General features: G+C 40.7%; 1 protein-coding gene and 1 long non-coding RNA gene across 3 annotated transcripts; one reads left to right on the forward strand and one right to left on the reverse strand.

The window, feature by feature from the left end:
- Positions 1 to 23,512: 23,512 nt before the first annotated feature.
- On the reverse strand, positions 23,513 to 118,386 carry LOC120541176. Its single transcript, XR_005635957.1, has 4 exons — positions 118,254 to 118,386; positions 72,860 to 72,983; positions 33,621 to 33,754; positions 23,513 to 23,709 (listed from the first exon to the last, which is right to left on the reverse strand). It is a non-coding gene; the product is annotated as an uncharacterized LOC120541176 (long non-coding RNA).
- tlcd4b (TLC domain containing 4b) lies at positions 64,876 to 95,345 on the forward strand. Of its 2 annotated transcripts, none has more exons than XM_039772567.1 (7): positions 64,876 to 65,048; positions 69,086 to 69,238; positions 73,911 to 74,000; positions 82,068 to 82,126; positions 82,961 to 83,055; positions 90,546 to 90,619; positions 93,830 to 95,345. In XM_039772567.1, the coding sequence occupies exons 2-7, from the start codon at positions 69,099 to 69,101 to the stop codon at positions 94,152 to 94,154; spliced, it is 783 nt and encodes a 260-aa protein (XP_039628501.1). In that variant the 5' UTR covers positions 64,876 to 65,048; positions 69,086 to 69,098; the 3' UTR covers positions 94,155 to 95,345. The 2 variants fall into 2 exon arrangements, with proteins under 2 accessions (XP_039628501.1, XP_039628502.1); XM_039772568.1 differs by having other exon boundaries at positions 64,876 to 64,970.
- Positions 118,387 to 129,331: the final 10,945 nt, after the last annotated feature.

Genomic DNA, 129,331 nt, shown 5'->3' on the forward strand with positions numbered 1-129,331 from the left:
CTCCTGGAGGTCATTTAGCCAGACTAAGCCCCCCAACCACTCACACTGCCAGGTATACTGTTACCTGTTGGATTTCTGGGACTTTATCATTCAATGCCCTCCCTAGTATTTCACACACCCCTATCATCATGTTGTTCTGGAGCTCGGGCTGGAGGGGACCACAGAATAATCACAAAGGGCAGCGCCCGCACGACTGCAGCTTTGGCTACTTCAGTTTAGTCACCTCCAGTCATTTTCCTAGCAATTTGCTCTCCAGCAATAAGGCACCAGAAATCTGCAAGCAGCCGTCTCCGCTTCTGTCGAAATTTCTGGTGAGGGTTATCAGAGCTGACCGGTGTCCTCTACAGAGATTGCACAGCAGGATAATGTCAATGGTATGGAAACCCGAGGTAGCCTGCCAATTTACAGGAATCAGTTGGCAGCCAGGACAGCGCAGGCCGTCCTCAGTTAGCCTTTTAAGTCTGACCTTAAATAAAGATGCTTCCCTGCCCCAGATAACTGCTGTATGCACTTCAGAACTGCATGGAGCATTAATGTCAGCAAACTGCTAATTACCAGGAAAAAAGGAAACACATCTAACATTGAAGAAGCATGGACGCTGACAAGGAACAGAAAAACTCGCAAAGGGGCATTAAATAAAATTAAAAAATAAGTCCAGATGGTGGCAGCTGTGGTGCTGTGAGACCAACAAACATGGAGAGAAATCATACTCTGACAATCTAGTCTGTTCTGTCGCCTAGCAACAACTGTCTGCCACGACATTCCTGGCTTTTCTGTATACTGCCACTGAACCCTGTTTCACCTTCTCATTCTTAGGTGTGGTCAAAAAAGTTTTATCATCTTCCGTTAAGCTAGGACGTTTGTCTAGTCATTAAGACTATTGCACTTACTCTTTAGCACATTTTGCCTTCTCTGTAATACCACTATTTCACTCTCTCTAAAATCAGAGTCCAAATACATTGTAAGAATGTAACAATAAAGGTCCCAACAGATGTGTGCATTATACCTATTGAGGAAGGCAGAAGCACCACTAAGAGACAGACTAAGGTTCTAGCCATCCTCACTTGACAGAATGCTGGTATGGGTAATGTGCCTGAGCAATACGGTGAACAAATAAGATCAGGAGGTGATCAGAATTCTGGGTAGAAATGGTCAAATGCCAGAAGACAGAAAGATAGTAAGTGACCAAAGCCAGTGGGAAACATAAGAGTCAAAATCAGATAGAGACTGAGGTTCAAAACCAGAAAATCTAAACCTAGGGCCTACTTAGATTTGAAGACAACAAACATTTAAAGAGGTTCAGACTGCATCCATCAACAGATTAGCATGAAAGTGTGATTGTCACCCTACTTATATGCAACGCATAATAACGTCAAAGGTGAAACAATTGCTGCCCTGTGATCAAAACTAATGCATTGCAAACACAAGAAAAATCAAGACCGCCATGAAAATCAACTTCTATACTTCAACTCAAAAGGCAAAATTAGCATTAGAAATAGACTCTTTCAGCTATACAGACCTACATTACCACCAAAATAAGTGAATACTACAAATGTGACAAATAATTTTTGGGGAGTCCCTGCAACAAACTGAGAGCCTGACCATCTTCTTGAGCTTCAAATCCTGCCAACTGCACCAGCCTTTCTTTGAAAGTGACATCAGGTTTTTACTTATTGCACAGTTGATTCCATTTCTGCAAATGTTTAGTACACTTATCTTCATTTGGGATGCACAACAAAAACAAACATCTTTATGGTGTTGAGTAGAGATAGTTAAAATAAGTAAGTGCATCGATATTTTTGGATACAGTCTTGGTTTTGTATTTTTGGTTTTCACCACCCCTTGGTTCTCTTGTGTTATTCTGAACCTTGTCTGATTTTTAAACTACAGTTTGTCTACCTTGTTTATCTCCCAGCCATTTCTGTCTTTGCCTCCCAAATCGTCCTCTTACTGAGGGTTCATAAAAGCGGGTCTCAGAGGGACCATCCAAAAACAGGCCATACTCTGACACCATGAGGCTACTGAATCCTTTCACTACAACCAAAAATTTCCTCTCAGTTCTCAGTGGAAAGTCTAATGGAAGTTGTCACCAAACTAAAATTTCGTAAAGTTCCTTTAGCAATAGGCACTTGTGGTCTTGGCTTTGACACAAAGTATGGATGTTAGTGTGTGCATTTTTTTTAAAATCAGTGGCATGGTGATATCATGATTTGTGTCACTGTCAGCCTTTTATAATTGGCAGTGAATTCATTGACGTTGCCCATGAAAATAATAAAAAAATTGATACCAAACAAATAGCAATACCTATTCAGACAAATATAAAAAAATTACATAAAATGAATCTTAAAAAGGGCTGTGGCTTAATGTTATTCATGAAGAGGTGTACTTTTAGCATATCATAAAGGGGTGTGGCTTTTTTTTTGTAAAGGGGTGTGACCTTACAATATTTGCAGACAGGTGGAGTTGTATGTTATTCATTAGCGGGTGTGGTTGTGGGTTGTTGTTAAGAGGTGTGCCTTTAGCATAGTATAGTATAAAGGGGCGTGGTTTAATTCATTTGAAGAGGTGTCACCTTATGGAGTGGAGTTGTGTGCCATTCATGAGGGGGTGTGGCTCCGGATCACTGTGTAGGGGAGTGTCTTCATTATATAGCAAAGGGACATGCTATAATCCTATTCCTGAAGAGGCGTGTCTTTCTGTTATTTTGAACAGTCATGTTTTTACAACGTTTGATAAAGTGTGTAGCTTTATTATGTTTGTGAAGGAGAAAAGCGTAGTGTCATTTATGAGTGAACATTTGCCAAAGACCTGGCTGTGTGTGATCCATGAAGGTGTGCGGATTTGGGATATTTGTGAAGATTTGAAACCTTCTGTAGTGTTTGGTGTGCCTCATTTTGAAGGACTTTGTCTTCCTGATTTTTCTTTTTGCTTCATTTTTATCTGTGGAAATGTGAATTTCTCCTTGGGATTAATAAAGTATCTATCTATCTATCTATCTATCTATCTATCTATCTATCTATCTATCTATCTATCTATCTATCTATCTATCTATCTATCTATCTTTATTCTACTCTGTATCTTAATTTGAAAGGTGCTGTTGGTCATATCATTTTTAAATATTTTGAAGTGACATGATTTCATATTTATAAAGAACTTCATTCTGTGAACATTTTGTGGAGGGGTGTAGCTTTAATGAAAATGATACTCCTAGATGGGTGACAAATCCACGCTTGGAGTCTCAGATTTTGAGACACAGGGGACAGGAGGTTCTGTTTTGTGGGATTCTCCTCCCTCTACTTTCATTGACACCTTTTATGTGTCTCATCAGTCTCAAGTTTAGGTGCTGCTTGATGAATCATGTAGTGCTGTAAGAGAAGTCCCACCTAACTATGTTGGGTCAGCCTCTTGGAAGGTGAGCCTTCCTCTTGCCAACTTGAGTTCTCTAACTTGTCTCAGGAGGTGGGAGTCTGCCATTCTGATGTAGTGTTGTGTTCAGCAGATATACATTATGTCAGCACAATCAAAGCCAGCCACTGGTGACAATGCTGGAATGCTGTACTACGGGGGGAGCTTTGGGCTGTTGTGATGTAACACCCAGGTGATGTGCAGAACCTTTTAGAAGACAGCATGGGTAGGATCTCTCGAGAGTTCTAAGATGATATTGATGTGTACAGTAACCCCTACTACCATACTGGACGTTAGCGGTTCAGACAGCCTTCTCAACCTCTTGCCAGTTTCCTTCTTGAATGTCCTACTCTACAGAGACCCAATGATGAAGTGTTCTGAAGTAGATGTTCGCACATCTGACGTGCTGCTGAATTTCTTGCCTTTAATGGGAGAGTTGGCTTCTGAATTGAAAAAAACACAGAAGGTGGTGAACAGCCTTCAGGAGGAAATTTCCAGCAGCATATTGGTAGAAGACTTTGACTTTCCAAACATAGAAAAGATGGTCCCAGATTCTGGTGGCCTTGGAAGAGAAAAACCAACCCGAGTTGGGATGCCAGCTAGACAAACCTCATTTCATCAGCATGACCCGCCTTGTGCTGCTTGGTGTTTTCTGATTCAAATCGAAAACCTTGAAGTGCAGCAGGGAGCTTCAAGCCAGAATCATATGTAGGTGAAGCCTGGGGTCAAGTCTCACACAAAGAGCTCAGGATGGCAGAAGCAACACTTAAAGAAACTGGGATGCCCATCACTCCAAAGCACTACACTCTTAATAAAGGAAAGGTTTGGTATTTCCCAAGTCATATACTGTATATATATATATGTATTTGCCACACAAAATACCTCATCAGCACTGATGCTTCACAAAGGAGGCTCTGGGGCATACTCTACACTTAAAAAGTCACCTCTGGACAGACTTCACTCTGAAAAGCACTATATGAAAAACATTCTGATCCACAGCCCTGACTCTCTGCATGACTCCCACCAGTTACCCCAATATGGCAATAACTGTTCTGCACTTACAAATCACCTCAGTATAGTGCTGACACTGAAAGGCACTATATAAAATTGCATGAATGAATACCTTAACTGATAACCTATTTGACTCTCAAACTTCAAATCTCTTAATCCAGGACAGGCACGGAGATTTTTATGGCAACAATGGGAACCAACTCTGGACAGGGAGACAGCTGATACACATAGAGGGCAGTTAAGTGTCACCTGACTGCCAAAACAGGAATGTTTGGAGAAGAAAAATGGGAGCACTCTAGTACAAGCCCCCTAGGGAAACCCAGAGAGAATGTCTGAGGGTCTCACAGGCTGGGACCTGAACCCAGGACTGAGAGGCAGCAGCACTAACCACTGCATTATCATGGTGCTTTGGGATGATGCTTCATAATAAAAGAACAGAGCCTGGCTGTTGATTGCATACTGAGGTCTGCTATCTCCACAACTGGAGGGGTGGTATTCAAAAAGAACTTTGTGTGTACTTCTTTCTCTCACTCCTCCATGTTAAAAAGCACTTTGTGTTTGCCCTTCCCTTTCTGCATATTGCTTTTCATATTTTTGAGTGTAAATGGGGATGCACTCACAAGCGTATCTCTGGACCAATCAGATGACAAGACACAAAAAAGAGTGAAAAAAGAGAGAAAAAAACAGGACATCCTGGATACATTCTTACAGCTGATCAACCAATCCACTGGTCATTTTTAGGGCAATTCACTGACCACCGCCAGAAGGCACCACACTACAGGGAGCTGCTATACTACCAGAGCTGCAGTCCTCATGCAGACTGCGATGTCAGCTGGGGGGCTGAAAGGTCCAGGGGGCTCCCTGAGGAGGAAGACAATGAGTATGGTGGTCTGGCACCTCTGGTGTGCAAAGCTGAAAACAGCCAATCCAAGCTGGGAGCCTCCAGTGTCTCGGGCCACAATTAACCTTTGGCTTGTCATTGCTGTTACCGGGACCACCAAGTAACTGAGCACAGGGGATCAAGAAAGAAAGAAAGACAAATCATTAATTCTTTCTCTGAATAATTTAAATTTGTTCCTTGATGCATTTATTTGTTTGTTCATTCATTCTTAATGTATTCATTCATTCATTTGTGAATTTGTTCATTCACTTGTGTTTATTTTTTCACTCATTCATTTGTTCACTTTTGTGAGTATTCAGTCATTCATTTGTTTCTGTATTAATTTACGTGTTGTGTATGTCTTTGTAAGCACCACTCCTTGTGTTCTGAGAGGCGGTGCCAGTGTGACATCACTGCTCAGGCCCGCCCTTTGCCTTTATATTCTGGCTAAGTCCAGCAGAGAGTCTTTGGCTGTTCAGATTTTCTGGTTTTGTGCATTTGTTTTTTACTCTATTCTTTGATTCTGTCTTTGGATTTCAGAATAGACTTGTTTGCCAGTCTAGTCTGCCACATCTATGCTTGTTTTAGTCATGGGCACGGTCATTTTGAATGTGAATTTTTATGAGTGCTGCGAGGTTTTTTTTGGTGACAGTGCCCGATTGCTGATGTCATGTGATGATGCTAATGTGATGCATTGCATCATCCCTCTAAAGCTATAACAAATGGCGATGTCCATCTCTGTGTAAAAAAAATAATTCTATAAAATGGCAAACTAATACAATAAAGTTAACAATATTTGAAGAGCTAGTTAGGAAACAGTATTGTAGTTATTGTCAGGACTTCTTCATTTTCTCCTTTGAGCTCTATTTCTCATGAGGTTTATTCATCTGGTGCTCCATTTCTCTGATCTTCTTGACTTTTTCCCAAAAAAATTCATTTTCAGCTTTTAGGGGCATATTAGGGTGTATTAGTGAATTTGACACTTGGCTACTCCTTCTAGATACTAGAGGTTGCTTAGAACATTATCCTGTGGATTTTTCTCTTTCTTCATCTTTATTGTTCTCTGTTCTGAACTTGTATGTCCCCCCCTCGCCCGAAAGAGATGACTTTTTTAACTTGTAATATGATATGTCACTCCATCTTAATCATGGCCTGTTTGAGTGTATTTACCTCTTCTTTTCCTTGTGGGTATATTCCTCATTTGATTGTAAATCCTGAATTTCACTCCAAAAATGTCCTGCTCCCACCTTTCCCTTCAAACAACTTGACATTCAACATCTGATTTGCTTTATTTTTCTGTTGGCTGACGTCCTCTGTTGCCCACAAATCCTCATTTTCTAATGTTCAGGGCCACAGAGGGGCTGAAGGCCTGGGCACAATTTAGAAAGCAACCCTGGAAAAAACACTAGCCCACTCATATACTATATTATATTATATTATATTATATTATATTATATTATATTATATTATATTATATTATATTATATTATATTATATTATCCATCTACCTTCTTAACTCGCATATTCAGGGCAGGGTCACAGGGCTGAACCTAGCAGTCATTGAGTGCAAGGCAGGAAAAATTCCTGGATGGGGCGCTATGTTATTTTGTGTTTCATGTTATGTTTCCATCTGTATTCTTAACCCAAATGTCCAGGGCAGCTGAGCCAATTCCAGCAAATAAAATTCAGGTGCAAGGCAAGAACAATGTCTGACTTCACTGAAATGTTAAACTTTTGTAACTTCATTCGTTGTGTTTTTTTTCTTTTTGTCGTTTCCATTTGTAAAGCTTGGATGGCAGATTTCGCTCACTGAATTCCAATGCTATTCCATAAAAAACGTGAATCTGTAATTATATGGAGGTTTTATAAAAAGAAAACACGCTAAAGATGACTTTAAAACAACAGTAATTGAAGTCTGTGGTTTAGCTGAGGGTTGAACATGTCGGCCTCCCTTCGTTTCCTCAGTGAGCTGTGATAGTAAAGCGTCTGCACGCCCGTCGCTGTGAATTTCTGCTGTTAATGCTGAGGAGTTGGCGTTTTCATTAGCACAGTTAAAGATGTGTGTGTGCCAGCGCTGAATGGCGTTTTTCATGCAGTCTGCCTACTGCGTACTCAAACTAAAAACAGAATGGCAAGAAACGCTTTTGATTCGATTATCAGGGCCGCCATATGTGGCCGGCGTGCTGCACCAGTGTGGATGTTTCAGTACTTCAGGGCCACTTGACCTATGTAGGTTAAGACATACAAATGGAAGGGGGCCTGATGAATGGATTTGCTGCCCCTTTACACCCAACTGCCTCACCCTGTAATCACACCAGGCCACACACCTCAGTCTCACTGAGGGTCTCTGCTGTGTCACAAAGGCACCTGATGAAATGCATCACAGCTGAAGATGTCACATTTTAAGGTCAGCGTTTATTTCCCATCCCTGCTTCTGTTCACTTCCTTGCGCTTCAAATTCATGTTCACACATTCTGAGTGTAAAAGCAGCTCTCTGCTCGCAAGTCATTTCATGCGGAGACCACAAGCACTGCGTAAACTTGAATGGGATTAACACAGAGGTGCATCCTCCACACTCACAGCCAGAAAGAGCAGCTGGGTGAGGAGGACCATAACTGTGTGTATCAGCAGAGATCCTCAGAGTGTCAATGGCCTAAGCCTGTTTGTCATTTAAAAGATGTTCTTAACCTGCTTACCCTAAGTGGTGGAGCTGGAGCTTACCCAGAAAACACTGGGCACAAGGCAGGAACAACAGCTGGACACACACACACACACACACACACGCACACACATAAGAGGTCAATTTAGCATCACCTCTTCACCTAACCTGCATGTATTTGGACTGTGGGAGGAAAGCAGATCCCCAGGAGGAAACATACGTGGACACGGGGAGAACATGCAAATGCCAACATGGGAGAACCTGGCACGTGAACCGTAGTCTCTTTAATGCGAGACAAAACCACCGTGCCACCCACTTGAAAGATTATGTACGTATGTAAAAGTGCATGTATTCATTATATATTTATTCATTTTTTAGCAAATATGTATTCATGCATTGATTGTTATATAAGTATACATGTAGCAATTTATAAATGCATGTATGTACATAGGCATTTATCTATTTATATATGCATGTCTCACGTTCTCTGTCAATAGCGCTTCTTAAGGAGCCTTACTCTCAGTGTGCTGTATTTTTCCTCTGAGTAGCTCCGTGCTTTTTGGAAATGGGTTCCCAAACAAACAGGGAATTCTGGTGCTGTTGCTTCTTAAATAACTACGGGGGGAGGAAGAGGTGGGACAAGTGGAGTCAAACCAGAAGAGAAATCAGTGCTCGTCTTGGGGCTCGTGCGGGTGAGAGAGAAGACGGCAGTGAAAAACACAACCTCTCAGCTATTTGGGCTACTGGTCTTAGCATATCAAACGCTTGCAGATGCTCAGTATGTGCACACATGCAACATATGCATTTCGAAAAGTATATTAGGGCAAATATGAGGTGAAGGAAAGCAAACTATGATGGAGATGGCAGACGTCAAAGCAGTGGATCACCTGAAGTGTCGTTTCTAAGGATGAGTGCTGCCAGGGCTGCCTGCTCGTGTAGGTAGTGGGCAAAAGAGCATGCATGCCACCTCATAGCTCCAGAGCCCCAGATTCAAACTCTAGTCTGGTGTCTGTCTCCTTGTGTGTTTCCTTCTGGGTTTCCATCTAACTTATCTTCTGTGATAGTTGGAAAAGGCACTATATAATAAACAGATAAGATAGACACTATTTTACTATAAAAACTAACAGACAGACATGAAAGGCACCATCGATAGATAGATAGATAGATAGATAGATAGATAGATAGATAGATAGATAGATAGATGGTATAATAGAAAGGTAGTGCTATTTGGTCAAAAATAAAATGGAGCCTCCTTATTGGTATTTGTCTTGCTATAAACATAAAAGTTTAAAACAGACCAACATATTATTAACTTTATAGCATCTGACATAAGAAATATTCAGTTCATGGGATTTTTAAATGTTATATCCGGACACTCAGATATACTCAAAATAAAACCGTGGCACTCTCTTGGTTGCTCTTCCTTTTGTGACTTTCTAAGCAGCATTTATTTTATCCTCTTTCATTTTGACATTAACACGGCAGTGAGACAATATGTGTTATTTTAAAAGTTCAGTCCTTCAATTCTATAAAGTTTCTTTTCGATATGTGGTGTCTTTCACATGGTGTCAGATGAAGCTCTTTATTCTGTAATGGATGTTAATACTGTGCTACATGAGAGGCTTCATCCCAGCTCCAACATCTTCACACCTGGTTTGCCGATGACCAGGGGTTTGAAATTTGGAGTCGCCTTTGGGTGACCTGTTGTCCTCCTGGATAAGTGTCTTGGCTCCTCCGCCATTTATCTAATCCATGCTGTGCTGTACTCTGAAGTGAAGTGTGCAGCAATGGCGCTCACCATGTGAGAAACCACACAACAAAGTGGGACATTCTCAGCCAGCTTATTAAAGTTTATATACGGTTACTTTCCACATAGTGTTTGATATATCTGTTCCTTTCAGAAGTGCCACAGGGTACTTTCAGAACGGTGGTTTCCTTTTGAGACTTTATTTTTCTGTTTGTAAGAAGGTGAGGAATTTGCCTGCCTGGGTGGAATGCATGGACTCCCAGTCATTCTGGAAATTAATGCCTTCATTTTTTATTCTTTTTCTCTCTTTGTCTTTTCCAGACTTTCATTTCTTGTCCGTCCTCCTGTTTTTGCTGGTTCTGGCATGACAAGCTCAGGTGCCTCTCGTCAACACCGACCTCAGGAAGGACACGCCGAAGCTCTCTGGCGACGACGGGTATTCTTGGGTAGATAATACGGATTTCGCTGTTATTGCTTGAGAATACGCGTAGTCGAGGGGAGGACAGGCCTTCAGAAGTCTGACAAAAGAAGCACATGTGTGGTGGTCGGAAAAACACTCACGAGGAAAAAATAATTAAATAAAAAGAGAGTATTGATGTGACTGTGAGTAGTCGTTTTGATGAGTGGTGGGCATGCACTATGCCATTTAGGTTTTAAGTTGAAATACAGCACTACTTTGGTGGTGGGATTTGAGACTCAAGCAAAATTTTATGTTTTGACATTTTAAGGAAATGAGAGTAATTCATTAAAAGACTTTATGTAGTAAATCACGGGGATCGCAGGTATTTTACAAGGAGCTATATATGTGAAGAGTTTATGTCATCACACATTTGCTATACACGTATTTGCTTTTTTGATATCTGGGATTACTTCACATTCTGGGAATAGCTTGAAAAAAATAAATGAATTCCATCATGAAGTAGTAGTTGGAGTAGTGGGTTGGGGGACGTACCCCTTAGGGTTTTAAGCTTGCTGACATATATATTCTCTATACGAAAATTGACAACCCGGAAGCGTTTGTTTCTTTTACGTAACCAGATGTCCATGGAAAAAGGTGCAGGTGTGTATTTTGTAGGAGTACGTATGTGGCCTGGGTGAAGGTGCATCAAGTTTTTGGGGGCTGTAGCCCTACCCAGAACTCCTGTACATCTGGCCTTGTATCATGCTGTGCTCTGCCTTCTGCCCTGTGATGCCGTTCATAAAATCTCTAGGGCATAATCTACCGGTTAGACTGAGACAGCAGATGAAAATAGAAGTGACTCTGACCTTCCTAGCCAGAGTTCAGTGGGAGGTTATTTTGGCAGGGGTAAGATCAGGGCCGGCTCAAGAATTTTTGCTGCCCTAGGCGAAGCTGTAAATGCCATCCTACCATCCCCTTTGCTTTGAGTGGAATCGAACTACACATTGAAACAGGGAGACATGAGAGGGGAGCCAGGCCTAGAGAAATATGGAGGATCTGGCTACAAAAAGGTTGATTGTACAATTTGAAAATGTTGAGGGGGGCATTTGATTACTTACAGCAAAGTTGTTTTTTTTTACAGGATGGTCTCATAAAAATGCAGGGGGGGCGTTTCAGAAAACACATACTGTAGAAACTAAGCAGTATTAACACATTTTACTAAAATTGCTTTTTTACCCTAAAGTAGAGAACTTACCCAACAGTATGTTAGCTCTGTAGATCTTACTGTTTAAACTGCCCACTAAACAGACACCTTACAATGATGGGGACAATCCAGTTGTAATCTTATCAAGACAGCTTCATATACATACATGTACATTTCATTCATATTAATAAAATAAACTAGCAAACTAATAAAAACACAAAATTCAATGAAGTTGAAGTATCAGTGAATCTCATAGATGGTGGTGAATAACACTGAATGAAGTTTTAATGCAAGTTTTAATGTAAGCACATTTGGGAGGTCATTTTAGTTTGAATTAAATCTGCCTCTAGCACTGCAGTCTTGCTGCCATTTTGATTGTTTGATTTTGTTTTGCTGGGTCTGTGTCTTCTATGCTACACTAGTTTGAGGATTATTATTACTATCCTCATACTCGTTACTACTACTAATATCACATTAGCTGTGCTACCTGTCTAAGATGGGTTAACTTCTAAGTAATCAATGTAGGCCTCAGCATTAATATTTGCTGTACACCATGCAATCAATATGTCTCTGCTATATACCATCTGGAACAGGATTCATAAAAGCAGTGTTAATGTCTGTGATGTGGCATCTGTTGGAATGACAAATGCAATGCATTGTATTACTAAAATGTCTGTGATGTGCCATCTTTTGGAATGACAGAGACAGCAACCTGACGGAGACACACAGACACTTATCCTCTTATTAAGGTGGATTATTGTAGTTGTTCTTGTTATTGTTGGATTATTATCTATCTTGAACCTTGTACATTTTTCCACAAGTCGGCAAAACTAAAATTATGAACCTGCAACTGAAGAAAATAAAGAAACGAGAATGCTCTGTGGCAAGAGAGTCTTTGAGTGCGGTGGGATTTGGATGACCACCCATAATTTTCTCATGTGGTTCATCAGACATTAAGGGCAAACACTGCTATTGTGCAAAAATAATTAAAAAAAAAAAAACTATATAATCTGGTCAATGGGACTCGGATTGTTATACTGAGTCCAAGTGTTCATAAATCAGTTCTTGTATTGTTAAAAAATGTTCCCCCAGATTTTGCCATCCTAGGAGACAACCTAGTTCACCTGAAGGGAATACTGGACCCTGGGTAATATCAACACCCCAAAGTCCTCTTGCAGCTACACTTGAATACTCCTGCCTAACACTGAATGCAGTAACATGCAAAATAAAGATAATTGTGACTTACTAATTTTACTCACTTATGTGTCCCCTAATTTGAAGAAATCCTTCAATAGCACTTGCATATTATCCTTAAGGAAGACAAAAAATGTATTTTGGATTGGGTGACTGGCGTGCTTTGGCACAACACCTGTTTAGACTACGGCCGCACGACTTAGAATTTGATTATTTAGGTTTGAGATTATGTTATGTTGGCCACTCCGGAGAATATTTTCGGTGGGTACGCTCTGATCGTTTTTTTTTTTTTCATCTCTGTGCGACTTCCTAAAAACTTCACAGTGTCTCCAGTTCTAATGACGAATAGGAAAAAAAAAATGAAAATCTACGCAACTTAATGTTCAAACAAGGTAAAAAGATCCTATCGAATGTTTCATCTACTCAATTCCGACAGCCGCCTTGAAGACCAGAAGTCAGACGGCGAGGATTTGCTTTTCGTTTTAATGGGCTAAAAACTGACGTGGTGCTTCATTCCGCTCTTTAAAGGGATCTGGAAAGGAAAGACAGGCTTGGAGATTTAATGGATGGATACGGGCCGCTCCTCAAGCCTTTGTTAGGATAAGGAGAAGAGTGTTGAAGAACGCTGCATTTAAATGTCAAGCGCTGTTATAATAAGATGAAGTGATCTGTTCAAGGCTGTAATCTCTCTCTGTCACGTCCTTGGCACCGGCGGTTATGAGAGAGAGAGGGAAAGAGAGAGAGAGGGAGAGACACACACACACACAAACACACACACACACACAGAGCAAGTTAGTATGGGCGTCACGTGTGGGAAGACTGGCCAGGAGGAGGAGGAGGAGGAGAGAAAAGGCACTTAAAAGTTAGAGCTGTGTACAGTAATGGTCTGCTGAACAGCGGGACACTGGCAACTGATCTACACATAAAAGACATGCACATGGACTGTCGGTGGACACAGGCCCGGCTCCAGGGGATCATTTAGCAGGACTAAGCCCCCTCAAATATCGTCTCAAGCCCCTCCCCACCTCCAGACTGCTGGTTATAATATTACAGGTTGGATTTATAGGACTTTATCACATCATGCCTTCATCTATTATTTCAGAAGTTCCCAACACAAATATCTGGGTCTGAAGCCAGGACTGGGTGGACTTTGTCTGTATCTTATTATCCTCACGATATAAGCCATCCACTTTAATAAAAACCATAAGTGTATGTGTGTCTGTCTGGTTGCAATATGTCTGTCATTCCGACAGCTGGTGCATCGCAATCTACTGTAGTACTCAAACAGATGGCACATCTCAAACATTAACACTACTTTTACAAATCCAATATCAAGTGACACCTAACAGAGCCATGCATTGCATTTTTCATTCCAACAGATGGCACATCATTAACATTTGTAGTAATCCATTTTGTTACTACAAATGTTTGTGATGTGCCATCTGTTGGAATGACAAAGGCAATGCATTTTATTACTACAGGCAGTCAGTCAGTCATTGTCCAACCCATTATATCCTAATACAGGGTCACAGGGGTCTGCTGGAGCCAATCCCAGCCAACACAGGGCGCAAGGCAGGAACAAATCCTTGGGCAGGGTGCCAGCCCACCTCAGGGCACTTTATTACTACATGCATTGCAAAATATGTCCCAACAGATGGTGCACTGCAAACACTGATGCTGAGGTCTCCTTCAATTACTTAGATCACAGCCCAGAGTAAATGAATAGCACAGCTAGTCTTCTGTTAAATCAATCTGCAGTTAATGAAAATTATTGAGATCTCTTCACTTTCTGCACACTTCATTGTGTTATAGATTTCATTTTAAATTGATAAATGTGTCATTTGTGCCCACAAATCTACACTCAATAACCCATAATGGCAAAGTGAAGACATGTTTAGTAAAAATCAAAAACTAAAATCTTTCATTCCTAGAAGTATTCAGACCCTTTTTTGAGGCACTGCAAATGGTGCTCAGGTGCCTCCCATTGGCTTGAATTCTCCTCAAAATGTTTCCAGAACTTGACCGGAGTGCATCTGTGGCAAACTGAACTATCTGGACATCCTTTATAAAGGCAAACATGGACCTGTGCATAAAATGTTCCTCGGTTCATACTGCATGTCTCAACAGAAAAGAAAGACATGAAGTTCAAGGAACTCCCTATAGACCCCCATAATCACACAGTGATGAGGCAGAGATCAGGGCAAGAGGATCAAACTATTTGTAAAGCTTTGAGAGTTCCTAGTAGTACAGTGGTCTCGAGAAGTGTGAAATACAAGTTTGGAACCACCAGGACTCTTCCTAGAGTGGGATGTGGAGCCAAAATGAGTGACTGGGCAAGAAGGGCCTTGATCAGGGAGCTGATCAAGAACCCAATGATCACTCTAACAGATCTTCAGAAGTCCTCTTCTGAGATGGAAGAACCTGTCAGAAGCATGACCATTTCAGCAGCACTATGTCAATCAAGCATTTATGGTAGATTGGCAAGATGGAAGCCACTCCTGAATAAAAGGCATATAACAGTTTCAAGGACTTTGAAAGGATGAGGAAAAAGATGATAATACTACAGTGGAGCGTGCTGGTGGCAGCATCATGCTAGTGGGTGCAGGGGCAGGGGGACTGTTCAGAACGGATACAAGGATGAATGCAACCAAATACAGAGAGTTCCTTGAAGAAAACCTGTTCCAGAGTGCACACCACCTCAAGCTGAGGTGATGGTACCTAGAATCCAACCACACAGCCAAGACATCGCTTCAGGACAAGCCTCGGAGGATCCTTGAATGGTCCAGCCAAAGTCCAGATTTAAACCCCACAGACCTGAAGATGGCAGTTTACAGAGACTTCCCATTCAATCTAACAGAACTTGAGAGGATCTGTCAGGAAGAATGGGGTCAACAGCCTGAATCTAGGGGTGCACTGCTTATAGAGGCTTACCAAGAAGTCTGCAAGCTGGAATTGCTACCAAAGGGGCTTCCACAAATTACAGAATTAAGGGTCTGAATACTCCTATGAATGAGAGATTTCAGTTTTGGGGTTTTTTTTTCTTGAAGACCTTCCTGAAAACCTTTGCTTGTTACTATAGGTTATTGAGTGTAGATTGATGAGCAAAAGTGGTAAATTCATCCGTTTCAAATTCAATCTACAACAAAACAAAGTGTGCAAACAGAGGCATGGTCTGAATATGTCCTGAATCCAATGTATATATATATATGTGTGTGTGTGTGCGCATTTATTTATGTATATACCTGTTAAAGTGTTTATGAGCACTGGTCACTGTTAGATTCTGTATAAATTAAAGATCAATGGATTGTTTGATTCAGTAAATAACAGAGTGAGTGCTTGACTGAGAGTAATAACAGACTGACTGAATGCCTATAAAAATATTTTGACATTTTTTTGCACTGAGAATGAAGCCATATAAAACAAGACCGGTTAGTCTGTATTTCTTTATAAAAGAAGCTGTAGTTGTTTTCCCTGTCAATATACTTTATACAATAAATAATGATTGAATAACTGAGTGACTGTTTGTCATTGAATGGTTTAAGTGACGTGTGAACATAACATAACATAAAAGGCGCTGTATTAAAAAGTCCACTGAGATTGCTTTCAAAGGCCTGTTCTCTTTTACGTTAACTTTTCAGTACTGTAGCCTTTTCAGGACCACCATTTTGTGCTCTTCAGGACTTTACAGAGTAAAAGAGCATTTTGTCAGTACTTGCTCTGGTGCGGTCAACTCTAAGTACTATTATTGTGACGCGAAAGCATTAAGGAGCAACAACAGCTCCATCATTAAGTAGTAGACCACACAAACGCACTCAGCATATGGTGTGTTAAAAATGGGAGGAACTTTAGGATGAACTGGAATACCAGTTGTAAGTCAGGTCCTCTATTCCAACATCAGTATCTGACCTCACAAATGCTCTTTCGGCACAGATGCCCACTAACACTCCAAAATCTTGTGGAAAGAAGAGTGGAGGTTGTTATAGAGCGCCACCTCCATATTAATGTAGGGTGATGGTTAGGTATCTACAAACGTTTGACCATATAGTGTAAATTCTATAAGAAAGAAACATACGATTTGTTTTAGAACACAGCTGTTTCAGCTTAAAGATGAAGCACATAGTCAAGGACACCAGTGGAAATTAATGAGAAGTGCATTTAGTATTGAAGTCAGGTAGCACTTTTGTGTGGAGATCTGGAACAAACCGCAGAAACCTGGACAACCTTTAAGAAAGATCTGGAGGAGATGTTGGGTCGAGTGAGCTGTTAGCTAAAGAAACAAGCGACAAAATCACTGAATGTTTTCCTCTGGTTTGTCAAATTTCTTACACTCTTTTGTCTTGTGCCATACTGAAATATTGTGTTCTTTGCTATGGTGCACACTGTCAAAGGCTCTATAGAGTAACTGACAATGCTTGTGTTGGACCAACCCTGGATGGGATGCCAACCCCTCACACACTGGTCAAATTACTGACTGACTAATTAAATTTCATTTTTATTCAATTAGCTCCACATTAAGAAACTGAATGAATGCATTACAACAGCTCTGGGCTCCTAAACGAGGAGCAGCGTCTTGTTCTTGTTCTACTTCTATGCTTTGTGATTCTTCATCTAAAAGGCATGCAGACTACACTGCATTTGTAAATGGATGAGGATACTTTATTCATCACGTGCAGTGCCCTCAACACAATGGGGTGAACTTCACCTCTCGCAGTTCACCAGTAGGCCTGATCTGAAGTCACCAAGAGACACGAGTGCCGTGCAGGGTCACAAAGACATCGGCGGCAGCAGCGGCACGCAAGAGAAACAGGGTCACAGGGTTTATTTTCTGACAGCCTTTTTATGGTGCTTAACAGGCTTATGTAAATGTGCCTTTCACAGTGGGAGGATAGAGCATGTGTTTGTGTAGTCTTTGATAGAATTTCCCTGCTAACCTTGAAACCAGCGAAAATCAATTCTTCACACCCCCTTGTTAATACATTATGGCACTACAGTTCTGCGCTGAGCTCCTCTGACGGAGCAAACAATACGCACGATCAGTGGAGGTGTGTGGGCTGGCTGAGCTGTCACCGTGTGAGACCCAAAAAACCCTGACTGAAGAGAAAAGGCTGTCGACATGCATGTGACAAAAGCCTTGTTGTACCCGTGACTCCGAGAGCAGTGCAGAAAAAGTTCACAAAAAAGATGTATACAACAATGTTAGCAAAAAAGGACTGACACTAGAATGTGCACCTAGAATAAAACAAAAGGCACAATATAATACATTGATTGGTAGATGGGAAAGGCACTATATAATAGAAGGATTAATAGATAAATGTGAAAAGCACTTTATAATAGATAGAGTGAAGGGCACTGATAGTTAGATAGATAGATAGATACAGTAGATAGATAAATAGATAGAGTGAATGGCACTATATGATAGATAGATAGATAGATAGATAGATAGATAGATAGATAGATAGATAGATAGATAGATAGATAGATAGATAGAGCAAAGAGCACTATATGATAGATAGATAGATAGAGTGAATGGCACTATATGATAGATAGATAGATAGATAGATAGATAGATAGATAGATAGATAGATAGATAGATAGATAGATAGATAGAGCGAAGGGCGCTATCTGACAGATAGATTGATGGAGCGAATGGCACTATATGATAGAGAGATAGACAGACAGATGGAGCGAATGGCACTATATAATAGATAGATAGACAGAGTGAAGGGCACTATACAGTATAATAGACAGATGTGGATTTTGCCCACTCTTCCTGTGTATTTTTCTTGTTTCTTCCCAAACACATACATGTTAGGTTAACTGGAATGCCCTGAATTAGTTTGCTGTGGGTGAGTATGCCCGAGTGCCCCAAGTGAGGTTAGTTTGTTACTTGTACCCAAAGCTGCCAAGCTAGGATGCAGGCCTCCACAACTTTCAACCTTAATTCATACAAAGGCTGGTTTGATTTTTGAAGCAGACCATGCAATTCATGATGAGAAATTCCCCACTGCTGTCTTATTTTGATGCTTGCACCACTAAGCAGCTGCTGAACATTAGAAGTTTGACTAATAGAGCAGTTAAGTCAAGACAGGAGATTATTACAATAAATGTGTTTCCACTGGGGGGGTTTCTCTGAGTATTCCAGTTTCCCTGCATGGTCCATGGGCTCCATCCCGGTTTTGTTCTTGTCTTGCATGCACTGGGACAGTTTCACTGTGGCACCTTGGTGTAATACATAGGTCAATTGGATGAATCAGGTCAGTAGGCAACTCCATATTGGTCCCATGTGGGTGCGAGTGTGTCCCAAGATTAAATGACATCCCATTCTGGATTGGTTTCTACTTTACACCCAGTGATATGCAAGGAGAGGCACTGGATCCTTGGCCCCTAAACTGTACAAATGGGTTGGAAATTGGACTGATAAATCAGGGCATCAGGTTTAGCAGGGCTGCCCAAAAATGTATGCAGGTCACTACTTGAGGTTTACTTTTTAATTTTCATCTCCTGACTGTTTGTGGTAGCCATGCTATGGCTAGCAGTTCAAGACCAGATGAGCCTGATGGTCTTCTCCCTTTCCCCTCTAAGTTGATTACGTCCTGTAGTGTTAAAGGGTGACTGATGATATGGTACCATAGCCCAATGACCTCTTACATAAGGCCATTAGCACTGACCAAATCTCATACTCAGATGAGATAGAGTACAGGGCGGTGGGGATGTCCTTGTTGCAGGGCTCAATCCTATAGAGATAAAAATCTTTCACTTTTAGATGCATAACACCACTTTTACTATACTGTGGCAGGCATTGTGGCACAGTGATTTGGCTTAGCACACTTTCCTCTAACGTCCCCAAAAATGTTTGTGTTAGGGTAACTTGGCCCTATGTGAATGCCTTACCCAAATGTTGCCAGAATTGGCTCCAGCCTCCCAGGCGCCCTCAAAGCAGATTAGGAAGCAATGAGAATTTATGAAAAACCTGCATAAAAGATAACAAGCGTCTCCGCCCCGCCTGAGTTGTGCGCCCGGCCTCCGAGCTTAGGAGAGTTTAATTACCCTCTAATGAAGTATTCTTGACAAGTAAATTGATTCTCATCAGAAGATGCCTTATTCAATTATCAGATTTGGCTCCTTAGGTTGGCAATGAGACAACAGGGGTAAAAAAGCACACAGCCATGCCGCACACATGCACGCACACACGCTCACACACACACGCTCACACACACATGCTGCATAGCTCTGGGTGCCTAGCAACTGAATCCCCTGGTTGCTTGGCAACCTGGTTGCTGTGGAATGTGTGAAATGATTGTCAGCTCTGACAGCAGTGGGCTCCACGGGTTAAGATGTAACACTTGACCCCTCCTGGCAACGAAAAAATTAATTTTCCCTTGCATTTTTTTTTTTCCCGCTACTGTCCGCAGTTTCCCCCCTTGATATTTCTCGGCTTCAAAATCTCATTTTATTCCTGTGTCGTTTTAGTCATGCATAAGGCTGTCGTTTCCAAAAAGATAAAAAGGCAGCCCTTATGGATGAAAATGTATAAACACCTTGTCATGACGGCTGGCCTCACCCTTCTTCTTCTGGAGTGTTTTAGTCTCCTTTTTAATGTCACCATCAGGGCGCACAATAAGGGAGTAAAAGAAAACCGCAATGGGAGAACAAGAGGTCATGTTAAAGCAGTGTAGATGTCATTGTGGTGGTTGCCATCACCAGTGTCTAGAGTTGGGCCTGAAAGGATACAATCGCCATGGGGTGAAAGACATTAAGGCAATGGTGGCCTGAGGGCCCTTAAGGTCCACCCTGCAGTTCTGCTGCCTGCATTGTCAAGCGTCTCAAAATTACTGTTAGAATAAGAATTTATCCTACCTCAAAGGAGGACGTGAGAAGCAGTTATGAAGCATCATACACCAGTCCCAGCTAGGAATACGAGCTCACGTTTGAGAATGACGTCACGATTTTATGGCACCCCACACCACAAAGTGGTACACACAATGACGTTTTGTAGTTTCCTTGGAAATTATAATAACGTAGCTTTCTGATACTAACACTAAATCTTCACTGCAAATATACTAATAACAATACTAAGACAAGGGGAAGGATCAACATAATAAGGTAAGATATTAAGCTAAGTTGCACTTAGCACTTTGCAACAACATCTAAAATAATACTGAGTGCGGGAAGAGGAAAGACTGAGATTCACACACCCCAATAAAAATGAATAAAGCCCGATAACAAGCACATTTATTGGACGACGAATAAACCACAACTTGACTTTCAGAAGAATCAGCTTCCCAGTGCCATAACCACGGTACACATCATGTAAAGCACGTTATGCACCGGTAAGTCGCATGCATTCCCTCTTCCAGTGTTCCTGATTGTATTCCACTGCCGAATGCGGTGCTTCTCTCCGTCACCCCTACACCTTATATTCTGCTAGGCTCTATTTATCCAGCCCCTCGAGAGTCTCTGCATGTCTTCTTGAACTTTGCAGTGCTTGTTAAGTGGAATGCGAATGTTCCAAAGCTCTGCATAGCTATTTGACATTTCACAGTCAATCACCCATCCAGCCCCGCCTATCTTCAGCTTGATGTACTGACTTCTATGGGACAGTTTGTGTCCAGGACCACCTATGTGTTCATCCCGAGGTATCGCGTGTGATTCTTGTATGCATGCTCATCCACATTTGGAACAATGTTCTTACTGAGTGTGCCAATTTGCACAGACGTAGCCTGCTTTAACTTTGCCTCAACATCAATCGAAATTATGAGGCTAATTCCATTCCTCCGTCTCTCCCGAGCAAAAGCCGCCCCCCACCCTCACCCCCCAAAGGGGCCGTAACAGTATTTACTTGAGTAAGATAAGTATTGTGTTAGGTTACCCGTTACTTTATGAGGTAATCTGAATATGTAACGCACGTTACTTTTAATGCGTTACCCTACTTACCCGAGATTGTGCTGCTGCACTTAACACTATACGTTGAGCTCATCAACAAAAATTTACCAAATTCTGAAACACTGCGACAGATTATGTCAATTACGAGAAGGAATAATGCGATCGCCCGAGCATTTGCCTCTGGAAATTTTTCTTTGTGAACACTTCCACCATATTCCACACGCGCCGAAGCAAGGACCAGCACAGGCTAACAAAGTGCAACGCACTTGCGCAGACTACGAAATGCTTAACTGTGATCCGGTTTAGAATGAGCACCCGGGGTTTGTTTCCTGAATTGGCTGGGATTGGCTCCAGCAGAACCCCGTGAGCCTGTGGTTAGGATATAGCAGGTTGGATTATGGATGGATGGATGGGCACATAACCGGGTAACTCGTGCCACGAGTCTCGTGGTGAAACAGACGTGTGTTATCCTAGTTTCTGTAATCGGAATAAGGGCTTCTGTGATTAAGCAGGTTGTTAAAGCAAGTCCCCGTATATATGGGCACAGTGTTTGTGTAAATGTCTTTTTTTAGGAATAGATCCTGTGACGGGACGCCAATATGGGCGTTTTGACCACACGCCTCTCTCCCTTACCAGAGTGAAGCAGACGCTTTATTAAACGCATGCGCCATCAAGTGCACTGGGGTCATGCACCTCACAACAACAGAAGAGCCTTCAGTTTCCATATTCTTTTTAGACTGTCGAAGGCTCATTTTTTAAACCCCTCTGTTCTATGGCTGGTGATCATTCTGTCAGTGTCTGCTACGCTTCGTGAAATCTCCCGCTGCTTCAGTCCTAAACGATAATAATTAAAGCGCACCGCGCTAACGGCTGGGACTCGGCGGAGCGCGACTGTGCGGCACAAGTGCGTGCGTGGGGGGCTGCGCCTGTGTTTTATCAGCAGTATTGCAGGTATTTATCGGTATTTGGCCACAATGATGCTTATTTTATAACACATACGTGGAGACGTGATAGTTCGTGATCATCGTCTTAAAATCGAATCAAGTCTTATCTGGCTAGCTGTCTAAGGGTTTAATGGATTCAAATGCCAAGTCTCAACAGCTTGCACTTTGTTTCCATTTAAACCACATCGACAAATTAATCAGTGCAAAGTAGGTTAGCTCAACATGTCACAGTTTTAAGATGCTTTCTTGATTTCATTTGGGTTTTCAGTCATGACATAAAATACATTAAATTACCTGTGCATTTTAATCGTGCAAAACTGTAACACAATTAAATATTAAAAATGTTTTTATAAATGTGTTTAAACAGGTAAATGCTGGTGTGTTTGTGCAGTGTTCTTGCAGCCAGTATCAATTAATTGTTTCAGTATGCAAGAACATTTTATGATTTACTAGCTGTGCTACAGGTCTAATACGAGTTAAAATATAAGTAATCAATGTAGGCCTTAGCGTTAGCACTTTCAGTGCACCATCTATTGGGAACATCTGTTAAACTGGATACAATGCATTACATTTTCTATTCCAACATGTGGTGTATCCCAAATGGTTATAGTAATAAAATTAATTACTACAAATGTTTGTGATGCGTCACCTGTTGCAATGAGACATGCATAACAATGTCTCTGTTATATGCCATCTTTTCATCAGAATTTAAGCACAACCAACCGTCTGCCTTGAAATAAGAGGATGAGGCAGACATGACAGCGTTCATGGTTATAATCCAGCAAGGCATCACTGCAATTCTGGAATCCAGTTGGAACCAAAAAGAACAAATTCTCGACTCATGGTAGCAGAGATATTAATAAAGATGCAGTGTGGGTGACGGAATGGACAGCTAGCGATGACAACAGGTGAACCATTTAAAAAACACATAAATCTTTGCTTTTTCCTTAACCCATTCTACAAATCTAACTGGGTAAGTCCAACTACCTCGGCTAGAAATATATAAAAATGGAATAGCAACAAAGCGACACAATAGTAACAAAAAATAAATAAATAAAATGCATGCCGTACATAAAAGGATAATATTTATTAGCAGGTTATCCACAAGCAACAGTGATACTGAATGGCTGCCTATAAGAAGCAGCTCCTAAAATACGATTTTTAAACGTACCAGTCTGTCTTGATGGAAGCAGCCGTCTCCAACGTTGTGTTTTTTGGTTTTCTGACCCTCCGCTAGCAGTTACGAGCAGACATGTTTATGGATAACCTCAGTCTCATTTGTAGTCCAAGCTCATTTTTCTCAGTTTGTTTGCACAGGTCATCAGTCCATCTGTCCATTCTCCGTCCTTCTTAGTGCATTTAGTTCCAATGAGGGTCTGAGCCTGACCAACAAAGACAAATCCTTCATTTAACAGAGTGAAACATTTTATGAGTACAGAGATGCAGTACAATTGTTCACCTTTTTATTTTTTAAATGGAGCACAGGTAGGTTAAGGGACCTGCTTAAGAGTCCCACCATGATGCAGACATGATGACTGAACCAGTGGCCTTGAGATTTAAAGTACAGAGCCTTGTCCACTAGAATGTGCAGAATTCTGCCTGTCCCAGAAATGAATTCTAACTTTAATTGTAAAATGTGCATTGTATGGGTTGTGTTTTGGATGTCTGTGTATGTTTTGGCTTGGCTTCATGTTTTATCTTTCACATTCTAAGCTTCTTTCCTGCTCCCTGTGCATTTCCATGGCACTGGAAATCCTGTTCAAATCCAATTACTGTGCTGTGAGATCCGGAAATCTGGTCATGTAACGGTGCAATTAAAAGCCAGGAGTCAGTTTATTCCTGGTAATCTGATTCCTCGCCGCTGGATTTGAATGGCCGGCTGGCTCATTACTAATTGGATTTGGGGGCCTTGTTGGTATTTGAATGCTTAGCAGTAAAAACCTTCTCATTGTGGGGTTTGGTACTAATGCTCACTTATGGGGCTACTTAGAATTCAAAGAAGGAAAAATATTTAGGGATTATTGATACTGGGATTACAGAAGACATGTTAAATTGTTTAAATTGTTTACTGTTAAATTCTGCTCCATACTTCTAAAATTTTTATTTTTATGCTGTATCAAGGATTTGTTCTGTTCTTTGTATTGTTTTGTATTGACCCCCTTCTTTTGACACCCACTACACGCCCAACCTACCTGGAAAGGGGTCTCTCTTTGAACTGCCTTTCCCAAGGTTTCTTCCATTTTCCCTACAGGGTTTTTTGGGAGTTTTTCTTGTCTTCTCAAAGAGTCAAGGCTGGGGGGCTGTCAAGAGGCAGGGCCTGTTAAAGCCCATTGCGGCACTTCCTGTGTGATTTTGGGCTATACAAAAATAAACTGTACTGTATTGTAAATAGCAGAGTATTCCACAAACTGATTCAAAAAATTCTTAAACCATGTCATGAGCTGTGGGTAGTGACCAAAAGAATGCGATCACAACAACAAGCAGAAGAAATGAGTTTTCCTCGCTGGGCTGACACTCTAAGATTTGGTGAGAAGCTCAGTGATTCGGGAGACCCTCAGGGTAGAGTTGCTGCTCCTCCATTTTGAGAAGTGAATTGGGCATGTCTTAAGAATAGCTCCCCCTAGAGTTGCTCAAGGCATGTCCTACTGGGTGGAGACCCCGCGGCAGGGCCAGGAAATGCTGGAGGGATTATGTCTCTCACCTATCTTTGGAATGCCTTGGGATTCCCCAGGAAGAGCTGCAATGTGTAGCTGGGGACAGGGATGTCTGGGCTGCCCGGCTTGGCCCACTGCCACCATGACCCTTATAAGGAAAGGCATTTAAGAATTTGAGGTGAGGTGAGGTGAGGTAGCCCATCTCTGCTTGGGTTTCGCTCCTGTTATGCTAACTCACATTTTTAGATTAATGTAAATGAGTTTTCAAGAATGAATAATACATATCTGGGAGTTTCTGTTTTTCAAAATATATTTAAAGCATTTTTAGATAACTCAAATATATTTTTAGATTTCTTAAAATGACACTGTGGTCACTTTAAGATATCTGAAATGTATTTCAAAATATTTTGAAATAACCTCCCATGCATTTTGAGATATATGAAATACAATTCCAGGTTTGTCAAAATGATCTCTAAAATCTCTTTTGTTTTCATTAGAACATTCTTTCTATGCATGGAACTTGTTTTAGGATAATTTCAAATATGTTTACATGTTCATTAGCACAGGAAAGTAAAAATGTCAATGTGCTCTGCACACGGGCCAGTGATGATTCTTTTGAGACAAATGTGAGGGATCTAAAACACACTGGAATTAGATTTACCAACACCCTGCTGAAAATACTGTGGCTATCGATGGTCTCAGGCTAAGTCCACACTCCTACGCTTCCATATCAAAACACAACATCAGTCTCTGTATTCACCTTTCATCCACACTACCCTAACAATTTTATCCCCAATTTTTTATTTTTAATAAAAATGGCCCTGGCTTTCAACTTTCCAAAAAAATCAATTAGGGAAAAAATTTAAAAAGTCTCAATACACATTCCAAAGATCAAAACCCAAGAACAAGAAGCAAAAAAAAAAAAACCCCAATAAACTAGAAACTTCAATGCTCCAATACAAATATCTGCATTCGATGAATATCAATGAAACACTGAAGAACCAGCTCTGAGCTTTGGAACACAAATGCTGTGGGTGGTCCTTCAGCAGTGACATCATAGTGGCTCCACCTCTTGGGGGGTTTAACCCACAAAGAACACTGGAAAACGGCACAAAACAAAAAAGAAACTAAATAGTAAATAAACCAAGCAATACTAGTAAACATACAACAAACACAGGGATAATAATACTTTATAATAAAGCACGAAAAATGGACAATAATCAGGAGCCAGGAATAAACTCTGCCTGTAACATCCCAGCTTCCATTGATCCCATAGTGGGTTGTTTCTGTTAAAACCACAGGCATGGGCGCATAAAGGCAAGCACTGCAAAGTCTGCTATTTTTAACGTCTTACAGCAGACCAGGCTGGCCCCTTAGAGACTCCAAGATTCTTTAATTTAAATCAAATGCGATTCATAAATTATATACATACTTAAAAGAAGTGTTATGTAGCCCTACAAAGATAGGCTGCACTTGCAGATTTTGTTCACTGGAAAGTCTAAAATCATTTTCAAAAGTCAGACTTTGATTTCTATTTTCCCTCAATAAAAATCAAAGACCACAAACAGCTGCTGCCATATCTTGGTCCCTGTGTGCAATGAACTGGAGTCTTTTCAAGCTCTTTTACCCTTTAATAAACCAACAGTCCAAAGACATGCAGGTTAGGTGCATTGGTGACTCTAAATTGTCCCTAGTCTGTGGTTGGTGTTTGGGTGTGTGTGTGCGTGCCCTGCGGTGGGCTAGCGCCCTGCCTGGGGTTTGTTTCCTGCCTTTCGCCCTGTGCTGGCTGGGATTGGCCATGTGACCCTGTAGTTAGGATATAGCGGGTTGGATAATGGATGGATGGATGGATACTGCAAATGCTTTGGAGATGTTCTATGTGTCTCCTTATTGGTCCTTTGTCGCCATTTGTCTCAATTTAAGCCATGTTACTCATTTTCCTCTCATCATTACATCTTTCTACTGCCGAACCTTTGGTTCTTTGCAGACCACCATTAATCACAAGCCCATTATTGCAACGCTGGTTCTGGCCTCCCACTGGAGAGTGCCTTCCTGCTTTCTTTTCAAGCACAGGAGATTATCAGTAAGTTAGTAGTGAACCATGACTTTGGGTCATGCGACTACTGCAGCAGGAAAACACTTTCTGCAGAAGAGTGACATCTTCTGGAAAAGTCTCGCAAATGCAGCAGGCCCCACCTATCTATCTATCTATCTATCTATCTATCTATCTATCTATCTATCTATCTATCTATCTATCTATCTATCTATCACAAAGTGGGAAACAGAAATAGATGGGGTACCAGTCCATCACAGGGCCTACTCATGCTCATGCTCACAATGGACCAATTTAGAATTGCCAACAACCTGACAAGTGGGATGATGCCACTTTAGAGTTGGTTGCCAATAAACCTAAATGCACAGGTCTGAGCAAAACTTGTACACTTCAGATCGACACCAACATCACAGGACAGTCAATCCTTGAGGCAGTAGCACCACTAACAATGACAATGACGCCAACTTTACTATATTCTATTACTTCATTTATTAAATATAGCAACAAGGATAGGGGTAACGCTTTTGCCAGTTTCTGAGTATAACCTCATGCTTCTCACGATGTCTGCTCCAGTCAGCACACAGTAGGCTGAGACTGGCTATACTTTGGGATTGTCATCCATAGAGGCTGTAACCCCCTGGCATTGCCAATTTGAACTAAAGCATCTCTCTACAAGAAATGTAGAAACGTTTGCATGCCAGGCAAGAAAGGGTTAAATGCAAGTAGCCCAGTGGGGTCAAAGGTGGTTGCTGCTGGTTACGGCACAGGACTAACAAGCTCTGGTGCCATATGGGAGCTGTCGTGGAGCTATTTAATAAGTGACCTTTGCGTTTCGCAAATCAGCCCAAATTAGCTGCAAATCAAACCTCACTGATACCTCTAAGAGTAAATGAAAGGCGCATTTTTTTACCCGCGCACAACGTGATCGGAATGAAATTACGGGAATTAAGCTCTTTTTTTTCCCCCTTCATATTCCTCTTTTGCAGCGGCTGTCTGGTTTTAACTCTTTCGACTTCTGTCGAAAAAGCAATATAAGCCCAATGCAGTAAATTAAAAATGAAATGACACCAATGAATGGCACAGTATATTAAAAGTTAAATTAATAACGCAGGCGTGTGTAAAGCATTTTGTGCAGGTCTGCATTTCTCTCTACTCCACCAGGGACTTATGCACATCTAAAAACTAAATGCTTAGGGTATTTATTATTATTATTATTAATCAACACTGCATTAAAAGAGAGTAGCAGTATCTGATTTGAAATGGCTCCTGGGAGTTTGCATATAAACAGTACTGATGATGCCATTGAAGTAAGCGAGATCCCAGGGCTTCACAACACACAGGAGCCTTTGAACCAGGAGCACTTGGGATAAAAGTCCTCCAGATACTGAAAATGGTTAATGGTCTTTACCAACAGGATCAGATGAAATGTTTGGACCTGTGACAGAGACTGGGCCTTCAGCTGTATGGAGAACTCCTTTTAGCATTAGTGGGCAGCATCCCAATATGAGGCCAGATTCCTTTGAATAATTTCCATGATATTTACGGTCACAGAGCACTCCAGGTAATGCCTACATATATAAATCCACTGTTATTCTCTCTTTCTTCATCTATCCCTGTTCAGGCAAATGGAATCATCCTGCTCCACTCCCAATTCCTCCCTTTAGCTGAGCTGGGAATCTCCACTTGAAGATGTCCCCATGACTACATGGACCACAGCAGTACTAAGTCCTTTAAGTCCAATATTTTAGCCAGTAGAGGTGGGGAGTAGGGGGCACACTGCCTCCCACTTTAAAAATCATAATCAAATTCAGTTGTTTCCATATTTCTACAGGGTGAGTGAACCTTTTCTTTTTGCTCTCTCTGTTCAGTTGAATTTTCTGAACTTCCTCTCCTTCCCTCTTGACTGTGCCATTTCTTCTCTCGACCCTGGCACCAGGGCAGGCATATACCACTTAATTCCCTGTCTGGCTCTTATCTCATCATTACCTCACAGCTCACGCCGTTCACCTCACCTACCAACCTTATCTTTTCTGTTCACCAAAAAATTGGGTCATCACAGAAGGACAAAGTGAAACTTTAAGTACTTGAGCTTCCCCTGGTGTCAACTAATACATCGTTTGAGGAAAGCAGAGAGTTTAGAGCAGGTTCATTTGCTGATGCTTCTCAAATTTTCACTGAGCGTAAAGAAGCTTGGCATTGCTGTTAAGACAAGGGATAGGGGAACTTGTCGGCACTTGTTCTTGAGCCACAGCTTTTAACTATGTCACCAGGGGACTCCACAAGCTTGTTCAGAGCATTCAAAAATGAAGGCACAAGGAGGCCTGCTTGTGACCTGTTTCTGCCGCAGCCTCCACATGGACAGATGAGAGCTGGAGAATGGTAATAGGATGATTCACATTGACATTCAGTGTACTTTTATTGAAAATCACTTCAAATGTTGGATGTAATGTGTGTTGTGCCAAGTGCACTAGACTGGGTGATGGAGATCTGCCTCTTCAGGCTATCTGACAAATAACAGCTCCTCATTTATCACCAAAGGATTAAATCTAACATGAACATGCACCAACATAGAGAAAGACCACATACAAAATAACAGGCGGGGGTAGTCAGTGAAGGAAACTCATCAATCCATCCTCTTCCGCTTATCCGAGATCAGGTTGCGGGGGCAGCAGCTTGAGCAGAGATGCCCAGACTTCTCTCTCTCCCCAGCCATTTCTTCTAGCTCTTCCAGGGGAATCCCGAGGCGTTCCCAGGCCAGCCGGGAGACATAGTCCCTCCAACGTGTCCTGGGTCTTCCCCGGGGCCTCCTCCTGGTTGGACGTGCCCAGAACACCTCACCAGGGAGGCATCCAGGAGGCACCCTGATCAGATGCCCGAGCCACCTCATCTGACTCCTCTCGATGTGGAGGAGTAGCGGCTCTACTCTGAGCCCCTACCGGATGACTGAGCTTCTCACCCTATCTTTAAGGGAAAGCCCAGACACCCTGCGGAGGAATCTCATTTCAGCCGCTTGTATTCGCGATCTCGTTCTTTCGTTCACTACCCGTAGCTCATGACCATAGGTGGGGGTAGGAACGTAGATCGACTGGTAAATTGAGAGCTTTGCCTTACGGCTCACCTCCTTTTTCACCATGACAGACTGATGCAGAGCCCGCATCACTGCAAATGCCGCACCGATCTGCCTGTCAATCTCACGCTCCATTCTTCCCTCACTCGTGAACAAGACCCCGTGATACTTAAACTACTTCACTTGGGGCAGGATCTTGCTCCCAACCCTGAGAGGGCATGTCATGCTTTTCCAGCAGAGGACCATGGTCTCAGATTTGGAGATGCTGATTCTCATCCCAGCCGCTTAACACTCAGCTGCAAACCGATCCAGAGCAAAATAACCTCCTATGAAGAACAAAAAAATTGGACGGCGTTTTCCCTACTTGGACGCAGGTCATCGGGGCCCCCCTCTGGAGCCAGGCCTGGAGGTGGGGCTTGATGGCGAGGGCCTGGTGGCCCATGGGGCTCGGCCGGGCACCGCCCAAAGAGGCACCGTGGGTCCCCCTTCCCATGGGCTCAGCACCTATGGGAGGGGCCAAGGAGGTCGGGTGCAGTGTGAGTCTGGGTGGTGGCTGAAGGCGGGGACCTTGGCGGTCCAATCCTGGGCTACAGAAGCTGGCTCTTGGGACGTGAAGAAAACTCATTCATGAGAAGATTCAGCAGAGATTCCAACTGAACAATGCGTAAGATGTCTCCTGGCTGGCAGGAGACTACCAAGGTAAAGGTGACACAAGGACAAAGGCAGAGTACATGATCCACACGGACAAAAAATGGAGAAGTCAAGAGGAGTGATAGGCCCACAGCCCCCAGAGACTATGGAAACCTACCAGTTAAGTCAAGGGTTTGACCTGGGCGAGAACCTTATGTGACGTGTTCCCTGGCAGGGTATAGCTGAACCGAAAGACAGAAAAGAGGAGTGGAAACACACTGGCAGAGGACAGGAAGGCCTCAGAGAGCGGAATTAGGTCTTCCAATAATCATCTTACCACTATTCTGGTATTCTGTACTCTGATAGCATTTAAAACAGTTAGGAGTGTATGCTACACTTACAACAGACATACCAAATCAATGGGGAGATAGACTGAAAATGTGAAGGGCAACATGTGATAGATAGATAGATAGATAGATATCACTTATTTATTCACATGAGAAATGGGACTTCATTACAGACACACAATACCTTCATACATAAATACATATTAATGATAAATAACACCACCACCACCTAATCAAGCAACAACCAGGCCCCCAAATACACACCAAAATAACTAAAAACAAAGAAAGAATGGAAAAAATAAACGTCTGACTTGTCTAACAGTAAAAAGAGCACTCCCTGAATAGGGACTGGGTGTAGATTCTCTGTGGTGCGGCAAACGTCAATAACCAGTTCCTTGTTAAGTTGTAGACAGTTATTGAAATTCTCCACCTGACTTCCTTCTTCTGTCTCACCTCCCCTGTCAAAACACAAATTTCTGCAAGTGACATGACATGGTGTTAGATTTATTGTCTGAGGTGTACAGAGTGAAGCGAAAAGCTGGCAGGACTGCTCCTTGCAGTGTTGCTCACGTAGCCCTTGAGCCTCACAAAGTGTGGTCTGGCCGACAGATAGTCCATTATCCAGGACATCGTAGGCCTATTCTCCTCCATGACCCTCAGCTTACCCCTTAACATGGGTTGGTGAATGGTACTGCAGGCACTGGAGAAATCACAAACATCATCCACACAGTGCTGCCAGCTTTGTCCAGTGTTGTGGAGGAGACAGATAATTGCACGTTTGTCCAATTGGGTAACCACAGGGGGTCTAATTGGTCTTTCACAAGAGAAATCATATAACCCAGGGCCAGCCTGGAAGGAGGAAAATCTGTTAAAATGTCTCTAATATATCAGGTTTTGATGATTTTAAAGGCTAATCTTGTTTTTTTACTGGCTCTGACACACAACACTTTGTGACGTAATGTACGACAGCTGTGTGCACACAACATGGGACGCAGAGCTGAACTTGAACTGTTGTGTGATTCAGCGATGATGGTCTGTGCCATTTGTTACTGGGCACTCAGACTCCTACATGGCATGAAGGTACTCTGAGGCAGACTAGGAATATATATTTTTTTTTAATTGGCGTTTTTTGTGACATGTTCATCTGGCTGTGCTTAATTAGCTGGTAACTTGCTTTTAGTGGGTTTGCCATGTTGTGTAGTCGTTCAGTGCTGTCTGGATGGCTGGACACCATAAAAATGAATAAAACAAATAATGTTAAGAGTAAAAAGCCGTCCAGCCTCTAGTGTATGGAAACAAACTGAAGTGAGGAAAACAAACTCTCACTGCAGCTCATTGCTGTTGGGCTTCGAGAGGCAGACCTCCAAATAATGCTGCCCTTCCATTTGCCATATTTTATTACTCCCACTTTTTTGGCTTCATCTTTTCTGTTTTGCCCCGTTCACCTTATTTTTTTGTGTTTATAAGAATTACTTATGAATGCTTCGAAGTCACTTTAGAGATTTTTGTCTGACGCCTCCTGACTCACCCTGTACGAGAAACTTTCCACATATTATATGCCACTCAACTCATTTTGATGTCTAATTATGCATGACATTAAGCTTTTTGAGGCCCCAACCCCAACGTAGTCTCAAACAAACAAAAAGAAAACACAAAGTTTTAGGCCATTCTTGGAACACATTTTGTGCAGGAAATTACACCCTTTATGAGTAAACTCTAGGTGCCTTTAGCAAAAATGATCCGAAGGACTTGACGTTGTGCAGGCCACATCGACCAACCCAAGGGGTTTACTTCTAATGGGATACGAGGAGTCAAAGTTACCCCTTTCACAAAATTTTGTAAGATGTAAGACACACATGTGGAGTGATGTCTCATGCTATTTTAAAGGTTGCTGATCATGAATAGAATCATTTTTTTGCTATTTGATTCTTTACCTGTGGTCCTAGAGGTTAAAAATGACAAATTTCAAACAATAAGCATGTGGGGTACTTTAGACTATTTCAAGGTCAATAATTATAAATATGATGTTATTTTTAATTGTACTTTACTAGGTGCCTAGCTTTCTATGGACCGCTTTCAGAGGGTGACAAATGACAAATTTCTATTATAATCGAGAATATTTAGACTTTAAACATTTAAATGGAAGCACACATTTTAATATATTTTAGATACTTGACACAACTATCCTTTGTATTATGCACGTCTACCTCCTGAAGTAAATCATTGCACTTCTTATACACCTTCAATTAGGGAGGCTTACATCAATTCAGGCTTTTCCTTTCTTACTTTCCTACCTACAACCACTTTAAACGTTTAGAGAAAATTGTAGATGCTGCTTCTCTTAACATTAAGGCTACAGTATGTTGAGAGAATAATGACCAGTCAATGAACTGATTTTGGTGAACTGCAGACATGTGTGGTGATAAATGGATTTTGCAGCTGCAATGAGCTGCCTCACAGATTTATTTCTGGAAAGGATTTAATAGCTACTTATAGTGTGTCAATAATACGTAAATAGTTATTAGTGATAAAATGTGCTTACCTTGTGTTTGACGAGTAGCTCTCCAATGAGGGTTATTGTGAAGTCGTGCACCGGTGTTCAGTTTCTTCACAGGTCTCACGGTGTCCTTGAGGCCTACAGTTTGCAAGTGCATCCTCTGAGTTTGGACCACCAGACTGATGCCAAGGAGATCGCCAATCATTATAAAGAAAGACATGGAGAGTTAGTTTAGCTGCCTTAGTACATGCTTAGATAAGAGTGGACTAGCAACGTTTGGGTGTGTGACTACATACAAACAGAATACATTTAACTGATTACGAAGGACAATGGACGCCTCTACGTCTTCTATGACTGGAAAACATTGACTGGGATTGGCCGCCGTGCTTTCCACTAGTGGTCGTTTCTTGACCATCTTCAGATCTTTTGGTATTTTTGGATCTGCTGAACAAAGAAGCAGTAAGGAGACAGGGTCTTGCTTTTGTATGTAGTGTCACAGTTAGATTCACAGTAATTTGGGTTTTGGGTGGTGGGCTTCTGTATTATATTTTTGAATCTGATTATCACTTTTTGATTCTTTTTATGAGCATCCTTCTTGAACTGCGCTAATTGACTGAGGAAGAAATTTCTTTTTGTCATTTTTCATCAGTGTTTGATACGGAGCCGCTGTACATAGTGTATAGTCACTTACACTTAGTACTGTATTTTTTTTCTTATTTCTACTTTTTCTTCTATTTGTAGTGAATTATGTTGATAATTGCAAGACACTATTTTTGTAAATATACTTGGCATTAATGGAATAAAGCCAGAATTTCTGTTTTTACAAACAACATTTGGTCTGTGTCTCATTCTTTCACCAACTGGTCATTCGGTTACAACTCCAGATGCCTGCCATCTGAGTCACTGCAAGGGTGCTATTGCACGGGGCATCATGTCATGTGAGTGGCCACAAACAATGCCATCTTACACCCTCGACCAAATCTGTGTGATACAGAACAAATCACTTTACTGACTAAAATTAGCCCGATGTCTAAACAGTGCCACCCTTCAAGAGGCAGTATGTTTAATAAAATACGTTAGTAAGACAGGCAGCACTGGTGGTGCTGTAGTTATATGTGTTAGAGATTAACAAAGATTCCATTATGGACAGTGACCCTGTCTGTGATGCATATTGCCTTTCAATCTGGGCCTTGCACATGAGGCAGCCGCCCTGTAGTGGACAAAGCAAGTTCATAAAATCAGTGGATGGATGAAGGCGAAATTGAGCATAATGATTAATAACACTCCCCATAGCCCAATGGAGCTTTATTTCTTTGCAGACTAGTCTGCTTGCCTGGTTTTTCCATGCCCATGTAGGTTTTTTATGAATAAATGTCATTAGAATATTAGACATTAGAACAATCTAGACAAGAACAGGCCATTCAGCCCAACAAAGCTCGCCAGTCCTTTCCATTTATTTTTTCCAAAAAAACATCAAGTTGAATTTTGAAAGTCCCTAAAGTCTTGATATGTTATGTTACTTTAGTTCTTCACATCATTCCAAAAGTTTATCAGTCATACAATTGGATCCATTTCCAATTTGGTTCATTGAGGCTAAGATATATGGATGAATATTTGCAGTAAGTGGAAAGTTGTTTGTTTGATTTATTTGCATTTTCTTTTCTTTTTTTTTTTTACCAAAATAAGGATAAAAGCATTCGGTGTTTACCAGGAAACAATGCCCTTTTTCTTGTCAGATAAAATGTACACACACCATAGTCCTATTATTAACACTTAAATTGTTTCTGTATGTTATTCTTCCATCACAGTTTGGTTTTTATCAGCAATTCATATTCTCTAAACACTTAAAAAGAATTGATTCACACAGTCTTGTTAGCGTGAATAAGCTGGTGCTGAGAAGTGGGACCAGAAAGTAAAATTGGGCTTCAGGGAATGTGTTTTATCTATCTATCTATCTATCTATCTATCTATCTATCTATCTATCTATCTATCTATCTATCTATCTATCTATCTATCTATCTATCTATCTATCTATCTATCTATCTATCTTATATAGTGTGTTTCACCCATCTATCTGTCCAGCAAGTAAGATTAAATTATATTGTTAAATATATACAGTAAACTAATCAGGTTAAAAGCTAAATGAATAACAATAGAAAGTAAACAGAAGTAGAAAATATTTCTAACAAAACTTTCGTTCTTTCTTTCCCTGTGCTCAATATTGGACAAAAGAAAGGATTACCAATCCGGTGACTTTAGAAATTCCAGGACTGTTTATTGCTTCATAGCGATGCTGCTCTCCGTAGTGTTCTGCAGTGACAGTATCGCACCATGTCACAGGCTTCTTAGTTATTTTGGTAACTGGTGATTTTCATAAGAATTAGAGGGGCACTGTGACAGCAAAGATAAGAGGTCCATCTTATGGCTTAAATTAATAGCCAAAGATCTGACTTGATTGATGGGCTGCTAACTATCCTGTAATTTTGGTAATGAATTCAACTGTTCATCATAGGATGACAGTCATGAGATGGCGGCACTTTGGCCAGCCTTTCAAATAAATACGAGTATTTGCAAGGCCATCAAGCTAAAGTTTTTAATTAGGCAGATTCTTATTTCTCTGCATTGTTCCCTGTGGTATTTCATTACTTGTTACAGTATATGTTGTCCAGGCTCCAATAGTGAACAATGATGCCCACTTTTCTTATTAACAAGATTATTTTGTTTACCAGAATGTTCCTGGATTAATTAAACAGCACTTATAAGCTGATTGGATGGTCCAAATGTTTATTCATGCAGGTTTACAATTCAGCTCTACTCACTCCAGTTTATGAGTATTCTATGTACCATTTGTATTCATATTCATATAATACATCTATCTATCTATCTATCTATCTATCTATCTATCTATCTATCTATCTATCTATCTATCTATCTATCTATCTATCCATCAGAAGGTACATCATTTAGGTGATCATTTAAGCCAGTGTCATACATGGAACTGTGAAACATATGATCGACACTTATACTCCATCGGTTCATGTTTACTTACGGTGGATTCATAAAGTGTTTTTAGACCCCTTCACTTTCTGCTCACTTAATTATGCTGTAGATTGAATTTTAAATGGATAAATGTGCAATTTTTGCACATCAACCTCCACTCAATAACTCATAATGACAAGGTGAACACATGTTTTCAAAAAGGTCTGTAAATGTATTAAATCTCTTATATAATCCTACAAGTATTCAGACCCTTAATTCAGTACTTTGTTGAACCCCTTTGGTAATAATTCCAGCATTAAGTCTTCTTGGTTTGGCTCTACAAGGTTTGCACACCTGGGTTTGGGAATTTTCATTCTTCATGGTAGTTCATCTGAAGCTTTGTTGGATTGGCTAGGGGCCATCTTTAGGTCTCTCCACATATGTTCTGTGGGGTTTAAGGCTTTGGCTAGGTCACTCAAGGACACTCAAAGACTTGTCTTGAAGCCACTCAAGTGTTATCTTGGTATTTGGTAGGTGTGATAAGTACTGCTTGGTCATCTCCAGACAGTGCTTAGAGTTCTGCTAAAAGAGTTCATTGTTTTGTCCCTTCTGACCACAGAATCATTTCCCTCATGATCTTAGTGTCCAAGCAAGCTTTCACATGCCTTTAACTTAAGAATTACTTCCATCTACCATAAACACCCGATTGATGAAGTGCCGCTGAGATGGTCTTCCTTCCAACAGGTTTTCCCATCTTGGCAGAAGACTTCTGAAGATCTGGTAAAGTGACTGTTCAGTTCATCATCACCTCCTTGGCTAAGGCCCTTCTTGCCCAGTTACTCAGTTTGGCAGGATTGACAACTTTGGGAAGAGTCCTGGTGGTCCCAAACTTCCTCCATTTTATCCATCATCAAAGCACCGTGTTGCTGGAAACACTCAAAACTTTAGAAGCGAGTTTATCCTCTTTGTCATATTCTTGGACTCACTACCATTTCAGAGATTCCAGTTGTTCATTTTTAATATTTTTGCAAACCTTTCTGAACAAATGCTGTCACTTTGTCATTTTGGGTTATTCAGTGTAGATTGATGGTGCCAAAAGGACAAGTTTATCCATTTAAAATTAAATGTACAACACCATGAAGTGTGCAGATAGTGAAGGGGCCCCAATACTTTCTGAATCCACTGTATATAATGTAGACTTTCCAACGTTTTTTCTCTTAAACTTTATCATTTTTTGATGGATTTTATTTTTTTTTTATCTTGTTACTTTGAATTTCTGCTTCTGTTTACTTTGTAAAGCATCAAGTGAATGGCACCACATGAAAAAGAAGATTGACAGAAAACACCACCACGCTGATAGGTGGCAGCTGGGGGTTTCTCCTCGTAGAAAGGAAGACCAAATTGTCTTTTTTATGGAGAAGGACTTGAAAAGGGACATGAAGATGTCAGGAGAGGATTTGCCTACCAGAGTTAGCATATATTCTGGGACCTGACTAGACCCTTTTAAGGTGCAGGAACATCCAGGGCTACTAGAGGAGGTCTTTGTTCTCAGAGGTGCAATTTACAGTTGGCCCGGGCCAAAAAGGATTCAAGAAGAAACATTGGGCAAAGGTTCATTAGGTGGAAGAAGAAAAAGAAGCCGGAAGATGGTCATAAAAATGAAGGGCTAAGGTGATGGGCAAGCGGGTGAGCTACCCCATCATTCAGACTGTGGGTTAAACTCTGCAGAAGGATGACCCGATGATGCTGATAATGTCATTTTGTTTTTGATTCTTTTGCAGTTTGAGTTCTCCCTTGAGCAGCCCTTCTTCCACCTGTATGTTTTATAAAACAGATGCACCTGTTCTTGCTACACTGGGACTCCCTGGCATTATTCCAGATGTGGAGAAGTGTCAACAGCACATAATAAATCAGAGCACATATTCAGCAATCATAGCCTCTGCCATGCCTCACAGGTCTGAGCCTACAGCATATAAACATTTAACTCACGGCCCAAGGCGCTTTCCAGTATCATTGTTGATGAATGGCCATTCATGAACAGTTTATTCACTACTAGTGAAATAAAAATAACTTGAATTTTATGTTCAGCCACTTTGTCAACTTGGGCCTTTTTTACACTTTGTAGCAGGCTTGTGACTTCAGTCCAGCTCAGGCAGATCCACCAGTAGGTAAAAGTAGAAGCACATCACACAGAGCAGAATGTAGGTGTCAGGAGGTGACATGAATTACTCTGGGAGGTCTAGCTAGGAGTTTAAAAAGAGACACAACCCCTTTAGTCTGCCATTCCACATGGTGCCTGCACACTTCACTGTTGGTCTGCAATTTAAATGTGGGGCAGGTGATCAGAATGCAATTACAAGAGCACTGCATATCTACCAATATGGATGACAATTTTAACCTTGAGGTAATCAATATGACACCTCTGTTTTATCCCTTACTGATGATTAGTCCATGCCTGAACATATTCTGTACCCACTCCCCCAGCTCTTGTCAAAGCCTGAATATAAAAGTTAATGTTCTGCGAGGAAATGGAGAGAAGCGGGAGTGTAATGCTTAACAGGTAAATTTGGTATTTTTGAGGCTGAAGTTACTTCTTCGCAAATATGGTATATATGCATTTGCCACATGAAATTGTGTTCCAAAGTCCAGCACGTATTAAGATACTTTATACTTATCCAGAAACCTCAGCACACATTAATAACACACTCTCAGATTACTTCAAATTTAGAATGAGGTACTCGACAATGGTGTCCACTATCACCAATGCTTTTTGCTTTACCCATAGAGCCATTATCTGTTCATCTCCGGAAGAACCCAGAGATAAAAGGGATTATCAGAGAAGGACTCAAAGAGAAAATATCACTACATGTAGATGATATGGTATTTTATATATGAAACCTACAATTAGTCTTAAACATTGTGGAGGACTGCCGGCTTCCCATGCCGGTCCTCACCCCCAGGCCGCCAGGAGGAGCTCTCCCGACAGCAGGATCGTGCCCCGAGGTCCAGCAGGGCCTTATGGACATTGTAGTGTTTATACACAGCCCTGCTGGATACCTTGGGGACCACCAGGAGTCGCTGTGGGGGGGCTTATGGGCTCTGTGATGCCGTATGACCCGGGAGTATGTCACGGTCACGTGACGGGAAGAAATGTCGTGTTTCCGGGTTGAAGTAAAGAACTGATTGCCCTGACCCGGAAGGAATAAGGAACTGTGGACTGTTGGGACAGGGACTATAAAAGGACGATGCCTCAGTCCAGACGCTGAGCTGTGCTGGGAGGTAGAGGAGCAAAGTATCTGGGCGAGGAGGAGTGATTATAGTGTTGAATTTGATTTATAATTAATGAGTAGTGTGGAAGGTGCTTGGTGCACTGTGTTAAAAGAAAATAAATAGTCTTGGACTTTTACCTGGTGTCTGGAGTTGTAACTGAGGGTTCAAGGGAGCACTAGTGCCCCCTACTGCCACACTGGCGTAGTCGGCAGGATTCTCTGGCCTTTTGTTGGCAGAGAACCTGCATCTAAAACAAATTTTGTGTGGGCAGACAACCCTCGGTGGATTCCCCATCTTTGCACGGAGGCACCAAACTCACCCGCTACCGAGAGCTGCAACAGTAAGCACCATCTCATTCCGAAGAACGATGGGCAAGAAGTCCAGGAAAAAGAAGGTCAGTACCCCCGGGGTACAGAATATGACAGAGGCCGAAATGACCTGGACCTACCTGACCGGGAGCGAGGAAAACAGAGCGCTAATTCGGGCCGAGCAAGCCCGAAAAACGAAAAACTCGGGACACGGACAGCTGTCGAGTGCATCGGACTCCCTAGATAGTCCGGGGGTTCCGCCATCCGCTACGGAGGTAGCTGCAGGTAAAACGGCCGACGTTTCTGGCTTATTTTTATCCTGTTTTGCAGACGCCCGCCGAGAGAATCGCAGCGGCGTCTCGGATGACTGCCTCATGCATCGGCAAAATGGCCGCGGCTCTCAGAAGGCAGGCCAGGAGGCGAGACGGCTGGCGATGGCTCCCTACGAGAACAACAGACTGGTCACCCGCGGTGCATGCCGGGAAGGTGAAAGACACTCGGAGTCCTCCGACGAGGTTGTTCGTTCCCTGACGGGTCCAAGCCTCCTGGAAGGGGAGGGGAAGGCGTGCAAAGCAGCGCCTACGCAAACAGCAACCGACAAAGAGGGACGGGTTGTGGATGAAGGGTCTGCCGGTGAAAAGGAAAAGGCAGATCTCAGCCGGCTCGGAGTAGCCAGCCGTTCCTCTGAGGACTCCAAGTCCCAAGAGCCTTTGCGCGACCCAGCTGAACACGTGCCAGGAGGGGACGTGCTCATTGGTTCCCGGCCGGAGGGTAAGCAAAACGCGAAAGCAAAAACAACGCCGGCCGTAAACATTAACATTAATGCCGTTTCTTACAGGAATTTAATGAACTGAAGGAACGAGTGGAGGAACTGGGAGCGACGGCAACCCTTGACGGCACTGAGGGAGTTCGTGCAGCGGCTGGGCCGGGAAGCTCCAGTGGTGATTGATGCGGGAGTGCAGGTGAGTCTCTCCTGTGTCGTAGAACATAAGGGATCACAGTGCGATCTGACACCGCCGAGGAAAAGTAGCGGGTGTCAAAGCACCGTGTGCCCGACAATAGAGCGGCGCAGACCAAGGGGGCGCGTTGGCGTCGGAGGGGGTGCCGAAATAAGATGTCCCAGGGTGCCGTGTTGGACCCTGGGGACATAGTAGGACCCTCTCTGGGAACGTGCTGCCCTTTCGGGAAGTGCCCACGTGTCTTCGCTAGCGGTGGGGCACTGTGGCATCCTCCAGACCACGACGGGGCGTCCGCCCTGGTTATGTTGGGGGCCTCGGGTAAAGGGCTTGGAAGCCCAACCCTGTAGGGACCCGTGGCCACCGCCAGGCGACGCCCCGATGCCTGGATTTCCCTGGGGGAAGACGACAGGGGACACCAGGACGGCTTCCGGGTGCGCAGCTGGCACTTCCGCCTCACTGGGGCGTGTCTGCGGAGGAGTGCCGGGAAGCAGCTGGAGCCCATCCGGGTTCCTATTTAAGGGGCCGCCTCCCTTCAGTCGATGGTGGATGTCGGGTGGAAGTGCACAGAGCTGGAGAGAGGACTGGAGGCAGCCAGGACAAAGGCATTGGAACTGTGAGGCCTGGACTGGGGAATCGGTGCAAGAGGCACTGGGGTTTGTGGTGCACGTAAAGGACTGTGTAAATAGTGTAAATAAACAGTGTGTGGTGAACTGAAGATGTCCGTCTGTGTGTGTCCGGGCCAGCGTCCACAACATGTTAGGAGAATTCCATACATTCTCTGTATTTAAAATTAATCTGAATAAAATGAATTCTCTAGGGCATCATACTACTCATTGATTAGACAGCCACTTGTTCATAAAATCAACAGTTTAAATATCCGGGGAAAGCCATCACAAGTAAATACAAGGAGTTTTCCAATACGACTTTAGAAGCACTATGGTAATATCCCCCTTCTTGTGGGAATTTTTGGAAGTGTTTTTGTGACTCATCCATTCATAACACCAAAATACATAATCAATGATTGAAATCTCCCAAACTCAACCAATGCCACAACATTCAATGAACCACAAACATTTGTCTGCTTTGCTCATTTTGGATTGGGCTGAGGGAGGTCCCTTAATGATGATGATGGTGGCTCAATCTCTTGAGAGATCAACCACAAAACAAATGGCACATAAAAAAAATATACATTGACATATAGGGACTAAACAATCAACAGTGTTAACATATCTATCTATCATATAGTGCCTTTCATATCTATCTGTCTATCTATCTATCATATAGTGCCTTTCATATCTATCTATCTATTATATAGTGCCTTTCTACTATCTACTGTATCTATCTATCTATCTATCTATCTATCATATAGTGCCTTTCATATCTATCTATCTATCTATCTATCCATCCATGTTTTTCAAGGCATTTGTGCAGAAGCAATCAGGAAAGCTGGTAAGATGTCAGGTTACATAGCGCCATGATGTGTGGAGTGCAGGTCAAACTGAGATTAAGAGGGGACATGAAGTGTTTAAAATTACAAAAGGGGTGGGTACAGTGGATCAAGGCTGTTACTTTAAAATAACTTATCCAAGAACAACATAGTAATATGGTTGGAAACTTAAGGGCAGACTTTGCACAAATGTTAGGACGTTTTTTTCATGTAAACAACCACAGACATGGAATAAACGATTCAGTAGTGTGGTGGAGAGCAGAATATTAGGGATCTTCAGATTCTCGACTTGATGTTATTTTGGACAATCTTGGTGAACAGGATGGTCGAGCTTACTGGGCCAAGTAGACTGTTCTTGTCACAGAGTGGGCTGCCCTGTTTGTGGGTGACTAGACAGCTGGTACCGTTTAAGTTGTGGACAGTAATATGAAATCATGACCAAGAGACAAGAAAAAAAAAAAGAAAGGCAGCAAACTGCAGTCCTTCCCAGACACTTAAATCTATAGCGTTCAGCAGATGAGACAGGCTGTCAGTCCCTCGAGGGTCTTCTCTTTTTATTGTTGTCTTAACAGATGCTCAAGTACACTGGTGCCTTTATGAAATGTATGATGGAATGATTTTTGTTTCCCAGCAACAGCTACATGGGAAAATAGGGTTAAAGAGGGTCTCTGACACCTTTTCTTTTAAGAAAAATATTAAGATTTTGTTCAATTTAATTTACACATTATAACAAGTGGGGACTTTATTCTGCCAAAGCTTAGATGGAATGCACTAGGGGTGAAGGGAGATATGAAAGAAGTGGACTACCACTAAGAGAAATTTGATGTTTTGCCTTATAATGTAAGTCTGGAAGCTAAAGATGAACGTTTCCTTTGTGGGGCAGCAGTAAATACAGTGGCCACCCTACACAAGGCGGTGATTTATAGACGACTATAAACCACATCAGGCAGAAGGCAGTCAGCCGTCGGAGGATGAAATGTGAGAAAGTGACGGGGGAGTCTTAAAGCAGCATTTCTGCAGCAGCGAGCAGGAATCCAGCGACTGCAGCGTCACTCATCCCAGTAGACAAATGCTGATTGGTCAGGAGAGACTGGAGACAGACAGCAAAAGATAACAGCTGAGAGGACCGTGACATCTACGACAGAAACTTTCCACCCCAGTGCTTCCATCTCCAGAGGACAACTGAAAGGGGAAAAAGTGTCAGCCTCACAACGAGGTTTATAGTCACTAATAAACAATTAATTACCAGATAGGCAGAGTGGGATCAAAGCTTGACTGCTTTGATTAAATGGAGTTGGCACTCGGTAAGTGATAAACAGTACTCTGGGTGAAAGAAGCTTGTGATTTTAACTTGAGGAGGTTCTGATGGTTTCAGGCACCATACCAGGACAGCTTTTGGTAGCCCTCTGTCTCCCCACCCCCACTGCCACCTGTGAGTCACACAGCTCCGAAGTAACTGCCACCAGACTGCTGCAGGTCTTGAGTTTCTGTCACAGCAGGTGCAGAATTGGCTACTGCATTGCTGTCAGAGGCAAGCAGCCTTTGCAGTGTGTCTGTTACACAGTGGATTCAGAAGTGTTCAGACGCCTTCACTTTCTGCACACTTCATTGTGTGGTGGAGTTTATTTTAAACTAGCAAAATACCCGCGCTTCGTAAACCTTTCTAAACAGAAGTAAAACATACCAATAATTCTTTGTTAAGGATCTCTTTGTATACCACATTGTGAGTTCGGCCCTCCGGTTGTAATATGACCAGGCTGTGCGCTGAGCTTACTCTTGAGCATGCAACGTACAGTGTTGTTGTTTCAAATCTCACAGCTTGGATTGCTGCTGTCATAATCGCTTTGAGTTTCATGGTTTGTTTCAATTACGACAGTATTTGTAGAACTTGTGTTGAAGTGACATTCGGCATCTGTCAAGCGTTGTAAGTATATAACCAGTTTCATCGATAACTTCACATCCAGCTTTTGAGAGTTTAAACATTCATAAACATCAAAGTGTCCACTACTGAAATCATCACCTGTCAATCTAAGATGTTTAAGAGGCATTCGCGGTTGTCAAAAGGTGTAAAATATTTGGCCATTTCGGTACACTTGAAAGAGACCACCGAACAATTCAGTGGCAGCCATCAACTGACATGCAGATGCATAGGTGAAGGGCTTAAGCATTTCACTCTTCTAGTGCTCCTGTGTAGTCTAATTATCTCCTGTACCGTCATCAGTCCACACCTTGAACCTGTCCCAGTCATTCAATACATAAGACACAATGTTCCTCCGGATATCAAGAGTGAGCCTGATATGGCCATGTAATATGTAACACAGAGAATGGAAAAGGCAGGTGCCATCTCCGGGCATGGAAACCACTCGGTAAGTGACAGTTCTTTGATCGATGGTGATCACCTCAATAGACATGGTAATGGGGGTTGGAATGATAAAGGAAATGGGTACCTGAACAATGTAAAGTAAGTCTAAAATACCTACACAATAACTATAATCGTAATAAACGAACAATAAAACAGCGGAGAGGCCGTGGATTAAATAAAAAGGCTGTAGTTATCAGCAGGGAGACGTGAATCCCGTGGCGAAGCAAGGAAGGGAATGTAGAGACTGGAGCGACGGACGGCCTTATATAGGCAGGCAGCCAACAACGTGGGAGGCGTTGGGATGGGGAACCCAACGCCACCTCACACGGTGACCGAGGTGCAGGCTATGGACGTATATATGTACATAAGTAGGATTCAGTTAGCGTTGGGAACCCGCGTACCAAATTTCTTGAAGATGGGCCCATAAGTAACAAAGACCATGGAAAAGTTCAATATGGCGGCCAACAGTGGTGTCATACCACCGAAATAAGTACATACATCGGTTTTGGTTAGCGCAGGGAAGCCGCCTACAAAATTTCGTGAAGATGGGGCCATAAATAAGAAAGTTCAACATGGCGGACGTTGTCGACCGTTATCGACCATTATGACCGTTACGTGTAGAATTTCGAAATGAAACCTGCTTAACTTTAGTAAGTAAGCTGTAAGGAATAAGCCTGCCAAATTTCAGCCTTCTACCTACACGGGAAGTTGGAGAATTAGTGATGAGTCAGTAAGTCAGTGAGTGAGTCAGTGAGTGAGTAAGTCAGTGAGGGCTTTGCCTTTTATTAGTATAGATTGGTACATTTGTCATTTTTGCTTATCAACCTACATTCCATAACCCATAATGACATGTTTCCAGAAAGGTTTGCAAATTTATTTCGGTACAAAAACTAAAATCTCTTATTCATAGAAGTATTCAGACCCTTAATGCAGTGCATTGTAGAAATTACTTTGGCAGGAATTCCAGCTTCAAGTCTTCTTGAGTAAGTATCTGCAAGCTTGGCACACCTGGGTTTGGGCAGTTTATCCCATTCTTCCTGGCTGATCCTCTCAAGCATCATTAGGTTGGATGGGAACTGTCTGCCATCTTCAGGTCTCTCCAAACAAGTCTTATGGGGCTCCAGTTTGTGCCACTCAAGGACATTCAGAGACGTGTTCTGAAGCCACTCCAGTCTTGCCTTGGCTTTATGCTCCTGGTCATTGTCGCGCTGAAAGGTGAACCGAAGCCCCAGTCTGAGGAGGCATGCACTCTCTTTATTTGGCTGCCTTCATCCTGCCCTTAACTCTGACCCCACGGCATGATGCTGTCACCGCCATGCTTTACTATAAGGATGGCGCTGATGAGCAGTGCCTGGCCTTTTCCTGGCATAGTGTTTGTAATTCTGTCCAATGAATTCAATTTTTGTTTCATCAGACCAGTGGATCTTTATTCTCATGCTCTCCGAGTCCTAGTGGGCTGGCATGTGCATTTTACTTACCTTATATACACAGGTGTACATGTGCCTTTCTTAACGATGTCCAGTCAATTCAATTTCCCACAGGTGGAACCCAATGAAATTCTAGAGATGTCTCAAGGAGAATAAAAGCAAACCAGATATTCCTGAGCACAATATGTTGTTGTGACACAGCAAAAGGTCTGAATACTTCTAGAAATTAGAGATTTCAGGTTTGATTTTTAATAAATTTTAATAAACCTTTCTGAAGACATTATTTCACTTTGTCATTCCGGGTTATTGAGTGTAGATCAATGGACAGAAATGTCAAATGTATCCATTTCAAATGACATCTCAAATACAAGAAAGTGAAGGGGTCTCAATAGTTTCTGAACCCCCAATATATACTATACCACCCATTTTTTGCCTTTTGTCTCGTTACGCTAAATGTTAGGAGACACCACTAAAAAGAAGGCTGACAACTATTCAAAGCACAGGGCACGATGTCCTTCACTCACTGCATGAAACAAAAAGAGGCATGAATACCACCCAGTGATGCTGTGGGGGAAGCATGAGGACCACCACTTCTGGTTACTCTCCTCCCTGAGAGTATAAAATGAAAAAAAAACAGTTTGTGTGGCATGGTGGTGTAGTGGTAGCTCTGATTTTCTTTTTTGAGAAGACAAGAGCCCTACATGAGCAGCTGCTCTAAGCATCCCAAAGGGAAAAGTACAGTCCAGAGGGAAAGTGTATTGGGGGGGTGGATTGGGACACACACACCTAAATGGTGAAATCTAAATGAGTCAGAATGACTAAAATGAAAGTCATATGGGGGAGAAATGTCTCTTCAATTACCAAGCACCCCCTAGAGGTTACAGTGGCAATGCCTAGAGTATGATGAAGCAGAATTTCTTGAAGGTGTAACACAGTGAATTTGAACCTGTTAAATCTGAGGGCATTAGGCAGGGCGAATTTGAGAGAAGAATCAACCACCATCTACGCAAGTGGCTGGGTCTGCCTTGAAGCTGGAGCACCATTGCTCTCTACGAGTACAAAAACAAACTGAGAGCCCCCATGAGCAGTTTGAGTGAAAGGTTTATGGTCCCCCGTGTTAGAAAGGTTGTGCTATACAGTGAGTCTAGTGACCCGAAAGTCTCCAAAGCCATCATTAAGGTGAGGACTGCAAGGAAGCGGAGGGCACAGGATGCAGTGGACCAAGCAGAATCACTGCTACACCAGAGCATTCTGCTGGGGTTGCTGGAATTTGGCCGGGCAGGGCTTGGATGTCTTTCAACGAGAACCCAAGGCAAGCACAGGTGACAGCTAGCATGACAGGAAGTGAGAGCAGGGGTCAATGAACTGTGAGAAAATCAAGTGGTGGGAATGCGTCAGAAAGGTGCCTGAAAGATAAGAGAATGCCTCTGATCTACTGGTCAAACCTGTTGAAAGCTGAGTTCTTGATACTGTCTACCGATGACATCCTGCCCAGCCCATCCAACCTCTTCTGCTGGGGCAGGGTTGGCTCTGCAACATGTCCTTTGTGCCAGAGAAGAGGGACAACACTTCAGCACATCCTCAAAAGCACTGGGTGAGGCGCTTTATCGCTGACATCATGATGAGGTCCTTAAGGTAACTGTAAAGAGCAGGCCAAGTGTCTCAGTCCAGTGCCTTTGTCAGAGCTGGTGAGAAGCACAAATCACAGGCAAGGGCTGCAGTGGGGCTCTTGTGAACACCGCGGTTGAAGGTAGACTTGGAGAAGCAGCTTAAACTCCTACACAACATCGCAGAGACCAACTTGAATCTTGACATCATCTTGGTTTTCAGAAACATCCAAGTAGGTGGTTGTGCTGGAACTCACAGTTCCTTGGGAAGAGAGGATGGAGAAAGCCCATGAGTATATGAGAGCCAAGTACTTAAGGGCTTTAGGAAGATTGCCCCAAAACTGAGGTTTGCCCATTGAGGTGGGCTGCAGAGGCTTTACAGCCTTGTCTCTTTGTAAAGCCATCAGAAACATCATGGCAGCAGCAGAAGAAGCGTCCAGATGGGCACGGAGTGAATTAAGAGGAGTGAACCATGGGCACTTAATACTTAGGCACTAACAAGGAACTGATGACTCCTGGTTGGGGAGTCTGATGTTGAAAGACCCAGGTTATATCTCAAAAATGTGTTGAAACCATTACTTTCCTCAGACATGGCTGCCATGTTTCCCTGTTACAATTCTTAACGGTGAAGCTACTACTTGCCCTTAGTAGGTCTGGCAGTGGGATGGGGAGAGAGCTGACAAGGTGAAAACAACGTGAGTGGACTCAATGCATATTAATAGTTAATATAAGAATTAAACTCACTTACACATTAATAATTGCATTTCACAGGGAAAAATATTTAGTCAAGCCCAATTAACTGAAGCTGGAAGCATGAAATCTCAGGTTTTAAAAATAATTTGCAGAGGCGCAGAATCCCCAGCCAGACTGCTCTATCTGTTATGTAGTTCAGTGGGATAAAGGAAAACCATAAGGTAAGAAGTGTGCGCTCTGAGAGGAGAAGATTATAAGGATATTGATATCCCACCCACTACATGCCAAAGGATAGGACAGAAAAGAGGACACACACAGAGCAGCAGGAGAGGAATGAGCCAGGATGAGTCAGTCTAAAAAAGAACAGGTGGTGTGGTACGGCGGCTGCTCGAAGCTGCTCGGTTTGGAATTGTACACTGAGAAGTGTTACAGGGGTTAATATCTCACAAGGCTGCAATTGGCAGAAAGCCGGCAGAAAGCGACAGAAGATCCACTTGGTGTGGATTTTTAAACCGTCTCCAGGGTAATATTTTCCAAGGTTATATACAAGATGCAATATACTCTCAGTAGCCCCTTTATCAGGACCACCTGCTTGTTTATACACATAGTCTGCTTCTAAAACTGCCAAAAACGTGGCTACCGTTCAAAATCCTGAATATAGCATGCAGACCTAGTCAGAAGGCTCAGTTGTTGTTTGACCAAACATCAGAATGGACGGGATGCACTTTGAACTTGGCATTACTGTTTGTGCCAGACATGGTGTTTTCAGTGTCTCAGAAAATATCCAACTTCCTGGGATTTTTAAGAACTACAGTCTCTATAGTTTACAGACAATGGAGCAATCAACAAAAATATCATGTGACCAGCAGTTCTGTTAATAGGTAGGGTCAAAGAAGATCAAGCTAACAGACTCAAATAACAACTCTACACCAACATCAATTGTTCTTATTGTATTGTAATGTACACTCATTCACTCTTCCACACTCGCTTATCCATGCAAGTATCTAATCAGCACAACACATACAGTCCTGCAGACAGAGGTCAGGAGCTTCAGTTAATGTTCACACCAAACACCACAATGGGGAAATAACATGATCTCAGCGATTTAGACCATGGGGTGATTGCTGGTGCCAGACAGGCTGGCTTGAATATTTCTGATATTGCTGATTTCATGGAATTTTACGTGCAACTGTCTCTAGAATATACTCAGAATGGTGCAAAAAACAAAAATATCCATTAAGAGCTTAGTTCTGTTGACGAGCGTAGTCAGAGGAGAATGGCCATTCTGGTTCAAGCTGACAGAAAGGCTGCAGTATCTCAGATAACAACTCTTTACAACTGTGGGGAGCAGGAAAGACTGGAAGAACGTAGGCTGGTTTGGCGAATCTCGATTTCTGCTGGAGGCACACAGATTATAGGGGTCAGATTTCAATCCACGTTACCTGCTCTGTGTCAACAGTCCAGACTGGTGGTGGTGATGTAATGGTGTGGGGAATGTTTTCTTGACACACGTCTAATACCAATCAATCATCTCTTGAATGTCACAGCCTTTCTGAGTTATTGTTCCTGACCACATGCATCAATGGCCAAGTCTAATGACTATTTCCAGCATGATAATGCACCACAAATGTCACAAAGCAAATTAGCTTCTTGAACGTGACAGTGAGTTCATTGTTTTTTAATGGCCTTTCTTAGTCACCGGGCCTGAATCCAATTGGACACTTTTGGGATGTGGTAGAACTGGAGATACACAGCATGAACATGCAGATGACAATCTGCAGAAAGTGTGTGCTGCAATCATGTCAAGATGGACCAGAATCTCAAAGGAGTGTGCCCAACATCTGGTGGAACCCAAGCCACGAAGAACTGAGGCTGTTTTGAGAGCAAAAGAAGGTCCCACTCAGTATTAGTATAGTATTCTTAAGAATGTGCTCAGTGACTGTACAATTTAAATAGCACATTCATTTGTGTATTTTTTTTTAGAAATACTAGGGGGCTTTGCCCCTTGCTCGCTTCACTTACCAACCCCCCGGCCTGCGTTACGCACCAGCCACTTCGCGTCTCTGCCACAAAAGTCTCCGACTTAAAGTTTAAATCCGAACAATATACTCAATTGCTTTTCGCTGTTCCGTTATTACACCGAGTAATAATTTCCATTTCTTAGCACTAATGCGATCTTTACTATTCTTTTTTTGAGACTTTCGAATTTTCGTATTTCCATTATCTCTAACCTGCTCTGCATGTGTATTGCGCCAATGTTTTTGAATTCTTTATGATGTTCTACTTTATCATCCACTCTTTGTCTTTTATTTCCGGCCCCAGTCCTGGTTAAATCTCTTGGCACAAAGTCTCGTCTCATGGGACGTGAAAGTATCTCAGAAAAAGTCACGTCTCGTCCCAGGATTTCTTTATTATAATACAGAGAGATGATTATTTTTCTTGAGGTAAAATATACAGTAATTTGGGTGGCATGGTGGTGTAGTGGTAGCGCTGCTTTCTCACAACAAGGAGACACGGGTAAAGTCCCAGGAGCTCCCTGTGTGGTGTTTGCATGTTCTTCCTGTCTCCGTGTGGGTTTCTTCAAACAGTATAAAGATATATGTTAGGTGTATTGATGCTATCAATGCTAAATTGGCCCCTGTTATGTATGCATGTGTGTGTGTGTGTGTGTTCACTCTGCAATAGCTGGCACCCTGCCATACCACAGTCATACCTCCAGAACATCAGAACAGGTCATCCACCTAAAGCTGAGCATGTTTGGATCTAGCCAGTACTTGGATGGGAGATCATCTAGGAAAAAATTAAGTTGCTGCTGGAAGGGGTGTAGGTGAGGCCAGCAAGGGGTGCTTACCTGGGGTCTGTGTGTGGATCCCAGTTCCCCCACGAGGTGACAAGGGCAAGACCTGGTTCTGTCCTTCAGATTAGATGCAGAACTGAGGACTTGACTCTCTCTCTGGTCATAAAAGATCCCTGAGAATCTTTCAAATAAGAGTAGGGTGTAGTCCAATGTCTGGGTTAAATTGCCCACCACAGCCTGGCCATTCTGGCCCCCTAATTATCCCCTAAACTATCTCTTATACCCCATCACCACCTAATAGCTAATGTGAGGTGAGAATACTGGCGATACAATGGCTGCCATTGCACCATCCAGGAGGATGCTACACATTGGTGGTGGCTGAAGAAGATCCATACTGTTCACGTAAAGTGCTTTAAGTAGGTCAGAAAAGCGCTCCATAAATGTAATGAAGTAATTATTGTTCCTGCATTGTGCCCAGTACTTGCTGAGCTTCCCTGCGACCATTCTCAGGATAAGTGGGATTAGAAAATGGATGGATATTGTAATTTAAACAAAGCAAACTGAGCTGCTTTCACTGTATGAAGTGTGACATGTTACTATCATTCTTTTTATGTTGAATCTAATTAGAAACATCTCATCTCACCTCATCTTCTGTAACCACGTTTCCTGGTGTGGGTCACTGTGTAATTAGAAACATTTGTATATACTGTAAGTACATGGAATACAGGCATGGCATAATATGGCAAATAAACATAAATGTTAGTTTATTCTTGTTGAATTATTTCGTATTTCACTTTTATAAGTTTCCTTACCTGTGGTGGGCTGGCGTCCTGCCCGGGGTTTGTTTCCTGCCTTGCACCCTGTGTTGGCTTGGATTGGCTCCAGCAGACCCCCATGACCCTGTGGTTAGGATATAGCAGGTTGGATAATGGATGGATGGATGGAAGTTTCCTTACATTAGGGTTATTTCACCAAAAATGGCAAACAGCCTTAAACCCTTCTCAGGGACGCCCACTTGATTAATCCCCAAGTGAGAAATCATTATGTTGCTGTCGTTTTGTCATGTGCCATACACGTACAATGATATGACAATTTCAACCAGAATAGGACAGGGCATGAGCTGTGATTTGCTGTGTAACAGTGTCTGCTAATCAGGCCCACACTACTTTTTTATGAAACTGTTCTTCATGCTTTTAGTAAATATAATGTACGTATTAACTGATTAATATGAACAAGAAGTGTTGATGGTGGAGTTCATGCTGTTAGCATTCATTTTGGTCCTTCTTCTCAGTTACAGCTGGAAGCCCATCACCACTGTATCTATTAATGACCTACCGCAGCTTCCCGAATTGTAGTATGAATAGAGAAACACAGAGTTATTACTGCAATGTCTATTAGGAACAATGTCTACTTTTTGTCTTTGTTTGCCAAATTTAGTTATTTAGACACTAAATAAATAATGCATTCATAGTCACCTCACTTCAAAGCTTGATGCCCCTTTCTCCCTTCATCATGTTACCTTTTCTCCTCATCATCCCTGCATCTGTCAGTCCCCATAATTATTCTTAACTATATGAAATGTCAAAAGACAGGCAAAGTACAACTATTAGGGCACAGGTTTCATTTTTTTCCAAGAAAATATGCTAAAAATAGGAATAATCATCCAAAGACCTTCACAACTGTCTCTGCTGCTGGAGAATTACACGAAAACAGCAAGGCAGAGGCTTTGGGGTTCTGAAAGACACACTGCCACCTTGTGGTAAAATAGATTAAAACAGAGCATAGGCCTCTACTGAGTAATTGTAGTCTCACTCTTCGCAGCCTGTTTCGCATTCTGTCTGTCGCTGCATGTCTCACCTTTCCTTTTTTCCATTACTGTACCTCTCCTGATTCAATTCTGAGGCACTTTATTTTTAGGATGTGAGAAATAGCACAGTGTTGCTAAGGTTTTATGAACCAGCCGTACACTACGGATAAAATACAGCCTGGTATTTACAAAAATACTGAACTCGTTTCAATTATAAGATTCCATTTGGATATAAATTTTCTACAGGAGATTTTAATTTAATATAAAACGTAACATAGAAAGTATTCATGTATTAAAGCCCATAAATATCAGCAAAATGTCAATAAAAATCTAATAGCCACCCACAGCCTGACATTCCATCTTAGGATCTCTGGGAACCACTAGTCATCCTGGCATTATCAGGGCAACATGAAAGCCACTCCTAGATGAGTCTTTGTCTTTCAAAACCATCAAAGGACGTCCATCTCAAACAAATCACCTTAGGGTTATCAACCCAACTAACTGGAATGGCTTTTTCATGTGGATGGGAATCAGGATTCTCAAAGATAATGACACAGAAACAGGATGCATGTTCACGACAGTCATTCAAGATGACAATCAGTTTCCTTAAATAGCTGAAGTCCATTCCTTGAGCCAGGGGCAGGGAGGCAGGGAAAGGTCTAGGAATGTGGCCAAGCAGTGTGTCAGAAAACAACCCTAAAAAGGAAGGTAATGACAATTGCATAAAATAGCATCCAGCAGTCCAAGGTATGGTTGGGATTCTAAAAGGCAGAAGTCAGTAATGAGAGATGATTTATGAGCTGTTCAGACCTGGGAGAGGAAATCACCATAGACAGACTGACTAAAATGGCGCCTATGAAGTGAAGGTGTGGGGCTGTTGACATTAGAAATGTAACAACAAGGAGAGTAACGACACAGACCGTGTTCAGGACAGTTTGAGATGTCCATGTGCCATGTTCAACGGATAGTTTTGTCATTCTTTTTTTTTTAGTTTACTGGTCAAGAGCATGAAGACTGCAAAAGTGTCTTTACTCAATAAACCGCCTTGTTCAGGGCCTGTCCTTCCCCAACTACACGGGTAGTAGTAAGTGGTTACTAATCATGAAAAGGGCAGAAACAAAAACCTACAGCTACTGTATATCTGACTCTGAGGCCCGTAACCTAAACAGTTGCTTATTGCTGTCAGTGGGGTAAGGACCTGAGTGTGTGTGCCAGTGAGAACAGCTCACAATGGTAATGCCTCGCATGTGAAGAGAGAATGGTGACACATCAGTCATCAGTAGTATTCAAGTCAGATGTCCTGCGGATTGTCCTCACACCCATGAAAGACAGTGTAACAGAAGTCCTAGGCTGCTATATTTGTAATACAGTACAAGGTGAGTGTTTCACTGGTGTGTCGTGTGAAGCCAACATTTCCTATCTGTGTGATTCCCCTTTCCCACTGTGTGGAAATATGTTGCCTGTATGGATATGACAGTCAAATGATTTCTTGAGAAAACAATTGCATGTTCATTGGGTAGGATGATGGAGGCCCAGAAATGCTTTATAAAAATACAAGCACATCATGAATTTGGCCATTTCACCATACACTAAGTTGTGTCGCCTTCCATGGATAAGTGGATAAGGCTCCAGGCCATGGAGCTGATTTTGCACATGAAAGTTCTGTAGATAGTGTTTTAGAGTGGCACATGGCCAGAACAGCAGGTATGATCGAGTGTGTTGACATCACCTGCAATGCCTACACCCCATCACTGTTCATAGAGTGGATGTAAAGGTGGCGCATTGCTACATGTACTTGGGGGTGCACCTCAATGACAGGCTGAACTGATCTCACAACAAAGAGGAGCTATATAACACAGGGCAGATCAGACTCTATTTCCTTGAGAGATTCGTTTATTGTGGGTAGTGACATCCTTCACATTTTTAACAACTCTCTGATGGCCAGTGTGATTTTCAATGCTATGGTGTGCTGGGCCAGTAACATCACTTCAAGAGAAGCCTACCATATCAACAAGCTAATTAAAAGGGCAGGCTCAGTTATGAGATGCACTCACATCCCCCTTAGAGGTAGAAGCAAAGGAAAGAATGAAGACAAAAAAAACGATGGCCATTATGAACAATGCTGCACACATGCTCTCTATGACACAGTAGCATTGAGGACTTTGAGCAGAAGGTGGCATCAGTTTTGGGAAAGGGCAGAAAGCTGGATGGAGTTCATACCTGACCTGACCACTCTACAGAGGAACCATGTTTTTAAGGCTCTTAAGCCGGCTCTGTGCTCTTTTTGTTCTAATTTGAGCCATCATGCTCCTGTTTATTTTGACTTGATGCCACAGAGCTTAAAAGGGGCAGCACAACTGGCCAACATTTCACTATTGGACTGCTTTGTTCCCTTCAGTCGATGATACTAACTAACTAACTAACACTGGTGAAATAGATCCAGTCAGGTATTCATTTGGACAATGCCCACCTGCACACCTCCTGCGGACATTTCACAGGAGTCATTAAATGCAATGATGTACTCACTTTTTCCAAATCTAGAATTTACATTTATGTTTATTTAAATTATACAATGGGCCACAAAATGTAAATGTGGAGGGATGTTTGTTATATTACCTTTATCTATAGATTCGGTTCAAATGAAGATCACATCTTGATATATCAATATATGTTAAAAAAGAAAAAAACATTTCATGGGGTGTACTTATTTTTTCATGTGATGCCTTTCTTTAGACACTTTGACCGACTTGACTTTATTTGTCCCAGAGCATATTCCCAGCACACAAAGAATGCATTGCTAAATAGACATACAATGAGGGGGGATACAATATAGTGTAAATATGAGATGAGTGGCAATGGGTACATAACATAACATTCCCAAACCTTCAGTTTTAGGATCACAGCAGCCCAGAGGCTGTCAGAAGCATAGGGCACAATGGAGGAACCAACCCTGGAAAGAATTCCAGCTCATCACACATACTTTTGAGAATTGTCAGTCAACGCATGTCTTTGGAAATGTGGAAGGAAACTTGGAGTAGCTGAAGATAAACCTGTACAACTATAAGGTGGGTTTTTGAATAATATGCATTTTGCACTTTATCTTGAGCTGCCATTCAGGTACTGTATTGGAGAGCAGGTGCTCAGAAGTTCTTTTCAGTTGGGAAACAGACTACATCAGCCAAATTAACCTATAGAGACAGTGATAAGGGTAATGCATGTAACAATTGACTACAAAGTCATATTTGTTGCCTAGCATGTGTAAATAAATAATAAATTTGAAAGACACCAACCTGGCAACCTTGGTATCAATCAACAAGTGACCAAATGAAACTTTCACCCATCTTGAGAGCTTCCATAAAGAAAGAAACAACTACAGTGCCCTCTGGTGTTCAGATATGAATGACAACATATAGACATGACCAATAACAATTCTGTTGGCTGTTCAGAGTTATGGGTTTAACTCTCCAGCCCAACAACTTCTGTAAAAAGGGAAGGAATGAGAAATCCAAAAAAAAAAAAAACTTTCATCGCACATTAAATTCCATCCCAAAGCCACAATAATGAATTTCTTTCTGATATGTTCAAACAGAGATGGAACAATGGTTAGCACTTCTGCCACATGGATGCAGTTCTTTTGTTTCAAATCTCATTCTTGGTCATTGTCTGAGTGTTGTTTGTATTTTGTTGCCAGTTCTATGTGTGTTTTCTTCCTGGTTTTACTGTTGTCCTCCCACACTGGCAAAAAAGTGCAAGACCGGTTAATAAGAGAGTTGAAATTAACCCTGTGTGGGTGTGTGCATGACTGGCACATTTCCTGCCTTGTACCTGATGATACCAGAATAAGATCCAGCTGGCCGTGACCCTGAAATGGATTTAGCAAGTCTGAGGGCATAATGTTACTGTATGTTCAAGTTAAAGAAAAATTTCACAAAGCCACACACACCCATTTACTGAAAAAAACACTGAAGCAGTAGCAATAAACCTCTGCCATTCTCTCACATTGTGCTTTGGAGTTTATTTGACCTTCAGTTTTCCGATATACCTTACTTCATCCAACACTATATAAGCCTGTGGCAAACTTCACACAAAGACAATTCTCTCCAAGCCCAAAAAAAACAAACAAGCAGGTAGTCATTGTTGAGGTGCTGAACAATAGGTGCTGCATTATCCTGCCTGATTGATCTCATCACTGGCATTTTGGGGCATGGCATTGATGTTTATTGTTCTAATCATTGAATAGGAGGCCAGTCATTGAGAATTTAAGAAAAATTAAACTTGTTTGTTTTACTGTTGGGTACCTAACTATTGAAAAGAGTGAATAAATTGAAATATTTAGGATTCGTGGTAGCCCAAGATGGAGAATTAGATGCAAAGATAACCCATAAAGCATGGATTAAACAATTAGAAGTAGGTATCAGGTGTATTGTGTGATCAAAGAATTAAGTCAAAGGTTAAATATAAGGTATGCAGTAAACGGCGCACAGGAGAAGAAGTTAAACGTGACAGAAATGGGAATGAGATGGAAGTGTGGAGTTACAAAAAAGGACAGAATAAGAAATGATACAATCAGAGGGACAACAAAAAGTGAGAGAGAGATTTAAGAACGTACAGGAAAGTAGATTAAAGTGGTATGGACATGTGATGAGGACAGACAATGTATAGAAAGAGTGATGGGAATTAAAGTACAGGGGAAAGAGGAAGCGAGGGAGGCCAAAACACAAGTGGATGAGTAAAGTAAAAGAAGATCAGAAAGAAGAGAGTCTGACTGACGATCAGGAAGAACCTGTTTGGAGAAGGTTGATCAAGCAAGTCGACTCCACATAGAAGTGAGAAAAGATGAGGATAAAGAAGAAGACGTTTGCTTTTCTGTTGTTTCTCTTAGTATATTAGGCTCAAAACCTTTTGATTACCTCATTGCCAGTAGGAATAGTAAATCAAGTTGGTCAAAATGCTTGTTGTTAGATCATTTCTTACCACTTGATGGCAATGTTGTTTAGCCCATGACAGCTGTATGACAGTAGGCTGCATTGAGCAGATTACGGTATATCCCAATTTATTCACTTATTTTCCAAACTCACCTAATTAATCACAAGATCACAGGGTGCTGGAGTCTCTTCTGGATAATTCAGGAATAAGGCAGTGATCAGCCTTACATACACCCACACCAAGCATATTTAGAGTCGCCAGTCAATTATTAGAGTGAAAGAGGAAGCTGGACTTGTGGTGAAAAACCCACACAGACATTATCCACACAAACAGAGCAGGCTGTGGAGCTGGAAGACGACAGAACAAACGTCTACACCATCTTACAACATTTTGGAGGATTAGATACAGTAATGTGAGAAAGAAAGTAAACCCGACAAAAAGTTATTTTTTAACATATTGGGAAATATCAAGGTTTAATCTTCATTTAAACACTTTTTATATATAGACTTTGCATATAGGTGACATAACAAACATCATGCCACATTTACATTTTCTGGTCCATTGTATAATTGTATAAACTGTGGAAAAGGTAAGCACATACAGTATGTCAGATAAGTCAAGTTAGAATCAGGTATACCAGACCAGGTCTTCAGGAAGAAGGTTCTAGATGCAGATGAGTCTGGGAAGGAGTTTAAAAAGATGTCCAAAGAATTGGAAACCAACCATTCCACTATCTAGAAGACCATCTACAAGTGAAGAAGATTTCAGACAACCACCAAGCCACCCCAGTTAGCTCAGCCCGAGAGAAAAACACAAGATGCTGAAAGAAGTTTCTGAAACAGTCAGAATTTTATCACGGGACCTCCATGAAGCTCTTGCACCTGTTGGTGTCAAAGTGCATGAGATCTACATGGGGAATATCCATCCATCCATTATTCAACCTGCTATATCCTAACTACAGGGTCACGGGGGTCTGCTACATGGGGGATGTGTCAGAAGGAAAACTTTGCTTGCTGTTCAGGAAGGACATGAGGGCAAGATTAGAGTTTGCCTATAAACATCTAGACAAAGACCAGGACTCCTGGAACTATTTGCTCTGGACAAGTGAGGCAAAGATAACGTTATTTGGCCAAAGTACAAGAAGACATGTGTGGTGAAAACTAACTCATTTGTCCAGAATAAGTTGATGTCAAATGTAAAGCACTGGAATGAAATATTATGGTTTGGGGCTGCTTTACTGCATCGGGGCCTGAGCAGCTCACCATCACTGTCCTAGTGAGCTGAACGACTTCCGGCCTGTCGCTCTGATGTCACGTGTGATGAAGACCATGGAGCGGCTGCTGCTTCACCACCTGAGGCCACAGGTCTGCCACGCCCTCGACCCTCTGCAGTTCGCATACCAGGAGAAGGTGGGAGCGGAGGATGCCATCATCTATATGCTACACCGATCCCTCTCCCACTTGGACAGAGGCAGTGGTGCTGTAAGAATTATGTTTCTGGACTTCTCTAACGCCTTCAACACCATCCAACCTCTGCTCCTTAGGGACAAGCTGACAGAGACAGGAGTAGATTCATACCTGGTGGCATGGATCGTGGACTATCTTACAGACAGACCTCAGTATGTGCGTCTCAGGAACTGCAGGTCTGACATTGTGGTCAGCAACACAGGAGAGCCACAGTGGACTGTTCAGTCAACATACATCAGACTTCCAATACCACTTGGAGTCCTGCCACGTGCAAAAGTTCACTGACGACACTACTATGGTGGGCTGCATCAGGAGTGGGCAGGAGGAGGAGTATAGGAACCTAATCAAGGACTTTGTTAAATGGTGCGACTCAAACCATCTACACCTGAACACCAGCAAAACCAAAGAACTGGTGGTGGATTTTAGGAGGACCAGGCCCCTCATGGACCCCGCGATCATCAGAGGTGACTGTGCAGAGGGTACAGACCTATAAATACCTGGGAGTGCAGCTGGATAATAAATTGGACTGGACTGCCAATACTGATGCTCTGTGTAAGAGAGGACAGAGCTGACTATACTTCCTTAGAAGGCTGGTGTCCTTCAACATGCAGTAAGATGCTGCAGATGTTCAGTCAGACGGTTGTGGCGAGTGCCCTCTTCTACACGGTGGTGTGCTAGGCAGGCAGCATAAAGAAGAAGGACGTCTCACGCCTGGACAAACTGGTGAGGAAGGCAGGCTCTATTGTAGGAATGAAGCTAGACAGCTTAAAATCTGTGGCAGAGCGACGGGCACTGAGCAGGCTCCTGTCAATCATGGAGAATCCACTGCATCCACTGAACAGGATCATCTCCTGACAGAGGAGCTGCTTTGACCCCACACTAATGTGACTCTTCAATTCCACCCGGGCGGGGTAAACATTAACATTATACAAAGTTATTGTCTGTTATACCTGCATTGTTATCATTCTTTAATTTAATATTGTTCTTTATCAGTATTCTGCTGCTGGAGTGTGTGAATTTCCACTTGGGATTAATAAAGTATCTATCTATCATACATTCCACTATGAATTCTTTACTGTACCAGAGGGTGCTTGAGAGAAATGTGAAACCATCTGTCCAAAGACTGAAGCTCAACTGAAAGTAAGCCTTGCAACATGACAATGACTCTAAACATATCAGTAAATCCACCAAGGAATGGCTAAAAAAGAAAGAAATGGGAGGTTCTGGAACAGCCAAGTCAAAGCAGTGATCTGAATCCCATCAGGATTCTGTGGGGATTTGAAATGGGCTGTGCACTTAAGACACCACCTCAAATATTGCACAGATAAAAGGATTCTCCATGGAGAAGTGAGGACAACTTTATCCCACTCGATGTCAGAGATGGGTAAACAGTTAGAAGACATGCCAACTATTAGAGCCACTTTTTTCTGTAGATATAAATGGTATATCAGTCTAATCATCATTGAACTAGCAGTGCCACCCGTCTAAGACTGGTTAAGATGTAAATAATCAACATAGGCCTCGGTGTTAACATTTGCAGCGCACCATGTAATGCATATGTCTCTGTTATACTGTATGTCATGTGGTATGGGATTCGTAAAAGCAGTGGTTATGTTTGTGATGCACCATCTGTTAGAATGACAAATGCAGTGCATTTTGTTGTTTCGCGATTAACTGAGCCATATCAACCTGATAAACACAAAGACAGACACAGGGACACTTATCCTTTTAGTAAGGTGGATAGATTAATACAAAGCCTAATTTCATTGTTTTTTACTCCAGTTACATCATCTTTTATCTAAAGATGCTGTTTAAATGAAGATTAAAGTTTCATTAGTCCACGCATGTTAAAGAAGAAAAAATAATAATTTCATGGGGTGTGCTAACTTTATCAAATGACTGTATGAGCTCATAAAGCCATTCAATCAAGAATAAAAACCTCACAATGAGAACTTGCTTTTTTATTTTCGCTGCCTAACACAGCTCATTAACAACTCCTATACAGTCAAATAAAAGTGTACACAAGGAAAAGGAAGAATGTGCTTAAATTATTCTCTTTAAATAGTTTACAGTGGTGCAAATTGCCATTTGCTGAGGGATAATCAGGTCCAATTAGTGTGAAGCTGTAAAATGTGGTATGGGCCGCAGAAACAGGGAAAATGCGGTCTGATCAATAAATCCCTGGTGGCCTGGAATAATTGCTTGGTCTGACAACACATTGACATTTCCTGTACTCTGTGTGCAGTAAAACCTTTAACAAACGGGTCAACGATGTGCTGTCAGGTTGATGCCCAACATTAACCTGTCCCAGGATGGCTCTGAATGTGCTCAGTACACTGGCATCCCACCTAGAGTTTGTTCCTGCCTTCCTCAAAGTGTTGGTGTAACAGACTGTGTCCCCCTTCAGATGTGTAAAAGGCAATGTAGCACAACATAACTTCACACTCTTAAACCTGCACATTCCAATTCAGAGTCTATCCCACCAGCAGTAGGCATGACTGGGTTATTAAAGCGTATGTACTTGTAAATGCACCTGTCGACTAAACTAAAGAATTGTTGACTTCAGGATAAAAAAAAACACCCTTACCACATCCTAGTCGGCTTCAATAAGTGGGTTTATATGTGCCTTAATAATCCAGTGAATCTCAGAATTCCAGTTTCTAAAATGCCATGTAAATCCTTATTCCAGTTGGTGAAACCAGGTTATTGGTACCTGAAAAACCTGATTAACACACATAGCAATCTCCACCATGTAAACCCTTACCTGGGTTACAGTGAAGGATTTTGTAGTCTGCACATGTCTGTTGCACTTTGTTTGCCTGCTTAGCTTCACACACGCTTTCAGCAGCCACAGGTAGAGGCATCCACAAATATCAGTTTCCTGAGGCAAAAGCTCGGTGATCACATTATTCCTTCTCCCGAGTGAAATAATCAAACTCAGTGTTTCAAAAATCATTAAAGTTAAGTTGATGAACTGAATGTAGAGTGCTGAGTCTAGCCGCACAATCAGGAGCAGTATCGTATTAAAAGTGATGTGCTTTACATGGCTTGATTACTTTTTTAAAGTATCGAGCAATCTAACGCAATGTAAACATTTCGCTGTATCATTATTATCCAAGGTTTAAAGCAAGCAGCACACGTACCAGTATGCCACTCATTTGCTGGGCTGCATGCAATCGAGTAACAGAAAATATTAATAAAGTGTCAGTTTAGTTGTCATTCAGCTATTTGCTATAGAATAAGTGAAACGGTGTCATCAGGTGACGCAGCAGCCAGTGTTCACACTGCAAATCTTTGGGGACTCATGTAGAAGATGTCAAGAGGGCATGGATGTTATTTACTTCAGAGCACGAAAATGACTAAATATATTTGTATAACACAAGCAAATAATCACAAGCTTCATGCTTTTTGAGCCTCCCATCTCCCATTCTCAAGATGCTCCATTGAGAATGTTCTGAACAACTGCAGTACAGGCTGGTATGGGTATGGCAGGATGCTGACTGCAGAGGATAGTCAGATCAGTGGAGAATATTATTGTGGCGACTCTCCCTTCTTTGGAAGACACCTTATCCAAACGTTGTGTCTGCAAGGCCTGCTGTATTGTGCAGGACCCTTCTCACGCCTCTCATGGACTCTTCATTCTTTTACCATCTGGAAAAAGATACTACAGCATCATGGCCAGGTCTGTCAGGTTATGTGATAGCTTTATCCCCTAGGCTGTCGTACTCTTCAACTCAATGTGTACCCCACGATCTTGCTCCCTACCCTAACATTTCAGATAATGATGTCTCACTCCAGTTTATGCACAAATCACTTTCTCTGTTATGTTGAAGGACCGGTCACTGCATTGATCTGTGGAACCAGCATTTGAATGGGTCTCTGTGTAATTGTGGCAGTTAATTGCATTGGCATATTGCCTATTTAAACAGAATTTTTCATGATTTTGTCAATCTGTGCACACTGTCTTGTCTTTTTGTGCTACGTGTACATTGTGAGCTCCAGACTTCGTCTATTTGTCTCACTGTATGCTTGTATATGGTGGAGATGACAATAAAGTTTACTTTGACATACAACCACAACACTCACAGTTAAACAGGGCCGACATGGAATTGGCAATTAATCTGACAAACACATTATTACGATACCAGGGTACCCTGAGGAAATATAATTCAGACAAAGGAGAGCATGCAAAGTCCACATAGACAATGACTGGGTGCAGAATTCAAACCTCAGACACTGGATTTGTGAGGCAGCCGCACTAATCACTGTGCCACCATATTGTCCAACAGACAACGTTAACATTCACAAATAACAGACCTTTTCTAAGAAAGGCCTCTAAAGCCCCCTCTCCCGAATTCACTGTATCGCAGTACAGTCATGAGATAGCAAGGTGAACAGTAGGGGGCTAACAATGAATCCCTGGCTCAGTGTGATGGGCCTGGAGATGTTGTTGCCTTTGTGGGCTGTTTGTGGTGTTTCTACCAGGACCTCCAAAATCCAGTTACAAAGAGAAGAACCAAAGCCTGGACACCTCAGCTTTCCTATCAGGTTCTGAGGAATAATGGTATTAAGGGCTGAATTTAAGTCAATAAACAGCATTCTGTTTTTCTTGTTAAGGTGAGCTGCAGAAAAGTCATGTTATTATATTTTTGGGTGGACCGGTTAGAGCAGCAGGCAAACTGCAGGGGGTTGTGTTTAAATGTGTGCCCCATGACCACCCTCTCAAAGCACTTGGTGATGATGTACAGGTACTAATATGAAAATGACAAGTTTGAGCGCCCAACAACTACCTCTCTGCATGACATCAAGTGAGCCACTTATTATTTCTACAGCTTTAGAGACATGCAGACAAGGTGCTCCTAAGCAAGTCAGCAAACTTGTGAGGCTTCAAATGCGAAACAACAGAACGATTCCAGGTCATCTGACATTTATAAGTCATTTGTAGAGGAAAGCCAAATATAATTTAACAAATACAATTAGAATTCAACAGAGCTAAACCTGTTAAATATGCAATTTCTTATATAGACAGCAGAACACATCTTTAAATAGTCTTTATCAACTGGAGTTAACAAACTAATGAAAGCTAAGCTCACCCCCCTAGTGTCTGTTATGTCAATTCCACCCCTAAAAGAACTTAAATTCCAGCTCACACACAAAAAGTGGATTTGTCAATGGGATCCTTCGCGAGGCGTGGCTCCGAGGGGGTGTGTGTGTTGGGGGAGTGGCTTCACTTACATCATCAGCAGGTTCTCGCCTGTCAGGCTTGAAACACAACAAGAGATGTGGCAAGTTGGGAGCAAAGTTTTGCAAAAGAAGCCGCGAAGGAGCTGAAGACGAGAGTTTAGAGGTAACGAGAATTTCCTGGGAGTGAGGTGTCGGGAGTCAGCGGAAGCGACATTGGACCCCGTCTATGCGATTAACCCCGGTGAGGAAGGCAATGTGCCACGTTCGGGAGAGATCAGTGTTTTTTTTTTTTGTTTGTTTTTCCCTGCTGCTAAAGGCCGCCGGACACGGGTCCCTTAAACTTGCAGATGCATTCGCATACAAACATGCGGTATTCGTCCAGTTTGAATCGGATCAGGCTGGACACAAAGCAATCTTACAAACCCACCATTACCCCACTAACGATCTTAATTAAATTACACAAGCACATATCCGTATGAACAAAGCGAATCGCATTGATTGGGACATTACGTCACATACACTTGTGCCCTTTCTCCAGATAACAAGTGAGTGTAGCCCACTGTGCATTTTGATTGCTCTAACTAACAACGCGCCTGCCGGCTTTGCGATTAGTGCGAGGGCAGTTGACGAAGTAGAGAACTCGGGCTTTCCGGCACTAAGAAATGGGCGGGGAGCTTATGCCGCGCTGTGTTGGAGTGCGCTTAGAACAGAAAGAACCAGCGGGTGCACAGGCCACTTTGGACTGGCTCATTTCTAGAGTTGTGCCCATGGTAGAGAGAACCTTCTTGATCCAAAGGAGTTGTGTACGAGAATGACACAAGGCGAGGGTTAACTTAGACCGCTAGCCACTTGAACACAGCTTAACTCCGCCAGAGTCTGGACTATACGTTTATATTCAAAGAAAAATCGGTCGAGAAAAGAGCTAATCATTTAGTGCGATCGGAGTGACCGAATACGCTGTACAGGCAATTTCCAACGAGCGCAAAATCATGTACTTACTACAAAGTCTTCTCTGCTGGTAATAAAAGCGTTAACTCTACCAGTGTCGATGTGAACTTACCTCTTCAATGTCTGAATTGTGGGAGGAAAAAAATGTTTTTAGTGCAAATTAATCAACTGAAGAACAAACTTAAATATTTAGCTCAAACTCGATGGTAGATGGACTGAAATATTCTATTTAGTGTTAACAAAGACCTAGTTATCAAAATCTTTTCAGCCCTGTCCTATTGTGATTACATTTTCATAAATACTGTATATCTCCATATACAGTGGCTCGGTGGTTGTGCATGCTGCCTTTCAAGAAGGACACCACGGTTTACATCCCAGGTGCTCTTCGCATGTACAACCTGAGTCCAAATAGGTCTCCTCTGGGTGCTCTGATGTCCTTCCACAGTCCATAGACATGCATATTATGTGAATTGGCATCATTAAAGTGTCATTTGTGTGTGTTCATGGGATTGACTCCATACACACCTTAATAAAAGGACATGTCTGCATGCCCAATCCGATTGTTATGTCTCTGTCGTTATACTTATTGATTGCACGGTGCACTGTAAACATTAATACTGAGGCCTGCGTTGGTTGGATTTCAACTAAATACAGCTAGGGTATATACAGTATGTGCGGTCATATAGATGTATGCAGTATTATATATGCACATTGCAAACTTGGCACTAGTAGGATAAAAGCTTTGTTTTTAAAGTCAGAGTATTCCAAGAAGTTCAAAGCCTCTAGAAAGTTGATTTTGTGATTCAGAAAGAATTTATAATTGCAGAACATTTTTCAAAAATTGCAAATTACAACACTCCATAGCTTTAACATTAGTTACATACTGTATATGTCACAAATGAACAGCCCCAGTGTGAGTGAATTTATTTATATATTTATCATTTAATATTTTTAGCGTGAACTCAACCCTGGATAGAGCACATTAAGCACCTGTTTTATTGCCAATAGTTCAGGAAAAAATGATCTCTTTTCACATGAAATCACTTCGGCAGTGTAGTGCAGTAGGTAAGGCTCTGGATTTCAAACCCTGAGGTTGTGGGTGTAAACTCTGCTAGTGACACTGTGTGACCCTGAGCGCGTCACTTCACCTGCCTCGGCTCCAATTGGAAAACCAAATGAAACGTAACCAGCTGTATCTCAAATGTTGTAAATCACCTTGGATAAAGGTGTCAGCCAAATAATTATAATAATAATGTTTCTTTTAATGTAAACTCATGGAAATTTAGTTTACAGTGTGATCTCACGCCCAAGATCTATCCATTCATTATCCAACCTGCCTAATCCATTTCAGATTCTAGTTAAAGCATAGTGATCTTTTTCGTTTTGAATTCAACCCTAGCAGGAATGAAATAACCTTTTTAATGACAAAGGAACAAATTAATCACTTAATATGTACTCAGTCTAGTAGGGAAAGTTTCCTTATATCGTGATCTCAGCTCCATCCACCCAGGAGGCCATTATCTTAACTTGCTTAATTCACTTCTGGGTCATGATCTCAGCCCTCATCACACCAAAACTGCATTTTTTGAGTGAATTCAGCCACGGGGACTTACTTGTTTTTTGCAAAATGAACCGTAATCAGCGTGAACACACGAACTGTCTGAGTGAGAGGTAATTTATATTTTTACTGCAGACTCAACCCCTAGACAGAACAAAATTCTGGTTAGCATGAAATCGACTCTAATGAGAGCAAAATTGCTTGTTTAGCGTGAATTCCGCCTCAGTTTGAGAAAGCTTATCTGTTTAACGTGTACTATTCCAGTGACAGCAAACTTATATAATTTGGCATTGTGAACATATATGAACTGCCTAAGGGAAAGAGACGTATTTAGAGTGGACTCAGCTTTAGTCAGAAAGAATGTATTTGTTCAGCAAGAACCGTGGAAGACTGGGAAAGAACCCACACTTACAGTGTGAACTTGCAGTGCGTACAAAATGAACAGTTTAACATTACTTCAGTCCATTTGGGACATTCGTGTTTGCCTGGTTAGTGGGTCTTGGTCCAAGTCAAAGTGAATCTGAATGGACCAAGTATCAGCTGGAGATGGAGCAAACTCTCCTTTTTACTTAACACCAGCTGGTTTTGGTAGATATAGTTTGATTAGAAGAACAAGATGATTGTTTGATCCATGCTTTGTCACAGTCACTGTTGCCTAGCTCTCTTATGCCATTTTCCATAATATGACACACGCCTGGTGGTTTACTGTAGCCAAAGATTTTGCAGATTCAACTTTTCTGAGCTATTTCAGATGAAATAAGACAAATTTATAGTTAGTCAAAGCTCAGGCTAAGCAGATTTTAATGCCCGATATGACTTTACACCGTGTCTTAGCAGATTTAAATGAAATTCAAACATGAGAATCTAAATTCGGACACAGTGGTTTTTGTATTAAGAAGTAACGGGTCCTTTTGAACCATTATTGCCCAGCTCAGTTAGCAGGTAGTGTAAGATCATGTTCCGTATGATGTTTGTGTGGTAAAATCAATTTTTCTTTCTTTAATACAAATCATTTTCTTGCAGCTCCCATAAAAACTAACATGTGAAGTTTCCTTTCTGTGTCAACTGCTTGCCTAATATCTTTAAAATCACTTTGGTTCTAAAAATAACTTATGTCCCTTTGCCTTGCATAACCTATAGCCCTAGTTTTCTACTGAGAACCACTTATCTGTGTGCTATGGGAGAAGTTCCAGAATGAAACTGATATATTTGTGGACTCAGCAATATGAAATCAACGGGGTGTCTTAGAGAGAGGAGTGCCAAGGAATAACACGCGGTGCTATTCATTCACCATCTGAAATACAGCTGGTCCTGTTTGGGTGACTTTGAATGTTGATAGTTCAGATCAGCTCACTCATTGGGGTAAGACAGACCTGCTCACTTCCTGGTTTTTAAGTGAAAGTTAGGATAATAGTAAACTGGTCAAAGTGGAACATAAAGTTGCTGTAAGCAATACATAATTCACTACAAAGTAACATACATCTGCCCATCCACTGTCAAAGGCTATTAATCCTGTTCAGGGACATGGGCACCAGAGGCCATCCCAGCAGCACTTAGTGCAAGGCAAGAACCAGCCTTGGATAAGGACAGTGAAAAGTGAAAATCCACAAGGCCGAGTGCAGACTCTGGCCAGGCTAGGATTTCCAGTGGAAATCTACTGGTGTAAAATGCCTCTCTCCTTCCTGACCGTGACACTGTAGAACCATTTGATTTATAGAAGAAATCCAGACACCAGACACAGTTTAGCAGCTCTGTGCTCTTTCTCTACACAGACGGCAAGCAGCAATGGATGAGCTGAAAGTGGTCGCTGGGAGTTTTGCTGTTTTCCAGTTTTTGTTTACTGTGGCCAGTCCTTACGTCTCACTCATCCTCTCCCAGGGATATCAGCATCTCCACCCTGTTAAGAAAACTGAATGGAATTCCAGGTAATTGAGACACATATTCTAAAGTTCTCATTTATTCTAAAAGATAAACATTTTTTCTGTTTGTTTATTTTCAGCAGAAAATATATTTTTATATAATTAAACGGTAGAGGACTTTAGGCTTTTTCCTTGTAATTTCCTATGTAGCTCTTCCATGTTGTTAAAGCTGTTATTATAGTACTATTAAATGCAAAAAGTATACTAAAGGCCAGGGCCAGCATGTAGGGTGAGGTGACAAGGTGACCACTTCAGGCAGCACTTTGATGAGGGTGGCATTTTGTGAAAAATTATTTTATATGAAATAATAATACAAAAAAGACAATTAATAATGAAACTTAAAAAACACACACATATCCAGTTCTTTATTTATATGACCATGTAAAAGTATACCCTTGATAAAAGTTCCATACTTCACATTACTTGCCACGCCGCAAATTTCTAAAAATCAAAACGGCGCAGGCACATTTCAAAGTCATGCGTTCATTTTCCTGATTTTCACATATTGGTTGACATTGTGTTAATTTCTAAAATGTTATTAAGCTGTCAGTCACAACGTCTGTTAAATAATGCTTAAGTCTGCAATGAGCTTCTTTATTTACAAATGGCAGAGGCCTTTTAGCTTGCAGGACAGAGTTTGAATGTTCCAAGGTATTCAGAAAAGTGTGGTGAAAAAGGAAACCGCTCAGTTTTGCTTTGCATTCAATTTCTGACATCACAAAACTGAATAAAAATATTTTGGGGAGGAGGTGGTGGAAAGCAAACAGAAGTAGTGAAAAATGTATACTTTTTTTATTGTCTTCAATGTCAATTTTGTGTGTTTTTTGTTTTAAAACTGATATTTTTAATTTTTATTCCCAATAATGATGCATTTATATACAGTATTATTTTGTTTGCTGTTTGCTAGATGCAGTGTTGTTAAAGTATTGTATTGTGAATGGAATTGGATGTTGGGATTTGCTTTGCAATAAATGTCTTTTTCAGCAGCAGAAGTAGCATTCTGGTGCATTTATTCCAGGAGTAGCCTATCATGAGTTTTTGGGAGCAGAAACATGTGCTTTCAAACAAACACAATCCATGTAATGGAGTATAATCACTTTCACCCTTTGAGGACAGAGTCATTCTTGTGATCAAGACAATTTAAAGGAGCTTGTAGAAAAGACCCCTAAATCAACAGAATGTGTCATTTTTTGCGTACTGTAGACATACTGTGTACTGTGCAAATACTCTCTGCTTGCAGCTTTTGAAGTTAAATTTCTCCCTTTTTAATGAAGTGCTTGAATTAAATGTTGTTACCTATACACTACATCACAGTCAATACCACAACGGTGGTTTGCATTTGCCTTGTAATGTCTGTATGACTTGGTTTATAATTCTCTTCATAGACAAACAGATAGTACTTTATGTGTCACAAAGGGACACCTAGCTTTTACAGAAGCTTCAGAACTGCATAAATGTTATAACAAACAACAACAAACATATCCAATGGATACAAGGATTACAATAAAGGAAAAAAAGAACATTTGACTTGGCTATGAGAGCAGTCCCGATGAGACATTATAATGGCGAATTGCTGTAGGTATGAAGGAGCCCGGTAGAGTTTCCTGGCACACTTTTGAATAATTTGTTGTATAAAAGTACTATATGATCGTTGTAGGAGGTAATTAGAAATGCACATAGTAGTTCACTTACTTGATTCATGTTATCTGTTTAAATGGCTCTTTATTCCAAAGCAATTAACTCTTTACATACTGTATGCATTGCATATTTTTACCATGTAAACACTAGCAGGTTAAGTGACAGTTAAAGGTACAGACTGAGCAAGTAGCTGAGAAAAAAGGTCATGATGTTCTGTAGAATTATGTAGTGGAAAATACAACAAAATCCCATTTCTAGTAGAGAACACCTTCGTCCACTGCTCTACAGTGTGAGTACTGAAGTGACTCAGTCTGAGTAAAAGCAAAGGTGTGGGATGTGGGAATGGAACTGGCAATCTTGTGCTCAGCATCATAGCCAGCAGAAGCCAGTAGAGGGCTGCAGTGCCTGCTTATACTTAAAATAAAGACTAATATATATTGTGGTGGACGGCCGGGACCCATGCCCGGCCAGGGCACCTCTTTGGCACTGGATCCAGGGGAGCAGCAATGGGATGCACATTACGTCCTCCAGAACACTTGGTGGCAACCCCCCTGTGTTGCATCAGGGCCACAATTATGTTAAACTGGAGCTCCCTGTTGGGCTCCGTGGCCACCGCCAGGGGGTGCTGCAACGCTTCTTGAGCCCATGTGAGCGGTAACGCAGCCACACCCGGAAGTGCAGCCTAATTAGGCCAAGTACCACCTGGAGCACTTCCGGGTGGGCTATGAAAGAAGCCTGCAGCTACTAATCAAATCACCATAGTCGGGAGGAGGAAGACGAAGCTGCCTGGGAGGAGTGGAGGAATAATCAGTGTGGTTTTTGTATTTGTTGGTGTTTTTAGGACTGTGCTGTGGCTGGGGGACATGGAGAAGATTTGCACTACAGCTAAAGAAAAATAAATAATTGTTTTATTTTACGTGTGCCTCCATGTCCATCTGTGTTGGGTCAGGCACCAAGAGAGCACTTTTGTTACTATATATATATATATATATATATATATATATATATATATATATATATATATATATATATATATATACTTTACACACTTTTTTGTTGGCTTTTAAAAGAGCTCTGTCATAGAGCTCAATGATTAGGAACCTGTCAGATAGCTGATCATATTAGAATACTAACACAGCCAACTTTCAGCCGAGAAATGCATAGACTCTGCTAGTAGTGACAGCAGAATGAGTGATTGTTTTTTGCTGACAGAGACAAGAATAGCATGTAAGACAGTCGAGGCTATGGTGCAGTACTGACTGGAATGGTAAAGGTCAGCTGCAAAGAGAGCAAGAGAGTACCATTTCATAATAAAACATCAGGCCCCTACCCAATACATTTTTTTTTGGTGATGGAAGTCTGTCTAGAGCTTAGCACAAGCACTTTATTTGTTTAAGGTGGGCAGCTTCACAGTGACTAAGACAGTCAGATTTAATTCCCTTCCTGGAGTAGGTGTTTTCCTGTGAAGTTATTTACTAGTTTATACCAAACTAAAAATAATGTTATAGAATACTGTAATGACATCTTTCTTGCGGTTACCCTTCTCTCTCACTCTCTCTGAAGAGAGAATAACCATTGTGAAAAATATATCTTGCAATTCCCTGCTTACACTAACAGCAATCTAGTGGTGGCATAGCCCATCTAGTGAAGAATAGCTAGTTAAATATTCATTTCCTTCTGCAGACAACCAACAAGCCTATACAGTATAGTTCTATTATTGTGGAATCAAAGTTTACACAGTAATTGAACCAAAATATATGCTGTACAGAATATTTTATAGAGTGGAGTTATACATTAAAACAAATAACATCCATCCATCCATTTTATGAACTCACTTTCATGTAAAATCACTATTTTCATTTTCATATATTTATGAAATGGCTTGAAGCATTGGTTACAATTTTTTTTCTAAAACATGCAGTTAACATAAAACATTACGGCATATATGTAAAATCATCCTTTGATTCATCCTCCTCCTAACCCACTTACCACGTTCAGGGTTACAGGGCAGCGGTGCTTATCCTGGCATCACTGGGAGCTCAGTGGGAGCCAGCACTAGAGAGGGCACTATTCCACTTATATCATCCTTGGTCTAGTAAATATTCACTTCATTCTGTAAACAAATTTAAATACAAACAGTACAGTTACTGTAATGTAAAACAATTAGTTAAAAAAGTATTATTTTCTCTTTACTAGCAAACAAGGCCAATGTGCAGTGTAAGCACTATTCATGGTTAATAATCACTTAAAACCTTTCCAAAGGGCAGCATTAAGAGTCTAAATCACCTTGTGTTGTGTGTTATTCAGCATTTAGTTATATGCTATTGGATTAGAGAATTAATCGCTGCACACAAAACTCCTCCTCTGTCGGAAAGGCTGACTTTTTTGGTTACTCAGGAAAGCTAAAATTATGGAAAATTTTAAAGTAGTGATTTATACTTTGCTGTATTACCTGCAATAAAAATTAAGGCGATTCCAATAAGATCTGAAAGTGAAGACAGCATGGAGGAAGTCTGGCACAGGAAGGGTAATGGATTGAATTTTGAAACAACATGATTGCTGGTTTAGTCCCAGCCTCTGGTTTATTGTGCAACCCTGGGAAAGTCACTTAACCTGTCTGTTTAGCTATATATAAAAAAATGAAATAAAATAAATATGCAAATAATTGTAATGTAAACTAATTTAAGAAGTTGCCTTGTACTACATACACTTTAGTGCTTTGAGCATGGCAAAGGAGCTGTATAAATACATGTATTATATTATTATTATTTTTATTCTATTGCAATGTAATGTCACCCCCTGCATGGTGGGTCCCTCTTTAATGAGCATTACTGCTTTCATCCTCTGTGACTCTGACCAAAAAGAAGAAGACACAATTTAACCGTACATCCTTGTGTGACCATTTTTGTGTTGCTTTTTTATTTTACTTGGGTAGCAGGCTAAGAAAACTGACATTTTCTACTGCTTTATATAGGTTCTGTTTCTTCATTTTAATAGTACTGTCTATTGTAAAATACTGTGATTATATGTTGTCTTCCAGGCTGGTGTCCACAGTACATGCTCTAATTGTGGGAACTCTCTGCCTTTACATCTTGTGGTTTGATGAAGCTGTGAATAAAGATCCAGTTTGGTAAGTCTAGTGTCTCAGTGCATCTTCCATATGAATAAAGTGACAAGCACTGACAGATCTTTCATATAACATTTAATGTGAAGCATTTGTTTCTTTTTATTTCAGGGATGGATGGATAGATAGATAGATAGATAGATGTTGCTTTATTGGTCCTGAGGTTGAAATTTAGTTTTTACAGATGCTGAAGAAATACAGAAATATTATAACAAAGAACAAAAACCCTAAAGCACACTCAAGAGTTACAAGAAAGAAGAGAAAACACCTGACTTGGCTAATGTTATGAGTGCAGTCTCAGTGAGGCGCTATAAATGAGTTTCACTCTTATGAAGGAGCACCAATAGGCTTTAATGGCACACATCTAATGAATAACTTGTTGGATCAAAGTACTCAATGCTAGTGCATCAAAGAAAGGTTGTACAGCATTATCATAATGGCTGTCAGTTTTGTCTTATTCTCCCCTTCTCCACTTCCTCCTGTTGTTCCAGTGTGTGTCCCATAACTGAGCCTGTCTTTTTAATTAGCTTATTAAGTTCAGTGGGCCTTTAAAGTGATGTTACAGCCCAGCACACCATATTGTCCATCACAGAGTTATACAACATATACAGGATGTCGCTACTCACTTTAAAATATTTGAGTCTCCTAAGAAAAAAATATTATTATGTGCTTCTTCTGAATCTGTGCCTGATCTGTAATTATTAAGCAGTCAATGGCTTATTTAGTGCCATTTGTGGCTAACACAGATGTTGTGGTGATTATTTCTTCAGGAAGCAATACATCAGCACCCAGCTTTCACTTCCCAATAAGAGTTGTTTTTGATATGAAAGTCTATGGTTCGTAGAGCATGGTTATCATTATGTTGGCATTTTTTTGTCTACAGATATAGAATATAATGTATATGTATATTTCAACAACACAAACACTGAAAGGTTAAGTGACTCATTCAGGTTCACACAGAGAGCCAGTAGTAGCAATTGACTTTAAAACATTTACTGACAATACTAATCTTTCCTAGACTTTGTCATTTTTATTCCAGCTTACCTTTAAAGAAAATTTCAGAATGGCTGTGTTATTGCCAATGACAGGCTAACCCGTCAAGCTTATTTTTTGCAATATGTTTGAATAGTAATACTTGCTGATCATGACTTTAAACGGTGGCAGCATATCGAAAGTTGGTCTCACAAGCAAGGAAGAACCTCACTGTATTCTATACAAGTAGTACTGAACTTGAACTTGCATTTTACACTACCTTGCTTGAGCCAGTAGAAGGCAACCTAACTTGAAATTTCCAGGGGGGGAAAAACCACACCTACGATATAAAACACAACTCTGTGCCTCCACTTTACAGAAAGCAACACTTCTGGAGTACAATTAATGGTTTTTATATATCACCATCTTTGGAAAATCAGTTGGTCAAACAAGTACTACATAAACGTGATGCATGTTTTCATTGGATACGTTGACATATTTAATTTTTTTTCTATATTTACATATTTAGACAGAGGTTTATCTTGCATTTTATCTTGTGCAAGGAACTGTAGGTGTAATGAGAGCTGTGAAACAAGGTCCTCTTGAAAAGTACATACGGTATTCAGAAATACAAAAGAAGGTAAAGTCAAGCAAAAAACATTTTATATAACCTAGAACTTTTCTGAATATTTTGGTTGCAGTGAGAAACAGAGAGAGAACAGAAATTAATTTGTATCGTTAACTACACTCATTTTTTTAAATAATATTTGCACACTGTCTTTATTACTATCATTATTGACACCCACTGCACGCCAAACCTACCTTGAACTGCCTTTCCCAAGGTTTCTTCCATTTTTCCTACAAGGTTTTTTTGGGAGTTTTTTCTTGTCTTCTTAGAGTGAAGGCTGCGGGACTGTCAAGAGGCAGGGCCTGTTAAAGCCCATTGAGGCACTTCTTGTGTGATTTTGGGCTATACAGAAATAAACTGTATTGTATTGTATTGTATAATTATGGTGTCAAATCTGAGTACTGTCTTGTTGGAATTCATCAAGTCCAGACTTTGGACCTCTTTTTTCTGAACTAAGCCACCTAGACACAAAGGAAGAACCAAGACTTCGGCCACAAACAAGTAACTTGTTCCAACTAAGACTCGTGCTGTGATGATGGGCTGTCATTTTCTTCCTGCTGTTTGTTTAAAGATGTTAAATCAGGATGAAAAGTCCGATCAAGTTCAGTTATTTTTTTTTTTTTACTAACATTTCAGTGTTTTATTCTCCACCACCCTTTCTGAAGTGTTTTTGGTGTATTTTTAGGCCAGCAATGAGCTACAAGATAAAGGAATCTATTTTCAGTGACTATGAACCTCCTATAAAATTGCAGTTGAGAAGATTTCCTTCTTTCTCCTGATATGTTTTTCTCTTTCCCTAATGCACTGTGTGCACACAGAGAAGAGAAAACCACACACCTTATTGTGCTGCTGATTGAGAAAAGAGAAACTCATAAATGTGTGCATAAGGTTTATTTTTCTCTGATTCAAATTTAAATAACTTTATCGCTATTATGAATGTAGTGTGAAGTCAAGCAAAATTACCCCTTTTATTGGCTAACTAAAAAGATTACAATATGCAAGCTTTCGAAGCAACTCAGGCCCCTTCTTCAGGCGAGACGTACATTCATAATGGCTAACATGGTACAACACACTGGTACTATTGCTATTATAATATAATTTAACTAACATTTTAAAAACAAATACTCATTTAAAAAACTGAAAATGAAATAAATATGAATAAACAGTGTGTCATCTCTTTTATAGCATGAAGGATCTCCACACTGCCCACACACAAGCTGGGCAGCCACTTCAATAATAATAATTCATTACTGTTTCACTAATAATTTTATATTTTTTCTGGAAATTTTAAAACTACATTTTGGGTTGCATATGTCCCTGGTTCCCGCTTCCCTCTGGCTGTCCCACTCCCTTTTAATCTCTGTCGGTCTCTCTCTGCCATGTAGTGATGGGAATGTAGCACCACAGTTGCCCCCAGAGCAGCATCACACCCCCACAATGAATGGCTGAGCTCTCCTTTCATGCAGGGGGCTGCGAGTTCAGTTCACTCAGCCTGTTCAGGATTAGACACTGCCACCGCAAAGACAAGAGACTCATTCTTTGCAAACAAACAAGCCTTTAACAGCAACAAAAAGTCCCCATGTGATACGTCTTAGCCCCTCTCAACCAGATTAGTAGGAAAGTGGTTCATTGGCATTCAGTTCTGTGAGAGAGGGAGAGGACCAAGGCCTGGGGGAGGGGGTGGCAGCACATCTCTAATGTCACTCGGTCTCCCTCCTGCGCTTGACATGCTTGTGCTTATCGTGCGGTTTTGTTAATGAGTGGATGTCCACTTATAACCCTCGCACAGACCTCTATGTCTGGATGGTGTATATCACCTTGCACAGCTCGGAATCTCTCACAGACGATTATGTATAGAAATCCATACTTGATAAGGAGAATAAAAAAAACAATCGATAGTCCTTTACTTCATATAACAGCGTTACAGTGTACACCAGCACGTGTTACATGTGTAAGACGCACATTCGTATTTTAGACCAATGGTTCCCACACTCAGTCCTGGGGACCCGCTGTGGGTGCAGGTTTTTGTTCCAACCAAGTTCTGTTTTTATTTGAACTCCTAGCCTAATCAAGTGTGCTGTTATTGTCTAATTCCTGTGTTTTGAGGTCAATGTACAAATTACATAACTAAGTTTGGTCAACTTTTATTAAAATGTATCAGTTATATGGCGATAATGTATTTTTTTTTTTTTTTTACTTTTTAACAATATTTTCATCTTGATTTTCATTCTGCTTTTCCAGGTGTTCTGGTTATTTAGTCCACTATTTACTAATTACTGGGTCAGACACTAGGCTGAAGTAGTTTCAGCCTTTAATCATTCAGTGTTACCTGCCCAGGCGTCTGCTATGCTTGTTTTAAATTGTTATTATTGGAATACGATGAAAGGAACAAACTACACCGAAAAAGGGCAAAACAAGAGAAAAACAACAAAACAGGGATAAACATTTAAAGCTATTGCAAAAATATAAATAATTCCAAAATCTGTTTGGAACAAAAACCTGCAGGCACAGTGGGTCCCCAGGACTGAGTTTGAACACCACTGTTTTAGACAATTTAAGAAATGGTAGGTGGATTGGCTTTCTCGAAATGACAATCTATGTTTGATTTTATGTATGACACTTCCAAAGTGATAGGTCCATAGCTACTAAAAGCACACAGCCTGTTTATTTTGGACAAATAATCCAGCACTAAGTGAAACGGGCTACACACTTTTCCTAGTGAGAGGTGCCAAAGAATCATACAGGAGACAACTTTCTTATCTAGAATAAATAGGAATATGAGAAATTTGAGAAAGGGGAGGAGACCAATCATTCTATTTATCGCTTGTTTGTTTAGGTAATAGCTCACTTGACCCAATATCTCGTCCAGATGCTTCTTAAAGGTTATCAAGACTTCTGTTTCAACTCCACGTCTCGGTAGTTTGTTTCAGATCCCCACAACTTTTTTCATAAAGAAGTGTTACCTGACTTTAGTCCTAAATGCACTTCTCCTCATTTTCCACCATTGTCCTCGAGTATGTGATTCACTGTTTAGTTGAAAGGATTGTGCTGGATCTGCTTCATCAATGGGTGGCACGGTGGCGCAGTGGGTAGCGCTGCTGCCTCTCAGTTAAGAGATCTGGGTTCGCTTCCTGGGTCCTCCCTGCGTGGAGTCTATATGTTCTCCCCGTGTCTGCGTGGGTTTCCTCCCACAGTCCAAAGACATGCAGGTTAGGTGCACTGGCAATTCCAAATTGTCCCTAGCGTGTGCTTGGTGTGTGTGTGCCCTGCGGTCGGCTGGCACCCTGCCTGGGGTTTGTTTCCTGCCTTGCAACCTGAGTTGGCTGGGATTGGCTCTAGCAGACCCCTGTGACCCTGTTGTTAGGATATAGCAGGTTGGATAATGGATGGATGGATGCTTTATCAATGTCTTTGAGAATGTTGAAGATCTAGATTAGGTCCTCACAGAGCTTGGGTAGGGCATGTCCTTAAGTCCTGGGATGCACCTGGTCACTCTCCTCTGCACAGCCATCTTTCTTGTAGCGTGGTGACCAGAATTGCACACAGTATTCCAGATATGGCCTCACTGGTGCATAACGTCTCTATTTATATTGAACACTTTTTATGACTTAACATTTTATTTTCCTTTTGAATAACTTCTGTGCATTGTTTGAAAACATGATGAAAATGATGTGTCGGCATAAACCCCTAAATCCATTTCAGAGGTTGCTTCCTTTAAGACAGCATTTCTCATCTTGTATTTATATTTAATGTTCCTGTTGCACACATGTAGCACTTTGCACTTTTTCATGTTAAACTGCATGAGTCATTAGGTAAAAAGTTTATCTCAAATTCAAACTGTAGTTATGAATGTGGCACCTTTCATAGTAAACACTAATATGATTGAAGCCAGAACAAACAGGTTTATTTTGGACAGATGATGAGAAATCAAGTGAAAATCGTTTCAAGTTGTATATTGTGAATATTGTGTCCACGGTATGCTAGAGTGCTGCACAAGAACAGAGCAAATAAACTTCTTTTGGATGCATGATGAATCATCACACGAAAAAGGCTTGTTCAGGTTTACACTGTAATTACTACAGCACTGGACTTTAAACCACAAGACTGACATTTTCATTCCTGCTTCTTCTTCACTGTTTGATCCTGAGCAAATCACTGAACCTGTTTGAGGTCCTGCTGGAAAAAAAAATATGCAAGCAGATGCATCACATCTTGATTTTTAAATGTCAGATGGTAACTGCTTAGAGGAACAAGTGGCTTTCAGCCACATCAGTCAGAGCAATAACAGGGCTGTGATGTCCGGGGTTGCAATGCTTGTTACTCTGAATGGATCAACATGTGTCTACCTGACACCAAGAGGCATGGGTAAGCCATTGGACCCTATTAATGATGGGGACCAGGGCTGTCAATTGTTCCCCACAAATGGGGAATTCCCAATAAGTAAGATCCCTGTCCTTAGTACACACCGCTCATCACTACTACTGATTGGATGATTTAGCAAGGTCCTCAGATCAGCCCTGGCTTGGTTGCTCGTGGCCTCTGGAGGAGCGTTGAGATGACAATCATACTTGACTATTTTGAGGAAGAAAAGCTGTAACAACCAAAACCAAACAGTGTTTATATTGGAGTGACCTGGAAAAATTGTATTCTGCCTCTTTGGTGCCATACAATGCAGTGACATAGGAGATATGCACTTTTATGGGTTTACTGCCTACATTGTTAATGTTATCAGTGGCTGCGTATGTGTAGCCCCTTCTCCAAAGACATAATGATTTTTTTGTTAAGAGGAGAAATCCCTACACCAGTGCAAAAATATTACAAAGATACACACTTTTAAAAATGATCATAAAACCATGTGAATGCTTTATATTAATAACTGGGATTCCAACCGTGCATCCTACCAACATGCTGATTGCTCAAATACAGTCATGTAATTGATTCAATAATGACATTCCTACATCACCTTTACAGTATTTGTCTCTATGAATGAAACTATATTCTGCAAAATAAATGTAAAATGTAAACGATTGTGCTTTATTATGGACTGGGACGCCATCTAGAGTTGTTTCTGATTTTACACTCAATGTTGATGAGATAGGCACTGACTCCCTACAGCTCTGACTGCATAATTGACTTTGAAAATGAACGTACAGTACAGTATAATATTGGAAGTGTGTCCCCCTAGTGGCTAAGTTGTGGCAGTTCCAGTTAAGGCCCCTCCATCTTCACACCAAAACCCAGGTTAGTTGACTTGCCAGATACAGAAATACTGATACAAAAGTACTATAACAGAATATTTTTTATTGTAATTATGGAAGGAAGGAAGGTATATACTATAAAATAAAGTCAGTCTGATAACTGGTGTATATCCTCTGTTACTCAGAAAACAATCAGCAGCATTAAAATTCAAGATTCTCTGTTTACCTTTAGATAGATAGATAGATACTTTATTAATCCCAAGGGGAAATTCACATAATCCAACAGCAGTATACTGATACAAACAAACAATATTAAATTATATAGTAATAAAAATGAAAAAAAAAAAAAAATAAAAAAGCAGATAATAACTTTGAGTAATGTTAGCCATTCAAGAAAGATAGATATGGGACCAGAACTCAATGTTCAAGTTCAGCACTTCTCTCACTTTATGCTTCTGTATCTCTTTCGTTTGTTTTTGATGGCACATTGTCTTTGACTTAAGTAGATGGCTACTTCTGTCTTCATAGTGATGGTACCTGCAGTCTCCTGCATTTATAAAAGCTGTCTGGGATGTGTGTTTTTGCTTAGACCAGTCACAATCATTCACAGTAGGTGAAAAATTCAGATTAGGAGAGTTTACCAGGATATGTCTCAGCCCCTTTTCGTGCCACATATCATTTGGTTTCTCATGGGATTGCACTGAAAGGTCAATTTTTAACACGCCCAGTTGCTAAGAAGTTGCCCTCACAGGGTGTCCTTGTTATTTAACCTGCATATTTATTTTCAAAGGCTGGGAGTATGTAAATTTATGCAGCACCCCGAGGCACCTTATACCTTGGGTGGTGCTTATGTACATGGTGTATCAGGTGCCATGAGTTGTTATATACAATAAGCTGACAGAAAGAAGAATGCAGTTTTTGTTCTTTGTTTATTTTGTGTTACATTATTTTTGACACATTCACATATGAACTACCTCAGGACATCTTGACTTTGGTATTCTCCCTGTGCCTCAGACTCTATGTCACTATTCACGCTGTTATACATGTGGGGCAAAAATGTGAAGATGAAGGGGTGTGTGCCGTTTTCAGGTTTTTAAGGAATACTGTATCAGCAAGGAGAAAATGTTGGTGAAAAGGAGAGGGATTGGTTGTTATATTTGAGGACTGGATAACTCTGTTAGTCAGCATCAGTTAGAATGAAGAACAACCACTCCAAGTAACCAGCCTATCAGAATCATGCTAAGCACAAACATGACAATGTCTGCTCTTTTTTAGGGGTGACCCCAGACTTGTGAAGCTCAATGTTGCCATAACCTGTGGCTACCTTTTATATGGTGAGTGACACTTGGCATCTGGTTAATGCTTTTAGACTTGTGACCACTAAGCAGGCAGAAGCTTGTGCTTCTCTTCAGGCAGTGAGACATAAAAGCCCAGAAAAGGCAAAACAAAGGGGGTTGGAGGTCAATACCGGTTCTTCTTTCCATCGGAGTAACATTAGTGAAGTTCTCCTTTCATACAATGTCCAAAGTAGACTGGCTGTGCCCCAGGTGGTTGAATTACACTTTTAGCGAGACCCTGTGCTGAAATGTAGCCATGGTGTGTGTATGTGAATTGTCCACCTAGTAGACACTATTACAGAAAAGTGAACATTCACCGTTCACCATGCCTGCCTTAGTAAGGATTGTACTCTTGACAATTTGTACAAAACAATATTTTAAGTGTTAAAAATATGCAGTATTTTCACATGTATGGGGACTGAACCATGTTCTGGTCATATTATCACCTTATACCCAGTATTCCTGGGATAGGTGCTAATGCCCTGACAACCACTAATGGATAAGCAGGACAGGAAAGGAATGGATACTGTAGATGTGTTGCATTCTTACAATGTTCTTCATTTCCATTACCTACAATTCATACAAATTAGTTGTGGTTCTGCATAATGTTGCTGAAAATCTCCAACCATGCCTGTGTGTCCCACCCCTATGAGGTCTTTTCATTTGCTAACAGAAGTGTGTAAATATGTCAACTGTAAATGCCTTGCTGTAGCTGTTGTCCCAGACTTATCCAAATGAACACAATGCTGACTACCCCTCTTTTAGGCCCAACCATGCTGCACCCTCTTCTCATCCCTGTGCTCCTTCTCATCAATTTCTTTCATTTTCCAGATCTTCTGCTGTTGGCGATGCACTGGAAAACAATGGGAGATGGCTTCTTTGTCTGTCACCACTTAGCAGCGCTATATGCCTATGGATATGTGCTGGTAAGGCACAAAAGACCAAAGATTTCTCTTAGAATTTTGTTGTAGTCTGTTTTTATATTCCACCTTTAGGAAAATTAGCTTTTGGAATGAGAAATCGCATTCTGCCTTTATTTGTATTCTTTGCTTATTGAATAAGAATTACAGTATCTGAAACAGACTGGCACTATTCAGGGACACTTCTGAATTCCCTGGAGCTGTAAGGATAAGCTCCACGTTCCTTTAACCCTGAATTAAATTACGGTAAGCATGTTCAAGAAATGGATAGATGTACGGACTGAAATCCTATTAAATCATTCTTCCATTAATTTATTGATCTGGCTTAATCTGGCAGGAGATATCAGCAGCCTGCAAAAGGTAGAAAACCATTAGCAGGTGTGGTATCAGTCCAATTCAGGACATTCACCAAAAAATTGTCAGTTTAGAATTAATAATCGACTTAATGTATGAAATTTTAGCATGTAAGTGAAAACTGGAATAGTCTGAAGAAACTTGTGGTAAATGTGGACACTCCACACTAACAACACACTGGCGTGGGATCAAATCCAGCCCATGCAGGGTGAACCTCTGTTCACTGCACTACCCATTCACCCTGAGCTCAGTCAATATCCATCCATCCATCCATCCATCCATCCTCTTCCGCTTATCCGAGGTCGGGTCGCGGGGGCAGCAGCTTAAGCAGAGAGACCCAGACTTCCCTCTCCCCGGCCACTTCTTCCAGCTCTTCCGGGAGAATCCCAAGGTGTTCCCAGGCCAGCCGGGAGACATAATCCCTCCAGCGTGTCCTGGGTCTTCCCTGGGGCCTCCTCCTGGTTGGATGTGCTCAGAACACCACCTCACCAGGGAGGGGTCCAGGAGGCATCCTGATCAGATGCCCGAGCCACCTCATCTGACTCCTCTCGATGCGGAGGAGCAGCGGCTCTACTCTGAGCTCCTCCCGGATGACTGAGCTTCCCACCCGATCTTTAAGGGAAAGCCCAGACACCCTGCGGAGGAAACTCATTTCAGCCGCTTGTATTTGCGATCTCGTTCTTTCGGTCACTACCCATAGCTCATGACCATAGGTTAGGGTAGGAACGTAGATCGACTGGTAAATTGAGAGCTTTGCCTTACGGCTCAGCTCTTTTTTCACCACGACAGACTGATGCAGAGCCCGCATCACTGCAGATGCCGCACCGATCCGCCTGACGATCTCACGGTCCGTTCTTCCATCACTCGTGAACAAGACCCCGAGATACTTGAACTCCTCCACTTGGGGCAGGATCTCTCCCCCAACCCTGAGAGGGCACTCCACCCTTTTCCAGCTGAGGACCATGGTCTTGGATTTGGAGGTGCTGATTCTCATCCCAGCCGCTTCACACTCAGCTGCGAACCGATCCAGAGAGAGCTGAAGATCACGGCCTGATGAAGCAAACAGGACAACATCATCTGCAAAAAGCAGTGACCCAATCCTGAGACCACCAAACCGGACCCCTTCAACACCCTGGCTGTGCCTAGAAATTCTGTCCATAAAAGTTATGAACAGAATCGGTGACAAAGGGCAGCCCTGGCGGAGTCCAACTCTCACTGGAAACGGGCTCGACTTACTGCTGGCAATGCGTACCAAGCTCTGACACCGATTGTACAGGGAACGAACAGCTCTTATCAGGGGGTCCAGCACCCCATACTCCCGGAGCACCCCCCACAGGATTCCCCGAGGGACACGACTGTGTCAGTCAATATGTTCTTTTTTTATTAATTAAGGAGGCTTATGGTTTATTTCACACCTAATGGATTTTTTTTAAATAACTCTTTTATCCAATCCACCTGTCAAATAATACATTGTACTGTATGTAGGTTCTTTCTATAGTGAAAAAACAAATAAAACCCTTACAGTATAATACAGCTGCCATCAAATTTCTGCGCTATGAGCACTTAAACATCAAGTGACTCACTCAGAACCACACAGTGAGTTAGCTGTGAGCATATATCCTTTAGGCACTTTAACGTACAAGTACTGTACAATTACCACATATCTGAAAAGAGAGTATTGGCCAGCCAGGTGACTTGTTTAAGACAGTGATGGAATTTCAGTCTTTTTCTGCTATATAGCACCTTTCATAATGAACCCTAAACCAAGCCTTATTACAGCTACAGACATATAGCTTACATGTTCTACCTTGTGATTATGGACAGGTTTGAAAGTCGGGTTACGCAATACAGTATGTTGTTTCCTTTCCAACATCTAAACTACTGGGGGTCCACAATTCCTGGTGAAATATAACAAAATATCATTTTAAAACTACTATAAAAGTAGTGATCACAATAAAAGGTACAGTAGAAAACTGAATTAGTTAATATAACAAAAGCTATTTTTAAAACTAATATAAAAGTAGTGATCACAACAAAAGGTACAATAGAAAACTAAATTAGTTTTACTTTGTAAAGAAGTATACAACAGAACTGTTTGAGAAGGTTTCTACTGCTTTCTATCACACATTTCATCACATGCACCCTGAGATATCTGTGGATCTTTTAAAAGCCAAGTAACTTCATCACAGTTAATCCTTCGTTACTCAGGTGGGGTGTTGCACACCCCAGTTGCCAAAGTTCTGTCTATTTTTCATAGATGGCGCGACGTGGAGCTTTGATACCTTGAGTAGCTGCAAGTTGACTAACGTATTGCGCATGCAAGAGTGTGCGTCAGTCGGAGGTGGACCCTTGAGCTGATAACGTGGTATTATGTCATTCTGGGTGTTTAGTACCCCACCAGCGTAATCCTGCAGAGTATCGTTGGCATTTCACATACCCACCCGAGCATTGGCAAATTATATTTTTATGGTAAGCTTTTGTTGCTGGGTTCTGTTTATAGCTTATTTGCTTATGGCAATATTCCACTGTTTACAGATGAGTTATGAGGAAGCCCAGGATAGGCTTGTCAGACATTTGGAGGAGGTCGAAAGTGAATCTGAATCAAGTGAACAGAGTGATTCCAAATTAGAACCAGAGTCAAATTCAGACTTAGATCCAGAACACATCAGCCACAGTGAACATTATACAGACTCATCCGAAGATGCTGATGAAGATGATGATGATGAAACACAGCAGGAAAGCTACTATATAGGAAAAGGCAAATCCTCCAAATAGTATAAGACACCACCTTGAAAACAAGTTTGCACCAGAGCTCATAACATTATTAAGGAATCGCCTCTTACTATATTCTTTTCACTGGTGAATGTCACTGGTATAAATGCTCATGTGGTGTACCATGAAAACACAGGTCATGCATTGCGGCGCAGACTTTTCCTGAAAAAGTTTGCCTTTGACCTTATTCAAGAACAACTTTGCCAAAGACAGGCCAGAAGTTCTCATCTCAGCAAAGAGATGCAACTGAAGCTCAAAAGAACAACTGAAGAAAGTTCTGCTGCGAACCCATCACCAGCAAAGAAAGCAAAACAGGCAAGGTGTGAGGAACGCCCAAGGAGTAAAGACAGAAAAACAAGATTTCAGTGCCATTCCTGCAGTAAACACATATGCATGAAACATTTGGTTCCAACCTGCCATCAGTACACCACAAGTTCCCAACAAACACAGGAATAGTGGAACATTCCATGAAGTTGTGAACTGTGACCACTTTTGAAACAGACAGAATGAATGTATACGGTATAGAGACATGACACTTTTTTTTATTCCCACCTGTTATTATTGAAAAGAAAATTTTAGACAGTGATTTTGTAAACATGAAAAGCCAGAGAATGCTACATGTCCTAGTAAAGATTAATTAAATTGCATTTAAAATATTTCTTACTATCAATTCTCCATAAATTAAAGTGGGATGCAATACAACCCAGCCGAGCACTTATGAGAGTTCACGAAACCCGAGTAACGAAGGGTTAATGGAGGCAGGTGGCTCATATCTTGAAGAAATATGACGCGCATATTCCAGCAGGGGCAAAGGTGAAACATAAGATTGGCTGAATGGGGAAAGATCAGTGAGACAAGGAGCGCATCTGAGAACTAGCACACAGACTGCTGTCGAGCAGCCTTTCATATAACTACATTAACCAATCAAAAAAAACAATCTTTATTAATAATGCATCTTTCTAAAGTGAAAAGTAGCTCAAGACACTTTTTTCATAAATTACAGATGTAGTCATTTTTATCCAGTGTTACCATTAGCAAGTCATCTTGGAATCAAAAAGAAGAGGAGACGGGGTCTGCAGTTTTCTGTTTTTAAATAGTGGTTTTAAAACACAAGGTGCAGGTTTAGAAACAATTGTTTACATATTTCAACTATCTGAGGACTTTCAAATACTGGAATTTTTTCAGTGAACACACAGTAAGCAAGTGCTGTTGCTGGAATTCATTCTGTCAGTTTATCAAAGTGAACACCACCCAAGGTGCTTTACAGGAGGAATGCAGTTGTTTGCAAATTTAAACAATCTGAGCTTTGACAGATTCAATGACTCCTACTGGGGCAGGCAGGACATTAGTGGTGGAACTGGATCTGCTTTCTTCTGACTTTATATAGCAATTTTTATGTGTAGTTGTACAGGTTCACTCTAACTGTTTCCACATTTCTACAGTGTGAGCCCTGACAATGGAAGTTATTTGCTCAAGGACACACAGTCAGCTTGTAGGTGGAATTTGATCTGTGATTTTATTCTTTTTCACCAACCAAAGTGCATACACTCCCAAGTAAACTGCCCCCATCTCCTTATTTATGCCATTGAGAGATTAAGTGACTTGTTATGGTTGTAATGGTTCACGCATGGGGCGCTGCCATTTTTCATCTAACTGTTTAGACACTAGGGCTCACACTGTCTTAACGTTTAACTGAATAACAGTTTCATTTCCAGGAGCAGACACATATCCAGTTCAAAGGCCTTTGAGCTTTTTCTAGCAAACTTTGGGTTGCCAGTCTGCTTTGAGCCCATACAAAAAAAAAAACACAGCAGCATGTCCTGTGCAATCCTGATATATGTATATCTGTGAAATATGATCTGCTTTTTAAGTGATATTTTATGCTTTTCATATTAATCTACAGACCTCTTAATGGCACAATTAAAAAAAAAAACTTGTCATACACTGTGGTATATTATAAGTCACTTGATAGCATTCTCTGAGCCAGCCTTAAATGTCAAGATTAGAAATAGGTTATTAAATTAAAAGAAATCATAAAGTAAAACACAATTAGAAACAAGTATAGTAAATGGACTAGCCAATCAAAATTCACAGCACATTCATTCATCTCTAACTCACAACAAAAGGAAGTACCATGAAGAACTGAATGGCAGTTTTTGAAAGCTCACTTTTATTTAGTGCTTTTCAGTGACTTTTATGTAGTGCTAGATTACGAGCCTGTCCTGAATTTTTATTTTTCTGAATAGTAAATGACAGTACATAAAATGTAGAAAATTCATTCTGCCAAAAACTGAAGTCCAAATGTGGAAACCAAAGAGTCCAGTAATTTCACAAAGTCATGCAATTACTCCCTCTAGTGACTATTTTGAATAATGTAAGTAGAGAGAGAGAGATTGTTGTTATTCATGTAGCTTTTTAACCTAATTTAACAATATAATTTAATCTTACTTGCTGGACAGATAGATGGGTGAAATACACCATATACGATAGATAGATAGATAGATAGATAGATAGTTTCACCCCCAGGAGGGATTTCCGCTTTTTCCAGAAGGGATTTTATTAAATATAAATGTTGAGAGCTCTTTTTAGTGTAGCGCCCATAAATGCCACACAAAACAGTAGATAAAATCCATGAAGCCATCATATAGGGTGTTGAAGGAAACGACCTCTAAGCCAGGCAGATTTACCTCTTTAGATTTGGAGATCAATACAAAACAGTTCCAATACCATACAAATGGTCTGTTTTGTCTCCTTTAATTATGACATAAACAGCATACCAGACAAGACACATTAAGACCAATTTTGTTTTTGCCAAATAGACCTTTCACTGTGGCCCACTACTGTAACCCCCAAGGATGATAGTTCAATGCCACCACTGTGTAACCTAGAATATGACACCTTACCTGTCAGAACTCACTCTATAAAAATATAAAAAAGTGAACTGTAGGTAAAATATGATTTGGGACAGTGTTCAGTACAAAAACGTTATATAAAATCATACACATCAGATCCCAACAGTGATTCACTGCAGCTGTAAGCACTTTCATTCACCTGGTAGCTTTCCAGCAGCAGAAACATTAAAACACTTGATATCCTTCCGGTAATTCACCTTTTGATGGCATTCACTATGGAAAGGCACTGTATAAAACTAGAAGGGGCCTGGATCAATTGTCACTACTGACTTCTTATTATGTGATCAAATGGGTTTCTATACTTGCCAGTCATAGAAATGTGCTGTGCTATACCTGGAAAACTCTCTGCAAATGTCCAGCAGGATAACATTTGGTGAAATTACTAGGTTGTGGCAGAATGCCTGAAACTTTTCATGCCACTTTTATCCTATCCAAATATAATTTTTGCCTTATGAGTGTGATGAACGCTCCCACATAAGCTAAAAGGGAAAGACTGGTTTTGCTAATCTCTAAACTCATCCAACCCGTTCTTCCCTGACCTGTTTTATTTTTTTATTCTTAGCCTTAATGTCCGCTAAATGTACTTGGCAAGCAGGTTGGCTTTCTAGTGATTGAGCAGCTGGACTGTAAATAATAGAATGCCAGCTGAATTATTTTACCAGCCTCAAAGAGAAAATTACCTTTTAAGTTTGATATGATTTGCTCACACTGGCTCCCCCTGGTGGTACCCAAGAACCCAACACGACAGCCTTATGGGACAACAACTCCCATGCTGCCCTGTGGGCGTCCGCAAAGGGTCTTGCCACAAAGGATACTGCCACCCAGTGTTTGGGGTAACCTATACATGGGAAGCAATCTCCCACTGTCCCACGTTTCCGGTCTCCAGAGAAGGAAAGAGGATACTTCTCTATTTTATTGTCTATTCACTATACTGGTCCTCAAGGAGTTCCCATCCAATGCTGCTGGGTTGCCAGTCCCAATGCCCCAGGTGCTGTAGTGCCCCTCCATGCCCGTCTCCAGACTGTTTGTTATATTGCGCTCCAGCTCAGGTAAGGAAATGGGGTCCATCCATCACTAATATATATATATACTAGCCATGGTACCTGTCGAAGACATGGATATAAAATAAACCAAAAATATTTCTTATCTCTTGCCCTACCTTCAGCACATTTCCTCCATCTTTAAACTGGTGCTCCTGGTAGAAAAAAAATATAGAACGTCCATAAGGGACCTTGGGATTGTGTTCACTATGAACAATAATACATAATATTACAAGTATCATTCGCTATGGCTTTGACTGAATCACTTTATCCTATCACTGCTCCCTTTGTAGTAATGTGAAAACACGTGTGATTTATAAGCTACTTCTTATTACAAAATGTCAGCTAAAAGAGTAAATACAGTATAGTAGTTTATTCTAGAGATGACTCTTAACCTGTTTTTTGTCTGTGTTTGCAGGGACGAGGCGTTTTGCCTTATTTTGCTAATTTTCGCCTCATATCAGAGCTGTCAACACCATTTGTAAATCAGAGGTAAGTGGAGCAGATAACAGTCTGAAGTTCTCTTTTGATTTATAGTTTTGGAGTGTGGCCCAATTTAGAACTTCAGGTACAGTTTTTTTTATTCCTAGGATAAATAAATAAATAACTTCTTGAATAATATGCATTTAACAGGAAAGTTGTTACTGCATACTAAGGCTCACTAAAACATCCATCCATCCTTTGCTTGTGATATGCTTGCATTAAGTAAACAGTAAATCTATAAATAAATACAATTTTTCTAAATAAAACAAACAGAAAAGAAAGTGAATCATGGGGAGTAACATAAGCTACGAATAAATACCACCAAGTAAACCCTGGCTACCTAACCATATAAATGAGTTTCCATTCACTACCTGGTGTGGTAATAAACGCCACTTTTTCTCAACAAGCCCTAGCTGTAGTACCTTATGTTTCAACCCAACTGATCTCCCAGCCCCAATCGGAGTCACCTGTTAATGACTGCCATAGTGGCTGGAGACGCTGCCTCCTGGCCTGGTTACTGTCTCATTGTTTCTGTGTAGTTTCCATCTTCTCCCCAAACTTGAGTGAGGTTTTTTCTCTAGGCAGTGAAATTTTCCTCTCGTATGCTGAATACAAGCAGATTTTAGATTTTGATTGTTGATTTGAAATGGTCTCGAGTGAATTAGTGTTCCTTGTAAAAAAAAATGGTGTCCTGATCTTGTCCTGTGTTGGTTCTTGCATTCTCCCTGATGTTACTGAAAGTATGGTAAGGGCCTGAACATGTCTCTGTTGATGGTATCATTCTTCTTCTTCTTTTGGCTTCTCCCGTTAGGAGTTGCCACAGCAGATCATCTTGTTCCATATCTTCCTGTCCTCGTCATCTCGCTCTGTTACACTCATCACCTGCATGTCCTCTCTCACCACATCCATAAACCTCCTCTTAGGTCTTCCTGTTTTTCTCTAGCCTGGCAGCTCTATCCTTAGCACCCTACTCCCAATATACCCAGCATCTCTCCTCTGCACATGTCCAGACCAACACAATCTCGCCTCTCTGACTTTGTCTCCCAACCGTCCAATCTGAGCTCACCCTCTCATGTCCTCATTTCTAATCCTGTTCATCCTCGTCACACTCAATGCAAATCTTAACATCTTTAACTCTGCCACCTCCAGCTCTGTCTCCTGTGCCACCGTCTCCAGGCCATATGACTGCTGGTCTCACTACCATCCTGTAGACCTTCCCTTTCACTCTTGCCGATACCCGTCTGTCACCAATCACTCCTGACACTCTTCTCTACTCATTCCACCCTGCCTGCACTCTCTTTTTCACTGAATTGGCATTCTGTAATAGCACCATTTTCTTGGACAGAGTTTGTATAAATAAGATTGTGGATTAGTGGCCATTTGGCACTTAATGTTTGCTTATTGTAACATTTGGAATCAAAGTTGTTCCAGCAAAAGGATCTGATGCCAGTCTGCCACAGCACAACCAACAAAATTCAGATTGTTTGAATCCCCTGATCAAACCGTTTTATTACAGACATGTACTACCCACTACTGGAGATTTCTAATAGAAACAGCGGACTGGGAAAGTTACACTAACACATGAGATTGAGCTCTGGGTACCAGATACTGCGTCACCGACTTTAGTAAAGAAAAACCCTTGTTTGAGTATTGTTATATTTAGAGTACCTCACATCCACTTTATATAACCAGTTGTACTCCACAGGCACTAATACTAGATTTGTACTTTAAAAAGAAAAATGAATAAAAGCAAAAGAATGAACCTACACAAACATCGTTTATCTGCAGGCACTAAATCAAAATGGTTTGAAAAATCTGTAAATAGGAGAAGATTTCATGAACAAAATATGTAGAACCTTGGCACTTTATTAAGATCAATGTGACATCTGGAGTGTCTTAAGTGGAGGCTGACAAAAAGCAGTTCCTTTGTGTTTAGATTTTACAAAAAAAAAAAAAAATAGAAGAAGAAGAAACAAAACTGTAGTTTTTTGGCACATAGCAAAAATTGAAAAAACAAAAATCCATAAATGTGTATTCCAAGAAAGCAAGGAAGTCCACTCCCCATCGGTCACTGTCCAGCCTTTGCTTTCATATTAGCCATCTCACGGTTGGATTTGTGATTTGAAGATAGTGATGTAAGATGTTTCATGGATGAAAAAATTCCAAGGCTCTTAATATTGCAACAATACTGAAATTTTAAATGAATGATATATTTTTTAAACATCACAGAAGATGGAAGGGAATGAGTGAGTCACAAAAACAGCAAAACTGTAACACTTTCAATAGGAGACACCATCTCAAGATATTTTACAGTTGTGCTGTTGCTTTTATCTGTCTCTAGTTACTCTACTCAGAGACGATGACAGGTTAAGTATATATAATGAGTTGGTGCAAAACACCAAATAGCAGCTTAAAAAAACGTGAATTACTCTGAAAAATGTAAAACACAAAGTGTGAAAGTAAATGAGGCAGATTCCTGAGTTCATGAAGAAACTTGCACCCCAGCATTCTGAAGTGCATGTAAAAAAATGCTGACCAGGTCTTGCTGTCCATAACTCTGCTAAGTGTGCCTGGAAGACATGTTGACTACGTGATTTAACGCTAGTGCTGACACCTTTGACCAGAGCTTCAGCCTAAGGTGTGATGATGCCTTAACATTTGATATTTCACAATAAAAAGTGTCTAAGGTGACATGGAGGGAGGGGAAGTGGTGCTAAAGTACGAACTCCTAGATTCTCCTAATGTCTGACTATTTTCTTGTTATGCAAGGCTAAAGAAGTAGGAGAGTTCAAATAAATGTTACTGCCTGGTGTGAGTGAGTAGTTTCAAGACCAACTGTGCACAGAGAGCTCTGCAAAGTACAACACCATAGTCGGGGAAATGTGTACAAGGTGCTTGTTTCACTCAGTTAATGCACATTGAAAATGAGGACAAGAAGGTAAAGCGCACAGGCAATGCCATTGAAAGCAATGGATACAAATAATACGTCAGTGGAATCATCCTTGATCATTTTACTCACAGGCCTGACTCCAAATACCAAAACAAGGCCACAAATCTGCATTAGTGAAAGATTCTGATGGATTATCAGAGGGTCCATTTTTCTGTCACGATTTTAGAGCATTCATCCCTCAGTAAGTGGAGTAAGTGTTCATCATCACTTTATGATTCTTTGATACTTAATGGTTTTCTATCTGTGGTTTTTTTTTCCTTGTCCTCCAGATGGTTCTTTGATGTCCTCTCCTACCCTCGATCAGGACTCCAGGTGGTACTCAACGGTGTTGCAATGGCTGTGGTGTTCTTTGCGGTGCGGATTGCTGTCATGCCCACCTATTACATTCGTGTGTGGTCTACAGTGGGCACGCCTGCCTTTGAAAGGTTGGGCCCTGGACCTCAGGTGGCCTGGATCTTGTCGAGTGTGAGTCTTGATGTCCTGAACATTATTTGGATGTACCGCATAACCCGTGGCTGCTATCGTGTGCTGACTGGCAGCAAGTCGACGAGGACAAAGAGGCAGACATCTGATCTTGAAAACCATAAGGACTGAGCAGTACATTTAGGAACTTTGCCAGCATAGTATCAGTTGGGCAATACTGTTTGAAGTACTGCCTCCGGCCGTAGTGTCTCCAGGATTAAATAAATCAGCATAGCTGATTGAACATGTGGGGTAAAGGGCAAGGGCAACATCATGAGAAGACATGGGGAACACCCTCTCTGCACCCACTATTGGGATTCAGTGTCAGAAATTTGGTTAATGTGTGCACCTTAGTCTTTTGCCCTCTGTTACTGTAAAGCTTTGAAACCATACCACGTCAAAAAAAATGGTGGGTCCTACGTGATCGTAGTGAAGCTGACTTTAACCACTGTTTACCTCGTTAGGATTCCAAAACCTAGTACCTTAGCAAGGTGTACTGAGAATTCCTACCTCACAAAAGCACTGAGACTTCATTTCACTCTGTTATGCTGCTCAGTATTTTTAATAATATTACTAATAATAATACATTTTATTTATATAGCACCTTTCCCATGCTTACAGAAATCACAACAGGATTTTTGGGGAATCTGCTACACTTAAAGTGTGTTAGTCATATAGAAAGGATAAGAAATAATTTAATAAAATGAGATAACAAAAAGGCAACTAAGTGCTTCTAGACCTTCACGTCTATTCAGCTGGGGAGTTTGCCTCCCAGTGAGTTTCTGTAAGGAATGAATGGGGGTGAGAGAAGGATTTGTGAAAGGGTCAGGGTCTATCAAGCTCAACAGAAGAAAAGAAACATGTTCACTCTACACTAACCATGTTCCTCTGCAGCATCACTTGTCCTTGAGCCCAAATTTGAGTTGCTTATACTGCCATGACTGACTCTACAACAGCAATCATTCTTTTATTATGCCAGTTTGTAACATCAGGTTAAAGAGTTTTGGCTGGGGCTTGGGATTAAAGGTGGGTTGGGAAAAAATAGAAATGGGAATGGCTATACAGTGTATACAGTACAGAGCCCGATTACAGGCCTGTCTCTACTGCGGTCATTCCCTTCTCCATAGTGACTCACGTTAGGCAATTGTCAATATCACCATGTGTCAGTCCTTCACACCACCACCAGGAGGAAGCCATGTCTATTTTTCAGTCAGTCTTTGTTACGGCACAGTTTATATAGTAAACCACAATACCGCCAACAAGGATACATTTCCCTGAAATCACTATGAATGTAGAGAAAAGCCAAGCAAAATGACACCTTTTATTGGCTAACTAGAAAGATTACAATATGCAAGCTTTCGAGGCAACTCAGGCACCTTCTTCAGGCAAGATAGGGTCCTGAGTTGCCTCGAACGATTACATATTGTAATCTTTTTAGTTAGCCAATAAAAGGTGTCATTTTGCTTGGCTTTTCCCTGAAAATCACCAACGTGTATTTTCTACTATAGTTTCACTCAAAGAGTTGGGCACAACACTATCACACCCAAAAGGGGTCATATTAAAGGTAAGCTTTAAGATCTCAGCATTGAAAATTGGTAATGTCTGAAATTCCATTATGGTAACTGCAGTTGTCAGACATCACCTGCTGAAGGAAAAGGAGAATACGTTGAAAAATGAGAAGTGTAGCAAATACAGTACATCTGGTTTCCTGGCTGTTGTCACAAATACATCTGTTAAGACAACTCTAGAATACATTTTTAGTGATAAAGAATAACCATTATGGGCAACTCTTATATATTATTAAATTATTAAACTGAATTGTTTATGGTATAGCATTAAAATACTAAGAATTAATGAGTGTATAACCAATAACACAACAATTGGTTTATCAATCATTTTTCAATTAGCAGACAATTAACTGATTTTTTTACATAATTTCATTACACCTATCATATTTATTAGCACTTGATATACAATATGTTAAAGAGTATACCCATCGTGGAAAAAAGTAAATCATATGGGAAAATTATTAGACTTCTTTTTAACAGCAAATTATTGGCTCTTTTGTAATTCATTTTCTTTGCTATCATTAATTTGATGAGTAAATGATGTGCTGAACTGCTCACAGTTGTTTACTGTGATATACCTTTCTTTTGATGCATGCAGTGCTCTTCATAAATCAATGAATCTTCATTTTAGTGTACCCATCCCAGGACACATTTACTTGATAATTACCCAGGGTCATGTTTTCACTACAGCTTCACACAGGAATCGGCAGAGAAAGAAACAGTAACCCATTCCAAATCTGAAGAGGTCAGTCTTTCTTTCATTTGTGAATTTCATCTCATGAAGCTTTACAAGTACCCAGTTATTGCTGCTGTATTGGTACATAGTGAGCCCTGGCACGTGAAGTGATTCCCTTACAGTAAGTCAGCAAAGGGAACTCAACCTTGTGATTTTAAATAGTGCCTTTCACTGTGAATGCCTTCCTAAGATGTTACACAGAAAATGTTTAAAAAGTTATCATTTCATACACATTGGGAAATCTGACAGGTGAAGTGTCTTACTCACAGTCACGCTGTAGTGGGATTTGATTCTTGTGAGTTTATATAAAGACTTTCATGGTGAACGTTATCTCAGTCATTTTACAATTATAGATCAACTGTTGCAATATTTCTGGAAATTAATTTTCTCAGGGTCAAAGGTGAGTTAGAGGAGGTGAGTGAACCTTGAGTTTTTTTGTATTATAGTTCATAATAAACATTCCTCCCATGATGCTATACAGTAATATGACAAATTTCCATTTTTATTTTATTTTATATTGTGCTTATCATTTTGCACAACTTTTAAAGATACTATACATCTAGCAAATAATAGATTCTACATTTCTACGTCATAATGCCTGACAGGCTTAGTTGTAGGGACTAAACCTTTTTTTAATAAAGGAATGACTTTGCCACTAGAGGGCCCCAGTGCTCCTCCGCTGCACATTACCTATCCACCCATTTTCTTTGTCTATTTCAGCCGTTCTTAAAACTGATTTCAAAATGAATCAAAGACTTAGCATGCAGTTACAAGTGATCGTGCTTTAGAGGGAATATCCACAAACAGTGAAGTCTACACTGCCCTTATGGATTACACCAAAAACAGCAGTTGTGAGGACAAACCTTGTACTCTTGTAGCTGTTCCTGGTCAAGACAGCTACATTAAAAATGGATTTTAGTAGGCAGGCAGGTAGACACAAGTATATTTTTAATTGCTGGGACATTAATAAGCTACCCAAACCAAATATGCTGCTACTGGTCAGTAATTCAGCTTGCTGCCAGTTAAAAAACAATTTAAATCACAGAGTACATTTTAAAACCAGCCACACATTAACTATGAGACTAACAAATAATGCGCCTCTGCCACACAGCCTCATCGTGTATCCATGACATATAGTCACATATCAGAATTACATTTCAAACAATTAATAGCACTTAAAACACTTAGATAAAGGGTATAGACAATCTAAACTAAAATAGCTTACAAGCTTGAGATCTGTTTTTTGAATTTAGCAGTGAAACAAAGTTTTAATTGATGTAAAATTTCTTTCAATTTTTAAACAAATCTGCATTGTCTTTTTTAATCTGACATATGAGTGTGGTGGGCAGCACTGAAGCTCAGTGGCTATTGCTTCTGCCTCGTGGATCCAGCATCCTAGGTTTGAATGTTGCACCTGGTCTTTACCCTTGTGACATTTGCAGGTTCTCTCCTGATGTCTGTGTGGGTTTTACTCTTGGCATTCTGGTTTTTCTCTCATGTCATTGAAGACAATAGTAATCGGTGATTATGAATTGGTCCTGTGTGTGACTGTGTGTGAGTGGACCTGGTTATGGCCTGGTGCCTTGTCCTGGGTTAGCCATGAGGAGACATGACCCTGCTGGGTTAGTCACAGACCCCCTGACTCTGAATTCAGAAAAGCAGACTTGAGAATGGTACGTTATGTTATATGAGCGAGGTTCTGAGCTGCATCCAGAAATCTTACAGAATTCCATGCATACAGTACGTCCATTAGTATATATCAGTAATGGTGCAATGCTCGATACATGAAGTGAATACACTTGACTTGAGCATTCCTAATTTTCAGACTCTTTCTCTGTACGTTTATCATTTGTTTGCTCAGAGGTTGATGCGGTCGCCTCTTCTTGAGCAGCTTTTCTTTACTCCACCCTAGTGGCCTGCTTCTTCTCTTCTTTTCTTGTTAAAACTGATTAGGTCATTGTTTTGTGTTGCAATTACTTTGTACTTTTTCTTTAATTTTTCATTTAAGTCTTCAATCTGCCTCAAGAATGATTTAAGATATGAAGAGGTAGGGGAAGTGATGGCGAAGGTGATAGGGATGAGAATGGCACCCGTACACATGCGCTGCACAGCCGTCCTGCTGGCCGCTGCCAAGAGTTGATTCTACAATAAAATAAAATAAAAATAAAAAGAGGAATAACCTTGGAGGTCAATCATCATACTGAAAGCAGATAGTAGACGTCATGTAGTATATGTGTACCAAATTTCAGGTCAATTGGTCAAACGGTTTGCAAGCTACAGGTGATTTAAAATCCTGGACAGACAAACGAACAGCCACGGTTGCGTATTATATATAAAGCAAGGATATTTTTCACAGTGAACACGGCTCCAACATTTTACCATATTTCTTAAATTATAACAACTCACTTGGTGGAAAATGATCATGTAACCTTGTGATTTTACAGAGAACCATTACATAGTCAATACCACATCTAGACATGTTAGAGGTGGAGAACCTCGGTTTCCATATTTTTATAATGTCCACACTGGCAGGTTAAACTACTTGCTCAGGGCCACATAGTCACCCAGTTTTTGAGACTAATCCTTGTGGTTTATTAGATTTTTGTCTATAATGAGCACTTTGCTGGATGTTATGTGTGTTATATGTGGTACACTTGTTTCCATATTTCTACAATTTGAGTACTGATATGTGGAGCGACTTGATCAGGGTCATGCAGGGAGTCTGTACAGGGTTTTGAACAAGGACCCTTGAAATTTACAGTGAAATACTTCAAAACCACCACACTGCTTGCACATTGGAGTATCTCAAAGATGATGTTGCATGAGCACTTATTCACTGAAGTCTACAACTGAAGTCACATCCATTCTGTAACCTACTTATCCATTTCAGGGTCAGGGGACATCACTAGAAACAAGGCAAAAACCAACCCTAGAGGATGTGCTGACCCATTATCCTCTTTAATAAAAGCCCTGTGTGCGTCCAGTGTCCGTGTGTGTGTCTTCTGGTGAAGTGCGCATGTGCGGGGTCACACGGCACGTGTTCAGTCTCTTCCTGTGCATTCCCTGTGCAGACACACACACAGGAGCATGAGAGACAGACACACATACACAGGCGCGTGCACGACAGACACACGCACGCAAGCACACGCACACACACACACACACACAGGTGTGCGCGTGCATTGTTGCAGCGTTACTTTTCTTGGTTGTTTATTAATTTTTCAACTGTTCATTTGTTTTCCCTGTGCTTAAAACTCATTAAAAAAGGTGTTTTTAGCGAGCGAGTCATAAGGCTATAGCGCGAACTCTTCCAGTCTTAGTTTTCTCAGTTGTTCAAGGATTTCTTAGTGTTATTCAATGTTTTTACATTTAGTTTAGTATTACGCTGTGCATTCAGTGGTATAATTAACTATATTTGTGCTTAAAAACGTAAAAAAATATATATTTACATACAGTTCATACGGTCAGGAATGGATTATTTGTATTTACATACAATCCTATGGGGGGAAATTACTTCGGTTCACGACCAAATCAGGTTAGAACCAGCGTTTTGGAACGAATTATGGTCGTGAGCCGAGGTTCCACTGTATTACTGTCATACAAAATTACAGGCATTTTACGGAAATACAAACCAGTATTACTGAGAGGGAAAATTAAAGGCACACAATACAGTGACGCATATTACAGCTACATACAAGGTCCCTTGCCATTTAATATAGACTGTTCATACAAATGTTTATGCACTACTGTTCTAGCGCCCGTTATTGTAACGGGCTTAATGTCTAGTAGGGTGTAAATACCATTGCACACTTGTCTACATGGCTCCAATTTACAGTTACTAATTCAACTAAAACATTCATCCTTGGGATATGGTAAGGAAATGGAAAGCAAAGTGAGAGCATACAAGCTATGCAGGTGGGGACCAGGCCAAGATTTGAACCTAGGAATCTGGAGCAGTGAGGTAGCAGCACTAAACACCGGGTCTTATCCATAAAACCATGCACGGCAGTTTAATTTATGTAGCAGAGTCTGGCATGAGCACCGTTATAAAAACTACAACTGAAAAACGTTTGAGGTTTACATTTTGGCTGCCTTAATGTAATCAATGTGCCATTTTATAATCTAGCTTTATTCCTTATTTTCCTTTAGAAAAAACACTGGACGTATTTAAATATAGCAAGGAAAGTGGTGTACTGAAACTACTACCCTACTCTGCCTTTTTTCTTTTTTTATTTGGGAAAGCATACTATATACAGTATTTATATCAAGTCACTAAAAAGTTATTAGGAGAAAAGTGCATGGAAATAAAATCCAGACAGACGTAAACTACTTTCAGTTAAAAGTGTTCGTTTTAAACTGGTGTGAGAATCTCAAATGATCCATTCCGGTCCTATCATTATAGTGTAAGTACAGTTTAATGGTTTCAGTTAACCCTTTATATATACCTGCTTGTAACTTACATTCACATACTGGCCATTTTATTAGGTCCATCTATCTGGAACTGGGCAGGGACCCCAACCACAAAAAATATGTTAATTCTTTGAGGCATAAATTCAACAAGGTGCTGGGCAAATTTCTGACGGATTTTGGCCCATGCTGACTCGACAACATTATGCTGTTAGAACATTAGAAAAGTTATGATGAGAACAGGCCACTCAGCCCCGCAAGCTCACCCATCCTATTCCCAGAGATTGTCCAAAATGACATCAAGTCCATATCTGAAGGTCCCTAAAGTCCTACTCTCCATCACAATACTTGGTCTGTGGAAAAAGACCATTCTCTACTGATCTTTCTCATTAATACACCTGCCACTGACTGGATGGTCATCTGTTTATTGCACCATTCTCAGGCAAATCTTAGAGACTGTGGGCATGAAAGTCCCAGAAGGTCAGCCATCTAAAACCGCTTTATCTGACACCAATAATGACTCCAGTTTCTTAGATCAGGAATCTTGGGAATCCTAATATCTGGTCAAACAAAAACGAATCACCTTGACCATGTCAGGGTGCTGTATAGATTGAGAGGTTTGCATTAAGAGAGTGACCACTGTGTGAATGCTGTATATGACTTTTGGAGATTTTAGCATTGTGGTTCCTGCTATTGCCTCACAGCTTGCAAGAGTGGGGTGCGATTTCAGGATCAGTGTACTGTTTGTGTGGAGAGGCATGTTCTCTTTATGGGTGTGGGTTTCCACCACAGTTATACACCTCTGTGATGTAATATAAGTACCTCAGAAAATGCTACCAGGGCTGGGCATATAACCAGTGTCAAGAAGTAAATCATGAACCTTGTGTTTTACAATCTGGCACCCCATTATATACAAATACCAGCAAAAGGTAGCAATGTGGCCCATTCTGACATATACAGTTATAAACAAGAATTTCTTTCAAGTTCTCTTCAGATGTTTTAGACAACATGGAAACAAACCAGCAAAACGCCTATGATTTGTGTCCTTACAGTGATGGTGGAGCCTACTGTAGTGGTTGTTTAATAAGTCCACAGGGAGTCAGAGGTCTATCAGCGCCACAGTAAGGATCAGCCCTGGATGGAAAGCCAGACCACCTCAGAGTGGTCTGGCCAGTATAACCCAATACATTAGCATAATCCTATATCTATTAATGGGCCTGGGTTCAGTTATTGGTCTGGTTGATGTGTGTATGGAGTTTGGGTGTACTCTCTAAGTACCAGAAGGGGTTTCCTGTTGGTACGAAGGACAATAACAAGTAAAAATGTAACTGTACTCTGTACATGTGGAAATATTACTACTACTTCTACATTTAGAGCAGTAGCCCAGTAAGAATGTATTTTGGGAAGGACTGGCTTCCAGATAAGAGTTGGTTCCTGCCTTGAACGTGATGCCTTTCCTAGTCCTGCGCTTCACAAGCCTTCAGTAGAAAAGCAGGATTTGGAAAAGGGAAGGATGCTTTTCTTAAATGCTTGCCAAAAATGGAAGACCACTGCTGGCTCCAAGAGATTCACAGTCAGGACCGAAGTCAGATTTAGGTGCATAAGTTTCCTTTTCTGATCAATAGCAAGATTTAACCTAGCTGTTTGGATTGTGTTTGTGTGGCACTGTAAGCCCCCTGATTTGCTGTCTCTATGCCCAAATGACTTTCTTTTGGAATATTCCCTCTGTACTCACTCCCTTTATGGTCCATTGAGCATTAATGCTGTTGTTGTATAGTTTGACCATGGAGTTCATTTAACACCCTAACAGTGTGAGACAGTGCTCCCCATGTTAATTACCCATTTTATAAGGTCACAATTAAATCCTATGTCCTAACTGGCTAAAGGGTAAAATATCTCCGGGAATGCACTTTCTCATGGTGGTCCAGTCTCACAACAGATGAAGTCTTCTTGATCCCTGAAATATGAAGAAACCTGCTACAGAGGAGAAAGGGTCTCACTATGTCCACATCAGGAAACACGTTTCCAAATGCAGGCTGGCCCTGATGGCAACGAAATGTTTTCAAAGCTACATTTCTAAACCTGGAATTTGTGCTGGTATTCCTTCTGCACCACATTTGCCAAAGCAGTCAGGTCCAGCATTGCTTTCTTATGATAACATTCATCACAAAAAAATGTTAATTAAAACATGCTGTGTTTTAGAAATAACTTGGAATAGCTGCCACTGTTCCTCCCTGGCAGCTGGTGGCTATGTTTTCATTCATAACTTTTAAAACAATTGTTGATTAAAAAAAAAAATAGTACAATGAATTGAGAAAAAAGCTTTGTAGTAGCAAATGCATTGATCTTGCACTATGCATTTTAATATTGAATACTAAGTAAATGTAATAGTTTTACAGTATAATATAATATAAAACTATTTATCTTCTAAATCCCTTTTGTTATTTGTACATCCTTTCCTCTTATATAAAGGTGATTAAATGCATCTTTAAACTCAGGATTCCTCACGTGAGATTTTTTTTCTTTACCACTTGAGGCTGCAGTCATTTCACTTAACTGATGAAGTAGTGCTTAATTCTAGAGTGGATGATATAAATGGGTTATCTTTACCTCACCACCCTCCACCACCTCACGCTATCACATACAGCCCTCTTCCTTATTTATGTATTTACTGATTTTCATAACCCAATTATTCCATTATAGGATTGTCAGGAGACAGGAGCTTCCCATCAGCCACGACTGGTAATGCCAGCTTAATCCAAGTCATGGCCATACACAAACCTAACTACATCCATTCAGGACCAAGCTAGAGTCACTCATTAAACAAGCAAACACTTGTCTGGTGGGAAAATGCTGTAAAACCCTGAAGAAACAGACAAGGATAAGCTGGGAATTGAATACAGCGTCACTAACTACTATGCCTCCTTGTGCCTTGCTTCAATGTTTCAAATAAAAAATAAAAATTGTAAGTTAAGTCAAGTTGTCTTTTTTCTCCCTTTTAGATTGTCTCTGGTGGTATCTAAAATGTGTTGTTTTGAATCTTTGAATAATCCGTATGGAAGCAGCCTCACCTTCTGGAATAAACTGAATGTGCAGGAAGCAATTTTTCTCAGGTTTGTTCATTCTTAACATTGTGTGACAGGTTGCCCGGCTGGCAAGGCAATTCCACCGACAGAAAACATATTTTTAAAATGTTTTGATATGTAGTGCAGTTACAACTTCTGGAAGCCATCTGTTCACACACATTTTTTGGATGTGTTGTCAGGCATTTACTTTAAATCACAGTATTGTATATCTATTTCACAAGATAAATGGTTAGATAATCACAGCATTATTTCTTGGGTTCCAAGAAGTAAAGACAATGGCTTGATGCCTGTGACTGGACAGACTCAAACAAAAAGATACGACAGTCATTTTTATTTTATAAACATTTAGCAGTCAAGTATTATAAGGGTACAACTAGATACTGGTAACAAAGGAGATACATAATTCCATGAGACTAACTCTGCATTGCCTAAATGCAGATTAACAGCGGCTTGTGTTGTGAAATATTTAACTATGGTGAGAGTTGATATCAATAATTCAGGGCAAACATTCATAGGTATTTCATGATAGCTACTAGTTACTACTAGGAAATATTGGATTTGTCAGACATAATAATAATAATAAAAATAATACATTTTATTTATATAGTACCTTTCCCATGCTCATAGACTCATAGGTCATCCTTGTTCTGCAGTGATGCACTATGATAGTGTGTTTATACTACACTTCAGGGTGTCTTTTTTACATGCACTGTACACCACATCTTATTTGAAATTTAAGTATGAATGTGACCAATATGTAATTCAGGATTACATGGTCCCATCTTTGTAAACTCAATTTCCTCTTACAGCCTCATCCAATTAGCAAATCTTTGGTAGCCCATCTGAAACATTTAAGGTACAGATAAAAAGTTTAAGAACTGAGTAACACTTGACACATTTTCTCAGATTTTTAAAACAACAGTTTTATTAGGCTTCCTGTAATTAATACTATAATATAATTCCTGTAAACATTAAGTTCAAGAATTTCTCACTAAGATCATAGGAAAACAATATCCCATGATTGCAGTGACAGTATTTGGAAGTAAATTCCTAACTTTATGGCACTGAATCTGCAGGAGCATGGTGAGATACAATTGATAATTTACAGAATATAAGGTACATCTTTTTTATGACATATTAAAGATGTGATACAGATCAACAGATAAAATATGAGTTGTTTCTCTTACAGTGCTAGGAGAAAGAATTTATCCTCATTCTGATTTTCTGCATTATTGCATGTTTTTCATAGTAAATCTGGTGCAGTTTTTCATGGTTTGTAATCACCTGAATTTATTTTGGTTGATGCATAAGATAATCAAATATATTATGAAGTTTTGTGATAAGAAAAATGTATAATTAACTCAACTCAATAAAAAGGATAATTAGGATCCTGGCCTTAAATTAATAATAGGGCCTTATTTGGGTCAGTAACTCTTGATGTCAATCCAACTAACTTTGGCCAATATTGGGTGAAACAGTTAGCACAGAGTTTTCGAGGCACATTGTACCATTATCAAAAGAGGTTCCCAAAGCCTCTGGAAAACAGTTTTTAATGTTCAAGAATTTGAAAACCATTACAAAGTCACGTCTTAGGCTCCGGGGCTCCACTACACCATAATTACAGATGCATTGTCCATATGCATGAAGTCCAGAAAAGTAGTCTTCCAAACATTGGCTCTCCTGCACAAATCTCTCTAAGAGCAAAGTGTACATTTTTTATAAAATCACAAGAAATCTCAGACTACCTTGGCTTAAGCAGCATCCCTGGGATTGGCCAGTCCTCAAGAGTCCTAGAACAGCGGTTTATGGACGCTGGTCAAAAGGTGAATGTTTTGCTGTCATTGGCCTAACTATGATGAAAAAATAATACTACATTCAAAATGTAAGAACCTTATTCTAACAGTCAAGTATGGTATTGATAGTGTCCTGCTTTCAGGATGGTCCTGTACAACTTGCTGTCCTCAAGAGAATGATGGACTTTTCTCTGTTTGAAATTATTCTTCATTACAATTTCAGGCTATCTGTATGTGAAATGAGGTTGTAGTTGAGTTGAGGCATGCAACAGTGCGTAGATCCAAAATACAAAAGAAATTCTGCTTTAGGATGGCCAAGGAAAAATAAATGATAAATTTAAGAATATTCCAAACATTAAGATATTGGTGGAAGGACTTAAACTTAGCGTGCCTGAAAAGCACTCCGTGAGCTGTTATCCATTATTACAGATAATTTACCAAGGAAGCTGCAACATGTAAATTCCACCTTGAAGCTGCACATACATATATATATATATACACATATATATACATATATATATATACATATATATATATATATATATATAGTTATTTCTTTGTTATCGTGCTTTATATTTGCATCTGATTTTTCATTGGAATTTACTAACTACAGTAAATATTCATTCATATTGTATTTACTTTCATTTTTCTGTAAGTGAAACCTTTACAGGTCGAGCAAATGACTTAGGATCGCACTATGGGTCGTCAGTAGGAATGGAACCTCAACCAATACACAGCCATGTACACATTCTAAATCTTCTGAAAATGCCATATCAGTTCATAATGAGAAGGCACTTTACTAATGATGCCTCACAATAAGGAGACCTGAGTTCGCTTCCCGGGTCCTCCCTTCCTTAATTAGCAACCAAAGGATATTAAGACACAAAATTAACCAACACATAAACAACAACCTGCGTCCATCACACAATAACTGAAAATAAAGAAAGGTAAAGGCCTCAGTAATGTTGATCTGCTCAGGTCCACAACACATTTTGACAGACTCTTAAAACAGAAAATCGACAGTTTTGGAAATGTCTGCCATGGTAGAATGGGGGCCATGGAATTAAATATTGGGTTTAATTAACAACGAGAATTGGCTTCAAATTAAGAAACTGAATGGAGTGAAGCTGATTGGAGTTTGAGGCCCCAACTTAGTTGGTCATCAGTTGGCTCACTTCACCTCAAATTTATGTTTAAGTGCCGTTGAAGGAAACAAGAATCAATTCAGCGGTCAGAGTCTCAACAAAAGTCAATTAAAATAAAGGGAAATAGTTCATTAGCAGCAAAAACTGGTCACTAATTAAGAAAAGAGGTAGAACGAAAACTTGCAGCCACAGTAGCTCTCCAGGACTGGAGTTGGAGACCCCTGCTCTAACCCTTTTGATTTCATTTTGTCAGCCAATTTATTTGTTCCCTTACTTACCTATTTTTTTTTCACTATTCATTTATTGTTTGCACTGGAGTGCCTTTCTCATTTCCATACCATTCAGTAACTACACACTATCCAACAATCTGACAATATTGCCTGGTCATGTGAATGTTGTGTCCCATAAATAATTTACATTTACATTTTCAAAATATAGAAATGCAAGTTTAAAGAATATTTTTCTTCATCTGTTAACTGATACAATGCAATCAAAGGAAATTATTCATTTCTCAACCCTTCTTTCCAGTAGATGGTTGATCTTGATAGATATTGATTGCCTATCAAAATCAGTCCAACACAGGAGTACACCGTCATCCAATGTGAGCCTCAGAACAACCTGTAAGAATCCAATGGTCATGCCAGTACTATTATGTAATCAGAGTAGCAATTAGCAGTGTGAAGATCACTTAGATTCATTTCTAATATGCCGAAAATCAAGTGTGTAACCCTAAGGACCTGAGGAGGAATGTTTAATAGACAGAAGAGTAAAAAAAAAAAGAAGTTTATGGGCTATTTGGAACAAAATTGTCCTAGTCAGAGGATGGTCTGCTGCCTCTGTCACTGAATTAATCATGAACTCTGCTTTGTATCATACAATTTTCCACTGAAATAACAGTCAGCTGAAGTACAGTTGCATCTATCACTATAACAATGATCCTAACATAAAATGTCTACTATAGAATGGCTGAAGAAGAAGAAATGTAATACTGAAATCTACAATGGACCTTCAGAGAAATGTCAAATGAGGACCTGAAACAAAAAGCTCATTCTAGAAACAAGCTGAATGTTAGATTTGTTGAGGCAGTTTGCCATTGAAGAAAAAAAGGTCAACATTTCTTCAAATGTATTGTGACTCATCCACAGTTACTGGAAGAGTTAAGCTAAAGTCACTGAAGCTATGGGGAATCCACTGACTACTAAATCTAAATGCTCTTTAAAGAGACATAATGTATGGCCTTATTAGGATCTAATTAAGGTTCTTACAACATTCAATTTAAAAAGTACACAAAACCTGAAAGACGGTCTGTATTTTTTCAAAGAAATACATACTTGTGTATTAGCAGAACAGCCTTGGGCTCCATGAGGATATTCTTAAATAATTTCAAAAAGAAAATTAAAACTTTCCCTTTAAAAACACCTTTCATGGGTTAACAATGAAAGTGTCATTATTTCATATTCCATTTTTTTTTCTGTGTCTGTTTAAACAGCCATCCATTAGCATACTGGGAGCCTGGGTAACATCCCAAAGATGTCGGCCATTGGCAAATTATTTATAAATGGGGTGTGTTAAGCTGTCAAATGTGGGACAGCCAGGGCGAGAGCAAAAGCCTCTCTAATATAAACTCATCTTGGCAGTTTCTGCCACTTTTGGGAAGGTTTGAAGAAGAAATGATTTTGGAACTGAGAGCTATCCAGCCAGCCTCCAGCACAGGGAAGTGCTTTTGCCTTCTTTTGACCAAACATGGCCAGCAAAAGCACAAACATAAAGGTTTCCCTCCTCCCCTCTGTAAGCTGAATGGCTTATCACAAATCAGTTTTGTAAAGTAATTAACTCTTTTGTGGCTTTTCATGACAGAAATCTTCATTTGCTAGAACTAGGACTAAGATTTCACTATACAACATGCTTTAAGTGCTGTAGGAAAGTATTGCTTCGGTCTCACCTACTTTCTTTTTTCTAGCTGTAAGGATAATATAACATGAGATCTGCAGTGTGCATCTAAAATTATATTAAGACTATAAAGTCCTGTTAAGGATTTGTACTAGCATTCCTGGAAGAATGTTTTAGTACACTGTGTAATACTTCCATCTATTTTCCCTACTCCCTATACCTGATACAAGGTGTTAAGCCCAAAAACATGCAAGGATGTCATATTGAAATGAGAAGAAAAACCAAGTTTGTAGTTACTACCCCTTTAGGAAATTATACACCTTTGGATATCGCTTAATGATACCGTAATGTAAATAAATCTTATGATGATTAATCTCTTTCTTTAATGAGTAGAAGTAAAAAAAAGGCACCTGATATCTTAAACAATGAGTGTTCTGAGAAAGTGGTGCAATGTTTAATATTACTACCTCACAATTTCAGAGTGGATCTAGGTTCAGATTCGGGCTCAGTCACTCTGTGAAGTGTGAATGTTGTACCACATTTGTGTTTGTTATAGCTGAAATCAAGGACTGCCATTTTAAAACAGCAGTTTTAAATGGAATAAGAGCTTTACGTTAGGAGGTTTCAGACAGAAAATGACTAAATAAATTACTGTACGTAGTATAATAAGGAAATATTTATTTAAATATCCAATTCATCAATCCATTTTCTGACCTGCATTTTGCAGCTATTTTCTTAGAAAATTCAACCTTGTTTATAACTATGAAAACACAGAAAAATTCATTACCATGTGTGAAATAAGGCGCTACAGAGGCGCCCCACCCGGCACAGACTCACACTGAGGCACGTGTAAAAAGACGCAGACTTTTATTTTTCTTCACCTGTGGGGCACATCTTCCCAGTGAACCCCACAGGCATAACAAAGTCCCAATTAAGCACAGTAACCACAACAAACCACCAAGTAACTCGCCCTTCTGGCACCACCACTCCTCCCTTGAAGCTTCATCCTCTCCTCCCGACTCTGGCCACTAAGTAATAATGGCTGGCCCCTTTTAAAGCCCACCCGGAAGCGTTCCAGGTGCTTGACCACCTGGTTCCAATTGCACCTCTAAGTTGGGCTGAAGAGTTGTCCAGCTGGGCTGTGGAATCCATGCAGCACCCCCTGGCAGCCACCCCAACTCCCAACTGGTCTGTTGAGGACTCCATCTCCCATGAAGCCCTGCGGGAGGTTGAGGCATCACCGCCGGCCAGGGAGGCTGCCACCAACCGTCCCGGGGGAGGTATTGAGTTGCCCATGGTTGCTCTCCCGGAACATATGCATGGAACCCGGCCGCCTGCCACACATGCAATGCTTGTACAGATGCTATACAATATAACTATACATATCTTTTAATGTGGAATAGAGTTCTAAAGCTGAAATGGCATTTTATGACTCAAAAACTGTTTTGACTTCACATCTAGTACTAAAGAACCCTAATGTTTCCTCTCCTCTTATTCCCCAGATTGATTCATTCAACTGCACCCTAACGGTCGTTCTAAGTAGCTTAGTCAATATTTGAGCCTGATCATGATATACTTAGAGAAGAGGTATACTGCCATCAAGTGAGCTGTCAATCACTGCAAGTATTAGCTTTTGGAATGGGAATTCACCCTTGTCACCACCCTTTTAGTGGATGGTGGCACAGAATGAAGTGCACTCCCAGGTTGCTGGATGGTTCCCGGATCTACAATACTTTTAGTTCACGGAGGCCCATAGAAGGGGAATTTTGCATGTAAACGCAGATGCTCTCTCTTGGACCGACAATCTTGAAGCTCGACTTGCTCTGATCCCTAGGACAGAGCTAAAGGAAGGCGAAGTCAAACACATTGAGAAGGTCCTTCCCTTACCATGAAGAACTTCACGGGTACATCAGGGGAAGGATTTGGAGATGACATACCAGTGCTTTACCCATAGCCCAGATGACACAGCAGACAAACAAGTCTGACACCACCTCCTGCACCTTCTCTTCTGGCTCTTCTGTTATAAAAACCAACAAAAAACAGGAAGTAGTAATCACTCACAAAGACTGGCAGACCAGAAAAAGGACCTCTTGATGGCTGCTAACATTTGTTTCTGTTTTCAGCCTTTCAGACAACTTGAGGCTAATAAACAGGTTTACCAGGTGGTGTTTCAGGACTTTAATACCTTCCCTGTCATTTTCTTATGTCATTACAACCCATATGAGTTCAACTTGAGCTACACAGCTTTAAATAAGCTACTTTTCAATACATATGGAGAAGTAATGATAACATAATTAATATTTTTAAATGTCATTCTCATTGGTGTTGGTAATAATAATAATAATAATAATAATAATAATAATAATAAAAGAAACTACAACAAAGCATAATTAATTTCTGAGAACTGATCCCTCATATTATATATAATCATAATCATTAATATACAACCTCACATCGGCATACATTTTGTGGGTTTTTCTCCGATATACATTTTCAGCTCCAGATTACCAGCAGCAATCATTTCTCAGCCATTTTACATCAGGACTTGAAAACCTGCTGGCTAAGGGGTGTGGGGTACAGCCCGGACACAGACAGGCAGACATGCTGTTTCACCACACCCGTTTATTTACAATCTATTAATTACAAGTCGTAAGTGCACACTCCCAGTCCCTCAGCACCAATCACCCCTTCAAGTCCTGGCCAACACAATGCCTCTTCACTGTCTTCAGACCGCCTCCACTCCTCTCCTCCGAGCTCCGTCCACTTCCACCTGACTCCACCCATCGAATGGAGGGAGGCGGCCCCTTTTATGCACCCCCGGATGGGCTTCAGGTGCTTCCTGAGGAGACTCCGCCGACACACCCCCATGTGGCGGAAGCACCAGCTGTGTAGCCAGAAGCCCTCCGGGTGTCCCTGATCCTCATCCCCCCAGCACTTCCTGGTGTGGCGGAAGTGCTGATGTCCAGGGCTCCCAAGGTATTGGGGCCCCTCTGGCGGTGACCACGGGCTCCTACAGGGTTGGGCTTCCAAGCCCCTTTCCCGTGGCCCCCAACACAACCAGGGTGGTCACCCCCTCGTGGTCTGGAGGAGGCACAAGCCCTCCTCCGGTCCTCCTGGGCGTCCCGGCTGGGTACCACCCCCAGCCGCATGCCACAGGGGATTGGACTATAAACAACAATGGTGGAAATACATCCCTGGACACTAGCTTCCTTTGTGTCAAGGACAGTGTCACTTCAGTTAACTTGTAAAAAAATAAATAAATAAATTATTAGAAAATAATTAAAACAATTTTTCCATAATCAATGTGTAAAGTGCCTTAGGATGGTGTTTATCATATAAGGGTGAAATCTAAAATAACAAATAATTTGGTAACACTTTAGCTACTGCAAAAAGGCATCTATTCTTCACTTACTCTTATGTAACAAGACCTTAACATGCACTTCTTTGGGTCTTTGGAACAATTACAAAGCATCAGTAAACTGTTTAGATAGATAGATAGATAGATAGATAGATAGATAGATAGATAGATAGATAGATAGATAGATAGATAGATAGATAGATAGATAGATAGATAGATAGATAGATAGATAGATAGATAATATTAAATTAAAAAGTGATACAAATGCAGACAAAAGGTAAAACAGACAATAACTGCATAATATTAACGTTTATCCCCCCAGGTGGAATTGAAGAGTCACATAGTGTGGGGTCTCCTCAGTCTGTCAGTGGAGCAGGATGGTGACAGCAGTCTGTCTCTGGAGATGATCCTGTTCAGTGGATGCCGTGGATTCTCCATGATTGACAGGAGCCTGCTCAGCAACTTCTTATTGCAGATGTTGAAGGACGCCAGCCTTCTAGTGAAGTATACTCGGCTCTGTCCTCTCTTACACAGAGCATCAGTATTGGCAGTCCAGTCCAATTTATCATCCAGCTGCACTCCCAGGTATTTATAGGTCTGTATCCTCTGCACACAGTCTCCTCTGATGATCACGGGGTCCAGGAGGACCAATGTGACCCACTAACAAAACTTCACTTTGCAGTGGTCTGAGGTGGCTTAACTGAGACACGTCTTTCTCTGTATTACACATTTAGTATAAGACCTGTGAATCCTTCATATTTCAGTACAGTATGCCACACTGCACACAGACGAATAACCTATCTACTGACATTCTGTAAGTGATACGAAGACCAAAAGAAGACTTTGTTAGGGTCTTATTACATAAGCGTACATGAGAATAGATGCATTTCTGCAGTACCTAAACTAAAGTGTTATTAATGATTTTGAATAATAATATAAAACCTTTTAAATGTATTGCAGTTGACATTATTTCAATGGATATTAAACATGACAAGTCTGCTAAAGAGGACAAGACCGTTCAGCCATCAGCTACATTTGGTCCGTTAAGAGCCAAGTCGTCCCTCTGTCTCAGCGAGATATTTTTTTAAATGTTAGTTTCAACTTCAACCACATTACTTATAATAACTTGTTTCAGAGTCTAACAATGCTTCGAGTGAATAAATGTCTTGCAAATTTCATCTTGATTGCACTTCCCCTTAACCTCCAACAGTGTTCTTGAGGATATAACTCACTAATGAACTGAAATATTTTTTCTGGATCGACTCCAAAGCTAAATATATTTTCCCTTTGCCTGCCAGAGTAGTCCATGCCCTTTAAACCAGAAATGCACTTGGTAGGTCCTCTCCACACATCTTTTAGTGCTACTATGTCTTTTTGCAGAGCTATGACCAGAATTGCACACAACACTCCATAGCATTAGCAGTCCGAACATAACGCCCCTTGATTTACATCCAACAGTGCTTAAGGGTGAATAAAGGCATCGGGAATGAATCTGGCTCTAAAAATATTTACTCCAATACCCTCTTTGAATGCGGCCACTAGTCAATCTAGTAATTAAACTGGAAAACCACCAACCATCATTTGTCTTTTCAATTGCTTTTGCACATTGCCTGGATGATAAAAATGTTGAGTCAACTTAAACCCATAAACTCTTTCTTTTTATCATTCCTTTCCCACTTTTGCAATTCTCTAAAATAATATGCATTTTTAAGTCTATCTAGGTTTTCAGACTTTCTTATGTTATCTCCAATATTTACCATCCTTGGTGTTATTCAATCAACTACTGTAAATTAATATTATTTACAAAGAGTAAGCACAGATCCCTGATGGGCTCCACCGATGACCTCACTCCATGTGAAGCTTTGTTCCCATATTTGTACTCTTTATGGCCTCATAACCAGTTTGAAATCTAGTTTCATAAATTACTTTGATGCCAAGGCTTTCTAGCTAGCCGTGTTTCATTTTGTTTGCTGCTATTTTAGAAAAGTAAGAGCTACTTTGTTACTAAAGGGAAAAATAGTAATATTTTAGCATATTTTTGTGGAAGCTTAAATTATGCCACCAAGCTGTACTTCTGTTGATAACTACTACCAATAATGGCATACTCCTAGATGTAAATTGTACTTAAATATCATAAACAAATATTTATACTAGGATAAATCTCAATCATTTTGAGAGATTAAAGATTAAATGGTGCATTTTACTTTACTTTAAGAGCAGCATCTACTTGCAGCAATTACATTTGTGTATTATTACATGCAAATCTTGCTTTCCAAAGTAAACTACAAATCAAAAGGGTACACAGTAAATACAAATTGAGTTATTCAAGCAGTACACCACACATGCGCAATGCTAATTTATTCAGAAAGCAATAGTTGATGTGGTATTTCACAAGTTGGACTGTAAAAAAATGTGTAAAATACAAGAAATGACATCTGAAGTTCTTCACTAGATTAAAGGCAAGGAAACTGACAATCTTAGCAGATGGTGTAGGAGGCGTCCAAATGTCACATTTCAAAGGCTAAACCCCATCTGAAAAGGTTGATCTTTAGTATTTTTCAAAACAGGGTTTGGGAATTAGCAAAGAACAGAGTTGTTGTCACTTATAAATGTCTTCATTATACACTCGCTGGAGACTTATTGTAGACAGAGAGGCATATTGCTAGTGCATATGTTGTAACACCAGTCTTTGGAAATACAGAGTTCCAATCATTAATAGCTCAATAAGGGAAAACCTGGGTTTGAAATTGTTCCACAAAACAACTGGTCTCCACTGCAGAGGATACGTGTGATAGGCTAGTGCAGGGGTGGGAAGTGGGAGTCCTGGAGAGCCGCAGTGGCTGCAGGTTTTCATTCCAACCCAACTGCTTCAATAGAAACCAATCCTTGCCAATGTCAGACCTTATTTTATTTTATGGCTTGTTAGTCTGCAATGTAAGGCTCTTATATTGTAGATTTTTTTCCTTTCCAACGATGTCATTCAAATGGTTTGAAGCCTAAAATGGATAATTTTCAGTCTGTTGCATTTTCTATTGTTTTATTAAACCAAACATTACATGATGAACACACACACATGTAAATGGAAACAAGCTGGATGGAGAACTACTGACTGCTTTGTCATTTACATCTTATTGCTAATATGGAGCTATTAAATACAGAAAGCAGCTGTTTAAGATTGAAATAAGCAATTAAGGGTGGGGAACTTTAACAAGTGAGACCACTATAATGAAGGATCAAAATGTCATTTAAGCAATAAGTGCTTCATCAGCAATAATTGACTTCTCATTAAGAAACTGGGTTGGAACAAAAACCAGCAGCCACTGGGGCTCTCCAGGACTGCCATTGCCCACCCCTGGGTTAGTGTAATGAGAGGTTGCAGACCAAACTAGCTATAGTACGGTGTTCTGGATAATTTGAAACAATCCAATGGTAAGTTCCAGGTACCCTACAGAAAGGAATCACTGTATATCTGCTGTGAGTAGACTAGTGGATCTGAATTTAGGAAATTATAAAAAGTACAACAGACTCTCAGAATATCACTGGTGCAATATGTCAATTGAGCAAAATCTTCCAGTTTTAAAAAATGGATCTTTTATCTGTAATTGATCCCAATATTAAAGAGAGTTACTCCCTGTTCAGAAAAGGTCTGTCTGGAATATAAGGCTTTTAAGTAATTTCAAGATGCCTTTCCAAGATTGAGTTTGAATTTTTTTTTTTATTTAATTAAGTTTACTTGGCACAGTGGTCAGCACTGCTGTTTTGCAATTCTAAAGACATTGGATGAAATTACAGGCTGCAAACTGTGCTTGTTGATTATGTTTATTTTCCCCATGTCCATCCGACGTTTCCTTGGGTCCGCCGAATTCTTCCCGAACCTCAAAGATGTGCAGGTTGGCAAAATGTCAACCATACATTGGCTGCTTGTGAGGGAGAGCAAATGTCAACATGAGAGTACATTAGAATGAAATAACATCCCTTCCACCATTAGCTCTCACCTTACTACTGGAATAGGGTCTGACACTGAAATGGAATAAGTGTCTTCAGAAAAAACACAGCTGAATGAACTGTACAGTGTGGACTTGAGTTTGTGTAATAATTTCAGCATAGCTGTAAATCTGTGTATGTGTGCTTCCTTTTGCTATTGTCTTCATTCACTGCTGATATTAATGTAATTGTGTATAAAATTGACTACCACAAATATACAGTATGCGTTGTGATGTGACATTTTGCATATAAAATATTTTGTATGTCTTTATTTGTAACTTAGGCAAAGGAATGTAATATTAGTGTTACATTAGTGAGAAGCATTCATGTTTACCCCCCTTTTACAAATGGGTCTCTTTGAATTTTATGACAGGGTTTGGGGGAAGTGACTCAAACAAGTTTCATAAATGTTCCTCTGAAGTCTCTCAACCACCATAGGAAAGCCAGGCTGCCTAACTTTCAAGCTTTACCTTAAAATATGGTTTGGAAGGCAGGTGTGAAGGTGTTCTGTCCCCCCATTGGTCTGAAGTATGGCTGTTTGGAAATGGCTTGTATCAAAAGCTTTTAACTACTATGACGCCCTATTGGCTGTAGGGGTTGGACAGAAAACCTATAAACTTGCTAGCTTTACCTAGCTCACTCTCTTACCAAAGTGATGAAGACCATCTCACACCATGAACTGAAAAGGACAACACAATGAAGAGCACAGCTCGGCAACCATATTGAGACAGGCATGCAGACTGCTCTGAAGATAGCTGAACACAAAATGATGCCTTAACTAGAGACATTTTAAGTAACTAAGAAGTCTGTGTGCCGCCTAAAACTACACATCACCATTTATCAGGTTGTATGGTTGCCTATATTCAAATGTACTTTGCATATTGTTATTATTTTTGAATATTATCAATAATACATTATTCAAATTGTAACTTAACTCCTGCTTGTCTTTTACTACACCTAACTGCCTGAGGTTATAAATGTAGAAGGGAAGGTGGGGAGAGGTTATATACTACAATACCTTATGAACAGTGGTAAGTCTGTGAGATCTGAGGCATTCTGACAAAGGCTACATATGGAGGAGTATAGGAACCTAATCACTTACACCTGAACACCAGAAAAACCAAGGAGCTGGTAGTGGATTTTAGGAGACCCAGGCCCCTCCTGGACCCTGTGATTATCAGAGGTGACTGTGTGTAGAGGGTACAGACCTATAAATACCTAGGAGTGCAGCTGGATGATAAACTGGACTGGACTGCCAATACTGATGCTCTGTGCAAGAGTGGACAGAGCCGATTATACTTCCTTAGAAGACTGGCGTCCTTCAACATCTGCAATATGATGCTGCAGATGTTCTATCAGATGGTTGTGGTGAGCGCCCTTTTCTACGTGGTGGTGTGCTGGGGAGGCAGCATAAAGAAGAAGGATGCCTCACGCCTGGACAAACTGGCGAGAAAGGCAGGTTCTATTGTAGGCACGGAGCTGAACAGTTTGACATCCGTGGCAGAGCGACGGACGCTGAGCAGACTCCTGTCAGTCATGGAGAATCCACTGCATCCACTGAACAGGATCATCTCCAGACAGAGAAGCAGCTTCAGCGACAGACTGCTGTCACCGTCCTGCTCCACTGACAGACTGAGGAGACCATTCCTCCCCCACACTATGCGGCTCTTCAATTCCACACAGGGGGTAAACATTAACATTATACAAAGTTATTGTCTGTTTTACCTGCATTTTTAACACTCTTTAATTTAACTTTTTTTTTTATCAGTATGCTGCTGCTGGAGTATGTGAATTTCCCCTTGGGATTAATAAAGTATCTATCTACAGGGTGGTCTAGATATTATGGTCTAATTATGCAGATCCAGATCATCTGGATGACTTTGATTTATGCGGGGACGATTCCAGTTCGGCATGAAGATGATTCTTCATGTTGTCAGTTCGCACACTTCTCGATGATCTGCGATTTTTCGGGCGATTTTCTATGTAATAAACTTAATAAGTTATAGCGTAATGAAAATTGCATAATTAGATCTGGACCACCCTATATCTATCTATCTCTTAATAATACTAAAGGGAAAGTAGAGCAATATAATACTCTACAAAGACAAAACAGTATGTAACATACTGGAACGAGTCAATGAATGAATTTACTAATATAAATGATACATTCAAATATCAATAATAACTAAATGCCTAAAACATTTCTTCAGATTTCAAAATACAGCGATGCTTTAGAGTTTTATCATTTTAGTTATGTTTCTTACCATTTTTGCAAGGGTAGGAGAGCATTCATGCATATGCAAGTATTCTTGCTGCCACTAGTCACAACAGCCAAAAAGTTCCTGCTGGTCTCTCTTCAAAATCCTGCAGGTTAGTAAGCAGGCGATATGGGCAGAAATTAACCATCCAGTCTTCTGAAAATGTAACATAAAGATCATGTAGTCAGGTTATTGTTCAATACTGACAAGAGGGCTTACGGCAGATAGGAGGCTGCCCAGTAGATAAGATGGCAAACAGACTGCATGAGAGAGACGAGTAGCTTTAGAAATGTCATCAATAGAAGTAGTACAACAGTTAAGTATAAGTTTGACTTCTTTCTTTATTTTTTCTGGTAGTTTCTTTGATCACGACCTTTGTTTGATACCTGGCCAGATCCTTGTCTGTTTGGTGCTGGTATGTTATCACCGTGTCTCTGCAGGTTTTTCCCTGGTAATCTGTACAACTCTACAAAATTCCTATGGAAGGTACTCTAATAAAACTTGCACATGTGTGACGCCACATTAACATATAAAAGATACAAGTGTAGGACAATAATTAGTCACACGTCTGTGATAATTTTCTTTGGACTGGCATTACAGCTTTTCTTGTGCATATGTGGAAACATGGTGCATCTGTGGTCGCAGTGGTAAAGAGAAAATGACTGAGCAAGGTCAAAATTTTAACACCACGACCACAGACACTCCGTTTTTTTTTTCGCATGTGTGCGGAGAAAGCTGTACAGCCAACCCAAACAAAATTATCACAGAAGTGTGGATAACTATTGACTTGGCACTTGGCTTACCTCTTGATTAAAGAAAAACACTCTTTAAATAAATCATCTTCACAATTAAGCCTTAGATGGTAAGGGAAAATGTCTTGGAATAAAATGGTTAATTCTTAATTATCTGATATTATACATTGTTCCCATTAACTTTGAATAAATAAATCAGTGCCATTCTTAGTTTTAGAATGTTAAAAGGTAGCTGGCAGGCAATCTGCCCTTCTAATGCCTAAGACACTGGGCTTGGAATTACAAAGTTGCCCATTTAGTTGCCACCACTGCCTTATTGTGTAACTTTGACTGGGTCACTTTTAAGAATACATATGTAAGCAATTGTACTGTTACTTTGTACTATTAAAACAATTCAGATTGTTTTCAGTACAGAAAGGCACTATATAAATTAAACATTTGGCTATAGACAGTGTGGGCGTAGTGCTGGCTTTGAGGCTAGGGATCTGCGTCTGTTTGAATCCCGTATAGGCCAGAAGTGCCTCTGCTCTGTGGGCTCCCTTGAGTAAGGCCCTTAACCTGCAATTGCTTCATCCTAGATACAATGTTAACCTGCATGCAGCCTTGCTAGCAGGTCCTTCAACTTGGTGGCAGGACTGGCAAAAAACCTAACACAGTTCCAGTGTGGTGCTGAGGTGTCACCTGCTGCACTCGAGTGCCAATCCGAGCGGTCTGTCGTGTGGTGGGTGCGGCAATACGCTGTAATCAGTGAATGCTCCCAACCTATAGACAGTGTGGCCGTTTTGCTGACTAAGACTGGAATGCTGTTGGTTAAATCGCTGCCACTCACTTTGTGAAGCCAAGAATATCACCAAATTACCCACGTTTTACTTGCAAAAAAGTTGATGTAAACAATTACACCATGGTCCTTTAAATGAAAACTTCCTTGTGATGATATTCATTCTAGAAAGGTGCTAGAAAAAAAAGCAAAGTGGTTTGTTAATGGAGGATCGAGCCAGCCTGTAAGGAGGCTGTAGAAGACTGTAGGTATTTCCTCCTTGTTCTAACATACAGTATGTTCTTGGGTTTTATTACATTTATAAGGCTCAATTTAGCAAAGCTCATTTCATTCACATTCAAGAGAACCCTGGTAATTTGTACAAAATGAAAGAATTTCTTTCCAAATTGTAAATATACCAACACATTCAGAAGAGGCACCTGCCAATCAGTATTTTTTTCTCTTTTGAAGCTCTTATTTAGGAATATGTTAATCAACAATTTTGTGGTCAAATTCTCCTTATGGCCAGATTACTATTTATATAATTTCTGCTATTTTTAGGAAGATTTTTTTCTTCTTTTAGCACTAACCTGCTACTGTGCTTTATAATTTGTTATATTACTTAGGAAAAGTTTCCACTTTTAACAAAGCATGAAATCAAAACACTTTCTAGGCACTGTGGAACTTTAAAAAAGAGAAAAGAAATTTTTTTTTTTTTTTTTCATTTAATCGTCTGGAAAATTTGTCTTGAAGTTGCAAGTGGGTGGCTGCATGAACAGACCCCTTCATTGTTTTGTTTAGCTCATTCTCCTGCATTCTTTTTCAACTCTGACGGTAAACCTTCTTCCATAAATAGCCAGAGAGATGAAAGCTGTATATATAGAGACAGCGTAGTGGCAGCCAGTCCAAGAACCCCACAGGCCAATGGGGGACAACTAACAACTTTCCTTTCATTTTCAATAAGTAAATGCACTTACATACAGTACATCTGAGCAAATTTCATGTATGAAAATGTGCTATATAAATAAAAGCTGCTGTTGTAGTGCAGTGAAAACGTATTGGTCCTGCATAGGATCTTCTGAATGTTTGCATATTTTTGACATTGCACCTCATCAGATTACCTAAAGGGAACCTGAATGAAGAATATTTGATATGTACTTAATGTATAAGATAACCAAAACTATCCAACAGACGCTGTCTGCATGTAAAACAGCCATTTCCTGGCTTGACTGTATTTTGCAGTAATAACTAGTGCCAAACACTCAAGATCATGACTGCTTAATCACAGGGAGAATGAGGTTTTTTTTTTTTTTACAACCTCATTTCATGTCCTGGCATTCCCCTGGAGAGCTCCTCTATTTTCACAATGATTTTAAACGTGATTCCTGGAGTGTTTTTGACAGAATGGCCACACATGGAGATTTAATTGTGTTTCAGATCTTCTCCATTTCAGGATTTTGTCTCTTAATATAACTCACTGGAGGATTAAGTTATTTTAGAATGATTTCTACAGTACACTGAACGGTATTAACGGATCTTTCTGGTCATTTTTACGAATACCACAATATGATGATGTGCCTGTATCAGAGTGTGTGAGCATACAAGTCACTCCTTTCTGAGTCAAAAGCAAAAACATCAACCAAACTAGTATGGCACTCCTTAGAACAGTTAGCCTGGGGGTCTTCTGCTAATGGGGAGGTCGAAGCAACCACTAGGTTCAATGTGCTTACTATGGAAATGTGCCAACTCTGCCTGAAGTTGGCAGTTGTTTTGATCAGAAGTTAATAAGACTCAAATAAACATTTTTCCTTAAAAGGTTTGTCATCCCAACATTGTAAGATAGTATATCTTCTTTTAAATCTACATGAGCAACTTAAGTCTTTTTGCAGTTTAACATTCTGGTGAAACAAAGAAAAGCTTTGATAATTTCAGCCAATGGACACCAGATCCAGTATTTAACCAGATGTGCAGGCACAGGGTCAACCTGATAACTAGTAGCTCCTAACTGAAAACAAGCTATGTTAACAGGGCAAATAATGAAAAATACCCCACAGTCATAGTGGATGGAGTAGAAAAAGTGGCATTCTGCAAAGCAGGTGATTGCAGTGGTCGTTAGTAGGCAGGGAAAAAATCAGGAATTCATTAACTTACTTACAGTCAGTAAGTAAATAAATGCTTCCAGTAAAAACTGTTAGCAATTTGGCAATTGTAGGATGGTTTCTGTTAGAATCAGCAACTACACCCAAATTATAAAAAGATTTTGCCTGTATTATAATAATAATAATAATTCATTACATTTATAAAGCGCTTTTCTCAGTACTTAAAGCGCTATCCACACAGGGAAGAAAACCCACTATCTTCCATAGTCTCCTTACTGCAAAGCAGCAGCACTACCACTACACCACCTGTGAGGACAGCGTATTTGGTGACATGATCAGTATAGGCAAGGGGATAAACACTTGTAGAATGGCGCTATATTGGTGCCTGACCCGGCACAGACACACACGGAGGCACACATAAAAAGAAACCAAACTTTTATTTTCGCTTCAGCTGGAGGCCACGTCTTCCCCGTGTCCCTCAGCACTAACACAGTCCCACAAGCACAAACAGGTCACAAAAGCTAACACAAAGCACACTGCTCTTTACCACCACTCCTCCTTCCGGCTCTCGCTCCCAATAGTGGCTGCTGGCTCCCTTTTATAGCCCACCTGGAAGTGCTTCAGGTGACTGATGACCTAGATCCGGCTGCACTTCCGGGTATGGCTGCATCCCCGCTCACACGGGCTCAGGAAGCCATGCAGCTCCCCCTGGCGGTGGCCACGGAGCCCAACAGGGCTGAGCTCTGGAGTCCCATGTCTGTGGCCCCGATGAAACCCAGGGGGGCTACCACCAAGCGTTCCGGGGGAAGTAGTATGCCGCCCATGGCTGTTACCCCAGACCAAGTGTCCAAGGGGCGTCCCGGCCGGGCATGGAATCCGGCCGTCCGCCACACACTCAAAGCTGTCTTCTTGCCTAAGTGTTCTAATCAACACCAAACTGCTGTTGTAGATTGAAGCTCTATTGATAACCAGTATACAGAACAAGCCTTTAATGGAGCAATTATTGTTGAGTATTAAAGATGAGCACTAAATGCAAGAAGGCAAACTGGAAACTACAGAGCAGGAGATAAGAAAACCAGAAGGTATAAGGAAGAGGCATGAACAGAGTCAGGCAAAAGCTCCGTATTCTGTTGTAAAAGAAAGTGTCAGATTGTAAAAAAAAAAAAAATAAGGGAGCAGAAAATGAGACGTACAATGAGATGCCTAGCCAAGTCTGAAACCAAAAGTTCAGACTGATCTGTTGTAAAACCCCAAATCAGAAAACAATACTCGTAGCAATAAATTCAAAGCACTGAGATTGCTTTCCAAAATATAACTAAATAAACACACACACTAAAGTTCTGAGGTTCAAACTGTAATCTTGGATACCCAGGAAGTGCATGGGATAGCTCTTATGGCCATGCTTTAGTTGAATTTTATTTTTTACATCTCCTCAGCATTCATTTCATCATATTCATTTTTTTCCTGATATGGAGAATCTTTCGCCATTAAAAAAATCTGTTCTACGTGCAATAGTCAGAAGTGCAAGTCTTGTGAGGTCAGACATGCAACACTTAAAACAGTCAAAGTCACAACCCAGAAACCATCCAAGATTACAGACAGGTGAACAAAATTCTACATCGGTGGGTAATTTTTGGAAAATTATTATTTTTTTTTTCTCCTGGCTAGTGTTTTGTTAAATTTGATTTTGTGGTGAGCGTTTAAAACTTGCCTGAAAGCAGAACTAACTCTCTGGTATCAGCCTTTGTGTTGCTTCTCATCTATCTCCTTGTTGCTAAAAATATTTTTCCTACCTGTCTTCTCTTTTCTGCATAACAGCGACCTCATATAGTGGCTTTGGTCATGTTGGTCATGCCTGGCTAGCTTGATTATCATGGAAACATGTACACAAAATAGTGCCGTCTACCGTAAGTAACAATTGTGAAAAGAAAGGCATAACTTCCAACCTTAAGAAATGCATTTTAAAAGTGCAAAGAATATTACCAAAGACAAATCATTGTGACCCTACAAAATGCACACGATAGTAAAAAAAAAAATTAAAAAGAGACCAGATAATAACAGTCAGTAGATAGATAGATAGATAGATAGATAGATAGATAGATAGATAGATAGATAGATAGATAGATAGATACTTTAGTATTCCAGTAACACACAAACTATACCAAACACCAAAGCTTATGAACAGAAAAATAAAATTCAAAGTCAAAAGATAAAAAAGTAAAGGGATTAAACACTAAGATCTTCTTGGAAATGGCTTTTAGCTTCCATTTCTTCTACTAGGAAGGAAAAATCCAAAATTTTTGACACTGTGTTTTGTGCACAGCCTTAAATGTGCGCAATTACATCATAAGTCCCAGCCACGTAATGTCACATGCCACACTAATGTGACTGCCAATACGTATCATCACTATAAACAACACAATGCCCAAACTGCAAAGTGGCATCACCCATAAAAAACAAAAGGTCTGCATAAAAAGTAAAAAAAAAAATCTTAATATTTGGTAAATGATCTTTAATAATGAAATAATAACCAAAACACAGTCCTAAACTCAGCTACGCATTCATGACAAATACATTTAATGTCACTTTACATAAATGATTAGTGTGAAACTAACTCCTAAATAGATGAAGTGGCAGGTTCAGGATTAGATTGTCTCTTAAGCAAATCCAATAGAAGAGGTGAATAGACACCATTTAATCTTTTGTATCCAATTGCTCCCGATGACCAGGAAGGAGAGGAAAAGGCATAGTAAATAGACCTTATGGACTGAGATAGTGTGAATTCGGTAAAAGGAAATCAAAAGATTTTGCTTTATGTACTGGTACAAGTTTAACCTTGTAGGTCACGATGGTTTGCAGAAAGAGCACTGTGACAGTCTGTTGAGAGATTTATTATTATAGGTATACTCAGGTGGGGTAGCTTCATGTAGCTGAACAAAGTTGATTCCATTTTTCTTTTACGCACATTAGATGAATGCTCTGATCACGTAGTGTGTGACTGATGAATGGTTCTTGAGTATCTACAAGTTTTACGTTAGTAGACATTGAAGAAATGTGGCACTGAAAACTGGCTTAAGTAACAAATTAAGTCATTCAAGTCCATGCTATGGTGTACATTTCCAACAATCATGCCGTCTTTAATACTGACTGAATACATGCTCATTCTCACTCATCACATCATTGATCGCAAACCACTGAATCTTCTAGTGGACTCAGCTGGTATGCATTGGCTTAGTAATATAAGAGCAATAAGACCTAAAAAAGTCCATTCAATAGAATGATAACAAACAACTTTGCTCTTCCCTGTCAGAACCTCTAAAATTTGTTCAGCTTTAAATGCTGCGTAGCAGAAAATAAGAACAAATGTCTTGGTAAATATGAATGGGGCTGAAACAATGAATAATCAAAAAGAAAATGGAGTCCAAGTAGAATATGAAAAGCATCCTCCTGGACATTCTGATGACTAGAAAAAAAAAAAGGTGGGATGAACTCCCAGGACTCTGCATTGCAGAGGCATTTAGACTTTCCTTGGATCTGCACTTTGTATTTTAGATGAGATCACCCTCAAGACATGTGATGGGAACTTCTATAAATGGCAATCAAATCATGAAGCTTTAGAAAGATACAAGAAGGCTTCGTCGTTCTCTCTCAGGGAACAGCATGAGTCACAAGCCATGGTGCTGTGTGCCTCCATAACTTTATAAACAGTATGCCAGGGTAAGCATGCCATATTAGCAAGTCAGTGTGTCAGGACAGAGATTCACATTCCAAGAGCAATGAGGACAGCCACTGCAGCGGCACTCAGAGCACAAAGGAATATTAAATAACCAGCAGACTGCCACCGATTTGGCTCAAGCTAGAAGGTTAGCTCAGGGCTTACTTCCTCAGAGGAATCTTGGGTGATGGAGTGCATCCTCTTTACTGCTCACTTTCATAGAATGCAGGTCCAAAAGTAGACAGCCTAAAAGCAGCAATGAGACTATTAAAGGACAACTTTACCGGTTATGTCATGCATGTTTTAAAATGAGGAAACCTGGAAAGAAGTCTGGTATTCCAGACAATTAATTTAAATGTTCCTTCAGCACTTTGTTGCTATGAGGTACACTGTTCAAAATGCAGTGAAAAGTGACTAAATGGAGACCAGTTACAGCAAAACAGATTACATTTTGCACAAAAAAGAGGAATGTCCAAGTCAGTAATAGCGGTGAATTTGTTGTACCTTTAAAGAATGTTAGGAAAGAAGGACATTAAAGGATTAATCACTTAAGTCTTAGGTAATTAAACCCACCAAACCCATCTCTATATCTGCAGAATAAAATTGAATCACTTCTTAAATCGATCCCCAACAGTAGGATTGACATAAAAACTGAATAATGCACAGGAGGAGTGTGGCGGTGCAGTGGTAGTGTTACTGCCTTGCAGTAAGGAGATCGTGGGGTCGCACCCCGGGTCTTCCCTGCGTGGAGAGTGCTTTGAGTAGTGAGAATAGCACTATATAAATGTAAAGAATTATTATTATATATAAATATATATTTTAAAATGCACTAATGATGTCATTTATGTGAAGATTATCACAAGCATACAGTTAGGTCTGAGTGTTAACTCTATTTTGTTTCTCTCATAATGTGCTATGAGCAAAAGCTATGTTTCTTTATCTTTATAATTTAATGGTACCCTAATAATGTCAGTCAGTCAATCATTGTCCAAACCGCCAGATCCTAACTACAGGGTCACGGGGGTCTGCTGGTGCCAGTCCCAGCCAACACAGGGTGCAAGGCAGGAACAAACCTCGGACAGGGCGCCAGCCCACCGCAGGGCACACACACGCACCAAACACACACTAGGGACAATTTAGGATCACCAATGCACCTAACCTGCATGTCTTTGGACTGTGGGAGGAAACCAGAGCACCTGGATGAAACCCACCAGACACGGGGAGAACATGCAGGCAGCATAATAATGTTACCGTTTTAAATTCTCTTTTGTTTTTATGTCATTTGTCACTTAAGATATTCAAGAAATGTGTTGATTTTCATTTTAATCATAGGGGTGGCACAGTAGTTGGCATTGCTGCCTGGCTTCATTAAGAACCCTGGCCCCTTTTCTACGGAATCTGAATGTTTTCCTTTTGTTTGTTTGGATTTGGAACAGACACAAAGGAACTGTACACACGCTAAACATTCAAGAAGAAGTCAGCACTGTTTAAGCTTGAAATCATGAGTTGAAAAGCAAGACAGAAAAGTACATAACAAAAGCAGTCACAATGGATATTAAGAATCAGTAATGTTATTTTACATTTACAGTTTAGAAAGTCCCAATTAAATGTATTAACTTCATGTCACAATCATGCATGAAGAGGTCTGCTGACAGGGTGGTGAAGAATATTTCTTTATAGCCACTTAGAAGTTTATAAAATTGTTAGACATTACATCATTTTCACTTACTGGACCAGGATGGAAGATGCAAAAGCGCTTATTCAAATGTTTTCAGCTGTCAAAAAATTGGACATGTAGAATCAACTATTCCAGTCGTGAAGGGGAAGCTGATCAACCACTAGAGGGCAGGGTCGAGAGACAACAGGCAGTTGATTTGCTTCTCCACAGTAATGCCATCAACAGGTAACTAGTGAAGAATGACTGTAATAAACCTGAGGAACACATCCAGTGTGACCTTGATCTGAAGATATACGTAGCCTGAACTCTGATGAACTTGTCAGCATTGTATAAAGCAAAAACCTGGTAAACATTAATTGGGGCAGTTCAAATAATAACAATATAACTATTAATAAACTAGCTGTGTAAGCCCATGCGAAACTATTAAAATCATCAGAAAAAAAACCTGAAATGTAGAGACGTCAGGTAATTTAAAGGAGCTACTCTCTCCTAGGATGCACACCAGCTTGTGTATTAGCATGGGAGAAAAAGTAAAAGAGATACCGTTGTGCCAATGTTATAGGCTAAGCGACTTTGTCTTTCTTCTGAGGTGAGGTTTTGTTTTGCTGACATGCTGGCCCTGCTAGTGTTATTATCTAGCTTTCTATGTTCTATCCACATATATCACATTAAGAAACTTTCTTACTTCTACCCTCATAACAAATCCTCATTCCTCTTGTGGTCGAATAGTAGTGAAACCTGGGTTCAAGTTTAATTCTTTCAAAAAAAAAAAAAGACAAATGCACAATGGCTCTACAAAGGTCTATAAAACTGAAAAGACACTCAGTAGCCTTCTCTCTAGTAAAGGTGTTGAACGGGTTTTGGCTTCTTGTAGAGGTCCGTCCTCTGAGTTGGTGCCTCCTTCCGGGGATACCCCACTCTATAGGACCTGGCTCAGAAGGGGTGGAGTGAGTTGGCCCCACTGGTCATTTTCTTAGAGCTGAGAAGGCAGAAACAAGTGAGAAGGTTAGCGCCAACACCCTCTCTCACTTCAGGGTAGTACTACACACCTCAGCTGAGCCTGAACGGGGCCCACTGATGCACATGTGTGACGCTTCTTGCTTTGGCTGCTCCCGTTAGGGGTTGCCACACCGGAACATCTTTTTCCACATCTTCCTGTCCTCTGCATATTGCTCTGTCACCTGCATGTCCTCTCTCACCACATCCATAAAGTTCCACTTAGGCCTTCAACTTCTCCCCTTCCCTGACAGCTCTATCCTTAGCATCCTTCTCCCAGTATACCCAGCATGTCTCCTCTGCACATGTCCAAAACAACGCAATCTCGCCTTTCTGACTTTGTCTCCCAACCCTCCAACCTGAGTTGACCCTCTAATGTCCTCATTTCTAATCCTGTCCATCCTCGTCACACCCAATGCAAATCTTAGCATCTTTAACTCTGCCACCTCCAGCGCTGTCTACTGTGCCACCGTCTCCAACCCATATGACATAGCTGGTCTCACTACCATCCTATAGACCTTCCCTGTCACTCTTGCTGATACCCGTCTGTCACAAATCACTCCTGACACTCTTCTCCACCCATTCCACCCTGCCTACACTCTCTTTTTCACTTCTATTCCACAATCCCCATTACTCTATACTGTTGACCCCAAGTATTTAACTCATCCACTCTTCTTTTCTAATGCTGAGAGGCGTATCAATACTTTTATTACATTATGTATCAACTACTCAAACTTCCTACTAACAGGCATCCCATCTAATATGTTATCACAGTTCCAGCTGATTCAAAACTCTGCTGCAAGACTCCTTAGACAGACCATAACAGCAACCACATCACAGCCATCACTCTGCCTTCACTGGCTCCCTGTGTCTTACAGAACTGAAAATAAAATTTCTATTGCTCATCTATAAAGCTTTAGTTTAACTGGTCGCGCACCAAACTACATCAGTAACCTCCTCCGCCTCTCTGCTCCTGTCTGCCCGCCGATTCTCACCATCTCATTATGCCCCAAACTAACCTGTGCTCTGTGGATGACGGGGCCTTCAGCTCTGTAACGCCCAGGCTCCTGAAATGAATGAGATCAGC

This window comes from Polypterus senegalus, chromosome 12 (assembly GCF_016835505.1).
Source record: "Polypterus senegalus isolate Bchr_013 chromosome 12, ASM1683550v1, whole genome shotgun sequence".
Lineage (NCBI taxonomy): Eukaryota > Metazoa > Chordata > Cladistia > Polypteriformes > Polypteridae > Polypterus > Polypterus senegalus.

Excerpts from the sequence above, each read along its gene's own strand:
- tlcd4b (XM_039772567.1), top strand. The coding sequence starts at position 69,099 with ATGGATGAGCTGAAAGTGGTCGCTGGGAGTTTTGCTGTTTTCCAGTTT. Across the intron at positions 74,001-82,067 it reads GTGAATAAAGATCCAGTTTG|GGGTGACCCCAGACTTGTGA; the intron begins GTAAGTCTAGTG and ends GCTCTTTTTTAG. Across the intron at positions 82,127-82,960 it reads CTGTGGCTACCTTTTATATG|ATCTTCTGCTGTTGGCGATG; the intron begins GTGAGTGACACT and ends TTCATTTTCCAG.